Raw genomic sequence first — 144,179 nt, 5'->3', positions numbered from 1 at the left:
AAGACAAAGGGAGAAAGTGCCGTGTTCAAGATGAAATCAAATGGCAGTTATTTAGCATACAGAGCAAGGTACTTTGTACAGTTCTCAGCATAGCATATCATTATTGTTTGTTTTGATTGTGTTATTTATTATTTTTTAGCTTTGTTTTTTGGTTCTTCATCATTTTCTAGTTTTAATTCATTTAGAAAGTTTACCGTTGCATATCCTATTGATTTTGAGTGCACATGAAATATAAACTTCCATAGATCTTTAGCCTCCATGTGTGCTCGGTGTTGAAAAAGGTTTTTAAAATATTTAACTCTTAAGCAATCCAACTTTGTACACTCAGTGAGCAAGTGTTCTAGTGATTCCTATGTTGCTTATTACAGAAGCAACATAGACTACATTCTACAGCATCAGGAAACCATCTAGATGTAATTTCCCTAGTTTTCCATTGGTTTAACCTCAAGCGCAGAAGTCCTGCTCGATGCGAGACATTTGGTGATTTTAAGAGATACTCTTCAGGGGAGCCAAGGGATTTTAAGGCAAAAGGATTCCGTCTAAAGCATTTGTAGACTTGACATTGTTCTCTAGTGCTTATCCAATCCATTTCCCAGATCTTTTGCTTAGCTTTGTCAGGATTTAACAACAAAAGCTCATTCCCTACGTCTGCTTCTTGCAAAAATCTCTGCGCTTGGGCTTTCCAATGCTTAGCAAAACTGTCATTCGATGTTTTTACATAAGTTGCTAAGTGTTTTACCACCCTATTCCTATGATCTTCCAGGACGCATTTCCTGTATAGCATGCATACTCTCCATTTATAGGTGGCTTGCATCGATATAAGCCCTAATTCATGCATTATGAGGGCTATGGGTGTAGATTTCGAGAGTTTCAAAAGATTTTTCCAGTATTCTCCTTCTTTCTTATCCCAATAGTTGTGTGTTTTGTATAATCTTGTCTCTGACCCATATAATTGTATTGGCAGAGCCTTTTGCTTATAGTATGTCATTAGGGGAGCGATGGTGAATTTACAATATTTGCCATTGATAATTTTTGCTTGGGAGATTAAATTATTCCATTTTATTATTGCAGTGATTTCATGTGGAGTGTCCTGTGGGCTATTGTTAATGTTCACTCCCAGGTAAATATATTCACCCACTGATTCGAGCTGCTGATTATCTAAAACCCACCTATGATCTTTATTTCTTTGCTGTGAATTTCCAAATTGGATCACTTTTGTTTTTTTAATATTATTGATCATACCATTGAATTTGGCATAGTTCTCCAGTACATTGAGCATATTGCATAACCCCATTGGTGTCTTTGATAGGAGGAGGAGATCATCGGCATACAAGAGCCATTTGATTTTGTGTTTGCCTAGTTTTTGGGAATCAGTTATGATGTTAAGAAACTCTTTACCCATGTCAGAAATGAAAAAATTAAAAATTGCCGAAGCAAGTATACACCCTTGCTTAAGTCCTCTCGACGTGTCAATGGGGTCAGTCAGCAGACCATCGCTGTTTAATCTTATTTGAAGTGAGGTACCCTGATGAAGCTCAATGATCCACTTCAAGATGTTCCATGGGCAATTGTTTCTCATTAGCTTCGCCACTAGCAGCTCCCTCAATATAGAATCAAACGCAGTTTTGAAATCGATGAATGCAATATACAATGGTAGATTATTACTCGCTTGCTTTGCAATGATGGCATTTATAGTGAATAGGTTAATACCTGTTCCTAGACCTTTAATGAAACCTGTCTGCCAAGGGTCCCTCAGGTTCTCTCTGTCTAGCCAGTTGTTAAATTCATGCAAGACAAGACGAGCAAATATTTTCCCTGGACAGTCTAGGAGGGCTATCGGTCTATAGGATCCCGGATCAGGTCTGTCTTCCTTCTTAAACAACGGGATTAAAATAGATTTTTTCCATGATGTTGGAATCAACCCGGTGCGCATCACTTCCGCGAATATTTTCGTCAGTATTAGTGACCACACTTCTATCTCTTCTTTGATGGTTTTATTATCAAGCCCATCCGGGCCAGGGGCCCTTGAGGAGCTTAGTTTTGAGATATAGAATAAAATGTCATTTTGATCGAATTGTATTGTGTGATCCCAATTCGTACCTTTAAGAGGTATTTGCTGGATCATCATTGGTGTCTGGTATATTTTCAGGAAGTAATCGCGCCAGGTTTTAGCCGATATGGAGTTAATTTGAACAGAAGACTGCTGTTTATAGGTGACATTATTCAGGACTTTCCAGATTTCCGCTGAAGATTTGGTGGCTATTTTTTTAAGCATGTCCTCACTGTCTCTCTGGTAACATTGGGCCTTTCTACTTCTTAACCAGTTTTTATATACTGTCCGTATGTGCCTTATCTGTGGAAGTTTCTCTTCTAATGTTAGGTCTTTTAGTAGTCGTATTTGTTTTCTCATGTTAGCTTTTTTGGTTTTGACATCAATGTCAAAAACATGAGCATGTTTGTACCCTTGTCCTTGTGAGGTGTTTTTCACATATGCATATTTCTGCATTATTGTTACATAATCCAAGCCTGGACGAGTGGACAAATGTTTGTCGAAATCCCGCAGGGAAGCATTAGACCACTTGATTTTATTCCTCCTGTTGTTAGTAGTTATATTTCCATTATATGTCTCACAAGTGCTTTTATTGGGGGGTTTTTCTGTTTCCCACACCAAGCAAAGTTGGCTGTGATCACTTTCCCTTTTTGACTTTACAGTCATGGACTGTATTAGATTCAACAGTGCACTGTTCACGAATATGTAATCTAATATGGCTTCAGATGGACCATTATGCCATGTGTTAGCAGCCTGCGTATCCCCCTCCACAGTCCCATTTAGCATAAATAACTGCATGTCTTCCATTATTGCTAGCCATCTTCTTTCTTCTACCGTTGTTTTTCTTTTCCTCTTATTCAGCAGATGCATGTTAAAATCGCCCATGATCATTACATGATCAACATTTCTTTCTTTAGCAATTTTGGCAAATACTTCTTGACAAAGTTCAAAAAAACAATCCGCAGTTAGATGAGACCTTCCCCAATAGATGTTTATGAGTATAAGTAGGTGTGAATCACTCTTCAATTTGACAGTTTGGATAAAAGGGGTGGTGGAATCAGACATAGCTATTGTAAAGCCTTTTGATTTCTTTACTGCAACTAAAAGCCCTGCCATTGGTCTACCGCGCGGTAGGCATATTGCTGGTTCTAAATATATTTCATAACCATCCCAAATTGGGGCTTCGGCCAACCATGTCTCCTGCAAGACCACTATGTCAAACTTGTCAAGTTCAGTATTCGCCGTATTCGTAAAGTGCTTGAACCCCCGAGTGTTCCAACATATCAGTTGGAGTTTCTCTTTTGCTATGGGTTGTTATGAACGATCTAAGTGATGACCTCTTCCCTCATCTGATGCAGCAAAGTTGGCCCCATAAATGCGGGGAATCCACTTTGTGGAGCCTCCGACTTCTTCATTCGATTGACAGTCTTCTTGATACAAGTTAAAGCCCATTTGAAAGAAAGCATCTCTAGCCTGCCATAATATATCTGCAAGAATGGTTGAGTGTATAGATATTCTGGATCGTGACAGATCCTGATCATCCATGAACTCAACTCTGTCGATGTCCGACATTGAAATGTTCCTTAATTGAGAAATCTCCCTGCAGATGTTTATGACTCTTGATCGATTCAGGTCAAATTGCTGGAATGGATGGTCCCTGCATTCCAGTATGAAGCAGTGACTGTTCTTCTGAGCCACTGCCCTCGATTTAAATGAGACTTCTTTGCTCATGTTCTTGTTCTTTTGCCATTGTGCTGTTTTCCTCATACTAGCATTCTCCATTGTCTCATTATTTGAAGACATTGTGTTGTTTATGGGACCTCTCACTAGGCGACCTCCTGACATGGATTTTGTCTCCATCTTGCTAGATCCAGTTTCCGTAGTTTCCTTTAACTTGCTGGCCATATTTCTACAGTTTTATTTATTTCTTCTCTCATTTGCACCTCATTTAACCCCCCCCCCACCTTGAATCTATCTTTTCACTGTTGGGGAGTGCCTGAGGTTGGGCACTTTCGCTTCCTCTCATTGCTGTTTCTACTGCAACTAAGTCATTTAATGGTTTGTAAAATAGGCTTGGTGTAATTTTATTTATACTGCTTAAGGGCATAGTTCTCATGTGCTCACTGCTTTCATCAGTGATTTGTGACTTTTCTCTGGTTTCTTTTATAGCACTTATCTTCAAAATTCGTCTATTCTTTACTTTCCCTTTAACACCTTTTGCTACAGACATGGTGCTTTTCATTTTATTTGTTAGGGATTGATTCTCTTTGTTTTGCTTGTTCTGTTTTGCAACTGTTTTCTGTTGTTCTTTTTCACTACTACTGGGCTCACTAGTTGCTTCCACGATTAACTTAGTCGTGGACGGCTCACCATCGCTACCTTTTGCAACGTTCTGTAACAGATGCTTTGAGGGTTCTTCAAGATTAATAGTGTTTGACGCCCCACTAAAATTGAATTGTTTTGGGTGCAACGGAGTCTTAAACCTGTCGTTCATATTAGTTGGGGGGATTGTGGTCTGAGTTCCCGTCTCTTTTGATTCACAATTTCTAAATATTTCGTATTGTTGAATACACTCTCTTTGTTCTCCCATTTCCTGGCAGCTGTTACTTTGATCTGTCAGCTTATTCAATAATATAGTTTGGTAGTTCAATTTTTGGTCCATTGCTTCATATAGTTTGGCCAACGATAGCAAAGCGGTGTGCATTGCTAACAGGACCGAATTTTTCTCAATCAAGGCCTCAGCCTCTTCTACAGGACTTTCAAGAGGGATCACCGGCCGTGCTTTCCCAACAGTAAGGTTTTTATTTCCCCTCATAGCTTGCCTGGGGGTTGGAGGGGCAAAAGAGAGTGATTTCACAAACGCTTCTTCCTCGGAGCATTCTAGCATTTCTAAAGATGTCATTGCTTTGTAATTTTGTGATACATTCATTATGTCATCCTCTTCAATTCTATGCCTACTTGTGTTATGTTGATGTTGTATTGGAATGGGCGACAGACTGTCTACTTGCCTTAAGTCTCCTGTGTTGGAGTGTACAAACACAACTTCCTCTGTACTCATCGAGGCAGAGCTACAATCCATAAACTGTATAGCTTCCTCATCTGCTTGACCTGTGATTTGCAAGTTATGATAAGCCTCTCTTAGTTTCTGCTGGGCTTCGATCGTACAGGGCTTGGGCGGACTTTCAACAATTTTTTTAAGTGTTTGAGGTGCAAACACTTTATCATTTTCACACCGTTTACTCTCATGTTCCATGGTAGTGTCTGAGATTGCATTTCCCACTCCAACATTTAATATTACAGGTGCGCTTACTTTAATGACAGCTACTTCCATGTCAAGGCGCTTATTCAGCTCAGTGAGCTTTTCTTGATTCAGATGACAATTTTTGGTTTGTTGTTGTTGTTCTTGGGGAGTTTCGGTCCCTGTGCTTGTATTCAAATTGTAATATAAGCGAATATCAGGTACCCTTGACATTAAGCGGTTCCTGTTTTTGTTTCCCACTTTTATTTCCCCTGCACAGGTAGCTCCTTTTTTCTTTAAGATTGGGACTGTTGGAGTGTACGGCATACCCACCATATTTTTTATCTTTGGATTAATTCCTTCTTTGAATAATGCACTATTCATGGGCGGCATACCAGATTTCAGTGTGTAAGGACCCTTCTCCATGCTACCACAAATAAAACACAATTAAACTCACACTCGTGCACGGTGCGTAGCCTAGAGATTACACTATGGGTGGGAATAATAGTACAGGCAATAGCCTCTTACCCTTTCACGTAGAGCACAGTTTTCCCCCTTTTTTTTGTTTTTTTTTTATATATGATTTTTTAAGCACCTTTCTTTCTCCTCCTCGTTTGCAGTATGGCTAAATCAAGAGCTGCCAGCCCAATCCGCACCCCAGTCACAACGAACAGCAAACAGCAAACAGTACTTATCCGTACTTAGTGCGCGGCGCGAGTGCGCCAGGGAGAGAGTATTTGTAGAGGAGGAGGGGAGGAGTAACTTGCACGTCACATGCTTAACAAGGGCGGAGTCTCCCTCCAGGAAGTGCCCTAAACAAAAGAATAAGGATACATTCTTAGTAAGGCTTGGTGTATGTGAGGACAATAACAGGCTTATCCAAACATGAGTCCAAATAAAGTCCAAATATGCTCATAAGACACGAGTCCAATTAAATACACACACACGGGGGACTGGGTACTCAATCACCTTGTGGACCAGGAAGTCAGGCAAGCCAGGCGCTGCATGCAAAGACATCCTCCTGGACGATTTACTTTGCGTTTTCACGGCACAGCAGCGGGCTCAATGAGAGTCTCGTGGTGATTTTCTTCAGCGTGTCCCGCAGATCCAGCAAACCAGCAAACAGTACTTATCCGTACTTAGTGCGCGGCGCGAGTGCGCCAGGGAGAGAGTATTTGTAGAGGAGGAGGGGAGGAGTAACTTGCATGTCATGTGCTTAACAAGGGCGGAGTCTCCCTCCAGGAAGTGCCCTAAACAAAAGAATAAGGATACAATCTTAGTAAGGCTTTGTGTATGTGAGGACAATAACAGGCTTATCCAAACACGAGTCCAAATAAAGTCCAAATATGCTCATAAGACACGAGTCCAATTAAATACACACACACGGGGGACTGGGTACTCAATCACCTTGTGGATCAGGAAGTCAGGCAAGCCAGGCGCCGCATGCAAAGACGTCCTCCTGGACGATTTACTTTGCGTTTTCACGGCACAGCAGCGGGCTCAATGAGAGTCTTGTGGTGATTTTCTTCAGCGTGTCCCGCAGATCCAGCAAACCAGCAAACAGTACTTATCCGTACTTAGTGCGCGGCGCGAGTGCGCCAGGGAGAGAGTATTTGTAGAGGAGGAGGGGAGGAGTAACTTGCACGTCACATGCTTAACAAGGGCGGAGTCTCCCTCCAGGCAGTGCCCTAAACAAAAGAATAAGGATACACTCTTAGTAAGGCTTGGTGTATGTGAGGACAATAACAGGCTTATCCAAACATGAGTCCAAATAAAGTCCAAATATGCTCATAAGACACGGGTCCAATTAAATACACACACACGGGGAACTGGGTACTCATACACCTTGTGGATCAGGAAGTCAGGCAAGCCAGGCGCCGCATGCAAAGACGTCCTCCTGGACGATTTACTTTGCGTTTTCACGGCACAGCAGCGGGCTCAATGAGAGTCTTGTGGTGATTTTCTTCAGCGTGTCCCGCAGATCCAGCAAACCAGCAAACAGAACTTATCCGTGGCTTTCTGCAGGGTGTCCATTGTGAGGGCAGTGTGGGAGGGGAGTGTACAGCCAGGGGGCTGCCTGGACGAGTGTCAGAGGTTAGGGTAGCTGGTGGTTGGTGTCTGGACTTGAGAGGGCTACATGGGGGGTATCAGAGGTGTGGGGACTGTGGGAAGGGAGGTGTACTGTCAGGGGGATTCCTTGGGTAGTGTTGGAGTTGAGGGGGGCTGGTGGGTGGTGTCTGGACTTGAGGGGGATGCCTGGGGGGTGTCAGAGGTGGGAGGAGAGTGTACTGGCAGAGGTCTGCCTAGGGTAGTGTCAGAGGTAAGGGCAGTGTGGGGAGGGGAGTGTACTGTCAGGGGGCTGCCTGGGGTAGTGTCTCAGGTTAGGGAAGATTGGGGAGGGCAAAGTACTGTCAGGGGGATGCCTGGGGGGAGTATCGGAGGTGAGGGGGGCTGGTGACTGGTGTCTGGATTTGAGGGGGCCGAGTGTGGTAGTGTCAGAGGTTAGGGGAGCTAGTAGGTGGTGTTTGGACTTCAGGGGGCTGGCTTGGGTAGTTTTGGAGGTTGTGGGGGGTTCATAGTTGGTGTCTGTACTTGAAAGGGTTGGTGTGCAGTAGGGGTACATTCCGGCAGATTTGGTGCCTGTGGTATAGGGGGATGGACTTGCAGTTTAGCAGGGGTGCCGCCTTGATTTATGGGGGAGCCTGCGCTTTTTTGTAGGGGGTGCATCCTAGACTTACAAGGAAGCTCTCAAATTTTCGCTGGGGGTGCTGCCTCGAATTACTTGGAAGGACAGGCTTTTTTTCGCAAGGGTACAGCCTCTATTTACGAGGGAGCTCTCGCATTTTCACAGGGGTGCAGACTCTATTTAGGAGGGAGCGCTCACGTTTTAGCACGGGGTTCCGCATTGACTTACATCTAAGGCGGTGCATTTCGCAGTGGTCCTCCCTCGACTTTCGAGGAAGGCCATGAGTTTTTGCAGGGGTGCAGCCTCGAATTACGAGGGAGCTCTTTTTATTTTTTGCAGGGGTTCCACATTAACTTCAGAGGACAGCTATGTGCTTTCGCAGGGGTGCAGCCTCGATTTACGAGGGGGCTCTCACATTTTCGCATTGGTGCAGGATGGTGGATGGGGGCTGGACGCGGAGGTTTGCGCTTAGGTTGGAATATGGCTTGGTTTTTTATTTGCTTGGGGGCGTGTTGTTGGTGTTCCTCACACAGCTCAATTCCCTTTGCGTGTCTGCTAGAAATGCGCACTTGGATCCATGAATAAGCAGAGCACGCATTTTTTATTCTGCCCTTCTCGGCGTGTGGACCCTGCGGGATTTCTGGCACATTTCCATGAATCGCTCCCTATGTCTTTTGTTTTAGGACTATGGCATCAAGTTGCGATTAACAATTAATTTAATTTTCAATCAGGGATGTAGTGCAAAATCATTGTCCCGAGGTGTTGCCACTGGTTAAACAACAATAAACATTATACCAGTACACATATTTTAGCACTGGCGCATGTGCACAATTGTTCAAAAATCGCACTGCATTGGTTCTATGACCCTGTAATAGAGGCCCAGGTGGATGGGGGTTTCAGAAACATTCCTGTTCATTTCACGGAGAGAAATGCTCAACAAAAACACATCTGTTTTAGCGAACCTCTCCTTGGTAAAGGTGAATTTCCATAATAAACTGACATATGGCACCACAAAGAACCTTTGCGATTTCAATTTACAATCAGTGATGCATGGGTTACAATGAAGGACGAGACCGTTGTGCATAAACCACACGCACGTTTGTGATATGTGACATATTCATTTGTTTGGTCCAGCCAGGCATGGATTAGCTTGATATGACTGCATGCTGTCGGCCTTCCTCTTGTTCTATCAGGCTGTGCTTTTTTGCCCAGGCGTGCAGAACTGCCAGTGCGTTGTTTGTTCATTAGTTCAGGATGGAAAGTATTGTGCAGTTCCAAGGAAAGGCACTTTATCACAGAGGTGTTTATCTACAGTGTGGCTTCACTGCAGCACCATGTAATGGACGACCTTTCATTCGGTGCGGTAGCTAAGAAGCTGTAGCACAGTAGGACATCAGTTAGGAAAGTTCCAAACATGGGCCATCCTTTATTTCAGCTTTGAGAAGCTTCAGGAAACACCATAGCTGCTGCTGGTGGCACAGCTCAGTTAATGGACATTTCACTTTTCAGCTCCAAATAATAATTATCGCATGTCTTGCTAGAGACATGGGTGGCTGAATACAATTAAGCAGCAAATGGATTTTGCAGGCATGGCATCTCCCCTCCCGATTGGGTGAACATATTGCATAGTCCATCACATACACTTTGAATCCTAAAATTAAAATCAGGTACTGCTGACATGAGGAAAGCATAATAATACAAAATCATAAATAATGTTTATGAATACGTCGTGACTTCTCTGACTCGTCACAGTCATACTCTATGAATGCATTATCCCTGTTCAGACAAATGAGTCATGACATTTTGTTCACTTTTACACAATCACTAAGAAGGACATACGCTTCACCCTGCCCGGCCATCATCCTGTGTTTTTCTCATTAATTCCCAATTCTCACAAATGTGGACTCCGGTCCCTGCGAGGGCGTTCAACCAACAACGTGTTGGGACCGTAATTAAGGTGAAAAGTGCTATACAAATGACAAAATGAATGAATAAGGATGAGAAATGATGCAGACAGGGAGAGGTGGGTGGGGCATAAGATCTGTCACTGGTACTGACGCTATTGAATATTACCCATACCTAATCTTCCATTACCTTTAACGTCACAATCCTTGCTCGGTGACGATCTCAAGTGTATTTTACCAACACATGTACCAGAATTGTAATAAATCACATAAACCATACAATTACTAAGAATGCTTACAACCCATGACATGCAAAATTCATGTGAAACTAACCTGAGCCTTCTCAGTTCTCACACTACTACAAAACTGGAAGTGATTCCAATCATAAAGCTGGAACAGACACAGTCCAGTGATACCTCCTTAGCCTTTTGCGATAATGTGGGGTGAGGTCATTATGTACTCTTAAGAGGGGCATGGATTTGATAACAGTAGCCACCCAAACATCAATAGTACAATGGCTCAAAAATAAAAGAATGTTCAAAACCACTACCAAATAAACACCTGTGGAGAGAACACAGAAAATGCAGAACGTAGATGTGAAATCACTCTCTGTAGTGAAGCAGGGTTTAAGAGACAAGAAAATGCAAAAATGAGAATTTTTTAAAAGGATATATTTTCTTTCAAAAAGGTGCAAAAGGGTGACTTATCAGTCACTATGGTACCAAAAGAGGACTATGGGGTCTGGGCCTCTCAAAAGTACTGTATGCTGTTCCTGGTGGTTTGACAGCATCAAACTGGGCTTCTCAGTGCTGTACTTGTGGTTTGAATCAGGTTTGAGTATGGTGAGCTGTGCTGATGGATGCATACGTTTTGGCCGTGCCACAATTGTGTGGTCAATTTAGCTGCAAAACCAATTTTGCTGTGGCCAAAACCACCCTAATAAAAAAACACTGACCCCCACACACCCGAACATCCACCCCCTACTTTTCTTCTCGTCATCCGTGCATGTTGTGACCCTGCGATGTCGGATCGATCCCACCTACTTGGGTCGCATCCGATGATGCAGGATCTTTTTTGTTCTTTTTTTTTTTTTGCTCCCCGCCTCCAGACCTCCAGAAGCGGGGGATACCCCCTCTATCCCCAAAGGCAATCACTACCATTCACTACCAAACATGGGGAGTGGGCCACACCCCTGCAACCCCTGCTCCCCATGTTTGGTAATAATTACCCATGTTGTTTTTTTCCAAACAACCAAATGGTACTGGCCAAATTTGGCCAGTTGTACCATACGGTCAATTAGAAAAGACCAATTTGGGTAATACTGTGCTGATCGTAGTGGCCAGTTGGTGTCTTGTTGGGTTTGAAGTGAAGCTATGTGTGGTTTGATGTGGTGTCAAAATGATGTACATCGATCAGTCCACCAGGTTTGATTCGATGGTCGAGATGGTTCAAGGTGATGGATACATCTGGGTCGAGTTGGAGAGTGACATGGTGATATATACATCTGGGTTGAGTCGGAGAGTGACATGATGATTCAAGCAGTTTGAGTCTAGGTCTGGGTCTGTTCGATGCAAAGATCCTGGTGGTTTGATGCATTGTTCGAATCACAGAAGTTCAAAGACTTCCACAGCTGTGACCTGTGGATTCAAGAAGCAGTTTGAAGTTTGATGAGACTGTTAAAGGCAGCACCATGGCCCCTGCGTGGTTTGAGTGAGGCTGCAAACCCAGTTGAATCTGGTTGAAGGATGGTTCAAATCATAGAAAACAGGTGTGCAGCTGCTTTGGGATTTCAAGGTTACTGTGAGTCCCAATCCAGGCGTTCTGGGACAAGGTAAGTCAATTATCGCTTTACATCCAGTCCAGGGAGCTAGGAAGCAACTGCAGGAGTCCTTCAACTCCAGTGAGGATCCTGGTTCTAGTGCAGCTGGCAGTGCGCAGGCCTTAATCCCACAGCAAGTCACTCCCAATGTTCCCTGGAGACAATTGGAAGACAGAACACACCCCTGATTTGGAACCCTCTATCTTCTCCTCACAACTGGGGGACTTTGGAATGGACAGCACTTCAAATAAAGGGCCAAAGAATTCTTCTGTTCTTCCAAAAAGTCCAAGATGAATCAAGGAAGGAGTGGCAGACCCATTCCTTATAAAGGCAAAAAGGCATAGGGAATTAAACGAACGGAAGCCTGCTGGGAGGGGTCCAATCCCTGTTGCTGTGACAAGTGACCAGGGACTTCTTGTTTCATACCCAGAGTAACCTGTGCTGATGCAAGTGGAAGTGAAAGAAAGGAGAAAGGGTCACAAAGAAAAGGAAGACGGTGAACCCCCTCTATGTCTTCTCTGGCTATTCTAATCTCACTCGCTTCCCTCGGCTGCAGCTGCAAAGGAACTTTGGTTTGCAATACCCTGGTGGGAGGGTGACCTTCATTGTGGCCGTGTCCCTTTGAAGTATGGTTCCTTGGAGCTCTCCTGGTAAGAGCTCCTATGCTTGAGGTGAGGTTTTACCCATCCTCCAAGAGAACTGAAAGAGACAGCATTCCTGATTTTGTCTCACTTGCTGAAGCAGAGACAGGCAGGATAGCCATGAATCCACATAGTCATTCCATAGCTGACACAAGCTCACTGGATTGATATTTGAATGAAACCAATTTGAGGTGGCTTTAATAATTGCGTGCACTATCAGGCACCATACCAAAACCAGGTATGGCTTATTTGTAGAGATTACCCTGCCACTAGATGGATTTGGTCACAATTTAATGTTTTGGGGCAGCAGTGCAGAAGTAAAAATCAACATCTTTCTGCAAGAACAAGGTGTCCCAGCAGCTGTCAAGAAGAAACATGTGACCTTTGAACCTGCTCTGTGCCACTGAAGAGCAGGTGCTGCAGACAAGGAGACTGATGGAGCAGGGTGCGTGTGTACTTTGATTTTGTTATGGCACTTTAGTAAAAGGGTATCTGGTTAGCAGGCCACCCTTTTTTTAGATGGATTACCCAACACATTTTACTTTTTTTAAATCTAAAAAACTATGGCGTTTGCACCCTCACCAGATGGCAATAGTGCACAAGCAGTTTGCAAGGATAAAGCTTTCATGTTAAGAGATAAAAAGGGAGATTGGCGTGATACACTTAAAACACAGTAGAAGGAAGGAACAGACAGTGGATATATATGAAATTAGATACTTTCAATTACATGATTAGAGCATTGTATTGCAATGTATACTATTGTTTAACAAACCTGTGCTGCGTGTAACACAGTTGGGGTATGTATCATATTGTTGAAAACGGTAGTGAACATTACAAGACAGGAGGTGAGACATACATGAAATTCACAGTCAATGGGCCTCATTACGACCTTCGCGGAACGGGTTAACGGGCTCTGCTAATGGAGGCGGACCCGTTTAACCCGTGACCCGGTAAGGATGCCTGGTAAAACCAGGCGTTGTTACCGGGTCCCACGAGGGAAAGAGGGAGCTAACAACGGGCCGGTCGTAATGGGCCCGTTGTTAGCTCCTGCTCCCATTCCCATTGAGCCCTGTGGGGGCTCAGATGGGAAAGGGGAAGGTCCGGGCCCGTGTTCCCAGAGGGAGGATTTACCGGGCCCTCCCAACTCGGAATGGCCCGGTAATTCCCCATTCTGGGAACCCGGTGAAGGAGCCCGGTTTGGCGGCAGCCATGGAGCTAATAGCTCCATGGCTACCGCCAAACTCGTAATGAGGCCCAATGCCTGTTGCTCTTAGGCAGGAAAGAATAACAAATTAGTGCACAACGTTTCAGGCTATCCTGTCTTCTGAAAATTGCTTAAGATGTTTTAGGGGGCAATTGTTAGTAAACTGAGTGCATTTATCGCATTCATTAATCATCCATAGTAACAAGCGGAGATGTTCAAGGAAACCATTAATTGATGGTTTTGTAACAAGTTAAGACGTCTTACGAATGCAGTGGCCAGTTATATTATTAAATACATCTGTGTGTGTGAAATTCATTGATCATTTACAGTATAAGGTGCAGTACAGCATCAGTGAAGTTATAGATACAATTCTCTTGCTTGACATGAACAAGCAGTAGGTAAAACATGTATCTTGTTTATCTGTTGGAGCATGCTATGCAAGGCATTTCCTACATAGCATTTATAAGTGCATGAATGATTTGGATAAGTTAATGAGTACACAAGAAGTACATGCATTGGGTAGTCCTCAAAGAATGAACATGCTGCAGAGTGGCTATGGTCATGTTTAAGCAGCATTGAGTCACTACTAGGGAGTTCAGTGGTAGAATATTACATGGAATATAGCAGGCAGAATTTCAAAGGGGAGGGGGAAGTAGCAGTGTTTTAGTAGATGTGCTGGGGTAAGCTGTTATATGTTACATGTGGGAACGTGTGGCTTGAATGTCATGGTGATCATTTAATAAACATAGAAAGATGATGACAATGGTACCTGCTGCTTCTTAAGTAATGATGGAGCAGGGCAGGTATTGCTGTTTGTTTATCATTCTGAATGGAGGTTAAGCTGCTTGAGGAGAAGGGCTTATTTTCCTGGTACAAATATGTTTCCTTTCATTCTCTGCAAGTTTTTTTGAAGTTGTCTTTGCTCTGGGTTAATGAACCCTGAGAAAATAAAAGTTCCCCTTAAAAGGGTCCACATGCGAGCTGACGTGGGGCAAAGAACAAGGCAGTGGGCCAGTTATGTAAGTTACACATGCAGCGACCATTTTAGAATGTAAAAAGCACAGTATAATGCAAACAAATAAATGGGACATTTTTAAGGACAGAATTAGGAATTCGAAAACCTAGGGCAATTAACCAGAAGGGAAAAGGGAAATGAAGCCCCTTTGAATTGGACAGTAGAGCTGTACAGTATACCAGTTTGTGTGACAAGGGGGTGGGTAAGGATAAGATTAGTATTATTTTTTTAGTGGTCATGCAGTGGTAAGCTTAGCAGGGGCCGTTGCGCCCGGCAGGGTCAGATCTTCCGGGCGCAACGACTTCTGCAGAGAGACTTTTCACGGAAGCACCAGCATCATTAGCAATGGTGCCGTCGCTTCCGTCTCTCCACTCCCAGGGAGTCCTACGGGACTCCACTGGAATCGGGAGTTACCGCATCTGCCACCTGACTTCCCGCACCACTGGGACTTGTAATGTCCCGGTTGCACCAAAAAGTGAGGTAGCGCATTTGGTGTTTCTGGATCAGCCACAACCCGCTGTTGGCACTGGCGGGTTACCGCCGACCTCGAAATGAGGCCCATTGTTATCCAGTTTATCCTGAGCCATGCTGGTAAATTGGACATGCTCCTATGGAAAGTGCCTGAATGAGCCAATCACCTAGATATGGAAAAATGTATATTTTCACTGCATGTAGATGAGCCATAATTGTAGCCAGCACTTTGTTAAACACTCTGGGAGCTTACTGAGTGCTCACAATTGGACTGCCTATCTGCCATTCAAAAACAAATTAATTTCTGGTGTGCTGTATGGGCAGGAATATAAAGACAGCCATCCTCCATTTTTTATCCAATTATATAACCATCAACTGGTTCCCCACGTGCATTTCTGAAAATAACTGCTTGGGAATGCCATGATCAATAAGCAATGAACCTTTGCAGCTGGGTTAGGTTGGGATGGGACTGAAATCCCTGGATGTCTTCCTGACCAGGAATAGAATTGAGAAAAAACCCTTGATCTATTTGAAATTGGGACCCTGCAGAATCACCTTCTTTTGCAGAAGCTGTTGATTTGAGACAGCAAGTCCTTCCTGTTGATGATCACCTTCACTACCTGTTTTGAGGGTTTCTTGAATGTGGTGGGATCACATGGAAATCTATTGATTAATTAACTATTTACTTATGGACCCAAAAAATGTGTCATGTGTCCTGTCTCACTCTGCTTCTCAGGTGGAACCTCTGGTGAAGGAGAAGGTGTTGCTAATGAAGACTGTTGAATGCCAGGCTTCGACATGCATGGTATTCCTCTCCCTCTGTGACAGAGCATGAGTCCTCCTATTAAACATCTTTTCCAAAAATTAATTAAATATGGTCCAAACATAGTTGAACCCATAAACAGAACAGAAACCCTATTGGGGCTACTTTGGGAGAAGCAGCCTCAGGCTTTTAGTTCGCCAGCAATGGTTTAAAAGAGCTGCCTCTACTGAACTTTCCCTAGAAGCTGCCTTACTCATGTTGTTGTAATTCACCATGAGATAAAAGATGTGCTAGCAAGAATGCATGTTTGAAGAGGATATCATTATCTGTTATTAGACCCAATAGAGAAGACAAGGATGGAATGACGCCTGCAGTCTGCCTACCCCTGGCAGGTAACTATAGTTGTCTTTATCAAGGTAGCATGACTTCTCTGTAAGGCTTGGACACTTTCAAAGGGACAGTGACAGCACTTCGTAAAATGGCTGCTGTATTTTAATTAAAACTGTGTGAGCTTATCGGCATGGCTGCATAATTTCAATGTCGAAAGTGACAGCGTAACAGTAGGGGTGTAATAAGACGTCCCTGCTTTACTACTCTGAAGGGTGGGCTCAGCTAGGAAAATTGAATTTGAAAAATATATACTTTAGGATAATATCAGAATAATCATACTAACCAATCCTAAAAACAATAAGAAAGATTACATATTTAGCGCACATGAATATTTCTAAGCTAATCAATTTTAAAATCTATAGGCACTATAAAGATTTTGAAATGCCATATAAAAAGTTAAGAGGAATTCGTACGGTCAAGGGTAATTGCAACAAGGGAATCATTTTAAGGTAATCGCCACTAAGGCAAGCAAATTCAAGCAGGGATTCGTCGATCTTCCTGTTGATTACATTTTATCTACCTGCACCTCTTATACATCCAATGGGCTGCTGATTCAGTCTTAAACTTACCAATAAATATCTAATAATTTACCTTTGTTGATTGACTTTATTATGTCATGTATGTAGACTGGATGTAAAACAAAGGTTTATTCCAAAGGCCTGTCATTATCTAGAGCAATACCATCTATCGCTCAATGGTCTAATACATCCACTAGAGGAATCTGAATTTGCTCTCATAGTCACTGGTTTGAATACTGGCATTTCATCGCAGCCTTTCATCCTTCCTAAATTGTCAAGTCGGGTACCATTCTGGGACGTCATTTTACCAAAATGCCGGGGTCGCTAAAGTGACATCACATTACCCTTGATCTCTGATAACACCACAGAAAGTGATGTAATTTGACCCCGCCACCATGTGATATCACAGGAAGGGATAGCAAACAACCTTTCACCGCTTAAAAAAATAGGAAGTGGCATCATATAGCATTGTTCCTCAGTACACTAAGAAAAATATGGTTACAATATCACTGTAATATATACATTTCATACAAGAATCAATCACCATATGTAGTGGTAATATCAGTGTGGATAGGCCCATAGGATTACCAAATTACTATGAATGTAATCATCTCGAGGTTCCAGACAAGGCAATACAAGCTGCTCCTGTTTGGAGCTGGCGTGCTGCTCCCAGTCCTGTGCCACAGGATGAAGAAACTTTGCATAGAAGAAAATGGCAATGCATGGTCAGGATCGACAATTACATTTAAACTAAGGCAACGTGCACCTAACGAAAAAAAAGAGCCAAAGCAGCAAATAGCACAGAAAATCTTGACTATCTGTAATTCTCTTGGATTTGGTAGGGAATTTTGAAAAAACAATGCCGTCAAGAAAATATTAAGATCAAGTTTGTAGAGGCAATATAATCAATCCAAAGTTAAATCAAAAGTTCATACACAAACTGAAATGGAAGAATACATGGTTAATCATCAGGCCCACCAAGAGGCTGACACCACAACATTGTACTCATATATTCCACTGACCTTATATGTCATCAACTATACATGCCTGAGCTATATGCTCAGTGGCATATACAGTTGGGTAGATTTTGCTAGGAAACCTATTATGGGAAGAACAAACATAGACCTCAGCAGTGAGCACTTAACCCACTGAGCTATCTAACCAACTATTTATCCTTAAATGTGCACACCACAGCATTTGGTAATGTTTTGGCTAGGGGGGCTACATTTTGTAAAGACTTAAGGCAGGTATCTGTACTTATGCCCGTATATGGTAGGCTAAAGGCACAGAACAGCCAAGCAAGGCTCTTAATTTGGCAAATCGTGGTGTGCAGCCAGGCCTAAGCTTTCAGGAGGTGATGCAGGCTGGTTCCTAAGTACAATGTTCCCCAAAGCACCCACAAAGGAATGTCCACACACTATGTTAGGTGATAACACACCTTCTTTATATAAAATAAGGTTGCTACCTCTACCAGATGTATACATATGAATAACAACACTTTGTGCTTGGACTACTTATTCAAAGAATGGCAAATATATACATTCTATGTGGAACCACACAATACTTAAATTCAGTAAGACATGCACTAACTACAGACAGTTTTAAATAGGCGTGCAAATTATTAAGTGAGGTGTATCAGCATAGAATAGGTGAGAAATGCAGGTTAGTTCAGAACAGTGGCTGAATGTTTTGTTTAGACTAGATACACAATCCTGTGTGAGGATCCTCCCCCCACCTGGGTAACCTGTAAGGAAAAAGCACAGTCCACTAATGTTCAATAACCTTGAGCTTTCTTTTAAAAGGTTCTACCACCCCAAAATACCTGGGAGGCCACAGGAGAACAGGATCCAGGATGAATCTGGGACCCCTGGACGACTCCTGAGGCTATAAGATGCTCTTCCTCATCACTGTACCTTTGGTGCCTTGGCAGGTGAAATGGCAGAGTTTCTCATTTTCACTCAATGATTCCCTCTGAGGATGGTGAGTCCATGAGAAAAATTGAACCAAAGTCTTTCTGAAGTGCAGCAGTTTTACTCTTCGCAGTGCTCTCCATTGGTCAATGATTTCTCAGACTGTAGAAGTCCTGTAAAGATTAAACTTGCTGTGGTATCCTTAAAGGCTTGGCATATGAGAGTAAGACCCCTGGTACCCTTGAATATCTTCTGGTGGCAACGGGTGCATAGGTCACTTTTGGTGTCAGGTTATGGATTACTTCGGTTTTCCGACTTTTGGTTCTTCAGTGTTGCAGCCGCAACAGACCTCTGGATGCCTTCTAGTGACATGGACTCGACCACTCAAGTGGTCCTTGGACCTTCACCAAGTCTGGACCGTTGGAACATCTTCGTTAGCTTTCGGTGGTGGGAAACCCAACAGCGGACCTTCCTCAGCACTCAGTGACTCTGGGCTCTCTCCAAGGGGAAAAAGAGGTCAGTGATGATGGCAAGGATGTCACTTGAAATGTTCCTGGGCAGTTTGGAACTTTTGCAGCTCCGGGTGTCCAGCAGCACTATGCCATGGTACCCCCTCTTCTTTATGGTAGGCAGCAACGGCTTCCAGCAGTCATGAAATGCACCTGCAGACTCAGGGTGACCCAATGGACTTCTTCGACTCCAGATATCCGGGCACTCCTCTTCAGGACTCACAAAGACCCTGTAAGATCTATCACACATCAAGTTTAACAATTTACTCAGGGTTCAGCATGCAAGACAAACACCAATCTCCACGCTTCAGTCTGTCACATGGAGGCTTGATCAGTGTTATGAGGAAAATAAGGTTTCACCTAGTGACCCCTCAACGATCCCGCTTGAAAATCCGGGAGCGGAGTGGAGCCTCCAGGGAAAACCCCTGAAGGGGAAAAAACCCTGTGATGTGCTGCTCAAGTGCAAAGACTCCGGAGGGCAACTGGGCAGCTGAGATGCTGTTGTCTTGTAGGTTGTGCCTTGGCACAGGTGATTACCAGGATGAAGTCTGGGATAGTATGAGCAGAGAGTATATATGTTTACTTATTAGTGTAAAAGGAGTAATTGAAACTGAAATAAAATGTAGTTCACAGAGTCGAAGGCTTACCCTAGTCTGCAAGAAAGAAATCCCTGGGAGTTGGTGGTATGTTAGAGGAGGAGCGAGAACCACCTGATCAGAAGCGGCGGCTCTGGGTTTAGACAAGATACACTCAGATTTCAGCAGAAATTGAAAGAATGATCTCATATCAAATAGAGATGACAGGGTGAGCGAAAACAGGTTTCAATAGTTATCTTACCGGCTGGGATGCCAGACCGTAGGTCTTTGAATAACTGATCCCTTGTTAACTCCGGAGATGTACGATGCCTAATGCACGACTTCCTAAAAGGGAGTGAACAGCTGATTACTGTATGATAGGCCAGAAAAGGAGAAAGCTACAAATGGGGGCAACCGCGCCATATACCTAAAGATTCTCGAACCAGAGTAGAGGCAAAGGGTTCTGAGGATGTCAATAAGCAAAAGGCTGGCGACCATGGGAATGGTGGTTTGCGGAGCGTAACCAAACTCTTAGGGAGAGTAGCAACGCAAAGTGTCTGGAGCGATGATACCGGATATGCAGCTGGAGGAAGTGGGGGCATGGCTAGCAACCCATTCCACGTAGCCCAGAATGCTAGACCGCTGCAGCCTGTTCCGCGTTCTGACATAATGGAAGAAATCCGGGCAACATGAGAAGAAGGGAGCGCCGAGAGAGGTGAAACAGAAGGAGGTGTAACAGTATGCCCCCTCTTCAGCCTAACACCTCCTGGCTTCCCAGGATGTTCTCGATGAAAAAGTTTAACTAATCGGTGTGCATGAATTGCAGTTTCTGATTCCCATGTTCGATCTGCTGGAGTGTACCCTTTCCAATCTACTAGGTACTGTAGTTTGCCACGAGGTATGCAAGATATGCATATGCCGGAGACTTCGTATTCAGGATCTGTGGGCAACGTGATGGGTGCAGGACGTGAGGAGATATGAGGGTTGAAGACACTTCTTCTGTCTGGCTTTAACTGGGAGACATGAAACACTGGATGTATTCTGGCCCATGTCTTAGGAAGTCTAAGTTTGAATGCAGCTGCTCCTATAGCAGCTATCACCCGGAAAGGGCTCATGTATTTAGGTGACAGCTTGGAAGGTTTGAGATATCTAGGGAGAAATCGGGATGATAACCAAACCCACTCTCCTGGTTTAATGTCCAGAGCGGGAGTTTGGTGACGATCGGCCGATCGTTTTACTCGATCTTGTGTTTCCTTCAAGGCTTCTTTGGCAGAGTGTTGACCATGATGTATCTGCTTAGGTAAGGAGCCTACTTCTGGGATCTTGTTATCTGTGAGTCTTTTCTCTGGAAATGATGCTGGATAAACCCATAGGTGCAAAAGAAAGGAGAGGTCTTAAAAGCAGAATGGTATGAGTTATTGTAAGCAAATTCAGTGATTGGTAACAAGTCTTTCCAGTTGTCTTGTGCGGCAGATATGTAATTTCTTAAATACCCCTCCAGTGTCTGTTTCAGCCTCTCGGTTTGACCATTTGTTTGTGGATGGTAACCTGAACTCAAGGCCCGGGTAATCCCCAAAATCTGACAGATATCTTTCCAGTACCTGGATGTGTTTTGGGATCCCCGATCGGAAATTATGGTTTCGGGTAAACCATGTAGGGTGAAGACCTGGGCTATGAAGGTTCGAGCCATTTGCGCCGCAGAGGGCAAGCCTGTGGGAGGTATGAAATGTGCCATCTTGGTAAATGAATCGATGACTACCATGATATTGGAATATCCTCCCGAAGGTGGTAAGTCGACTATACAGTCAGTGGAAATAATTTGCCAAGGACGAGAAGGTAAAGGCATTTTGACCAATGATCCATATGGAGAATGTCTCAGACTTTTGGACTGAAGGCAGACAGGACAGGATTCCACGTAACGTTGAATGTCATTCTTTAACGATGGCCACCAGAAATGACGAGAGCTTAATTCATGGGTGTTAGCATAGCCACAATATCCTGCAGATATTGAGTCATGACACATGCTAAGAACCTCCCTTTATAAGGATTTGGTCGGTATATATGCTTGATTACCGTGGAAATAACACTCCTCCTTCCTGCACAGGTTGTTTTGTTCTGTCTTGGATAGGTGTTTAAGTACAAGGATCCTGAACATTGTTCAAGATGTTTTAAAAAGCATGGGATCTTTGAAATCCCCAGGGCCATACATGGGAAAATAGGCTCAGATTTGACTGTTGTGATGGGGGAAGTCTCTTAACGAGACAGGGCATCCACCTGTAGATTGCTCTTCCCCGGAATGAAGGTGAATATGATCCTAAAGGGCGAGAAGAAGTGTGCCCATCTGGCCTGTCTGCTGTTGCATGTCTGGGCATATTGAGGAATCCGTAGATTCTGATGGTCCGTTCTGACTTCTACTGGATGTTGTGCCCCCAGCAATGAGTGCCTCCATTCCTCGAATGACCTCTTAATAGCCAACAGTTTCTTCTCCAGAATGATGTAGTTCAATTCAGCAGGAGAGAGAGTTTTAGACAAATATGCGATGGGGCGTTCTAAACCCTGTTCATCTTCCTGCAAGAGGACTGCCCCCAAGGCATATTGGGAAACATCTGTCTCGATGATACATTTCTGTAACTGGTCAGGGGTCTTCAATATTGGAGATGTAGTGAACCTCTTTTTGAGGGTATCGAAGGCCTTTTTTGTCAAGTCAGTCCAAACGTAAGGAACTCCTTTCTTTAGTAGATTGGTTAGGGGTTGATTTAGGGTTGAAAAGTTGGGAATAAAGCGACGATAGAAATTCGAGAACCCTACGAATCGTTGAATATCTTTGCAGGATCTTGGAGTGGGCTAGTCCTGAACTGCTGCAACTTTATCTGGATCCATGGCAATGCCCTTGGCGGATAAGATATACCCCAAATATGTCACCTTGGGTTGGTGAAACGAACACTTCTCGAGATTACAATACAAATGGTTTGCCTGTAACCTGTTTAGCACCTCACTGACATGGGACCTGTGTTCAGGAATGGATTTGGAGAACACAAATATATCATCCAGGTAGATGATAACATAATGAAGCAGTAAATTGGGAGCAGGTGGTCCATAAATCTCTGAAATACCGCAGGGGCATTAGATAACCCAAATGGCATCACTTGGTACTGAAAATGTCGGAGTCCTGAAAGCGGTTTTCCATTCGTCTCCTTTCTTTATCCTAATCAGATGATATGCGCCCTTAAGGTCCAGTTTTGTGTAAATGATAGCTCCTTTAACTGCTTCAAGGATGTCCGGAATCAAGGGCCTAGGGTAGCTATCCGGGATAGTAATCTTGTTCAATCCCCGATAGTCAATGCAGGGTCAAAGTTCGGTGGAATTATTCTTAGGTACAAAGAAAAGAGATGCTGCAGCGGGCGATGTTGATTCCATTATCAGTCCGTTCTTGAGATTACTATCTAGATAATTTCGAATAACCTTTTTCTTTGAAGTAGAGAGGATATACATTCTGCCAAAAGGTAATGGCTGTTCTGGGATGAGATCTATAGAACAGTCATCCCTTCGATGGGGCAGTAAAGGAGTGTATTCGACTGAGGAGAAAACCTCTGCTAATTTCTGGTAATCTGCTGGGAGACTGGCCACCAAGTTAAGCGTTGTGATCTGTCTAGGTTCTTCTAATTCGCAATGGATCATCAGGGGCTCCTTCTCGGGATGACCAATACAATGGGAAAGGCAGAATTCAGAGCCCAAAAAGAAAGACCCTGCTGTCCAGTTAAAGAAGGGATTATGCCTTTGCAGCCAAGTTAAACCCAGTATGACGAGGTAATGAGCGGCTCGAATAATGTCCATAGTAAGAACCTCTTGATGGGTAGCAATCAACATGGATAATGGACATGTGTGATTGACTATTGGGCCTGAGATTAATGAACTGCCATTAACACTCTCTACTGGTACAGCCTCTGCCTTGAGAGTTTGAGGTATATGATTTTGCATGGCCCGACAATCGTCAATGAAGTTTCCTGCAGCGCCACTATCCACTAAGGGCGATGCCTCAGGAAGGATCTTGTTCCCGAACTTTAGGGTGACATGCAGCACCAGCATATTTGTGAGAGGTGGATTGTTGCTATGGAAAGTCTGCAAAAGGGTGGAGGAACCTGATTTCGACACAGGACCCTGGACCGCGGTTCCTCCTACGGCCGGGTGTTGGCATTTCCCGATCGTCTGGGAGGCGCAATGGGACACTCCTGCACTGTATGGGTATTGGCATCGCAGTACATACATAGACCTTGTGTCCTCCTACAAGCTCTCTCCTCTGGAGATAATGGCCCTCTGGTTGCTGCGCCTAGCTGCATTGGTTCTTCAGTGGTACTTCCTCTATGGGTAGTTGGGGATGTGGCGTAGGTCCGAGCAGCCCCCTTTCCCTTGCGCCTCTCACTAATTTGTTCTTTCATACTATAGTCGATTTGCATGACAAGGGCAATGAATTCAGCCAAAGAAGTGGGACGGGGTACCCTGAAAACCTCATCCTTCAATTCTTCGGATAGTCCCCTCCAGAAGAATGTTACCTGCGCGTCATCAGACCATGTAGATTCACTCGCAATCTGCTTGAATCTAGTGATGTACGTTAATATATCCTGATTCCCCTGTCTCAGGTCTAACAAATCTTCCTGTGCGGCTATTTGAATTTCCTGTCTCCCGAACATAGATCTCACACTGTTACAGAAGGCTGTGTGGGAATCAAGAATGGGATTGTTAGTTGTAACTAAAGGAGTAGCCCAGGCAAGTGCTGGACCCACCATTTGTGATATCATGTATCCTACTCGATCTCAGTCGGTATGGAAGAACGCATTCTTAAATGAGAACTGAACCGAACAAGCATCAAGAAATTCCTTAATCTTATGAGGATTGCCGTTGAACTGACCCCCGGGAAGTGGACCCGGAGGTACCTCGGAACAATGAGGGACTCGACTAGCTGCTGCCTGCTGTGCGGAGAGCTGCACTGCCTGCTGTTGGCTTTGTTGGGTCTGTCTTAAAATGGCATTTTCCTGTTTAAGTGTCTGGACCTCTGAGGACAATATCTGGAGTACCGCTATCAGCTGTTGTATTTGTTGGTCCATTACCGGCATATATCTTGCCTGCTGAGCCCTAGCTTCCCAGGCCAAATAGTCGTTGCTAACTGTAAGATCTATCATACATCAAGTTTAACAATTTACTCAGGGTTCAGCATGCAAGTTAAACACCCACCTCCACGCTTCGGTCTGTCACATGGAGGCTTGATCAGTGTTATGAGGAAAATTAGGTTTCACCTAGTGACCATGGGTGTAATTTTAGGGTGGGGGTGGGGGTGTTTGTCCCCCCCAACTTTCATGGCACGCTATTTTGTCCCCATTCATTTGAATGGGGCACCTTTTCTTCAGAGGTCATGTCCCCCCCCCAACATTTTCATCAAAGTTTCTCCACTGCTAGTGACCCCTCAATGATCCTCCTTGAAGAGGTGAGAGCGGAGTGGAGCCTCCAGGGAAAACCCCCGAAGGGGAAAAAACCCTGTGATGTGCTACTCGAGTGCGAAGACTCCGGAGGACAGCTGGGCAGCTGAGATGCTGTTGTCTTGTAGGTTGTGCCTAGGCGCAAGTGATTACCAGGATGAAGTCTGGGATAGCATGAGCAGATAGTCTATATGGTTACTTATTAGTGGAAAAGGAGTAATTGAAACGGAAATGAAATGTAGTTCACAGAGTAGAAGGCTTACCCTAGTCTGCAAGAACGAAATCCCTGGGAGTTGGTGGTATGTTAGAGGAGGAGCGAGAACCACTTGATCAGAAGCGGCAGCTGTGGGTTTAGACAAGATACACTCAGATTTCTGCAGAAATGGAAAGAATGATCTGATATCAAATAGGGATGACGGGGCGAGCAAAAACAAATTTCAATAGTTATCTTACCAGCTGGGATGCCAGACAGTAGGTCTTTGAATGACTGATCCCTTGTTAACTCGGGAGATGTCCGATGCCTGATGCACGACTTCCAAAAAGGGATTGACCAGCTGATTACTGTATGACAGGCGAGAAAAGGAGAAAGCTACAAATGAGGGCAACCGCACCAAGTACCTAAAGATTCTATCTCAAACCCGAGTAGAGGCGAAGGATTCCGAGGACATCAATAAACAAAAGGCTGGTGACCATGGGAATGGCGGTTTGCAAAGCGCAACCAAACTCTTAGGAAGAGCAGCAACACGAAGTGTCTGGAGCGAGGATACTGGATATGCAGCTGGAGGAAGTGGGGGCGTGGCTAGAAACCCATTCCACGTAGCCCAGAATGCTAGACCGCTGCAGGTCCTCTCTGGATCAGTCCTTGCGAGACATGCCAACCTTCGGATTACATTGAAGAAATGCAGCAGCAGGATTCTACTCCAGCTGGGCTTCAAGAAATAGCTTCTTCTTGCGTCAGCTTGGACTTCAGCTTTTGAACACTTCAGTTTCAAGATCAGCTTCTGAACATATTGGTAAGTTAGAGGTCCCAAGATATACAAACCGTTTCCCCATTCACTCTGACTGAGCCAGGCTCAGTCAGCCAATTAAGCAGAAGGGCATTCATGCAGGCAGGCAGCCAATCAGGCTCACAGGAATTCATGCCATTCACTCCACCCAGACACCTGTAACAAAGAATGTGGATTGGGGTAAGTACCCAGCCTTTCAATACACTACACTGAATTCATGTCAGCTTCATTCATGTCTCATTCATTGTGTCACACACACAGAAACCAGAAACCCACAACAGAGAATGTGAGTTGACTCCCAACCTGATTCACACAGGTCACACCCCTAGGGTGTACCCACAACACACAGCCCACGGGAAGGCTCCAGCCAGTCTGACAGGAGGCAGCCCCACAGCCGTATATGATACTTCCACCCAACAGTCAATCAGGAGGAAAGGGAACAGAGACATATATGGCGTTTCCACCCAACAGCCACTCAGGAGGAAGGGACAGAGTCAGGGCTTCCCAGGACTTTGGGAAACAAGGTAAAAAGGCAATAGAAGCCAAGAGGCCACAGGGGTCATCTTGCCTTGTGTCAGGAATCCATTGTTTCCTATGGCAGGGCCTGGCTGTCCCAAAATGGAGGACACTCAGAGGCCACTGCCAAGTCAGAATGTAGGTGCCACCATCCCATACCCTGATCTCTGGGCAACACACAGGTGCCCAGAACACACATAAGGGGTACAAGGGTGTACCCCAACCATGGGTGCCATAAGGGTATCCAATGGGAGTTGTTCACCAAAAGATAAAATGAAAAGCTGCACTGCCAGAGGTCCAGGATGGGCCTCAGTGGCAGAAAACCTAAGGAAAACACACACAGATAAGTGGTAGGACAAGGACTAGGAGGCACGTTCCCTCCATAAGACATTTCCAGCACCACACAATTCTTATTAGCATAACACTTAGTATTACAGTGCTTAGAAGCAGCAGGGATATGTCATGGTGCACTAGTAAACCTGATAATTGTGTTGCTATCATTTTTTGAAAGAACCTATGAGGTTGGTGGGAAGATATCTACATAAATGTTTCTATTTAACTGCACAACTGATTCTACACCATGTTGTGTCACAATTGGATATGTCAGATCGGGGTAACAGGCAATTTTGCCACTCAGAGATTATACCGCTTGAGGGGGACAAACTGTTTTTGTAGCTCAGGCTACTTTACTCAATGTTAAAACATATGTTATGTGCTCATGTTTTCTGTAGTGCTTGTTTTTTCTATGCAGTAAAGGCTTACTTTTTTGCTTTATTAGTCACTGGTACGAAGCTATGTTTCCAGGTATTGTCATCTTGTGTAATGCAAGCATACCATGCAAAGCCATTCTATGCTAGGTTTGCTTTCATATGCTATGGTATGCTACGTTTTGTTGTCCACTGTTTTGTTTTTCTATTTCAGGCCCTGCCATCTCATGCTATCTTTTGGTGTACTGTGCTATAATGTTGTAGCATTATATGATGTTTGCTAGGTTGACAATTGTATGCTTGTATAGATAGATGTATGCAAAGTGTGCATGCACTTTCATGTGCTATGCAATGTCGAACCAGGGCCCACATGGAACCCAGAACTGTGCCACACTGTATACTCAGACAGTCCACAGTCATACAGCGTCAAAGCAATGGCATTATGGGATGAGTGAGGCAGTCCTTGAGGGGGTAGTTTGGGTGGTGGCGAGAGGGAGTCCCACAAAACCAACCTAGTTCAGTGTGTCAGCTGTGATGGGGCAAAAACAACCCCTTTAAGTACATGCCATGGGATCTCAAGCATTGGCATTGTACTTGGCAACAAGTCCTATATTGTGGGATGGCACAATAGCAAAGGCATGAAACGAGAACTCTGAGGGACGAACATGGCTGCATGTTGAAAACAACTAACTATTTAAAAAAAAAGCACAAGCAGCAGGGGTCGCAAAGCCCATGCCAGGGGTCGCAAGTGAAACTCATGGGGTCGCAACTGCAACCTCTAGTGACCTCCAAATGACGTCCCTGGTAACATTTATGCATTTATTGGTGACAATAAACTTCTGTTATCTGTTTGCAGAGCCAAGAGGCCCCACAGATGATGAATATGCACCTTTCAAGTAAACCTGTTCAATAAATAAAATGCTGTTCAGCAGGATGGCCACATTGTGCGTTTAGGGTGATATCTATCATGTGCTTGATGATGGGGGTATATAGTTGCTGGAGTTACTGTATCTATCAGTGGTCTTTGACACAATGGAGCATAGGATGCCTCTTAAAGATGTTTCATAAGTGGACCAGAGTTGAGGAATTGTTCTGCTCCTTCATAGCTAGTTGTTTTCAGCTGTTGAGTGTGGGGTTGGCCCAGCTAGGTCCTCTGATGGTTTCCTGTGGGGTGCCCTAGGGGTTCATTCTGTCACCCACAGACAGCAACTGGGACTTCCCCATGCACAAGTGCACTGATGGCAATCTGTTGCACCTGCCGGTAACATTGATTAGTGAGGTTCATCATCTGTCAGAGCCCCTTCAGGAACTGAAAAAGCCATGCCTTCACACTTTTTAAAATTAAAGACCACTAAAACCGAGTTTCTTTTTTCGCCCCATACTAATGCTCGGTATTGTATTTGTTCATAATTATCCTACATGTCGATTCCTAGTGCCTAATCTTCTTTTTCTTGTTCAACTTAATCCTTGTGTTTTACAGTGTTCATTCCTTTCTTTTGTACCTCTCATTAATAAACAAGAGAAGGCTGTTAATTGTCATCTATGTTCTTGCAAAACAATGAACCGTTTTTCACCTCTTCACATTTTCATATTTTAGTTCATGCTAAAGTTGTCTCACATATTGGCATAGGACATTCAGTTCGTGTTTGTTTTTTAAGTGTTCTCTTACTCCCACAGTGCAGCCCTCCATGCTGTGGTTGGGTTGGTTTCTGGGGCCAGGCAGGTTTACCATCTTACCCCTATTTTAAAGCAACTTCTCTTTCTCCCGTCAAAATACAGGATTGCATTTGAGGTTGCACGTTTGTCCTATTAAGCAGTCATGCTCAGAGCTATGTCTAATTCGCATATAAAATGGTAATTTTAAGGGGAAAATGGGTCTGATAACATGTGAAGTCCTCCAGTTGGTTGTGACAAGGATTCATTGTTCTTAGACACTAAAGAGGTATTTCTCAGTTGCTCCTGTCTTGTGTTGCAATGTTTACTCAACCTCTATTCAGAAAGAAGATGATTTTCTTGTATTTGGCAAACTGTTGAGGTTCTTACTTTGGTTGCAAATCTTTTAAATATTTAATGTGATTTTGATTTTTATTCACACAAAATGATGCAGCTAATTCTGGTGTTGAAAAGGTGGTCTGTTAATCAGACATCCTTTTATAAATGCTCCTTGGCAAAATTATACTGTGCACATGTGTCTTGCTGTGACCTGTCTCCTGACATTAACCGTGTCTGCTGTGCATTGGCATAGAGCAGGTTCAGAGGTCACCTGTGAGGAATTTCTCTTTTGAATACACGCCTTCCCGGTGCTTATGCTTCTTTCCCACTTCCCTGGTTCACCCTCTGTGGGTTGTTCACTTATTGTTCAGTTTCTAGTAGCCCCCCTTGGAATATTGGTTTCTCTTTCCCCTTCTTTGGATATCTCGGTTAGTCTCTGTTTCTCTATAGGCCCACTGGGCCCCTGTACTACGTGATCCACTTTCTTAGCATTCCTCCTCTCTGTCAGAGCACCACAGAGCGTAATCGCCCTCCTCCCGCTCCTTGCCAAGGAACACGTACCTATTTTCCTGTGATGGCCTTCGTTGAGGGAGTGGGTCACACCTTCCACGATAGAACCAGGCTTCACAGAATATCGGTTCACTTCTCCTTCCTCTGGCTGCTGTGGTTCAGGTATGCCGGTCTTGCTCTTTTCGGTCAGTGCCCGGTCTCCCTCCTGCAGAGAGCTGTGAGCTTGGGGAGCATTCCGTTGGCTCTCCGCCCACCACGTATTTGTCATGGTCCTTCCTCCAGGTAGCATCATCTCTGTGCTGCAGTGGCGGTTTCTGCTCTGCGTGGCCTCACTATGGCTGACCCGTTATTAGCTGTCGACTTGTTCCTCATTGGCTCCTCGTCACTAGGTAAGGGCCCTGCTCTTTATATGTTTCTCCCTGCAATGAGATATACCATTCCATTGGTCCTGAGATTCCAGTTTCAAGGAGGGGTCCGCAGCCAAGCATATTTAAAGGTGTCTTTTCAGTAACAACGTTATCAGTTCCCTTGCATGCAACAACCATTTGGGACAATATTCTTAAGGGATATGTTAGAAATGTGCAGCTTCCGGAGTTATTGTCTCTTAAGAGATGGGTGGAGGTCACCACCAGTGATATCCCACTTACCCAATCCACTAGTGAGTATTTTACATAGGAAGCTCATCTCCATAGTTTCAAAGAGGGGGGGGGGGCTCCCCCTGGGGAGAATGGACGATTGAGTTGAGTCATTATGAAGAGAAGAATGTGTGTACAATGCTGTTGTATGTTCATTTGAAATATTTAGAGCATGCATGGTGACAACAGGAAAGTACTGTGTACATTTTCCTTCTGTATGTTTTCCGATTGCTTTTTGTTTATTAGTTTTTGGTGTGAGATGGTCCAATAAGTGTTCCAATTGTGTTTTGCTTTGATCTATTGTTGCATTGGCAACGTCACCTCAGCGTCTTTAGCAGGCCCACTTAATAAATGATAACAAGTGAGATCAACGTTTGGCATGTTGATGTTTTTTTTAAGGTAAGTGTAAGATGAATTAAGTCACACTCCCTTACCGCCTCTCTTGTTTTTCTGAGAGAACTCCTAACTTTACTGCGTACACAGATTCACAACATCCTAATATGATAGTTACAATGTGTTCTTCGTTTCTAGTAGATTTAAATATATACCCCCAAATGGGTGCACATTTTACAGTCAAACTGTGAAGAAAAGCATTATTTTATTGTTGCAAGAAAGTCATGCTCTTAGCTGCAAGACAGTGTTAAACCCTGATTATATCCAATGCTTAAGGGGACACATATTTGAGAATACATTGTCTGTGCATAACAAAAGATGGGAATGGAGAACATTTTTTTCTGGTGCCCTCGAATGGGCAATTACCGGATCATTACGGCCTTGCCGGACCCGGTAATTGCCCATTCGCGGGCGCCGTAAAAAAATGCTCTCCATTCCCTTTTGAGCCCCATAGGGCCATTGAGAATGGTGCTGGTGCATCCGACATGCTCCAGTGCCAGTACGCTCGCCTGGTCAGACCTTGAAGAGGGAAAATCGAGACCATACCCATGCCCCCTCACCCCAAGCGCATATATAGAAGAACAGCAGGAAGAACAAGGAGCACACTTATCATTTGAACCAGGCCCCAGCGCACCCATGGGTGACAAATATGCTGAAACACACCCACTTCACCAACAGTGCAACTTCCATGCTACATTAGAATCAATGCTGCAATATCAGAATCTACAAACATAAAAATCCCTGTTTAAAGGCTTGCAAATGCCTATATGAATTAACATGGTCTAATTGCACAGTGTAAAGCCATGTTTAAGGAAAATTACAGCCAAGTTCATTTCCCTCACTGAACACTGGCTGCGGGAGCCTTCAGCAATGTTCCTCGCAAAACATCCGACCTGCCAAGGCCGCACATTCAAGATAAAATTGCTTTCTGCAGACAAACATTCCTCGCAAAACCCCGAACTGCCAAGGCCACACATTCAAGATAAGACTGCCACAAATGCGAATAAATCACGGCAACCCATTGTGCTTTTTTTTTTCTTTCCGGGAAAGAAAGACATTTTCTCAAGGACTCGCACAACATTTGAAACATAAATTGTAACAAGAATGGCGCAGCCCAGCCAATCTGCGCCCAGAGCCCAGGTGCGAACTGCTTGTTCAGCTAAAAAGTTATGGGAACAAAGTCATAATGTAACAGGTTGGAATTAGATAATGGGGGCTGGCACAGCTAAATCAACCCACTGACGCAAAAGGTTAATATCCAATTGTCAGTCTCACTATAAGGGCTACATAGGTAACCTACCACTTAGCAGCCAATAGCAGGAGGAGATAGGTTTCTGGGAGCTGATCCAATTCTGTGAGGTCAGCCTGCAGTGTGATTACAAAGCTGGCTTGCAAGCCAGCCCCGGGGGAGACAGCGCCTGAACTCGCGATGTGCACGATGCTCTGTGTTTTTTTTTCTTTTTTGCTGCCCAGAAATAAACGCAGTTTGGAACATGCTGCTGCCTGCTTGGGACTCTGTTGCATTTCTGGGGGCCATATGGGAGGTGTTGGGGTCTCCCATAGATGGTGAGGGTATGGCTGCTGGCCCGCACTGCCCTGGTGGGGGTCCAGCTTCTCCCCAACAAGTTGGTGCCCTCTGTGAGGCTCATTGCTCATTGTAACATGGGTGAATGAGCACTGCCTGCGCAAGCCCTGCGTTGAACTGAACTCCCTGCCACCGACTCAAGGAAGCTGTGGGACCCTCGCCTGCACCTGAAGACCACCGGAAAACACGTAACCGGCTAAAGGCTTTGGGGGCCACTTGGAAATACCCCGCTTGAGGGCAGGTGAGAGCCCTGCAGGAGAAGGGGTCCGGTGAAGCGCCTTGAGGGGGTGTCCAGCAGCGGAGCAAGTGCCAGTGCAGCATAGGAAAATGTAAGTCAACCAGCAACATGGGCTTTGAGGGGGGGAAATGTTTAAAGTATTATGATGCATTGTTGATCAGTATGTTGCAGAAATGTTAAGTTCTTTTGTTTAGGTAGAAAATGGGGGAGGCATTGTAAATTGGGTGGTGGGTGATTGTACATTGTCGCAAAATTCAGCGCATTGGTGGTGATCGGCACGTGAATTGTAGTTGGGACTGGGGCGGTGGCAGTGGTCCCTTCTTGTGTTTTTGAGCCTATTGGGAGGATAATGACTCCCTACATATAGAACAGGAGTGCCGCGCTGATTGGTCTGGATGGTGATTTCATGTAGGGGTCTGGATTTCCTATGAATTGACGTTATAGATCAATGAGTAGATGAGGTTCTCTGCTAATTGAGCGTCTTAGTTCAGTGAGTGGTGATAGTTGGCTGGTTAAGGTCCCCTGGTGAGGAGCGTATCACACGTTAGGCGACGCAGCGTGTGCAGTCCAATTATAAGAGTTTTATTGTGGTTTACCTTGTTCCAGTTGAGACAGGAAGACAGCTGTGGGGATTGTGGGGTTTTATTTTGGGATTTTTGTGGGGTTGGGAGAAATGGGTTATTGTTCTGTGTATGCACATTTGTCTTTTCATTTGCACTGTGTTTTTAGTTTGGTGACGTCACCTTCAGATTGATGCATAGGACACAGAGTTTTGATGGTGAGGATATAGTGGTGTGGTTTTGGATTTGGAGAATAGGTGACCCAGAGGCGGTGTGTGGAAGACACATGCGCAAGATTGTGGGGGTGTGCCGGAGAAGGCAATGGTTTGGTGAAGATGGGCTGCACGTGGAGTGCACTGGCTAAGGTGCCGAGCCAAGAAGGCTCACAGAAGTTGAAAAATGTTCAATTATCTTCTAACTTTTGCTCCCTGAACAGCGGACTATCGAAATTTTCGAATTGAATAGAGGTAAAATGTATCACACAATACAGAAATGACTCCCCTTCACATGTTGTGTAGCACACAGCTTCCATGCCGAAATAAGTCAGTAAAACATAGTGTGCAAAGATTCAAAAGTACTGAAGGTAAATTAAAAAAGACCATGGCTGCTCATAGGCGGCTTCTCCAGAAGCGTGCAGCAATCGCTAAGGACACACATACACAGCACTTACATGGGAATAGCTTTAAAAGCACATGGCTACAGTTGAACTGTGTGCACGAAGGAAAGGGAAGATGCGAGGGGTCAGCTGATGCTGAACCAGAACGAGCAGAGGGAAGAGGGGACTCACCCTTCTGAACCTCCGGGAGTGTAATATTTGATGACACAGGGGCAGAGAAAGGCAGATGAGGACAAGTAGGCACAAAATAAATTATTAAAGTATGCAATGGGAGGGGCAGTTAAAAACAGCCTCAACACACACACACAAGAATCACAATAGCAGTGTCAACAATCACCACAATATGCACCGCCCATGTGGGGAGGATACATGGGGCAGGATGGGATCATTTCAGCAGACAACACAAGCACCAACGCAGGTACTGTCACCACTACATGTACAGACACAACAAATGACAGCACCACTACCCCAGGACTGACTAGAATGAGAACACAGGGGCATTGCACAGCAGCCAGCACCCATACAGAACACTGACACAATAGCAATGGTACCGGTTACATGACTGGGAGGGGTCTTCCTGATGGGGAACAAACTTTTCAAAGGACATAGATTGACATTATACCGCTAATAGGACAGCCCAAGACAAACTTGATTTGACTCACTCTGCCACACACACTCATGCTCCACCTCCCCGACAGAGCGGGCGAGACGCGCGCCGACACACACACTCACGCACACTCAATAATGCAGAGGACAATTGCATAGGGATGGTGATAGGTATCAAAACATTTTCTTTTCTGGGTGACAGTGGGGCGACTAGGCCATGCATTAGGGAAGAGACATTTGTGACATCATGAGCGATGTGGATCAGACCACCTTATTAACAGAGAAATCCATAACTTGTTAAACACCAGACATACACATGTTGAAAGTAAGGAAGATTGTTTAAGCATAATGGGGGTGCACGGTACAGAGGGGGGTGCATAATGATAGCGCATCACAAGAGAGTACATTTAGCTACATTTTGAGCACACATCTTTCAGTGTGGAGACTGGGCTCATGAATACACGATTAACACAGAACAATTAAATGAGACACACAAGGTGGAAGAAGGTGCACTTGAGGGGGGAGGCCTACATTTCATTGACATTTCACCACAGGAGGAGAGAAATAGGGGTAAGGGGTGGATGATCCATGTTCCCAACAGAATTTATTTGGCGACAAAATGACAGTGCAAGTGGTAATGCCACTAGCGCTTTTGAAAATAGCACTGGCACAAATGCATTAGCCAACACACATAGGGAAAGAGGTCATTGCTGCACGAACTGGAGAACGATGGTTGTATTAAAATTTAAGAGCAGATAATGGGGGGAGAAATATATTGTTTAAATGTAACAGCAATTACAGTAGTGGAGTAATAAAATACTAGACTAAATGAGTAATTAATAGAGTAGGTAGGGTTTAAAAAGTGGACATGGGGTGGGATAGAGAGAGTGGGAGTAAATTGTGAGGGTTGGGTTTGAAAGAAAGGAGGAAATAAATAAGTAAATAAATAAATAAATAAATACAAAAGAGGGGGAGAGACAGGTAGCGAATAATTGGTAGCGGATTTCATTAGTACCAGCTTAAAGTGCCTGCAGTTCACTGCGAGGCACGCCCTGAGAAGTGAGAGAGGAGCCATAGAAAAAAAAAGATTTAAAAACCCTGCGATTATCTTAACTAAGTAACATGGTGCACTTAATTTAGAAACACAGCCACCCTATATGACAAATTTACCACCCTGATGTTTCCCTATTTAGCTTGTCAGTGCCTGATGCCCCACGGGACAAAGGCACGCACTATAAATAGTTTACAACAAAAGCACAGTAAATATAAAGATCCAAAGGCCCATTTGTACACTAGCACCCAAATTGCATATATATGATTCAAGTGTGCAATGAGTATCTTCACATAAATTAAGTGCCTACCCATTTTCTGGGTACATTCCGAATTATGTAATAATTTACAGTCAGACCGCCATTGAACGCCACCAGGTGGTGACAGGATGGTGCATAGGTGTATCACTGGCTCCTCCCACTAGGACACTGAATAGTGTGAGAGTAGTGCAGAGAGGTTATGTCAAGAAATTGAAGAATATGTAAATTCTCAGGTCTCAAGCGCTTCCATTTCATTTCTCGCCAGATATAAAGGACCCAGGGCAGGCCTGAAGACAACGGACAACCAACACCCAATGGCTATGGACTACAGTGGGACATTTTCCCCTCCTGACAGACTTTGTTAGAAGTGTAAGGCGTCAAGCCCTACAAAGCGGTGGCCACCCTGGCAACGAGGGAGCAACGATCAACAGGGCCAACGCAAGAGATTTTCATAAACTGCAAAATAGCACGAACACTCCCAAGTTAGGGAAACATGGCCATCCTATGGTCCAACGCACACTAGCAACTAGAATAGGGACTGACACACGCATTTCCAAAGTTTAATTGCAGTTCATATTACATTTTGTGCACCTACAGCTGTAACACTGTTTTGTTTCTTCTCTTTTCCCCGCACATGCAGGTTGTTGCGTATGTATGCTGTTAGAAATGTGTAGGAAATTTCCTTAATGTTATCTTCCATTAGAAATTGTGAGGCCTACTGATTAAAACATTGTGTAGCATTCCCCACTCAATTGCCCACCCTATCAAGAACCTCAGACCCCTTAGAGCATGTTTCCCTGAAGTATATTTCCTTGCTTCCATTGAATAAACAGCCCGAGATTTTCCCTACCCATATTGAGAAATTTTGAAAAAACGAAATGTCCATGGGGAGGTTTGATTTTTGCCCTTAGTGATTGTTTAGTTCGCGGAGCTTGAGGTTACTAACAAGTACTAACGTATTAACGCCTTTCTTGCGATTTTCAGGCGGGCAACTTTATCATCTCATCAGCTGCAAGGACCCAGCAGCGTAAGTGGTTATGGGCAAGCAAATAAGGACTTTTACCTTCACGATGGGACTATTAATGATGAACGAAATAATGGGGGTGGTAATTTGAAAATTATTTGTAATAGTGAGCATTACCGCTGTATCCCCTGCTAACATTCCCTAACCTAAGCAGGAAGAGTTACGGCGTCAGTGGGTGAGGAAAAGCTGCTGCTAAAGTAAGGAGAGTTAAGGGCAGACACAAAGGGAGTAAAACATACACATAACACACATAGCAGAAGTGACCAACAACATGCACACATGTACAAAATTGGTAGGGACACCACTGGAGAGAGCTGTCCTGACTGTTCTTTAACATATGCCAGAAGAGAATTGATTACAACAGAAATTACTATAGCAGAGCACGACGCCCATGTATCCCAAGGTGCGAAGAAGATTGCACGGGAAGACAGCAACATTGAGATTGAAAAAAAAAAATAAAGAAAAAAATAAATAAATAAATAATAAAAGAAGAAAGAAAAACAAAAAGAGAGAAGAAAAAATAAAATAAAAGAGACAAAAAATATGATAAGTGCCTAACGGAGTGAGACAAAAGAGCAAAGATGGTCACTTGGGTGGAGAATGAAGAAGGACGCATACTGTTAAGGTACCAACGTTATGTTACCAGCACAACAGTGACAAGAAGTGGACAATCATTCTGGATGCAAGAAGGTTGAGAGAAGTTGCGAGATGAGAGCAGGAACATCACTTCTTATGGACTACTATTGAGCACATGCATCTAAAGATCAAGAGAAACTACCACTGAATTGGGGAGGAGAGTGTTCATTGGTGCGCATCAGCATGCCCTTGTTGGTGATGACCAAGGAAGATGTGAAGAGTGACACATTCACCAAGATGGAAAACAACGGAAGAAGAGAAAAAGACAGAGGAGTAAAAAGAGGGGGGAATTACCTCTCGAGCGAGACAGAAGAATGATTGGGTGAAGTACCAGCATACTAAAGAATGATCAGCAAAACTGCATCTGAAAAGAGAAAGCAAAGAACTAGCTAGTGCTTGCATGGTAATGGAGGACATCATGACTGCCTGGTTGATTGAAGGTGATAACGGAAGGACTAGTACCGAGCACAGCATCATTGTGCAAGATAGAGATACATTGCAGGATGTAAGAGAACAACAGAAGAAGACATCGGAATGCAAAAAAGAGACATGGTGAAAGGAAGAGCCGGACTAAGATAGCGGTGTGAAACATGTTTCCAGCAGTAATAAAGGTGGCCACTCCCTGTGATCAGAGGAAGTACGAAGGGAAGTGAGTGTGGTGGAACACAGAAGGAGAACACTCCTATATGTACTGTTCATCAACAACAATGCAGAAAATTATGGACACTTCAAGGAATTGACAAAGATATGCAGACCGGAAGGAGGTGAATGTTGCTTGGTGGTGTGGTCGACAAAGTCGACCAGAGGGGGGACTGAAGAGGGAAAATCGAGACCAAACCCATGTCCCCTCACCCCAAGCGCATATATAGAAGAACAGCAGGAAGAACAAGGAGCGCACTTATCATTTGAACCAGGCCCCAGCACACCCATGGGTGACAAATATGCTGAAACACACCCACTTCACCAACAGTGCAACTTCCATGCTACATTAGAATCAATGCTGCAATATCAGAATCTACAAACATAAAAATCCCTGTTTAAAGGCTTGCAAGTGCCTATATGAATTAACATGGTCTAATTGCACAGTGTAAATGGGAACAAAGTCATAATGTAACAGGTTAGAATTAGAATTAGATAATGGGGGCTGGCACAGCTAAATCAACCCACTGACGAAAAAGGTTAATATCCAATTGTCAGTCTCACTATAAGGGCTACATAGGTAACCTACCACTTAGCAGCCAATAGCAGGAGGAGATAGGTTTCTGGGAGCTGATCCAATTCTGTGAGGTCAGTATGCAGTGTGATTACAAAGCTGGCTTGCAAGCCAGCCCCGGGGGAGACGGCGCCTGAACTCGCGATGTGCACGATGCTCTGTGTTTTTTTTTTCTTTTTTGCTGCCCAGAAATAAACGCAGTTTGGAACATGCTGCTGCCTGCTTGGGACTCTGTTGCATTTCTGGGGGCCATATGGGAGGTGTTGGGGTCTCCCATAGATGGTGAGGGTATGGCTGCTGGCCCCCACTGCCCTGGTGGGGGTCCAGCTTCTCCCCAACAACCTGGCGGGCGGGAAGGCACCGGCGAGCAGAACTCGTAGTTTGCTGGTCCGGTAACAATGGTACTGGTAGCTTACTGGTACCGTTGTTACCAGACGAGCAAACTTATAATGAGGCCCACTGTTATTGCAGAAAATGCGTACATGTAGTGTTGTGCTAAAAATAAGTGCAACATTCAACATGCTCAACGTGTTTTACATGCACAATTAATTGGTGGCTAGGTCCGTCTCTTTTCATGATTTCAGTTTGACACTTAAAACCTGCTTTGCTATTTATGAATTAGGAGCAGACAGGCTGGAGAATTGGTAGAGTATGTGGGCCTGATGATCCCTGTTTGACCCAGGACATTTTAGCAACATAGTTGTATATGTAAAGTAATCCAATTTCAAAAAGTGTCTGAAGCTAACACAGGGGCAAGTGGGCAGTAAGTGTGAGTCTCGCGTGTATCTTCTCTGTCATTTGTATCTTTACAATATAATGGCATGTTTGAAATTGTTGGAGCGCAGAGAGAGCTAAAAACTCAGAGCCTAATTTTGATAGATGTGGTATTTATCAGACATTGCAAATAGTGTGGAAATAGTGTGGAAGTAGTGTAGAAATACCACAGACTTCTTTCAATCTCCTCATACGATTACCAAAATTGTGTTGAATGGATTCTTACTATTTCTTCCTTCGAGATTCCGTTCACCATGCTTAGTTACTGACTTCAGGCATGGCTGCTGTCCAATCGGAAATATTTGGAGCCTAGGGAGACAATCTGCACAGCCACACACCCGTTAATCAGGCTGACAGCAGTGTTTCACTTGTGTGCTTCTGGGACGTTTGCACTGGCATCGGGCAAGTTACACTAAGCTTTTTGTACTGCCCTGCCCTGCAACAGGTTTTAGCAGAAATGTTGAGGTGGATCTAAATGTTAATTGCCTTTCCAACATCTGCAGAAGAGTACATTATGGAGAAAAGCACCTTGCATGCTACTGTTTCCTTCCCTAATGTAGTCTGAGACATATGATGCATTCATAATGCACAGTAATAGGCTTACTGATGTTCGAGTAACTTGCTGCTCATTGTTTGGGTAAGTGATTGAGGGCCTGATTCATGGAATTAATTGCAGGCAAACCCCCTTCCTCGATTCTTGGACTTTGCAGGGACTTTGTGCAGGCCCGGCATGTCTCTGCGGGCGGTCGAGCCCCTTGTGTGAGATTCTTTGCAGAGTATGGACCGGGCCTACTCAGAGACCCAAATAGGGGGCAGAACATACAGAAAGAGGAAGAACAAGGGAAAATGCACCCGTGTTGAGGGACGGTCCACACCGCAAACCCAACTGAATTCAAGTATTTCAAGCTCAGCTTTGTGTCAGGAAAAGTCACACGCAAACTCTGTGGTCCATCCGCCACATGATAGCAGGCGTAAAGATGAGCGCACAATTGATCCAATGCTTATAAAACATGAAATGCACACCAAAATAACGTCGGACAGCTATGATGAATCCTGCAATAGCAGGGGTTATCATACATGGACACAGAAGGAAGATGTTGATGCCCAGGGCCCAGATTTTCACACAATGCACCACCCTGTACGGGATGCCTGATAACCAGGTTTATGCTAGGTACCAGTACACCCCCCATGTTATCCTCGACCTTGTCAGGGAGTGGGAGCAAGGCCAAGCATCACCCACTGTCTACTCCCAGGCCCTTATCCCCCCCTTGAAAAAGTGCTGACTGCACTACTTTTCTTGGCCTCTGGCTCCTTCCACCGTATCACGATTATAGTTGGTGGGATATCGTGGGCCACACAATCCCGCTGTCTGAACCAGGTATTGACCTGCATAATAGCATTTGCCTGTGCACAGTCACATATATATGCGCAGAACACTGGAGGAAAGGCATAAAGTGTGGCAGGAATTCTACGCAATAGCACACTTTACACGTGTACTAGGTGCAATTGACTGTAAACATGTTGCGCTACGCCCCCCCAGAATGACGGAGCGCATATATCACAATTGCAAGCACTGGCATTCCATTAACACGCAAGTCTGTGATGCTAATGGGCTGATCATGGAAGTGTATGCCAATTTTCCTGGCAGCATGTATGATAGCTACATCTGCCGCCAGCCACCACTCCACCGGGCCAAGGCATCTGGAAAATATGGCAACACCTTTCTCATCGGTGAGTATGAACTGTCACGCACATGCGGGCATGTGACACATTGAACAACAGACCATGATAATAAATGCCAATAACAACCGTGTACACATTTTCAGGACACATTGGCTAACCACTATTACTGTTCATAATGACGCCATACCGGAATCCTGCTACTCCAGCTGAGGTAAGATACAAGAGTAATTCATAAGCAAGTAAAATTATGTTTGAACTGAAAATCTGCATTTCATTTGGTAATATTTATTTCTTTGTACCTAGTCATATATGCTCATCAAAAGATATATGTTTACATCGTCCAATCAGGCAGTTAAAATAGTATTGTCTACCTATGGTACTACATGCACTACTGGGCCAAACATATCCATGTTGCTGTGTGGGTCAAAGCAGTGACACAAGATTCCACACATCTGTTTCAGATTTTTTGTTGGGAGAATTTTTACTCCCTATTTTCAGTGAGTATATGCCAATTTTTAGGGAGTAAAAGTTGCCAATACACACCTTATCTACAGGGCTGTGCACAAATCACCAACACAGTCATAGAAATTGGAACCAAAATTGTCCATGTAGTACACCCAAAAGAACACAACACAAGCAACAAAGTCCCCGGCCACCATCACATGAACACCAACCACTTTTCTGCACATAGCCTCCAAACTACACACACGAGAACACAAGTAAGAAGGCACGGTACAACATGAAATGAGAAACTAACACATGTGAGGACTGCCTTGGACCCCCTATGTGTGCTCCACAACAACATACAGGTTGCATGCCCAACCCATTCCATCACAACCAGTATGCTCACAATACACATCCACATCAGTCATGCAGACTTTGAGAAATGCAAGTGCACTGCAATAAACATGCACATCTCACCTCACATGTTTTCCCTTATGAGCCAGCACCAGCTGTGACCTCTGGAATGCATAGATGTCCCCCTCTGTAGCCCTGCAAAGCTACCAACTCTGATGATGTGTCATGTGCACTCATGCACCAGCAACGTCCCCTTCAATTGCAGCAAAAATCTCCCCCTGCAGAATGCCTCTGTCGAGAAAAACAACACATTTTCAGGGCAGGCAACACATCCATGCACCCAATTGTACTGCAATATGTGCCCCCTTGATTGCTATGCAACAAAATACAAACAAGAACACATCAGCCACCCTCGCCATGTGTTGCTGCACCCATGCTGCCAGATCCAACCACCTCACGTCAAGGCAATGAAAACAACCCACACTGTGACACCTTACCCACCCACAACACCTACACTGCCTGTCCCACAGAGTGCCATAACATGAAGGACCAGGTACCACTTACCCCTTGCCATGGTGATGGGACATTGTGAACACTCGTAAACACTGGCAGGGGAGCCAATGATGTGAAGCCCAAGACGATGGGATGCAAACATCTCAACAATTACATTGAAGACAGGATCCGGCAGGGCACAGAGGTAACTGGCATGAAAGAGACAAGCAGACATGAAAAGGAATTAGAAACAGAGTCCAAGGACTCTGCCTCACAAAAGGGAGCAGGCAACAGGCACGAGGAAGGGAAGGCAGGCTTCACAGGCACTGGATTGAACGGGACCAATGTGCTTGTATGTCAACAGAATGCAAAATATCTGCTGGTGTACTGTCCATGGTACATATTCACCATGGCTAACAACAGCAGCTGGCCAATGGTTTGTTTGTTTGTTTTATTCACTTATTCACTTTTATTCACTTATAATGCATACCAAACCCAAAGGTAACCGGGCGAAACAGTACAGAATATGCAAGGCTTTAAGTTATAAGGTTACAGATTGCAAAACGGAATGTAGACATATATACAGGGCAATAATAGGTCACATTGCTACAGACAAATGGGAAATGGGAAATGACAAATGGGAAAATATACATAAAGGGCAACTAGCTGAGGAGTATGTACAAACAAGATGGGATCCAGAATCTTGTATCAGCTAATATGACACTAGTTGTGGCAAAGAATTCCATAATTGTGCCGCTCGGACAGGGAAGCTGCTGCCCCCAGCCTTAGCCATCCTAAATCTCAGTATGATAAGTCTGTAGGCATTGGTCGTTCTAGACGGTCGGGTGGAACTTCTCTTTAAGAATTTATCACTAATATAACTGGGTGCTACATTGTTCAAAGCTTTGTGAGTAAGGGATGCAACTTTTAAGTGGATTTAATTTTGGGTGGAAAGCCAATTATTTTGGCGCCTTATCTTGGATATGCAAGATCTTTCAGGCACACCTAGAGCCGCTCTCAAGGCACTGTTTTGTAAGATTTTAATTCTATGGGTGATGGATTTATTAGCACCGATATATAAGGCATTACAGTAATCGAGCCTGGATAAAATAAGGGCTCTGGCTAAAATAATCAAGTTGTCATCTGAGAGAAAGTGTTTACCTGATCTAATGAACGTGCATGTGTAAGCTGTAGTTGATGCCAGGGATTTCACCTGTTTGGAGAAAGAGAGGGTAGAGTCGAGGTAAAAGCCAAGTGTCTTCACGTCCTTGGCCACCTTGATGCTATTGCCATCAATCTCAAAGGAGGTGTAGTCTTGGCCTAGTTTTTTAAGATTAGAGTGAGTACCCAGGATGATTAGCTCTGTTTTATCATCATTCATGCATAAACCGTGGTATTTACCAAGGCCAAATCCTTTGTTGTAATCCCCGGAAAGTGGGAGGAGAATCTGACATCATCTGCATAGTTAGCGTAGGTGATACCAAGAAGGTCCAGAGCATCAAAAAGGGGCTTAGTAAATATGTTGTATAGGCTAGGGGAGACACAAGGGGTACACCGCACATAATGGGGATGGGGGCTGCCGCTGCAGAGGGGGAGAACACCCTCATGGTCCTATCGCTAAAGAAAGACTCAAACCAGGTTATGGCCTCTTTGGAAAAGTGTGCAGCTGAATCTAGGTGGCTGCAGAGGACCTTGTGGTCAACAAGGTCGAATGCAGCCGAGAGGTCAAGCAGTAGAAGAAGGGCTGTTTTAACCTTGTCTTGTAGCTCATCTATTTGTACCTTCAAATCAATGAGGGCGGTCTCAGTACCATGTTGGGTTCAGAATCCTGATTGACGTACGCCAAGGTGCTTGTGTTGTTCTGTTGGAATAAAAAGTATATCGTGCCTCCTATTGTAATAAATATATTAATATTGGCCTACGCCAAGCTGCTCGAAAGTCATTTGTGAGATTTGTGTTACAAGGTCCTGACCTTTAATCTATGTAGGCCGTCATTTTAGGTCAAACCGCCATTTCAGGATTTATGTGGAAAAGTCTCCCTGTGAGCTAAAATGGTGGACGATGTCATTGCAAAATACAACATGGACGTCTTGACCTCTGTACATCGCTAATGTGTAAACTGCCTGCAGGCTACTTCTTGAGGTCATGAACCAAGACCTCATCCTATGTTGACCTATGTGTAAAAGGATTACTCTCGCAATGAAACCAATCCACGAGTATATATTATGATAATGTATTTACACATTGGACAAAGAACATCTGTTTTACTATATCCTATTAACGCTTAAGAAGACCTGCAATACGAAACTTAGAATACTCAGTTAATGCATGCGCTTATTGTTACATGTAATAAACAACAAACCAGTTAGATGCAGTTATTTGAGACTCGGCAGCGAACCCTAGAATTGGTGATGTATAAAGTAGAATATTAACCCGAAGAAGGGTTGGCCATAGCGCTCACAAAATGTATAAAAAGCAAATGCATTTTAATGTACACTCTCTCACTGAACACACTGAACCACGCTGGAGTTTGTTGTGTTGTACTGAGGGCCGATAGCTATCTGACTTTGCACTGTTTTGTAATTTTATTCGATAGAGAATAAAGTAATTTGTATGTTCCTTTGAAACCTGTGTTTGGTGTATTTCCTTTTGGGGTACTCAGCCTCGATATTTTGTTTCTCTTTTCACAGTTCAAGGAATTTTTTAATTTGGTTGCAGGCAATCTTGTCCAAGATTTTTAGCAAGACCGGGACTGTTGTGATAGGACGGTGGTTTGTAGGAATGAGTGGGTCTAGGGGTTGCTTTCTTAGCAGAGGCAACACCCATGATTGTTTCAAGTTGATGGGCACAGTGCCCGATGAGAATGAAGCATTGATAAATTTGAATACAAACGGGGAAAGATCTCTGGCCGCATCTTTTATAATTTGGGCTGGGCAAAGGTCGCCCTGGCATTGGATGGCTTGAGTGAGAGGATGACTTTCTCTACCTCAAGGATGGAGGTTTTGGTGAACATGAATCGAGAAATTGAGTCATGTGCCTTTGAGGAAGGGTCTGTATTAGAATTGTTAGACTGGGGTGGGTGAATGAGTGTGGCTTTTCTCTATTTTATTTTGAAGTGTAGTTACTTTATTTGATAGAGCTAGTTGCATGTCTGACCACCATGTTTTATCTTTGGAGCATGTGTTCCGGAATAGGGGTAGGGGACTCTCATTCCTTGAGGATGGTAAACAATTCCCTCATACTTGAGTTAGCGTTAGATGTGCGCTTATTGTATGAGTTACGTTTGGTCAGGTGGATTTCCTTTTTGCAATGAGAAGAGATTTCCATTAGTTTATTTTTATGATCTTCTGAAGGGAATAGCCTCCAGGACGTTTCACAGCTCCTCTTGAGATTTCGTAAATCCTTTAATTCGGCAGTGAACTATTTATTTAGATGGGATTTTGGTTTGCTTGGTCTGAGTTTCAGAGGGGCAATGTTATCAAGTGTGGTTAACATAATGTTATTGTACTCCTCGAAGAGCGTTTCTGGGTCTAGGTGATCAGCTAACTGGTTGACAGTAGGTAGTATAGCGGGAATCACTTTGTCCATTGTGATACTCTTTTCGTTCCTAGTTAGACATGGTGGGGCCATGGTAGGAGCTAGAGGGAGTGGTCTAGAGGTGGAGAGTTCAAAGGACAAGAGGAAATGGTCCGTCCAAAGTTGTGGGGAAATGGTAGTGATATTGGTGGTGCAGTTGTAATCTGCCACCCAATCAAGAATTCTAACTTTTATATGGGTAGGTTCAATGATTTTTTGAGTTATGCCAAGTTCAGTGAGGGTATTGGCAATGAAGGTGGCATGTTTGTCTAGAGGGTCATTGTATCCCAGATTAAAGTCACCTAGGACAAGTAATTGGGTAGAGATTTTGAGATTATTGTAGAGTAAGCTGCTAATATCCTCCTCAAATGTTCCAATGGGGTCAGGTGGTCTATAGATCAGGTGGATTGTCAGTGTCTGGGAATTAAGTAATGTTAGTTTAATTGTGAGCACTTCACATGAATCAGTAACTGGGGTAGGTATGGTTCTCATACCTAGGCTGGATTTAGCAATGATGGCCATGCCACCGCCTCGCATCTTATTTCTATCCTGTCTCAGTATGGTATAACCATCCACGATTGCTAATGAGAGTAGGGGACCTGCTGCTTCGTGCAGCCAAGACTCTGTGATAGCAAGAAAGTCCAAATTATCAGCCAATATCAGGTTGCAGATATCCGTGGCATGCACAGTAAGGGATCTGGCATTTATTAATGCTCCTTTAAGAGGGAGGCGACTGCAGTGGTTTGAGTGGATTTTACTTTAATGGTAGTAGTTTGAGGCCTCAGGATATTGAGGTTGGTGATATTTACCTTCTGGCTATTGGATCTTTTGTTGACTGTGGGTAAGGATCTTGTAAGAGGCTCGTATAGTCTTGTAAGTTTGTTTGTTTGTTTGTTTGTTTGTTTGTTTGTTTGTTTATTTGATATAGCACAAAACCAAACCCGCAGGTAGCCGGGCGCAAGCATTACAAGGATACTTGAGAACTTAGTTACAGTGAACACACAAAAGTAGGAAATAGGAACAGTTCTACAACATTATAGTCTGCAAGTGCTTATACAATTAATTCAGTTGTAGGAAGCAAGGAGATAGGTCGTAGGATAGTTCAATAACGCTTCAGTCTGAATATAGTTGTGCAGTTGATTTCCAGGTGTCGGGAAGCATGAGAGAGCTAAGTAGTAGGAGTAATGGTCAACCAGAGTTAGTGGTCCTAGTGAGGTCAGTGAGGTGGCTAGGTACTAGCAGTGGAGGTTGGGGTCCCTAGGGTCCCTAGGGGATAGGTTGTCACGGTTAGCATAAGGGCATGGTCAGGAGGGTGTCGCTTAGGACGAGAGGTTCTGTTAGGGAGGGAGAACTCATTAGATGTCATTGGAGCGTATCCATGAGAGCACCTTGCGCCTGAAACTTGGGTAGGGTTGGTCCTTTCTGAGTTCTATGGGGAGATTGTTCCAGGTTTGCGCAGCTGTGACTGGGAAGCTGGCACTGCCAGCTGTGCTCTTTTTGTATCTAGGCACCAGCAAGGTGAAGGCGTTAGTTTTTCTTGTGGGGCGGAATGAGATTCTCTTGTTAATTCTATTCACTAGGTAGGGAGGAGCTATATTGTTGAGGCACTTGGATGTGAGCAAAAGAGTTTTGAGAGTGATCCTGTCTTTGATTTTTAGCCAGTGGATGTTCCTTCTGGCGGTGGAGACATGGTCTCTGTTAGGTATATTTAGGGCTACTCTGGGCGCATTATTTTGGAGAGTTTGGAGTTTGTTAAGGATATACTTGTTCGATCCCACATATAGGGCATTACAGTAGTCCAGTCTGGATATGATAAGTGCATTGGCTAGGGTAATACAGCTGGCCTCCGTTAGGAATGGCCTGCATGCTCAGATCAGTTTACAAGTATAGGTTGTGGAGGAGGCTAGGGAGTTCATTTGTTTTTTGAAAGTGAGTGCTGAGTCCAAGTAGACCCCAATATCACTTTGATGATATTGTTGTCTTTGTTAAATGGGGCATAGTTAGGGTCGAGTTTTTTAATCGCTGTCTCTGTGCTGAGGATCAGAATCTCTGTTTTGTCGTCATTCAGACAGAGGCCGTGGGATGCCATCCATGCCTGAATGAGGAGGTATATCCTATTTACCAAAGCTGAGTCTTCCAAGTAGTTTACTGAAAGGGGGATGAGGATCTGAGCGGCATCTGCATAGTTCGTGTAGATGACACCCAGTTTATCCAACTTGTCAAACAAGGGTTTGGTAAAGATGTTATACATAGTAGGAGATACACATGATCCCTGGGGGACACTGCAGGAGACTTGTATGGGATCAGCAGCTGCAAGGGGGGAGAAGACTCTCATAGTCCGGGTGGCAAGGAAGGATTGAACCCAAGTTATGGCATTGCTTGAAAAATGGGCAGCGGAGCTGATGTGATTGCATAAAACTGCGTGATCTACCAGGTCGAAGGCTGCCGATAAATCAAGGAGGAGTAGCATAGCTGATTTTCCACTATCCTTCAACTCGTCAATTTGAGTCTTAAGATCAATCAGGGCTGTTTCAGTGCCGTGAAGGGGGCGGAAGCCAGATTGTCGTGAGCCTAGAAGGTTATTGGTTTCAAGGTAATCCTCAATTTGCAGGTAGGCTACCCTGTCGATAATTTTAAGTAGGAATGGGACGATGGTGATGGGTCTGTAGTTTGTCGGGATGGCGGGGTAGAGAGTTTGTTTTTTTTAGCAGGGGTAAGACCCAAGACATTTTAAGATTATTGGGCACTAGGTTGGTCTTAAAGGAGGCGTTGATCAGTTTTGAGATGAAGGGAGCTGGGTCTCTCGCTGCATCTTTTATAATTTGAGGAGGGCAGTTATCTCCTTTGCAATTAGATGGCTTTAGAGTATGATTTTTTCTTTCTCAAGTATAGTTATTTGTTTGAAGCTAAATGGGTGCGGGGTGTAAATGGCCTGGTTTAGGGAGGGCTGTGCCGAGGGGATGGGCTCAGGTGGCAATAGCAAGGCAGCTTTTTTATTTGCAATTTTATTTTGAAGAGAGATAATTTTTCCTGCAAGGGCATTTTGTATGTTGGTTCACCAGAGTTGATTTTTGGGGGTGTTATCCGTTTGCGGTATGGGCGATTCCACTTCACGCAGGATGGAGAATAATTCCTTGGTGTCAGATTTGGCTTTGGTTATTTTTTCGTTGTAGGTGTTCTTTTTAGTGCTGATAATTTCCTTTTTGATTTGTTTGGCATGGGTGGCTAACTTGACTTTGTTCTCCTCAGTAGGCGAGTGTCACAATATAGATTGAATTTTTCTTTTTTGAGTCCTAAGGTCTTTTAGTTGAGGGGTGAACCCGTTGTTTAGGTGGGAGAGTTGTTTGTCTTTCCTGATTTTAGTGGGGGCGATCAAATCTAATGTGAGGGTCATGGTGTTATTGTAGGTTTCTACAAGTAGGGATGTGTCTGTAAAGGTGGGGAGGAGGTGTGGAAGGAGTTGTTCTGCTGTGATGTTTTTTTTGCTTCTGCTGGTGTGTGGTGGGGTCATTATTATCTGTTTAGGATGGGTGAGGTCAAGTGAGGCGGAGAATGAAATAAGATGGTGGTCTGTCCAAATTTGAGGGGTTATACCAGTGATGCTGATGTTGCAGTTTAGGTCAGCAACCAAGTCAAGGGTCCGACCTTTGGAATGGGTGGATGTAGTGACTTTTTGCGTTAATCCAAAGTCATGCAGTAATGCTGCAACAGATGTGGCATGTTTGTCGTTGCAGTCATTGAAACCAAGGTTGAGGTATCCTAATAGTAGGATTTGCGCGTGGTCTTTTGTATTGTTATTCAGGATACTAGCTAGGTCGTCCTCGAACGTGCCTAGTGGTCCAGGTGGTCTGTAGATCACATAGATGATGAGAGTGCGGTTGCAGGAGAGACAAAGTTTGGCAGTGAGGAGTTCACAGGACTGGAGTGGCGTGGTAGTAGCTAGTCTGATAGGCAGGTTGGCTTTGTGGATAATAGCTAAGCCACCTCCTTTGGTATTGGGTCTATCGGCTCTTAGCAGTTGGTAGCCATCTGGTATTGCTACCATAATGGCAGGGCCAGCAGCTTCATGGAGCCAGGTTTCAGTTATGCATAGCAGGTCTAGGTTCTCATTAGGGTGTCAGAGATCTCAGTAGCGTGTGCAACCATGGATCTAGCATTAATGAGGGAGCAAGTAAGCGGGAGGGTTCGCATTGGTAAGGTAGTGGAGGGTTGCCTCTTTTTAGTTGAGGTCGCAGCTTGAGATGGTAGCTGCTTGGTGGGAGGGGGCCTGGGGGATGAGGAGCGGGTTTGGGATGTTGAGATCGTTTGTTTGTTGGGTTAGTTAGGCTGGTATAGCCCCTGAATGTATTGTAGGATGATGGTTCATGTAGTTGGGACAGTCTGGCCATTAGTCGCATGTTCCTGTCTTTAGATGGGCAAGAGGCTGCGGGTGCAAGTGCCATGATGGTAAGGAGGCTCAGTACAGAGTAAGCTGTAAGCTTAAGCTTTAGGGACGTTTTCATTCTGTTTGTGGGCAGTGAGAGGTGTTGTAGGTTAATAGTGATGTGTTACACAGTATGCAGTTCCTGATAGGCAAGAAGGGCTAGCGCACGTCTAGATCAAAGGCTAGAGTTTCTGTGGGGTGGGCTACATGGATTGCTTTGAGGCAAGCTTGGGCAGCTTGAATCAGGGTGATCTATAGTGGTCGGGGTAATTAGAGGTATATTGGCTAGATTGGATAGAGCTCGCTTATTGGTTGTTGGGTGGCTAGTGCCAAGTGTCTGATGGGTGATTAGCAGTAGACATATAGGGGTCAAGAGGCTAAGGGCTATAATGCTCATAGTGTAATAAGGCTTAGGATGTGACTTGTTCTAAATTCCGGTACACCTTATAAGTAGGAGTGGGTGGTGGTTAAACTAGGCCAGACTAATAGGCTAGCGTAGTGGGGCGCACTGTGGTCACTGGAGGAAAGGCTAATTCCACTTAATGTGGATGGGACCACACTGGTCACTAATATGGAAATGCGAGTGGGAGGTGGGATAGTTCCACTTAGTCTAGATGGGGCATCCTAAACGTAGCTACAGTGAGGTGAAGAAGAGTGCACAAAATAGGCTATTTCACTTTCTATCGATGGGCACACTGGTTACAGGTGCAATGAGGCAAATTCGCAGAATAGGCTTGTTCTACTTTGTTTAGACAGGCTCATAATGCTTATTGCTGTAGTTAGTACACATAGCAAAATAGGCTATTTCCAATTTTATATGGATGAGGTAAATATAACTGCAATGTTAGATACAATATCAGAGTGTGTACTATGGCCAACTAGAAAGCTGGGCTGGTGAGTTATGTATGAACATCTGGGGACAAAATACACAACTTGTGGCCACGTGCTATGATGCTATGGCGGGGGGAGAATACTCAATGTTATTGAGTGAAAGTTATTGCCATGTACTTAGAAGAGCATGGTAGGCATACAATGAGCAACAATTAGTTAGTTAGGGGAATGTTATTATTAGGCACGATAGTATTAATGAAGTACGGTAGGTTAGCAAAGTGTCATATAGGCTAGTGTCAGATAATGTTCATAATAAACACATAGGGCCTCATCACGATCCAGGCGGTAGGGGGTTAATTGTGCCGATAGAGCGGCCGGTGCCATTAACCCCCTATCACCTCATCACGAGGTCTGCTTGCGGGACCCGCTAAGGACACCTGGTAAAGTTATTGCCATGTACTTAGAAGAGCATGGTAGGCATACAATGAGCAACAATTAGTTAGTTAGGGGAATGTTATTATTAGGCACGATAGTATTAATGAAGTACGGTAGGTTAGCAAAGTGTCATATAGGCTAGTGTCAGATAATGTTCATAATAAACACATAGGGCCTCATCACGATCCAGGCGGTAGGGGGTTAATTGTGCCGATAGAGCGGCCGGTGCCATTAACCCCCTATCACCTCATCACGAGGTCTGCTTGCGGGTCCCGCGAGCATACCAGGATGCTAACAACAGGCCCGTCATTAATGCTCCGGTTGTTAGCATCCTCCCCATTCCCATTGAGCCCTATGGGGGCTCAAATGGGAATGGTGATGTACCGGGTCCAGATTCCTTGAATGGGGAAATACCGGGCCCTCCAAGGTCGGGATGGCCTGCTATTTCCCCATTCAAGAAACCCGGACCCGCTAAAAGTGGCATGGCTACCTCCATACTCACAATCAGGCACATAGAATGTTCAGAGGGCTTCAGATAACAGTAACGATAATGCGAGGTGCAGGTAGTACTGGTACTCACATCTGATAGCGGCCCATTGTCCAAGAGTCTGCACGGATCATTGCAGGCTAACAGAGTGTCAGTGGGTTGAAGACTGGCCTGATAAGGGTGCTCACGGTGCGAACAGGGGCAAACAGGGCCTTCGGTGGGCCGGCTCTTCCGCCTGCCGGCGGATGTGTAGGGAATTTCAAATGAAGGGTTGCTTAGCAACCAATAGGAAGCCAGCAACGTTTTCGCGCCAGATCGCGCCCGACATTTTGTTTCTTAGATGAATGTCGGGGCTGATACAGGCACAGGGCTCGGGCTGCCAGAAGGTGAAATTTGGCAAATATAGGGCAACACTCATACAGTGAGTGCAACAGGGGTCTCAGGATCAAATGGAGAGGGGAATCTGGGACAAGGGAGGCATTTGGCATTCAAGTGCTGCTCCTCTGGTGCTGCTGTGGTTAGACATGCCCTGGTACTCCAGTGCTGCTGTGAGCGGGGGCTCCTACCCTCACCACATGGGGAACGGTTCAGTACATGTTGTCTGTGCTGAACATGGCATATCCCAAATGACCATCAGTGCTGTGCAGTGTGTGGATTTGTCTCGGGATAGCACCCCCAGAATGGGCGGAACGACCAAGAGTGGACTGCAGGTATGGGTGAACATGACTAGAAAATCTCAGTGAACGGGATGTAAAGCGACAGGCAAGACACATGCAAAAACTGCAAGGAAACACTTGCCATCACTCCCATCACCACTTGTCCCAGCACACATACAGCTGGGCCTGCCACCCTCATGACAACCCTCAATAAACGCACTACAAGCAAACAGATTACAAACACAGCACAACATGCACCCTGGAAACAGGTATCACTCAGCCCTGGGATGCGGGCCCAAGTGAGTACATTGATTGCAGGAATAAAAGTCCTGCACACCCACTGTCAGGTCTCATGTGTGCCTTTGGGTCAAACATGGATGCAGGGTAGGAAAAGGACAACAAGTGAGGAGGATGATGTCCAGGGAGTGGAAGTACAGTGTGGCATCTGATGAGAAGGATGACAGAGGGCAAGAGAGAGACAGGACACAGAGTGATGAATACATAGCAGTGGAGTAGAGAAAGGGAGAGAGAGAAAGAAAGAGAGAGAGAGAGGGGGGATAGAGGAAATGTGGTGCAAGGGGGCGACTGGCTGGTGTGGAGATGAGGATGGATATGTCTGATATCACAGTGGGGGCAGAGAGAAGGTGGCCAAGATAGGAAGACAGAGACATGAAAACCTGTAAAAGAAGCAGCCTGGTAAGAAAGGCTAACTGTGAAACAACATGCACAACCCACCATAGCATGCAAAGCAGAAAGAGACCTCAACATATCTGCAAAGAAGTGCCTACACCCACCAGTGTTATGCGTTAGGGATAATTCTCCAGAATGGCTAATTTCCCTTACCTACTGAGTCCCTCAGCAGCTTTGCTGGATTTCTAGGATTAATTTTTTTTCACCTGGTAAAAGTGTGAGCCTTTTTTCCCACTCTTACATGTGTTTTGCTGTGTGCATTTAACATTTTTTTGTGTTCATGGACTGTGGAGCCTCACCAACTCCATAGACATCATCTTTTTACTGTGTGTTACACAGCACCTTCAGTGCAGTGACACAGGGTTGTCTTTTGGGCTTCCCAACTCTGACTCCATTTTCTGGGGCTGACTACTGTCTCCCAGAACATTTCTAAGTTGCCATTGACTTTATTAGTCTTTTTAAAACTCACACACCCAGTACAAATTATCTTAAATAGAGTTCTGGAAAGGGTTAATACTTATCCCTTTTTGTCTGTTTCTCTTGGAGCATTGTTTCACTCCCTTTTCATTAAGACTTGGCTGGTGGCAATGGTAACTACCCTATTTTTCCTACCACGGTTATCTTAAATAACCCTGGTATTGTTTTAGGCTATCTTGGTAGCCACAAACTTAAACCCGCTAGACAATATATGTTTTTATACGGTTCCGGCTGGGTTTATTTGGCTTTTCTTTTTGTAAAAGTCTTTCTTGTGTTTTACTCTGCACGAAAAACCAGGTTTGGTTCCTTTGTTCACCGTCCTTTCGCGGGCTTCTCCACAGAAGCCCTTCTTAGGTGCTAGTATGTCTGGGGGGGACAGGATGTGAGGGAGGGGTTTAGAATCTCTTCACAGGGTCTCCTTGGAGACCCATGTCGCACTCTTATCTGATTGGCTGTGGTGACTGTCACGGCAGGAAAGCCACCCTGCTTTGTGATTGACAGCCAGGCTGTGTGAATGGGTGAAAACTGCATAAAAAGCAGGTCTCTGGGTCTGGGAAGGCAGAGTCACCACTGGAATGAAAGAACCAAAGGGGAGCTGACAGAAAGGACCCCTACAACGACTGAACTGCCCGATGAAGCCCTGCTGCAGGTTCAAATCTTTATACTTCAACGACAGGAAGATGGTGGGAGCAACCAGTTTGCCAAACTGCTCGTCAAGTCACCCTTCTCTGGTCAGATTTGCTGTACAGAGCTACTGTGAACTGGATAGCCAGGAGGAACAGACCCTACTTGCATTTAAAGGAGCGCACCTTTTATTCGATCCTTTGCTCTGCTGATGGTTTCATCCCTGGGCAGTGCAGGACCCTCCAGTCTTCGTACTTCGTGTCAGTCCGACAGTCGTTTCAGGAACCGTGAGTCTGCAGGACCTGCCAAGAACGTCCACCTCAGCTACTGCCTTCTTCTCCATTTAAGGTACTGTTCAAATCTGGTTGTCCCTTTCATTCAGCCGCGGTGAAAGAGTGTGAAACATTTTCCCAATACAAGGGCTTGTCCTTCTCCATTCTTTAAACTAACTTTTCTGCAGACCAACTTCGTCTCGAACTCTTAGCAAAGACTTAACCGCATACTACCCTGAACTGAGTTATCTTGAGCAAAATACTCTGACCCATCGGGCCTCATTAGGACCCTGCCGGTATGGGTTTAACGGCACTGCTAAAGGTGCTGGCTCCGTTAAACCCATACCGCCCTATTACGAGGTTCCCTCGCTGGACCCGCTCAGCGGGTTAAACCAGACATCCTTTGCGGGTCCCGCGAGGGGACCAGGGAGCTAACAACAGGCCTGTTATTAACGGGCCAATTGTTAGCTCCCTCCCATTCCCATTGAGCCCTGTGGGGGCTCGAATGGGAATGGGGGTGGTCCGGGTCCGGGTTCCCTGAATGGGAAAATACTGGGCCCTCCAAGGTCAGAATGGCCTGGTATTTCCCCATTCAGGGAAGCCAGACCCGAGTTTGGAGGCAGCCATGCCCTTATTATGAGGCCCATTGACTTTGAGCCACGCCCTTTTTGAATCTGATTTCCTCACTGTAGTTCCTTTTTCTAGATTGCCTTGCTTACTTACTTGTTGGTGTTGTTCAATTCTTGCCTAACTTTGTCCTTCCCGCCCTTTTAATTGCGGGAGTGCCTTTTTACTCACACTTCATTTTGAGTCTAACTTGTCCAAAATCTATTGCGTGTATATATAGTGTATTAAGAGTGTGATTTCTCAACTCCTTTACTTTAGTGAAATGTTTTACAACTGATAAATGTAAATAAATGTATATACTTCTACTCAGAAACCTTGAATCAGTGTTTGTTTGAATCATAGTAATTGCCGTCCTTTGTGTAACTATTGATGCTGCTCCCTTACTCTTGAGATAAGTCTGGATGCTCAGCCATCGCTACCACTTTACTGTATAGTACAGGCTTGTACCAAAGGTGAATTTTTACTGTCACTTGTAGTCTTAATTGTGTGTGGTATTCCCAAAGGGTACTGCATATAATTCTGCCTAACACTATGCACCAACCATCAAAACCCCTGTTGGATACCATTGTAAAAGGACCCAAAGACAATATGCAGCAGTTTAGTCACACTTCAACAGCCACTGCCATCTTATACAATGTAAACTGTTACAGCACATCGTGGGTGCATATTGGGCACCATATTTGTCCTTGCCATGAGTAGCCGACAACTTGGTATCCCTTTGCACCAGCATTGCACCAATAGTGTCTTAAAGAGTAAAGTGAGAACGTTGACATTTGCATCTACCACAAGTATACCATACTGTACACACTATCTATTGCATTCATCAATCACGGATTTCTCCTCATATACAATAGTCCACTGTAAACCATAAACTTGCTACACCACCACTACATGGAATTCACTGGCTGCAGGCCAGAACTGAGTACAGATGCATTTGCCAGCACTCTCAGTAGAAGCATGGCCCTGCCCTTTTGCTCATGCTCCACCCATGATGCTGAGGAGGCTGTCTCTGTGCAAATGTGGAGCCCATACGACATATCCTGAGCCATCTTTGTCAGACAAACTTATGAAGGTCATACATGGTCCAGGAGTAGCATGTCAGTCCAACAATCATTCCCTACAGTAATGCCTCTGGAAATAGTGTCAATGTTTTTGAATATGTCCCTATCTATGAACATCATCCCACAATGATGGGTCATTGTTCAGGACTGTGCATGCTTGGACTGAGAACCTACACCTCCTGAACCACATCTCACATGACACAAGGAGCAACAGAGCCATAATGGAACATCTGAGTGGGTGATGTAGCTGACATATCTTTCCTCATCAAACAGATGACACAAGTGTGGACATGTTTGCATGTCTCAAGTACACAGACAGGCCAACGTCCATACAAGTGTACAGCACAATGGTGCGAATGACAAGGCATGTGTCTGTTATGTATCAACTGATGGACAAATGCAGGCCTTTTGTTAGGGAGAATTCTCAGAAATGTGCTAATTCCTCTCTGCCTCAGAGACCCCCAGCTCTTTTTCTGGAATTTAGGACTTTTAATTTCTAACCTGGAAAGAGTGACACCTTTTTCCCACTCTCTCATGTATTTTTTTCTGTGATTTATACTCTGTGTTTCTTTTGACTTTGGAGTCAGACAAACTTCATAGGCATCATCTTTACATTGTGACACACAGCGATTTCAGTACAGTGGCACAGGGAAGTCTCTTAGATTTCCAAGAGGTGTAAATACCTTCTCTTGGTGAAACTACTGTTTCCAAGAGCAGTGAAGTGAAATTGACTTTATTTACATTTTGTGACTTTCTAGACCCAGCACACACTATCTTACCATAGGGTGCTGGAGCAGTTACTTAGTATCCCCTTTGTCTAGTTTCTCATGTAACATTATTATGTTACCCTTTCTACAGTTAATGGCTGTTGGCAGTGGTTTACTTTTTACTACCATTGTGTGTTTTTACCACTGGCTCCGTTCGCAGCTACAGTAAGGCACCCATCAGTGCCCATTTTTTCAAAATGGCCCTGGTCTTCTTTTTTCACCATTTCTTGTTGGAAAGGTCCTTCTTGAGATTTACTCTGCGCACCAAACCAGGTTTGGTCCTTTTGTTCATTTTGCCTTTGGCGGTATTCATGAGTGAAGCCCATCTCTTGCTCCAGTATGTCTGGCAGGGGCAGGAAGTGAGGGAGGTGCACAAAACTCCCTGTGCTTAATCCTCTTGGTTACAGGAATGCACCCAAAGGTGATTGGCTGGCTGGCTGACCTCGCAGGACAGCCACTCTGCTGTGTGATTGACAGCTAGGCTGGAATGAATGGGAGAAACATGCATAAAAGGCAAGGCTTTTCGGCTTGGAAGGCAGAGTCGACCACTGGATGAAGGAATCCGAAGAAGAGACACCTGCTGCAACTCCTGGACCGTTGGTTTGCCCGGTGAAGCCCTGCTTCTGTGCTAAATTCATTTCGACTAGAGAAGCCCTGCAAGGATGACTTCTTCCCTTGGGTTGGTGGGACCAATCAACCCCAAAGTGAACTTGTTTGGACATTCTCTCGGAGCTGGCTGTACATCCGCTGCTGCTGCTGCTGTAACCGAAGTGCCAGGGAGAGGAACACCAAACCAAGTGGATTGCTTTTAAGTTGGACCCAAGCGCCTGGAAGATCCTACGGACTTCCCTGAAGCAGGACTGACCAAGCCTGAGCCACCTCAACAGTGGTATCTGAGAACCGCTGTGTTGCTATTTGCTGTCAGACGCGAGGAGCTGAAACCGCAAAGTACCACTGAATTGCGGTTTGCCCATTGCTGCCACTGACTTTCCCATTGCAGTGCAGGCCCATGACTGAGGCCCAGGAACACCAGGATCTGCAGAGCTGTATAGGAACAGAAGCCAGCTGGAACAATTTCTTCTAACCAAAGGTACTGTAAAATTAAGAGGACTTACCTCTTGTTGTGTAACCTTAATTGCTCTCAGTTGAGACTTGTCTTGGTTGCCCTGGGAGAGTTGCTTACAGCTTTGTTCCTCACAAGCCTCCCAGCTTGTGGCCCTTCAAGTGAATCTTATTTCTACAACCTTTCTGAAAACATTGTGTAAGACTTTTACTTACCTGCAAAGAAGATCTTCAGCTCACGTAGACTTTGTTCAACTAACATTGGCTGTCCTGAGAGACTCTTATTACATCTGACTCTGTGCCTTTCCCTTTCCCCTCAGGAAAGGGTTACATTTACTTGACATTGGAAGGTTTAAAAAGTACTTACCTGTTTATGAATTATTTGTTAACCTTTGTTTTATTCCCCAATCTAATCTTTACACCAAACTCAGTATTGCTCTAAATGTACCAGTGATAAATCAATGTCTGAAGTGTCCTAGCTATTTAAGTCACCTGAGGGTGTAGGAAGTGTCTGTGTGCCATCCCCAATAGGTATCATCTTATTTAGAGAAACAGAGTGTGTTTCGAAGTGTATTATAATTGTTACATGTGTTGCTCCCTTCTGAAGAAGGTTTATATAACTGACTGTTAAATAAATTAATAATTGTTTAATCGAGAAACCTTGAGTGTACGTGTTTATTTGACTAACTGTCACTATGAAACTCTATGTTACAACCCTACTGCTCACATTGACCCCTCTTGAGATAGGCCTGGCTGCTCAGCCACACTACCAACTTTATAGTACAGACTTATACCAAAGGTTGGGTTCCTATAGCCAGGAGGTCAAGGTTGCTGTAGTCTTCCAAAGGATACTGCACACACTCTTGCCTAACACCTTTCATGTCAGACAGGTGATTCTAATTTGAAGTGCATATATGAGTTTGAAAAACTACCATGCACATACATGCAATGGAATGCAGACAGGCACACTCATTTGCATTAACAATGCCTGTTATTGTTCACATGGGCTGGCTACGGACATACAATTTTCAGTTTGCCAGAATGTCAACCTCTGCATGATGAGTCATCATAAGCTATTGCTCACCATGTAGAGTATAGTGTAACCCCTTACACCATACAAGTATAATTGCATCAACATCATGCCTGCTACTCGGGGCAGTGGTCTGTGGGCACTGATGCACCATCATTCTGGTCACACCACATGGTGTCACGACAGTCAGCTCTGACATGCATCATGACAAGAAATCCCACAGGAGCAGGTGCAACTCAGCATCAAATGATGTGATTGGTCAACACCTATCGCATATACTTGTTGAGCAATGCAAAGTGACAGGCTGCAAGAATGAAGCAAACAGCAGTTCATGCAGGTGTGTGTTAGGACTGATTATCTATACTCTGGCCTGGTGGACAGATGCATAGAAGGCCAATCTATATTTTGTCAGGGACAACTCTGGGAAGCTGTAGCCAAACCAGTTTCTTAGTTCTTCAAAGGTGGTGAGCTTGTAAGGGGTCCACAACGAGGTCACGCAATGGGAATCACATAGTACACTTAGAAAGGATGTATACAAATACAGTTATTATTTATTGGCCAAAACACACTGTAGAAAAATGACTACTAACAAGTAGAGTTATCACACAATATTATAAAAAGACATATACGTATATACAATCTCTTATTATAGGGCGTAATACATATCAGAAACCTCTGCAAGGGAATGGTTAGATTAGTATTATGCACTCAAGGTCCACAGAGATGATCCCTAACTAAAATTGTCCAGCCCTAAGTTGTCTGGGGCCTTTTGCCCATTTGGTCAGGTTAAAGTTCCACAGAAGCTTTGATGCAGGAAAAAATGCAGGTAGGGTCTCTGGGGTCCAGTGAAGGTTTCTTGGGGTTAGGGTACAAGTAAAACTAACTACCAAAAGTAGCCCCAACTTTCAGAGGTCTTGCGCAAGCAAGTTATGGCGAAGCCAAACTTGTTAGAACATAGGTTTATTATAAGCCCAGTGACTTATAATGGGTGTATATGGGTAGTTTAGAAGCTCTGTAACTAACCTCTTTTACTCCAATTCTTCCCCAAACTTAGCAGGACAAAAGAAGATGATCTGACTTTGCTTTTCCCACCGCAAGTCGCAGTCCTCGATTCACAGGGGTTGCAGTTTTGAGCTGATCTACGGTTGGTGTCTTTCTCTGTTGCAAGGACTCTCGATGGAAGATTGCAGAAACACATGATGCAGTACCACTCTACGGACTGGACGTGGGTCAGGCAAGTGATTTCAGATGGTGGTCACCGCAGCACGGTGATGCAAAGGGACTCAGCAGTCACGGTTGGACCTTCCCTCCTATCTCGGGTCCCCTCAATGCTAGGATGCCAACATTTCGTAGAGGTCAGTCTTGTAGTTCCAGCTGAGTATCTCCTAAGTTCCAGGTCAAAACTCGGCACGGTGATGCCAGCAGCATGGTAGCCCAAAATCGAAGCTGCTCAGCCACAGAATGGTTCCATGGCACTTCCGAAGGCTTCCTCTGGCAGGGCATCAAGCAGACGTCAGGAATGGATGGCGCCGAGTCGCAGCTCCTTCGCAGGACTGCTGAAGATCACGAGCAAGACAGGGCTCCTCCAGGACAGGAGCAGAAGTTGGTTGCCAGTCCTCCTTCAGTGAGGTCTCAAGTTATGTCGCTGGTCTCGCAGCTGGCTAGGATACTTGGCTCCTTCAGGTTTCTCCACGATATCTGAAGAATGGGTGCAGGGGTCCTCTTCTTATCTTAAAAGAAAGGAAGGGGCTGAAGCTCCCACTAGCGAATAGCAGGACTAGCCCACACACACACCACAGCAGTGGTCCAATCAGGACCACTGGTGGGAATATTCATGGATACCACTCACACACAATGAAACCAGTTTGAGGGTTGGGACCAGACAGTCCCAGCCCACATCCTGCCAGCAAACACACACAGCCCTCCAGTACCCGCCAAAAGCTTCTGCTTTCCTAGGCACTGAATGTCCTTATAAGTATTTTGCTGGCCTCACAGGCCAGGAAGAAGGCTAAAGAACTGGTTGATAAAAGGACAAGCTAAAACTCTTGTGGCCATGTTTGACTTCTAGCCACAGTTAGTAGCTAAACGCTGTAAAAGCGGTAAAGCTAAAACAAGAAATCCCCAAAAGTTGGAAAAAGTACTGCTGCCACCAGTTTATCCTTTTAGCACACCTAAAGGAACCAAAAATCCTCTGTGTGTTTGTGTAGGGCAAAACAAAAATGTACCCCATTGTACTGCAGTATGAAATGTATTGTACAATGACAAAAAGTTACCACAAGTGATACAAAAGTAACGAAAGGTAGTAAAACAGTAACATGACAAAGAGAAACAATGTTTCCCAGTACAGACAGCCTGAAGGACATGTCAGTTTCCACATGACATATGAGCAAAAGCCAGTATGGTGAAGCTTAAGGCTTCACGGAAATGCAAAAAGTACAAATTAGATTAAAAAAATAAAGCAGCACGTTTGGGGGTTCCATAAAGATGGAAGGAAAGGTGCAGTAAAGAGAAATCTTTCCTAACAGTGTGTCATTATTTGGCCATGGGACAGAGGTGTACCCTGTGGGTGACGTGTGCCTGCCAGGTGGGCACTTCATGGGGTCTGGCAGTTTACACATGTTCTTGACATTGATACCCTGCATGCAAGTATGGTCACTGCTGTGTAGACCAGCATACAGTGATGTGTACTGTCACACAAACATGTTCCACACATGTTCACCACACAGGATACTCCCAGAACAAAGGCCATGTGACATGAGTCTAAACGTTAGCAAACATGCATTCTCCAAGGCTGTTATACAGCTGCAGCCAGATGTACCACTTCACATATATGGTGGGTCATGCATGATTGGCGAAACATACAATGCACAGGAATTGCCACTCACCAGATGTGTACTCATAGTTCCCCAGGCCTCCCACACCTTGCACCTGCTCAAGGGTGATGAATTCACTTGTGGCCTCTTCATGCAGTGTCATCTGCTTCTCCAGTGATGGCCCCCCTCCAGTCACCAGTGCATAGGACAGGTTGACACTGAGCTTGTGCGTGGTCCTAAGTGTGAGATCCCTCCACCACTTCTGAACCTGTTCAGCAGTGCGCTTCGCCACACCTATGGCTTTGATCAGTTCTGTGACCAGCTGCCAATGCACCATCAGTTGTGCGGCTGTGTTGGTGCTTACTGTACACTGGTACATCTCACGATAGTGATCGGTTAGAAACTCAATGAGTATCTGGAGCTCCTCATCAGTGAAGTGCCTCTTCCTCTGTGAACCCGTCTCCTGTGCTGTGTCTTGGGATGAAGACTCTTCCTGCTCTGCAGGGTGTCCCTTCTTGGCCTGAGGGGACCTAGGTGGTGGTGCTTCATCTGTATTTCTGTGACCACATTGGCATCCAGGTGCTGGGTCACCTGTGGCCTGATGCCCGCCATGTCCTCCTGGGGCTGGGGCAGATGTGTCCTCACCATGTCCCCAACCCGGTCTGCTCCCTTTCCCTCTTGGGGCCTTTCCACTCATGTTATAGGTGTATTGGATAAATGAAGGCACAGCAAGATATTGTTATTTATTTTTATTTATTTATAAAGTGTCACACACCCGTGGGCCTCAAAGCAAGTATTCCAAGATCCTGGAAAAGGTGGTGTCTTGTCAATTTCAAGGATATGTGGACAGAGAAGGACTGCTGGATGAATTCCAGTCTGGGTTCCGACCCGGTTACGGGACGGAGACCGCGTAATTAACGGTACATGACGATTTGTTGGAGGCTGCGGATAGCGGGAGGTCCACAGTACTTTTGATGTTGGACCTGTTTGCTGCCTTCGACACAGTGGACCATCAAATCATGTTACAATTCATTGTAAATGTAGGGAAGGCATCAGAGCAAGTGGCTATATGGTTTGGATCCTTCCTGAAAGACAGAACCCAGTGGGCAGTGATGGGGGACTTCACCTCAGAACTGATATGTTTAGAGTGTGGGGTGCCACAGGGTTCATCCTTATCCCCGTTGATTTTCAACCTGTATGTCTGTTCAGCGCTCAACATTGTGAGGAGGCTTGGGTTAAAATTTCACTCTTATGACGACGATACACAAATCTATATTGAGATACAAAACATTGAAGACACCTTTGAAAAAATCAATTGCTGTATGACAGAGATCAATAGGTAGATGGCATGCAACCAGCTTCAGCTGAATGCAGCAAAGACTGAAGTGGTACTGTTTGGTCCAAAATGGCAAATGACAGCTGAGAGACAGGTCCTTGTTCCTTTGATTTTGGGTGAGGAACTTCAGTTTGCCAGGAAAATAAAAAAAACATTGGCTGCATTTGGCAAGAGAACCTGGGTATTGAAACACAGGTAGGGGCCAAAGTCAAGGCTGTATATCATTCATTGCGGCTTTTGAGGAATACTCTTCCCTTCATCCCTGTGGAAGATCATGCAGTGGTGGTGGAGGCAATGATCAATACCCAATTGTATTATTGTAATAGTTTGATGGCAGGGATTTCATCAAAGCAAGTGTGTAGACTAAAAAAGGCCCAGAATGCAGCAATCAGATTGATTGGACATCTGAGGAAGAGAGACCATGTATCTGCTTTGCGTAGATCCCTTCACTAGTTAAAGGTGGAGGCCCGAGTTAAATTAAAAGTGGCCTGTCTGATGTTTGTTTGTTTGTTTCTTTATTTATTTATGTAGCGCACCGAGCCCGGAGTTATCTGGGTGCATTACAATGTTTCATACAAAAAAACAGCAATTAAATTGGAACAAATACATGAGAATAATTGCATTACAATTGGAGCGAATACATGACAATATTTACATTACAGATTTTTGCAAGGATTACATACAGACATATACAGAGATGCAAGGCTAGTATGTTACTATACATCATGAGAGAAGAGCCATGTTTTTGCGTTTTTTTTAAATCTGTACTAGGACGGTTCTGATCTTAGGTCGACAAGCAGTGCGCTGCAGAGTTTGGATGCCAGCACCTGAAAGCTACTTCCACCTGCTTTCTGAAGTTTATATGTAGGGACCTTAAGGCAATGTGAATGTAAGGTTCTGGCCGCAATCTTTTTTTGAAGAATTTGTCCACTAAATATTTAGGGTCAGAGTTGGAGAGGCATTTGTGCGTAAGGGTTCGTGTTTTGAAATTAATTCTATCCTTAGCTGAAAGCCAATTTGGGCTGCCTCTGACAGCTGAGATGTGCTGCGTTCTGGGGATGTTAAGCACAGTTCTTAGTGCGTTATTTTGCAGTATTTGTAATTTGTTCACATTGTATTTGCTCGAACCTAAGTATAATGCATTACAATAGTCTGATTTAGATAGGATTAGAGCCCTAGCGAAAGTAGTACAACTAGCTATCGAGAGGAATGGTTTACAAGCATTAATTAATTTAGAAGTGTATGCCGTGGCCAAGGCTGTAGCATTGACTTGTCTGTTCAGATTTAAGGCTGAGTCAAGGTAAAAACCTAAGGTTTTTACCTCTTTGGATACTTTAATATTAACGCCATCTATATTAAATGATTTAAACTGATTACTCAAGTTGTTAAATCTTACTGTCTAGCCAATGAGAAAAAGCTCTGTCTTTTCATCATTAAGACAGAGACCATGAGTGGCCATCCATGCTTGGATAATGAGGTATATTTTGTTTAGCAAGGTTGAGTCTGTTTCATGATCGCCAATGATGGGAATGAGAATCTGAGTATCATCAGCATAGTTAGTGTAGGTGACACCCAGATTGTCAAGGTCATCGAAAAGAGGCTTGGTGAAAATATTGTACATCGTGGGAGAGACACACAACCCTTGTGGTACTCCACAGGTAATTGGTGCAGGTTCAGCTGAAGCATTTGGTCAAAAAACCCTCATGCTTTGATTATCCAAGAATGATTGTACACAGGCACTAGCTTCGGCGGAGAAGTGTGCCGCTGTCGTCAAGTGATTGCATAAAACCTTGTGATTAACTACATCAAATGCAGCCGAGAGATCCAGGAGGAGGAGGGTAAGCTTCCCTTTATCCTTTAACTCACCCATTTGATTTTTCAGATATATTAAGGCAGATTCTGTGCTGTGTTTAGGTCTAAAACCAGATTGTCACAGACCAAGGAGATTGTTGTTTTCAAGGTAAGTCTGCATCTGAAGGTAGTCTGTCCTGTCCAAAATGTTCAAAAGGAATGGGACAGTAGTTTTCGGTCTGTAATTAGTTGAGATGTTAGGGTCAAGGTTCGTTTTTTTTAAGAGAGGGAGGTCCCATGCATCTTTTACATTAGAGGGGACAGTGCATGTATCAAAGGAAGAGTTTATTAGAGTAGTGGTGAATGGTGCTAGTTCCCTGTCTGTGTTTTTGATTATTGGTGCCGGGCAGGTGTCCCCCGGGCATTTGATGGTTATATATGCTATCATGCCCATTACTTCCTGGATGGAGACCAGAGAGAATTTGAAACGGTTACATGGTTTAGTAGGAATTGTCTGGAACTTTGCTGAGAGCAAGTCCACAGAGAGATTTATTTTTTTTATTTTCGATTTTCTCTTGTAAGAGAAAAATATTTTTAGCGAGCGAAGTTTGAATATTTGTACACCAGGTCTTGTCCTTTATGCAAGTTTCTGAGGGACGTGTAGGGGACTCTATTTCTCTTAAGATGATGAATAGTTCTGTAGTGCTTAGGTTAGCTTTATTAATTCTGTCGTTATATATTTGTTTGAAGGATCTAATTTTTGTATTTATTGGAGATATTAGAAAGTTTTTCCTTTTTGCATCTGTAGGGTTATTCTTCCATAAGGTTTCCACACTTCTTTTCTCGTTGCATAATGCTTTGACATTATGGGTAAACCAGGAATTTAGGTGAGCTCGAGGCTTACCTTTGCACATTTTTAGAGGTGCTATTTTGCCAATGGCTTTTCTGAACGTGTAATTGTATAATTCTAGTAGTGCTGAGGGGTCTAGAATAGTAGAAGTGGGATAGGTAACAGGTTGGAGTAATGGTAATAAGTTATCCAGAGTACAATTGCGCTTGTTTCTAGTAAGTGCCGTGGGAGCCGGAGGATTCGTCAGATTAGGTTGTAGGCTGTCTTGTAAGGCGAAGGAGATAAAGTGATGGTCAGTCCAGTCACACTGTTCATTGGAGATGATTTTGGTATCACAATTGAGGTCAGCTAGCCAGTCTAAGGTTCTTCCCTTGGTATGTGTTGGCGTGTTGACACACTGGGTGAAGCCTAATTACGTAAAAGTATGAGCGAGGGCTGAGGCATTGTTGTTTTTTATGTCATTAAGACCTGGGTTGAAGTCTCCTAGTAGTCTAATTTGTGAGCTAGGTTTCGTGTTTGTAGTGAGCACTGAAGTGATATCATCTTCAAAATATGAGATAGGGTCAAGTGGTCGATATATGATGTGCAAGGTTATGGTGCATGATGCTGTAAGTGGCAATTTGACTGTTAGGAGTTCTACTGAGGGCAAAGGGAGGTGTGGGAGGGCCCATAGTCCCAATTTAGTCTTGGAAATGCTGCCTTCTCTGGAATGTTCTCTGTCTAGAGTTAATATGGTGTAATTGTCTGGTATTGCTAGTAACAGGGTTGGTCCTGCTGCTGAATGAAGCCAGGTTTCGGTTATGGCTAGGAAATCTAGTTGGTTAGAGAAAATAAGGTCTGTAATGTCTAATGCAGTCTAATGCATGAGCTACCATGGATCTGGCATTTACCAATGCACCTTTGATATGTCGTGTGTCGTTGTCAAGGGAGTTTAGAGGATGGGGTATAGTATTCTGGCAGGTGTGGTTATTAGACAAAGTGTTGTTGGATTTTTGTTCAGTTTTAATTTTTAGTGAGGATAGGATATTGAATTTGTCAGTGTTATTACTTAGTAGTTGATAGGCATTGTTATGTCTAGATCCAAGCCTATAGTTTATGAGGTTAGTGGAGCAAGGTTAGTTAGGTTTAGGCCAAGTGGTGCATAATTGGATCCTTTGAGCAGAGTGGATGGGTGTGGCTAGTACCTATTTTGGACTTCTGAGTAGGATTATGATGTCCAGAAGACATGGTGGTAGGCATTTGGTTGGTGTAATGAGATCCGACTGAGGTAGTGAGGTGGTCATGGTGAGAGAGAGTCAGTGTCTGTGAGGCAGGGCCATCGTGGTGCTTGCTGTCGCCGAGGTGATGTGTGACTGGAGGTTGGCTGTGATGGCAATGGTAAGTGTGAGTAGTGCTGGTGCGAGTAGGGAGCTAAACATTAGCAATATGCGTAGGATGTAGGAGTACATGATTTGAGAAGCAGGACTTGTGCATAAGCATTGAGGGACTTATCTTTGTAGGTAGGGCTGGGCAGATCGATAGTTCACAAGGGAGGCTGGTTAATTCAGTTTGTAATGTTAGGGACAGGGTGATAGGCAAGCTATAAGTTAGTACATAACATGAGGTTCAGCGGTAGAAAGATATCTATTACAGTATGTTGACAGTACATTTGGACAGTCTGACATATGAGGCCTTCAAAACAATAGTGCCGTCCTAACTACAGGTATTAAAGTGGAGCCAATATTTGGAGGTTAACACTCAAAATATTACATGATCAAATCCATGCAAAGGCATCAAATAGTGCAATCTGGTACTATGAGATCTCCAGACAATGTTACCACAAAGGTAAGGTGTGGGCAGCAGCAACGTGGGCTTCAAACTAGGGGAGTATATAATTGATATAGTACATTTACAGCAAGCTGAGTCTAATGTACAGAATAGGTTGGCACAAGGCTAATGAGGCATAATAGTAGCTAGTGAATGGTATTAGCAGGTCAAATTCTAGCAAGGTACATTGGAGAAGTTATAACATCGATCACATAATTGGCAATGTCAGCTGTTTGTAGGCTTACCACATGAGTCGGCAGATATATGTAGCACTCTGATTAGAGTTTGCCAGCATTAGTTGTGAAGTAGATCGTACAGGAGTAACCTGAGTGTTTGAACATGTCCTTTTAAATCAAGAGCGAAGTTTGGTGAATTTGGACGCCAAATGCGCTGTGCATATCAGATAAAGTAATCAAGGCGAAGAGGCAGCGTTACATGCCCTACGGCCGCAGAAGCCCGGACAGGCACAGAGAAGAAGGGCCTTGCACTAGAGGGCCTTAGGCATGGGGGCCAGCTTCCGCTTTCTGGCTGCCCTCATAGCCTATAGACATGACGAGAGGAATGGTTCCTGGACAACCTAGTGTAATCAAATTAGGAACGACGGAGCAGTAGCCATTTTAGGGGGCAATTTGCATCAGGCAGGGGTGCACGGAGCAGCAGCTCCACATGGGATGCTGCAATCAGTCAGTGCGAGACCTCAATCTCAGGGCAAATGGGCCTTTCCAAGTAATGGAGTAAATGTGGTAATCAGCTGATTTCTAGATACAACACTTGTGGAATGAGTCGGGCGAAGTCTAGCTGCTCCTGCAGCAGTCGGTGTCAAAGAGGGAGAGCTGCTCCTGCAGCTTCAGAAGTGCCTTAATGGAGTAGCCACACATTATCTCACTGTTACGATCTGCCTGTATCGTCCAAGTAAATATCTACGCTCCAGAGACAAATCAATGGTGAATGTACCACGCTCTAAATTAGTTTGCAGGGGAGACAGGATATTTGGAGTTTTTGACCCCAAATTGTGGAACCAGCTTCCTATAGAAATCAGAGCATGCCAATCACTGGAGCAGTTCGGAAAGATGTTAAAAATTCATATATTTAGATAAGTGGCCTTCATTTTATTTAATTTTTTTATTTGTATATGGTTTATTCAAACCTTTACAAAAACATCAAAAAACAATTCAGACAATCATTTAAAAAGAAGAGCACAGCAAAAAGAGAATGTTTTCAGATTATACATAAGTAAATCTACCGACTAAAGAAGACAAGATATAAAATGTAATATTCGTTGTGCTCAGACATTGCATAGACAATTTCATAATCCTGCTCAGCTGCCATGTCAGATTCCCACCTCTCCATTCCACCACCACTGCTCCACAGCCCTTGTGGGATGTACTCACCCACTAAGCTCTGCCCTGTGACATCACTGTGTGCTTGGGGCACCAGAACCAGCAAAATAGCCACAAAAAGCCCGATGCACACTAAACCTAGGAAAATTGTGCTGTGAAACAGGAAAGGATGGCTGCCAATCTACTTTGCCTGTGTCAGTGGAGGAACAGAAGACCACACTGCTGAAACCTGTCATTGGGCTGCCCACAGAGTGCAAATGGAAACTTCATGAAAGGCAGTGCTTTATTGCAAGGAAACCCACAGGTGCTCTGAAATCCTTTTTCCTTGGCTGCTGAAATTGCAAAATAATGGTTCAAAAACATCAGAAAATGACCAACATCCTTGCTGGGTGTTACCCATCACCTTATTTAAGGAATCCACATAAGCACACAATGTCAGGAGAAGCAGAATCCATCATAAGAATATCCACATTAAAAAGTGTGCTTGTCTGTGAAAATCTGTAAAATATGGGCGCAGTACCGTCGGCCGCCTGTGTGACAGCTGTCATTTAATCACATTGGAAGCTTAAACTTGTGCAGTTGAAATCAAAAGGTTGGAATTAAGTGACTTGCCATCAAAAGCAATATAGGTTGCAACTATTGAATCTCTATGTTTTAAAAGACTGGAATTAGAGATTTGTTTGCCTGTTGTGAAATTGTAAGGTTTTTTTTTCAACTAAGAAAAATGTAACAATTGACTTTAAAGTAAATCTGATGCAAGCCAAAGAACTTCAAAGCAAATTCCACAGTGGCCTCAACAAAAGGCATCTCTCCTGCTTCTCATCAAAGCCAAGGAACTCCCAGTCAGGTGTTAATGAAGAGGGGAGGGGATTTTGCTCTGGTGCTCCTGGGAGAGACAAAGGACTCCCTTGGATGAAAAGAATATGCAGATGAAAGTGTCAACAGAAACTCCTGCCAGAGGAAAGAGGCGGGGATTGCTCTTGACCCACCAAAACTTTCGGGGCAGGACAGACAGTGATGTATATTCTGAAAACACAGAAAAGCATATTTTGAAAAGGACTGATACAGAACTGTGAGAAATTGTAAAAATTGTAAAAAGACAATATTGTTAATATGAAAATTCTGGTTACGTTTTAAAAGTACTCAGAACTCTGTGCTATGTTCAGGGACATGACTATATAATTTGTGGTTTTGTAGCAATTGTGGTGATGCCAGAAACATGAAACTTCACCTGATTATGCCCAGATATCATGCGCACATATGTGTAAAATTGAGGATAAATCCGACATTGGGTACCAGACCAAAAGTGCAAAAAATTGCCAAATCTAGACCCAAGATCTCACCGCAATGGGGCTCGGATGAATACTTGCTCCACCAAATATGGGATATCAATATGTCCTTGCTATCCAGTTTGCAAAATTGTAAATATGTCTTGTATGAAAAATAGATTTCATGTGCAGAAACAGAGGGGAGGTTCTCCCTGGATCATAAAACACACTGGCCCTCATTACGACCCTGGCGGAGGACCATGGTGCAATTTGCACCATGGTCCATGGCGCAAAGCTGCCAACTCCGCCATGGGGGTTGGCGGACTTACCGCCCCATTCCGACCTTGGCGGGGCGGTAAGTCCCCAATCCCCATTTACCCTTCCCCATTCCCATTTTTGCCCCATAGGGTATAATGGGAGTGGGGAAGGTGTTAATTACGCCACCGTAAATTACGGTGGCGTAATTAACAACAAGTCCCGTAGCGCCATGGATTTTTCCGCCTGCAAAAAGCAGGCGTAAAAATCACCATGGCGCTACGGGAACTCGTAGTCTGGCGGAAAGGTACGCCATGCTTTACGCCGGCGTAAACCCCTTTCCGCCAGGGTCGTAATGAGGCCCACTGTCATGATGAACCCTGTTTTCTTCTCAAATCAGGGGAGAGGAAAGACCCTAACCAATAGAATACCTAGGGGTGTGGCTAGCATAATTCAGAATACCCACTCCTTTATAAAATACATAAATAGAGATAGTTCAGGACCTAGAGACACAGACACATTCACCCACCAACCGATTGCTGGCGGAGCACTTTGCAAGAGAAATCCATACTCCAGACTCCAGACTCCAGAACTTTGAAAGCAGAAAGGCCCACTTCCAAAGCTGAACCCTTCCCAGCTTGGCCTTTAAAAATCCTGAAACCAGATTTTAACCCAGATCTCTAAGGGGAAAAAAAAGGAACAGCTTGGCTGTGATGTGCTGCTTTCTAGCAAAGAATTCTTGCCACAATCCAAAGATCCAACCCAGTAGGGCCGAGCTGTGATCAGATAGCTCCGAACCAGAACAGAAGCCCGTCAGATCCAGTCCAGTCCCACCATGCGGTGTCCAGAGTGCCTTGCTGATTGCAGAACCAGAGCGCCTTGAGTCCAGTCCGGTGTACTAGCAGAATTCCAGTTCAGAAAATCTTTGACCAGGTCACTGACGGGTCCACTCCAAACATTGGTAGTGAGTATCCATAGCATAGGATTGTCAAGAGCATATGTATTATCCATAAGTCATCCCTATCCAAACCCATTCTCTTGTTTCCAGAACTGCAATGTAGAATCTTTTGTCTTGACTGAACACTTTAGCTTACCCTATAGTCCCTTTGTAATAGTAGTGTTAAATATCATCTTTGCGCTAATATATTTTCTGAAGAAAGGCGAGCGTCTAGGCAGGCCAAATCAACCAGTGATATCCCGAGCTGGTGGCTGCGCTGGCGTGTAGTTTGCAGCTTCGTAGTCTACCCCTACTGTAAAGAAATCGTGTTTGTCATTTTAAAAAGTGCTTCTTTCTTTTGCAAATTTTGACCCTTTATGAAAAAACGACCTCCACAAAAACCTTCATAACTTCGTCACTGTGTATGCTAGAAATACAATTTAAGTGTCTACTTGAAGCCAAGAACCTCAGCTTTCCTGTGCACCCTCACAACTTCTTATAGTTATTCTGCAATCATGCTTACCGTTTGCTGCAAATTTTTCGTTCGGCTCAAATCTATCAATCTATTTGGAGTTGGCCTAACAAGTAAGTTCTGGTACCAGATAAGTTCAATATCCCAGTTAATGTGCTGCTTTCTAGCTAAGAATTCTTGCCAGAATCCAAAGATCCAACCCAGTAGAGCAGAGTGTGAAATAGCTGTTCATTGTTCAGAATTAAGATTTCAACCAGCTAGTTACTCAATAATCATGCCTAGTGTTTATCTGAAACCATACAAAGCGGCTCCCACTAGTATTGCAACCATTTTAGTGAATTAACTCAATTTTCAGTGTTTTTACTATTCATGCAAAGCCAACTTTAAAACCATTTTTGACAAGTTTGCAATCATCCCTGTTTTTCTCTGTGTTTGCTGGGGTGAAATTGGGATTGATACTCCTTTGTTGAATTCTGTATTCCTGAAACCTGTTTTCTCTACTTCCATCTCTTTGTATTGCATATTGGGGGGATTGAGTAGTGTGCAGGGGGAAAGAGAAATCACATTGCATTTTGATTGAACCCACACAAAGTATTATTCTATGCCGCATTATTTTTCCCATCATTACTCTGTGTGATTAAAAAGATTTATTGCAACATCACCCCATTGGTGATCATTGTATAACCATTTAAATAGTGTGATATATATATATTGTGCAAATCCACAAAATAAATATTTTTAATTTTACCAAACAGCCTGCTTCCTGGTTCAGTGTGACCGGGGGGGGTTCAAGAGAGGGGCGTGATATAAGGGTACCTCATTCAGAAATAAAAGAATTTATAGACATAAATAAATAATTAAGGGTTTCAATTGTGCTTCCCACGCTAGGCATTGACTTAGGTGATGTGCCGAGTTGAAATCACTTAGAATCTCCAGGACCACTTTGCCCACCCACTCCTGCCTCTGGGGTTTGCTATGTCTGCACCATCATCTTCTGAACAGAGCAGCAACCCCATGGCAGTGAAGCAGATTGCTGCCAACTTCACCCCGAGGGAAGTTAGCATCTTGGTGGATCAGGTCCTGGAGAACTATGATGCTCTCTTTGACCCAGCAAAGCAACGAGGAAAAGCAGGATGCAAGCAGATCTGGGAGGACATAACAGCTGCCATCAATGCAGAGGTGGTGGCAGTCGGCTGCCACAAGAGCGTCCATAAGCGATGGGAGGACCTCAAATCCAGGACCCACACAAAGGCCTTGTGCACCCTCCAGGCCGGTGCAACTGTGGTGGTGCACCGTACGGGCCGGTACTGGTTTTCCACCATAAACATACAGGTCCTGGTCAGGTTCTACCCAGAGCTGTATACCCAGTTGGGTAATTGGATACAACATCTGGATGATGCTAGTAAGTAGTCAGGGGTGCACCACTGTACAGTGCATTTGTGTTGTGGATGGGCCTGCAAGTTTGTAGTTACACACTTACGTATGCAGCATGTGTGTTGCTGCGATAAACAGCGGCACACAGTCACCAGACAATGCTCCCCATGTGTGAAGTGTGACATCTGTTCATTGGACATGTGCTGGTATTGCAGTGTGTGTAGTTGTAGAGTTGCGCAAACCATGCCCATGCAATGTCACTTGATGGTTAGATGTGCTTGGATGGCTAGGGCACCAGTTGAGGATGTGGTTCCCATGTGAGGTGCATACATGATGGACATGATGTTGTGCGGACCATTGCAATGTGTGGTTATCCACCCTCAACATTTGGAGGAGACACATGTGCATGGTTGTGGCATTGTCATTTCGGGGACATTGATGTGATATCTCATAGCGCTGCATGTGTACTCTGAATTGATGTGTGTGCATGCCATGTGTATATGCTTGGGGCTATGGCATTCTAACATGTGCTTCAGCAATTGATGCATGTATGTGTTGCAGGCTCACAGGTCAGGCTATGAGGGAGGCATGTTGTTTGATGTGATTGTGTGGACAGATGCCCAATCAGGTGTTGGCATGGCCATGCTGTGAGTGGTGCAATCATGATCGTCTACTGAGGGCCAACATGCCACTGTGGGTCTTGCCACCAATGTGTGCACAGTGGTACCCCAGCCCATCAGGGATCAAGTGCTGCCCCTGCTGATCGGCCTCACAAGGCGGACCGCAGTCATTTGTGATGATGGACAGGCTACTCATGGTATGCTTATCCATCATCACAATGAGCTGTGTCACCTCATGGCCTTGCTGGCAACAGGCCTGTTCTCTGGTAGGCTCCATGGGCTGTTCACTGTCACAACCCCCTCATCGGCTTCCTCCCCTGTGCACCAGTCATCCTCCAAGGTGCCTTCCGGGCCATATACCACCACAGCCCCCTGTGCACCATTCCAAACACCAATGCCCCGTTTAGTGGAGCTAATGTCCCTGCCCAAGGTGGGAGTGCCATCTACGTCAGCTGAGGTGGACACCTTACCGACACAGACACAGGCATTGGAGGGTCAGCAAGCACCTCGGAGCAGTGCAGGTGCCGTACATCCCCAATAAATGTCATCACATCGGAGGCCGTACCGACAGACCATGCACTGGGAATGGCATCAGCAGTGGCGATTATTAGGAGGTAAACTGCCACTGGGCAAATCGCCCCAATGAGGCAGGTGGCAACAATGAGGCAGGGGGACCATAGGTGAGCCTTAACAGATATTTCTTCCATGTACTAGCAATATGAGAGGCAGTTTCTTGCAGAGAGGCACCAGGCATGGGAGGTGCAGGTGATGGTGGCCATGGCTGTGGTGGTGCTGCATCGGTCACAGAGGTGGGCTGCCACCCTGAAGGCAACTCGCAGGTCGACACAGGCTGCAGAACATCAATTGCTGCCCACCCTGCAAGTCCTCCAGGCAACAATGGAGGGTCACCTGAGGGAGGAGGTCGTGGCATGTGAATCAGCCCTGGTCGACAGGTTGTCTGAGACTGGTGAGGAGGACTACCCCACTGCCTTTGTATATGGTTCTTTAGGTATGGATTTCAGTTCTGTTTTTTTTTCTTTTCCCCTGGGCTTCAGTGACATTCCTCCCCAATTTTACATGTACAGATTTGTTTAGGAATAGGGGTCATTTCTGTATTCTTCTTTTATCCCAGACTTCTAGAACATTCCTTCCCTGTTTTATGTGTTTATAATTGTATTGAATACAGGTTTTATATGAGTACATTCCTGTCATGGTTACGGGCCAGGGGCATACCTGCAGGCCCTCTTTCTGTGTGGTTCCTAGGAATAGATGGGGAAAGCAGTCAGGAGCGGGATGGGTTTAGGCCTTGAAAACCTGGAACGTGTCATCAGGGAAACCTCATCATCCAATCACATCCAAGAAAACTTCCTGCTTCCTCCAACATGGACATTGGTTTCCAAGTCAAAGTAAGCAGTGCGGTCTAGTCTCTGGGTCTGGCTGCCTATATAAACCACGCCCAGAGACCAACATGTGCTTCGTGTGAATTCTTTATCACATGCTTACCCGGACTTCTCCGCTTCCCTGTTATCTCCGTGTGGATTTCGCGACCATCGGCTTCGAGGCAGAAAGAAGAGCTTGATAGCGGTCCTTCTCTGGAGTCGCTCGCCTGCGTCCCACAGCTCCCACAGCATTCCAGCACCTGATAAGAAAGGCAAGAAAAGGTGATTAACAACAGGCTTACATGGGGACATTTTTCGCTCTCTGCCGCACGCTAAGGTACCACTCTGAGACCACCTACAGCTACTCACCTCCGGTGCACGGTCTTCTTCTGGAACTGCTTCTGGTCCTGCCTCTTACTCCTTCTGCTGTCCAGCACCTTACTGCCTCCCGGAGCTGTCCTGTATAAGAGAAAGAGAAAGACAAGGTTAGAATCAGAAACGTTCACTCTGCACGCTCTCCGCATTCAGACTGTAAATCACGCAACGCAAGCAACCCAGTGAGGCAACTGGGATATTGAACTTATCTGGTACCAGAACTTACTTGTTAGGCCAACTCTGAATCCAGTGAGTGAACTGGTTTCCTGAACTTACACATGGCATAAGAAAACTGTGCAGTGAGGCAACTGGTCCCAGACTTTATCTGAACTAAAAGACATACCTGAACATTAGCTGTTACTAGCGGCCATCTCCAACGACGCCCACCGGGCCCCAGACACAGCGCCCCTGCAAGAGCAGGATGGAGAGCTCACCAAGTAAAATTGAAACGTGAGTCATACCCTAGTTAGGGGGGATCTAAACTTCTAGATTTAGAAGGGACAGGGAAGAGGGGTGGGGTTTGGGCTATTCACCTCTCCTCTAAAACTTTTTGGCATATATTCCTTCCAGCAGTATTGGGTAAGTAGGAAGTGAGAGAAGAGCCAGAGGATTCCATCACTCCCGCGGAGGCTCAGATAAGTGTGACAATTCCAAGCTTCATGCAGCTCATTTGTCTGTCTGTGTATTTGATCGTTTACATTTTGCCCAGTGCATCTCTTCATTGCAGGTCATGTGTATTGTGGTGTGCCTGTGTATGTCATGTTGATGCTGTGATGTTTGCGGGTAGAGGGTTGCACATGTGCCTGACAAGTTGGGGTGGGGGCATCAGACGACTCGTGGCTACACTGGATGATTTTCATTTTCCATTTTGTGTGCAGCATCACTATGCATTTGGCGTCAGTGTGGTTGGCGTGGAGGCTTCTGTTGTGTGTGCGATGATGTACATACTGGTATGGTTGAAGTGATGTGTGGAGGTGTTATGTATTTTTTGTTGACTCTTATTGTGGATGGATTGCTTCGCACATAAAGGCATAGAATGGATTGAATCTTTCCTCTCTAACCGCACAGTGAGAGTCTTCTCCACCTCATCAGCAGCAGACCCAGCCCCGGGCTGCTGCAGAGTGCCTCAAGGCTCATGTGCATCACTAACACTATACAACGTGTTTATTAAGCCTCTTTTTGACAGTCTAGACAAAAAGTGTCACGTATACAAATTATGCAGACAACACCCAAATACTCCTACCTATCATGGGATCCTACAATACGGACTCCATCAGACAAAAAAAAAAAAGAAAGCACCATCCAAGCATGGATGGCACAAAACCAGTTATGTCTCAATGATGAGAAAATTGAATTACTCATCATTGGCAGCCGGCTCAAACTAAACAAACTACCTCAAATCTATAAATCTTTCAACGTTGACGGCAACATCATTAATGTAGCCAAAGAGATAAAAATGCTAGGCGTTTATATTGACTCCGCACTCACCCTAACCAGCCAAATCAATGCTATTGTCTCCTCAGCATCATACACTTCCAAACTAATCAGAGCTAGCAGACCATTCATATCTCCGGACAACTGCATCACGTTGGCAAGAGCACTCATCCTTTCCAGGATCGACTACTCCCTGTTTGCAGGCTCTAGGGCCAAGAAATCAATAAATTACAAGTTGTGCAAAACAATGCAATCAGAACTGCAGTGAACATACCCAAACATGAACATATCTTGTCAACAAGATGTCACATCCACTGGCTCCAGGTTTGAGATCGAATTAAGTTCAAAATCCTCTTTCTGACACACAGACGTCTCTCCAACAGCGCGCAAGCATACCTTGTCAACCAAATATAAACTACCCAGTCCAATAGACCCACCAGATCCACCTATGCCAGTCTAGTCACTATTCCCAGATTCAGGCGACAGAAAGCAGGCGGCGTCAGCTTCCCAATGCTTGCCACTAAATTATGGAACGCACTGCCACTAGCATTAAGGGCTGACCCCTCACTCTGGTCCTTCCGGAAAGGCCTTAACACTTGGCTTTTCACCCAAAGCCATTACTAACCAAAGCTTTTGCTTCTCACTGGATAACAACTATGCAAGCACTCAGTGATACAACACATGTAACTTGTGCAATGAACTATGCTGCCAGATTGTTTGGCAATAATGGACGATAATGATGTGACCTGTAGTTGGCTACCACTGCGCTGTAATGCCTATGACTATGTATTTCTGTAACACAATATAACTGCTTTTACTGTGATGCAAGAAGCACGTAATGTAACCAATCTCTTAAGCTAAAAGTGCCTAGATGACTCTGGGTTTTGTGCGTGATGCAAATGAATAAATAAATAAATACATTGCTACCTGTTCATGTGTATTTGCAAGCTTTCGAATTGTTTTCATTTCAGGTCCACTGTTGTTCATGTGTCCCCTTTCTACATGCTTGGATTGTGTATGTGCCAACACTCTATTCACTGTAGTGTGTATTTAGCATTGTGGATGCTGCAGTGGGAGGTGGGATCACTGTGGATCGGTGGCCTGGACACATCACTTGCTCATTTGTGGTATTTTATTGCTGTGTCACTCCCATGCCATGCACACATGCGCACCAGCATGTGCAGTCACACAACGCCTGCTCTCATGTCTTGCTCCACCTCTGCCACTGCAATGCAGTTGTGTCCCATGTTTGCTGTTTCTGTGTGGCAGCACACATTTCCTGTCTCACTGAGTCATGCACTCTCTGACAGACTTCCCATCACCCATGCACAGGCCATGTCGTCATCCCTGACAGGGACTTTGCTACCCCTATAACCGGGCTACTTATGCTCATACTTTAATGCGATTTGTAATTATTCGTGGATCTGGCCAATGTTTGATTCTTTGTGCTTATGTCCTCAACACAAATTCAGTTGCTGTGCTTTGATGCCTTTGCAATGACCCATGGCCAATATGCATATGCCACTTTGAATTGCATTCACATGTCACATGTGTATGGGGTTGCCACAGTGTTGTTGGTGCAGTAGTGTGCAGTCCAGTTGAGGTGCTGCAGATTCAGGTCTGCCAGGGAGTGAAAGGAGATGCTCCAGTCCTAGATTGATTTTCAGTGCATCCAGTTGATCGTGTTGGTGGTGGACATATTGGAGGTCTGCTTCATGGTGGAGGCAGACCAGAGAGGTTCTGGTGAGTTGCAGCTATACATTGAACTGGTAGGGTGGCACACTGCAGGGTGCTGCCTGGGGGTAGTAGCAGAGGAGCTGGGGCTGTTGGGTGATGTCAGGACTTGAGGGAGCTGCCTGGGGTATTGGCCGAGGTGAGGGGGGCTGGTGGGTGGTGTCAGGACTTTAGGGGGCTTCCTGGGAGTAGTGCCAGAGGTGAGGGGGGCTGGTGGGTGGTGTCAGGAATTGAGGGGGCTGACTGTGATAGTGGCAGCAGTGAGGGGGGCTGGTGGGTGGTGTCAGGACTTGAGGGGCTGCCTGGGAGTAGCTGTGGAGGTCAGGTGTGTGGGGAGGGGGTGTTCTGTTAGGGTGCTGCCTGGGGGTAGTGGTGTAAGTGAGGGGGGCTGGTGGGTGGTGTCAGGACTTGAGGGGGCTGACTGGGGTAGTGGAGGAGGTGAGGGGGCTGGTGAGTGGTGTCAGGAGTTGAGGGGACTACCTGAGGGAGTGGTAGTGCTAAGGGGGGCTGGTGGATGGTGTCAAGACTTGAGGGGGATGACTTGCAGTGCAGGGCTTAGGGGGGCTGGTGGGTCCTTTCAGAACTTGAGGGGGCTGCCTGGGGGTATTGGCAGAGGTCATGTGTGTATGGGAGGGAGGGGTTCTGTCGGGGTGCTGCCTCGGGATAGTGGCAGAGGTGAGGGAGGCTGGTGGGTGGTGGCAGGACTTGAGGCGGCTGACTGGATTAGTGGCAGAGGTTAGTAGGACTGGTGGGTGGTGTCAGGATGGGAGGGGGCTTCCTGGGGGTAGTGGGAGAGGGCAGGGGTGTGTGGGGAGGGGGTTGTTCTGTCAGGGTGCTGCCTGGGGGTTGTGGCAGAGGTGAGGGGGTCTGGAGTGTGGTGTCAGGACTTGAAGGGACTGACTGAGGTAGTGGCAGAGGTGATGGGGGCTGGTGGGTGGTGTCAGGACTTGAGCAGACTGCTTGGCGGTAGTGGCAGAGATCAGGGATGTGTGGGGAAGGGGCTGTTCGGTCAGGTTGCTGCCTTGGGTAGTAGCCGAGGTGAGGGTGGCTGGTGGGTGGTGTCAGGACTTGAGGGGGCTCTCTGGGGTAGTGGCAGAGGTGAGGAGGACTGGTGGGTGGTGTCAGGACTTGAGGGGGTTACCTTGGGGTAGTGGCAGAGGTCAGGGGAGTGTGGGGAGGGGGGTGAACTGTCAGGGTGCTGCCTGGGGTAGTGGCACATGTGAGGGGGACTGGTGGGTGGTGTTGGGACTTGAGGGGGCTCACTGGGGTAGTGGCAGGGGTGTGGGGGGATGGTGGGTGGTGCCAGAACTTGAGGGGGCTGCCTACTGGTAGTGGCAGAGGTGAGTGGAGCTGGTGTGTGGTGTCAGGACTTGAGGGGGTTTCCTGGGGTAGTGTCAGAGGTGAGGGGGGTTGGTGGGTGGTGCCTGGGCTTGAGGGGGCTGATGTATAGTAGGGGTATATGCTGGCAGTTTGGGTGCCTTGTGAGTTGGGGGAGGGTTTGCAGTTTTGCAGGGGTGCAGCCATGATTTACGAAGGAGTTTGTGCATTTTTGAATGGGTGCAGACTTGACTGTCGAGGGAGCTTGCATGTTTTTGCAGAGGTGCAGTCTTGACTTATGAGGAAGCTCACATGGTTTCGCAGGGGTGCTGAATGGTGTGTCAGGGTAGATGCAAAAGTTTGTACAAAGGTTGGTCTATAGGTATGTTTTTGGTTTGTTTGGGGGCGTGTTGTGGGTGTTCCTCGTGCAGCTCAGTTTTCTTTGCAGGTCGACTTGCTTTGCAATTTGGATTACATGACTACGCAGACCACACATTGGAAACTTTGCATGACAGGTGTGCAGAGTCGTTTTTCAGAGCGGGCACTTTGCAGGATCAATGCAGACTTTTCAGTGAATTGGTCCTAAGTGTATGTTGATGTAAACCAATGCAGCGCACTGAAATGCTTGTGTTGGTGCAGGTGCCTTTCTCATTGTAGTCCCTCATCATGAAACTTCATGACGAAGGACCGGACACATTTCCATTGGTCCAGGAATCTGTGCATAACTTCAACACTGCATAGGAATTGGAAGCATACATGTTTTTGTTAAAACAAACTTTATTCATAATTCTGCTTCATACAAAGAAAACTGTACCGCTATCAAGTCATAATGGTTTGGTTAAAGTAACAAGAGAGAGGGGCGAGAGTGCACAGCTTCTTTTCTTAATAGTATATTTCGTTTCCAATAGATTATTATTTTGTGAATAAATATGTTAATGGGGTGCAGCCCACTATCATGTGCCACCGTGTTGGGCACAGAAAATGAACATGGAGAAAAAGAGACCAAGGCAATTATGCCTTCGGTGTGGGCCGCACACCCTTAATTCCCACTAAGGGTTAATCAATTTCTTTTGTGCTCGTTATTCAGTTAATAAAGTCCAACTTCAATCGTAATTCAAAAATATGTAGATTTTTTAATTTTTCAATTATTGTGTTTATATAGTTCATAAAAAATTGTGCTTAATTGGTTAAACTTCACCAAAAAAGCTAATTATCTCAGTTGAGGCAAAACAGAAAACCCATCCGGCTAATGCATTTCGGATTGTAAACAACTTAAACATTGTAAACCTTCTAAACCCATCTATAATGCATTATAACGTGTGTAGCACTAACCTGGCTCTGATGAAGGATACAATCCGAAATGCATTAGCCGGATGGGTTTTCTGTTTTGCCTCAACTGAGATAATTAGCTTTTTTGGTGAAGTTTAACCAATTAAGCACAATTTTTTATGAATTTTATAAACACAATAATTGAAAAATTAAAAAATCTACATATTTTTGAATTACGATTGAAGTTGGACTTTATTAACTGAATAACGAGCACAAAAGAAATTGATTAACCCTTAGTAGGAATTAAGGGTGTGCGGCCCACACCGAAGGCATAATTGCCTCGGTCTCTTTTTCTCCTTGGTTAAAGTAACACCCACCATTTTTATACAGATGTCACAAATACAAACATAGAATATTATGGGCTGTGAGCATATGACCGTCGGAACGTGCATATGATAAAGGATGGGATTACACCAGAATAACTGGACAAACTCAAGAAGATAGCAAGTCACTGAGCCTCATTACGGGTACTTTAGTAAGAAATCCTAATTACTGTCATGTAGGTACTACGGTGTCTATTTAGTACAGCTGCCGGAAACAACGGCTGATTCCCTGAAAATGCCAACACCACCACCCTTGGTGCCAGTGACTCCGAATCCAGCATCACGCTCCCGGGTCCACAGGCACCGGTAACAACAATGCCGCTATTACGTGACCGGAAATACAGTGTTAGCTGGAACTCGGAAATCAACCAGTGCCCATTAATATAAGACAATCCATTGCAATCCTCAGAGCACAGGACTCATTTATCCTGAGCACTGATATTGCTAAATCAAGATTTCATCAAGAGTAACGGCAACCAGGAGGCGCAAGCCACACTTTAGCGAGGCAGAACTGAACATGTTGGCAGATACCATTGTGGAGCATGCAGACCAACTGTTCTCCACCGACCTACGCAGGCAGGCACAGCTCAGCAAAAAGTCCATCTTGGAGGAGGTGGCACAGAACGTTACTGCAGTTGGCACAACCATCCGCACTGTGCGTGACTGCCACAAAAGGTGGGATGACCTGTGCTTGAGGGTGTGCAACCTCCTGTTGGCCCAGTGCACCTAGGGTATGGCCACAGGTGGTTCCAGCACACCCCCTATCCACCTGCAGCCCTGTGAGGAGACTTGCAGCTGTGTGCTGCACCTTGAAACCATAGAGGCAGTTGGTGCTTTTTAGGTCGGAGGCATAACATCCGACGAGTCTGGGGAGTACACGTAACCCCATTTTAACATCAACCTCCTTGTCCACCCTGCACACACTAGAGTTGCTAAGGACGTCAAGTGTGTTGTGCACAACACCAATACAGCCCTGCCACCCCTCCCCCCGCAACCTGGTTGCACACAACGACATACACCTTCTCCCCAAACCTCACTCATACCACATTCACACATACAACATAGCAGAGGCACCCTGTATCGCCAACATAACATGCTCCTGCTGGCACTCAAACACACATCCTCCTGCCACAGCATGACTTGTGGTGTTTCTGCCGTGCTAGCACAGGCACAAAGTCATGTCAGTGCCAAGCACCTACACCACTCACAAATGACCAACGTCACAAACCAAGGAAACATGTGACACCCTCATCCCATCCAGCCCGATCCATCACCACAAATTTCAACTGACGCACTAAGTGCCACAGGCAGTAGGCATGTGGGGACCCCATCCATGGCACAACCCTCCACACCACAACATCATTCAGCTTGTGTCCCACACCCCTAACACCCTACCAAGAAATCACAAGTACACAACGACAGTATCTTCGGCACTGCACACACCCTGTAGGCACATCACACATCCACCCGCAGAGTATCCATGACACAAGTATGTGTGCACCATGCCATGTACCCCATCATGTCCCTGACACAGCACTGTCATCAAAAAGCCAAAGGATTCATGTCTGTCTCATCAATCCACACTCCTCACTGACGCCCTGCCTTTCTGACTCGCTCAGCAACATCATCTGGCAATGAGGGTGGCCAGCCCAGTACATCAAGGGGCACCAGGCGTCAACCCCGAAGGACCACCACCACCTCAACCCAGGACTCCACAGCCTCAACAGGCAGATGTGGAACTGTCAACTCAGCGGACGAGGGTGGTCTTGAAACTGACGACACAGACCAGAGCATTGATGAGGCCCTGCCCTTCAAACCCATGGGCCCAATGAGCCCCCAACCTCCACCCTTCCACAGTGTGAGGGATATAGAAGGCTGCCTCACCACGATGGAGCAACGGCAGGATGCACTCACATTCCTGGTGCGGCAACACCTTCAAGCGGCACAGCTAATGAGTGAGAGCGTGCAGGCCAGTTCCAGACAAAATGCACGGGCACGTGGTCACTGCACACATGCCATTGTCCAGATTTCACAAAAGGTAAGGAAGGGCAACAACGTGATGTCTTCCATTGCTGAAACTATGGCCATGTTGCTCCAGGCTTTCCTGGCCTGACGGCCCCTGGCACTGCCTCCCACTCAATCAACTAACACAACACCAGGGACTTCTGTTCAAGCAGCCCAAGACGACGCTCCATGCGGCTGTCCCATCCGGCACACAGCCACACACCGGAGCCCAAAAGGAGACCCAAATAAGCCATGGACCCATACGTGCCCTGTCTGTGACTTGTGCCAATGTAAATATGAAAACAGGACAGGAGTTGGCTATAGGCATTTGGGAGGGGGAGTGGGGAAGGATAGTTGGGGAGGGGGAGTGAGCAGGGATAGTTGGGGAGGGGCAGTGGGGAGGGATAATGGGGGAGAGGGAGTGGTGAGGGATAGTTGGGAGCAAGTGGCATGGGATAGTTGGGGAGGGGTAGTGGGGTGGGATAGTAAGGGGCAAGTGGCGAGGGATAGTTGAGGAGGGGCAATGGGGAGGGAGGTCGGGAGGGATAGTTGGGGTGTATAGTATTAGGCATGTAGTCATTTCACATTTTTATATATTTTAATTTCACAAAATCTAGTTTGTGTTGCAAAAGGAAATAATGACTGGACATTGATTATTCAGTGTGAGTGTTTTTATTTATGTGCAGTGCTCAGTGCGCTAGCTGGCCTGTGCCATGTGTGTGACATGTGAATAGAAGTAGTGCTGTATAAATTTATCTCATGTGACACATCCATGCATGCCATCACAGCGCTGTGCCTGATCATCATCACTGTTGTCCTCAGCCTCTGGTGGGTGCATGTCCATGTCGGGGGCAGGGGGACGTTGTGTCTGATCCACATGTTGTGCAACATGGCACAGGCAAGCGCCATCCTTCACACCTTTTCCGGGCTGTACAATAATGCTCCCCCAGATTTGCTCCGGCAACGGAAACTTGCCTTTAACAGGCCAAATGTCTGTTCAATGGTGCACTGAGTATGTATATGGGCACGATTGTATGCCTGCTTGTGGATGTTGTGTAGTTGCCTCACTGGGATCATCATCCATGGCACCAGGGGGTAACCAGCATCACCTGCACAGGAGCAACAGAAAGTTTACAATGTCATTCTTTTGGCCATGTCATGTTGGCACGGGATTTAAAGTGTTCATTTGAGTAGACAAACATGCGCATGAATAATGTCGTTTAGCTAGCATATCTAATTTTTCGGGTACCTGAAATGCACTTTGTCCAAATGCGTGTTGGGTGTGCAGTCTGCAGTGGCATTCACATTGCCCATTCACAGACAACATGAACTCTGACACTTTTAGTGCAACTGACACAAATGGAACCGCTGGGTATGTCATTATTGTGTTACAAAGAAATAATAACTAGATGTCCATGTATTAAGGTACTTTTAGATTTATAATGAGATACGTGTGTGATTGTGAGGTTCTAACAGGCAGGGGACCTGGACAATTGGTATGCTGACAAACGCTGTTATTTGGGTGGCAGCATAAGTATTCTATGATGTGTATCGGGCCTTGTGGGGTTGCTTGACTGTGGTTGTGCTTCTTGTTCTCACTTTGGTGTGGTGCATTCTGGTACATGTAGTTCTGTTTGCTTATAGCTGTACAGAATTGATGTTCTCATGCATGCACTGGATCTTTTTCTTAAATTGGGACATGCCTGTCAAGGCCTTGCACTCAGGCATGCTATTACTGTGTTGCACCTTGAGTGACACCTGAACACTTTCACTTTTAATGCACGCAATACACAAAGTAGGTACTTATCAGCTTTAATTTAGTAACTGTAAGTGTTGTACTATTGAAACAATTAATGATCATTGCTCTTATTCATGGTCATCCTTCCCCTTTAACCTCCCCATCCGGCCTCTGTTTACTTTCATGGTGTTTTTATAATTGTATGATTGCAGAGAATTAGGAGGAATGATGGATTGAAGCATAATGTGCATAGCCACTGGTGATGGGTGTTATACATGGCCATGATTCAACAGTGCACATGGCCATTGGCCATGTAGTTAGACTCACCCAGCAGCCAGGTAAGCTATGCTGTTTTCTGCCCCCCCAACCCTCATAATTCAAAAGTGCACATGGCCTTGTACTTAGACTCACCCAGCAGCAAGGTAAGCTATGCTGTTTTCTGCCCTCCCCACAATTCAACAGTGCACATGGCCATTGGCCTTGTAGTTAGACTCACCCAGCTGCCAGTTACGCTGTCCACCATGACATGCCATGTACCGAGGCAGTGTGGAGTTGCACAGCACCATGGAGTCGTGGGTGGACCAGCAAAGTGGACACAACAATGGGTGAATGATAACATGTTCTGTTCCGTTAAACAGGCCTCCACAGCATGCCTGGCCACCAGCTCCGCATGTGCGCAGTCCAAAGCACCGATGATGATAGGATAGCTGTGCGGATATTTATGCGGATATTTATGAGGCTGTCCAGGTAGTCATGGATCAGGTCCACTATAGAAGTGATGGTGTCCCTGTCTAGCCGGTACAGGGTGTGGAACTGGCTTTGACTCAGGTTGAAAGGTGTATCCCTTAACCATGGGATTGGTGGCTGTCTGCATGTTGCAACTGGCTGAACATTGGGGTTTTGCTGGGCCATGATAGCCCTACTTCCCAAGCGCCTCCGCTGCATCCTCTGTCTCCTATGCCTCCCAGCCTCTTCAAGTAATAGTCCTGCAGGTGTCACGCTTACTTGGGTCTCTGCAGGAGCAATGGAGTCTCCCGGTCCTTCTCCTCTTCTATACCTCCCTTCTGATAGTGGAAGTCTGGCCTGCCAAAAGAGTGAATAGTTAGGGGTGAACTCAAAGGGATTACTACTCTCCTTCTCCTCCCCAACCCACATAGGATGTCTTAGTGCCCTTTTGCATGCCTCACCTGTGTGTTTAATGTGGTGCACCCTCCAACCTGCTCTTGCAGGGGTGCTATTTCCTGGAAGCTGCTGCTCAATGCACTGCCTTTGCTCCAAGAGTTTGTGTTACACAGTTTCTGTCTGCACTGGGCCTCCAGTTCAGGCAAGTTTGCAGGTCAGTTTAGGGAAGTAAAAGTCTCAATGTTCGTAACTGCCCAGTTACTTCACTGAGCAATTCTGGTGTTTCCGTTCTGCCGCAGTGCTAAGTGTCAGTTCACAGCACTGGCTTGTAGCTACTGTGGTAAATGTAGATGGCGGAAGAAACTAATGTATTTTCTCTTTCTTTGCAGGTTTCCCATGGGGGGTGGTAGCTGCAAGTAATGAAGATCAGAGGTTTCTGCTGCAGCGACTAATGTCTTTTCTCTTTCCTTGCAGGATACCCGAGGCGGACCGTAGGTGCATAGGCTGAAGAACAGCGGCTCCTGATGCCAGCGATGTTCGAGGTGAGTATGAAATGTTCTGCTTCCGAGTGCGTGGCACAGCAATTTGCAGGCGCGCTTAACTCACTGTGAGCTGATGGTTTTCTTTCTCTCCTTCTTCTCGTTGCAGTGCTGACTCCGGTCGTCAGGTGGAACAAATCGGGAAGGCTGAAGACTGAGATCCAGGGGGCGGTGGTAAGCATGCACTCTCAAGCTTACAGGAAGCACAAGCTGCTCTTTGGGTGTGGCTTTTATGCCAGTAGCCACGTCCAAACATTAGAATGCCTTGTAACTTCCTGGATGCCAGGATGTTCTTCAGTGTCGATATTGGAGTGGCAGGAATTGAGGCAACATCCAGGAAACTAGTATGCGGTTGCTCTGAGAGATAGGGGTGTCTATTTAGAGTGATTGCTGTGAGTGTCTTGAATGGCAGGCTCTTACCCACTTGACCCCTACCTGAACTCCCCATCTACCTCCACTTGTCCCTAAAGGGGGTAAGGGTTTGAAGGAAACCCGCTGGCCAGTAATTATGACAGCAGGCATGGCCACCAGCTCCAGTACTGCTACTGCTACTGCTACAGCTAGCATTGTGGTTTTGTAAGGGGTGTGGGAGTGGTCCTTTTGTGCTGTAGGACTGCTCATTTGTACCACCTTATCTGATTTTGTGCAACTGTGGAATGTTTCTACACACATGAATCTATGCCTGGTCCACAATGCCAGTGTTTCTGGCTTCGTTTTCATGTTACTACCAGCATTTCCATGCCGGTATTTGCGTGTCCATGCTGCTCTGAATGGGCACTTACTAACGCCATGCCGGTATGTCAGGCATGGCAGCTGCGTATCACTGCAGATACCGGCAACAGCGTTGCTGGATGCGGTGGATCACTTACAGTGCTGGTGTTACCGGCATCGCAACTCAGACTAAGCCGGTCCGGAAAAAGGTGCCAGTATGGAACTACCGGCAATGCTATTTACAGACTGGCATACTTGTAATGATGCCCACTGTTTTATTAACAATTATCTAAAACAGGGAGGTTACAACGAACATCAATGGACGTACGCTCAGTCTCTCAATGATTTTTACAAAAAATACACTTCATCTACTTCAATATGCATTAGAGTGATGTCATACTATGTGGCAATATTGAAAAAACCTACCAAGGGTTGGTATTGGTTAAGGGAAACATCTAGATATACAATCATATGGGAGCTAGGATTGTTATTGACTGTCCTTTATCAGGTGGAGAACTTATGCCTACCTCTTTAAACATGTAATTTCAGAAAAACTAATTATATTGTGTTTTATGGATCTCCTAAGCTATACGGTCCTTCGTTATATGGACTAATACAATTGGTTGGCACGCTTGTGCTATGTCTCGAATATTCGGTTCATTCGGTTTATGTCATCAATGACATTTGTGATGTCATCTTTGATGTCGTGGGTGTTAGTCTTAGCAGTGCACGGTGGTGGCGCGAGTTATGGTTGGTAAGCTTACCATAACTGACAGATTTCAGGGGTTTTTCGGTTTTACTTGGAACCATAACGTCCCTTTAACAAAGTTTTTTCACTGAATTTCATAGGTTTTTTAGTAACGCAACTTAACCATAACGTCCCTTTAACAAAGTTTTTTCACTGAATTTCATAGGTTTTTAGTAGCGCAACTTACAATAATAACTCTGACTTTATGTACATGTAATATGGAACATACTGAACCCCTTCTACTGCATTTGATGCCTGCAAACTCTTTTGATGTCCGCGGACATGTTGGGACAACAGTACCACTACCTAAAAACTCTGGGGGGGTATGTTTAATTGTTATATCATAACATATGAACATTTTACAAATTCACAAGCCAGCACACATACACATTATATGTAGTAATACATAAGAAGTGTAACCCATATATGTAACACACTAACCGTTCATTTAAATACAATATGTTCTAAAATGGAATATACCAAAAGAAGATAAATAGGCTTCCAACATAATTACCTCACAGACACTCCACAACTAAGAGCAAGACGAGACCTACAGAGTACTCAGAACATACCTTACCTGAAATAGTAAGTGTACTTCATTTTACTCATATATTTATAAACTTTCTGTATTAGATTAAAAAAAATTATATTACCTTTTTTTTCTCACAGATATGTCTAGTACTCTGGAATGGCTAGAGGAGCATTTCCCACATGAGGAAATGTCAGAAGATAGTGAAACTAATGGTAGACACTTTACAATATAAACCATTTAATTATTATTACTTTATATACATTTAACATATATATTTTCTTTTGTACAGAGCATACCAAAATAGAAAATACCTACGAAGAAACTGTTATGGATAACACTCTGAAAACATAAAAGAAAAAATTGATTTATTGTTGACCAATTTTAATAATTTGAAAACTTTTGTTGAAGATCATTTTAAAACAAAAACCTCATACCATTGTCCCACATTTACTTGTCCCCCTCACCATATCCCAGTCAATTATCCCCAAACCCTCTCCATAACCCAAAACTTTTTGATGAGACTTCCATCCCTTCTTCACCTGATACCAATCCTGTTGAAACCCCGAATTCTCCTGTTTTTGTTTCCATTTCTGCCTCACCTTCTCTGTCATAAATTGTTAACATATGTTAAATAAAGGGACATTTTTATATTGTGTTGTAATTAATTTCAATTTAGGTGTCTGCGGACAGCGTGGGTGTTCTGAAATGTCCGTAAATAAACGAAAATGGAGGTGTCCTGAAGAACACTATGCCTGTCCGTACTGTTCGCTAGGAAGTTGAAACTGTTCTAGAACACAGGCGGTGTCCTGAAATGTTCGTAAAGAAACGAAAATGCAGGTGTCCTGAACAACACTATACCTGTCTGTACTGTTCGCTAGCAAGTTGAAACTGTTCTAAGAACACACGCGGTGTCCTGAAATGTTCGTAAAGAAATGAAATTGGAAGTGTCCTGAAGAACACTATACCTGTCCGTAATGTTGGCTAGCAAGTTGAAACTGTTCTAAGAACACAAGTGTTGTCCTGAAATGTTCGTAAATAAACGAAAATGGAGGTGTCCTGAAGAACACTATACCTGTCCGTACTGTTCGCTAGCAAGTTGAAACTGTTCTAAGAACACACGCGGTGTCCTGAAATGTTCATAAATAAACGAAAATGGAGGTGTCCTGAGGATGCTATATCTGTCCGTATTGTTGGCAAGCAAGTTGAAGCCGTTCTAAGAACAAACGGCTGTCCATAACAGTTAGTTTGATGTGTGACACATTTTTAATTACTTCAGGACCCGAACAGTGTCTGTAGAACATCAACGCGCATGCGCAAACCAATGTCCGTGCATTTGGTGTGCTGCGGACCGCCGCTCCCTTCGCGGACATGTTCGCGAAGCGATCATGTGACCCACCCACACTGATCGCGTGTTCTAAAATGCGGACACTGTTCATGTCCCCGAACAATATAAAAGTACATTTTCAAGTAATCCACAATATTTCTCAATAAAAACTCACCATAGCACAAGCCCCACATAATAATTATGAGTTTCTACATACTTTTTGAAACTTTTTGAACCTTTTTTTGTGTTCGATCTGTCCGCGGATAGCATGCATGTCCGATGACCACGTACACGCACCCCTATAAAAGACCATGCCCTAGAGCTTATTCTCATTGTGTTTCTGGCTATTCTTCAGAGCACAGCGATTTTTCCTGCCACTTGCAGATTATACCTTCATTAAGATGGCATCCATGGCTGCACTACTGCCACCTGGTGCTGCACCTGCTTCAGCACCACCCCCACCCCCTCCACCACCATCACCTCCCCAAGGGCCTGAAGAGGGGAACAGGAGTGAGGATGCAGAGGAGGAAGAAGAGGATGCCGAGAATGAGGTAGTGGAAATCCCTACTACCCGCACTCGGCGTGAGTCTTGGGTGTGGCGGTTATTTACCATTCATGGGAATGGTCCTAAGGCTCGTGCGAACCGAGTCACCTGTAATGAGTGCAAAATGGTACTCAGTCATGGGAGGCATGGTTCGTATAGCTTTGGGACCACTACCATGAAGGGACACCTCAAGTCATTCCACACTGGGGCCATTCGCAAAGGTTGTACCTTGCGAGGAGCATAGTAGGTTGATTTCCTCTACTTCATCCTCCGTTTCTGATCCTGTCACCACAAGGAACACTCCTGTGGGACAGCGTCTTCCTCAAGCTGCCTCACAGGCCATACACAATGCTGATGACCCTTACCTTTCGAGGGTCACAGTTGTGTGTATGTACTGCGACGCAGTACTCTGCAGGGGGAGCGACTTTGCAGTGCTTTTAAGACTATAATCTCAGAGCACGAGAAGATCTGCTCACTACCCAAATAAAACCCACTCTACATCTTCCTCTCTCAGCTCGCCCTTTCTTATCCCTGTGGTTGATGGCCCCCCTTTACCGTCCTTTCCCCCCCACCTCCTAGTGTGTCGTGTATAAAAAACCCAAAGAAATATAAAACAACAAAAATAAAAAATAAATAAGGCTCTTTTCAGAGCCGCCTTTCATAGTTAAAAAATAGAAGTGAAAATAAATGAAGCAAGACCCTTTGTATTTTTTAGAAGTCCGCGGACAGTCCGCGGACATCTAAAATTTTGGGGTGCTACCCTATCATAACCATTGTACTTTTCTCTGGGAGGAAGTGGTGGCTCTGAAAAGAGCCTTTGGGTGGTGTTTGTGTTTGAAAAATTATAAATACTACTTCAAAATGGATGCTGTAATTCTAAAAAAGGTTGCAATGCATTTTGTATGTTTCTTAGAAAAATCTGATTGCCAGCATAAGGTAGATGTACTCCATCTCTGCGTAAAATGTATGTACTACCAAACATAATATGTTCATTGTGAAAAGAGGACATGCCAAAATCTCTTAGAAAGGCACAAACAGCCTTATTGACATAGCGCCTTGCTTTCTCCATTTGTGGATCAAATGAAGAAGAACGAAGGCACATTTGTCTCTGCGCAATCCGTGAAAAAATTACTTGAGAATTTGGAAACATATTCATGACCTTCCCAAGTCCTTCTTTCATTGCAAATTGCAAAGAAATTCCAGACACATGTCCTAAACTGTTCCCTCCATAATGAATTATAATTATATCTGGATGTTGCTCTGTCTCCAAAGTAGCACAGAGAGGTAGCAAGTCCAACCACTTCATTCCACGTACTCCATGCCAGTGTACTTCCACATATGGGAATCCAAAATGTACAGCTACTCCACAGCTTTCTGCATGCACCTTCAAATCTCAAATAATAATACTTGTACAATGACATATTTTTTTTTTCTTTTTTTCTTTCTTTATTACTTACATTTATATAGGACAAGAAGCCCATAACATTGAGGCACTATTACTTGCAAAAGCTTAGTTACAGGAATAGTGGTATTCAGTGGTACATTATGAACTTCACAAGGCATACTAAAGATATTTTGTTTGCTACAGTTAGTCATTGCAATACAGTTTATTCATTAACAACATATGATTTGTATTCAACTGGTGCGATGTATCTTATGTGAATAAGATAGTTTTAATGGTTGTGAGGAAGGCGCTGAGGATGTCAATTAAAAAAAATCAATGTCTAAATTAAAAACAGTGCTATATACAAACAAAATTACTAATTTGTTTCTTTTACGATTGCAGTGAAGACCATTCTCCTGAAAAGAAGCAGCCGATTTTGAAGTACAAAGAACAACTAAGAAGTAACCTGCTCATTTTAGAAAAAAAGTAAGTTGAAAACCACCTTAATATTTCTATTATTACTCAAACAAACTGTAAGATTAATGCATGCTATTTATGTGCCTAAAAATAGAGATTCTGCACCATTCTGTCCAAAAATCCCAATTTCTTAAACAGCGATTTACAGCCAGAAGGGCCCACTAATTTCTATTTTTCGACACACAAATTACCCAACTCAGCCAGTAGAATTTTGATGTTATAGAACAAACAACTGTTTTAATTGTATAGCTTTAGATTTACTATTGTACTTCTCCACACCACTAGCTTACTTTTTTCTATGGTCTGAACCGAAGTTTAGTAACACATTAATTCAAGAATGCCCATACCTACTAGTTGTAGTTGCCCAATGCACAATCACACACCATTACATACATCTTTATCATCTGACTCAAACACTCATGCACACAGCACACATACATTGCAGAACACCCCAACCCATACCTTCTTTATTTTTTTCAACAGACCCTAAAGAATGCCTACCAAAAATCAAGTCTGTAGAAAGCAACGCAGAAGTAGAGCAAATGAAAATAAAAGTGTCCAACATTAGCATCCATTTCTAGCAGAATTTTTAAAACAAAGTTGAAACAAAACAGCTAATACAGTCATTTAGTGAAACAAAAGAACTTTCAAGTACAAAAACATTGCCTCCTCGATCAAAATGTAAAACGATCAAGAAAACAATTAACAGAAAATCAGCTATCACTACAGATAAAACTGCTTCTTTAAATCTTGATATAGTGCAAAGTAAGCATACTAAGAAAAGTATTTTAGCCAACATTTTCCATCACAAAGTCCTTCAAAATCTTATAAAAACAGGAGAGAAACCAGGTTCAACGCTTAAAACCTATTGTAGGAAATTAATCTTAGAAGCGTTGATAGACAGTGCAATTCTTCTCAAAAGAAAGTTATTTATTTTAGTGTTAAACAAAATGAAACCACTAACAATACTAATAATTCAATTAGAAAAAAGACTTCTCAATAAACGAAATGTGAACAGAAAGAACTTCTTAAGTATCTGCGGAGGTGAATGGAGTCACACCATGAGCACAGAACCATACTTTAATGAAGAAGCATACAAACAAAAGCAAACAAATACAATTGCCATACATAGCAGTGGTCAAGGTTATGAAAAAGTTAATAATAACATAATGGAACAAGAAGTACTCCTTACAAAAATATGCCCTGAAAGCTTAGAATTACCCCTCCATTCAACTGAATCAGAACGTCTAGTGTACAAATGGCCATGCACATCAATGTGTAACATTCCTAAAAAAAATGTCAAGTCTTTATGGCAATTCCTCAATCAATATGTGAAAAGCAAAGACAAAATCAAAATTAAACTACTGCAAAATATGGATACCTGTCCAGTACGCAAGTACACAGGACTACAGGGACATTCATTTGCCTGCATTACAGGACCTACTTGCAAAACCACCTTCCATGATATCAAAAGGATATCAACACATCATTCAACTATAAGAAATCTAGTTTATAAACTGTACTATGCTAAAAGTCCTGCTTTAGCACTAGCCAATTTAAATAACATTCTTCTACATGGTACAGCAAAAGACCTACTAGAAGAAATCGACTATATCCAGAGAAAATATTTTGGAAGTGAAAGCCACTTACAGAATAAAATAGCTGTAAACCAAATTAGTAACAATTCTACACATGGCAACCTTTTACTACACACATACAAAAAAGAAATACTAAAATTTAAGTACAAAAACATGTGTGTGTATGTTGCCTCAGAACTTTTTATAAAAGTAACACAAAAACTGTAGACCTATCATACAAAATAGAAGACAATGAAGATTCTAAATGGTTTGAATTATCTCTCTACCTTATAGCAGAAAACAAATACAAAATGACTGACCACTTAATTCTTTGCAGTTACTGCACTACGAAACTTGACAACAACCAAACTCCTTCACGTGCTATCACAAATAATTTGGAATTATATCCACTACCAAAACCCCTTCAACAACTTCATTTATATGAGAGTATCATAATTCAAACAGTTCACCCATTTCAAGCAACTAATATGCCTTCAACCAAAAACTGCAAAATTACCTCCCTCTGAATTAGTGAAAGGTATTTGTGGAAAAGTAGTGTATTTACCATGCAGCAATATTTAATTATCTTAGTAAATGGAGCACCTACAAAAGACAAAATAATTTGGCAACAGCTGGTAGATTTACATAAAGTTAGAGAATCCTTGCAATATCTTAAAGAGAATAATGAATATTACAACAAAATTAATATTGAAGAAAACTTGTAGGATACAACTGAAATAATTCAAGAGACACAAGAAGCTGGTCAATTTGAGCTCCTAGATCCTGCTACAATACCAAATACTTTAGACCATTATACAATTCATCAATTGCACTCTAATGACACCATAGAAGATGCACTGGAAACGTACCAAATGCGTCAAACAAAAGGATCACCAATCAGAATATGGGAAAAAAGCATAGTAGCACATGCTTTTCCTCTACTCTTTCCTACTGGCAAAGGAGGAAGGTACGATGATAGACCTATTCAAATATCAGCATCAGAATACCGCTCATTACGGATGTATTCTGCAGATCCCACATTTAGACAAAATGTGGAATACATATTCCACCTACTCTTTGAAAGTGAACTAGCAACTTTATGTTACGGAGTTGCACACATATTAAAATCAGGATCACACTTTCAAAATATGTCAGCTACACATTTATTACAAAAAGTGCAACAAAAAAATGAGGTTTTACAATCAAGTATTACAAATCTATTAGCAAAGATGCATGGTACTAAAGAGTACTGGTTTCGACGTCATGGAGATGTACGTTGTATGATAAGAAACCTTGGCCCACCCACTTGGTTTGTTACATTAAGTTGTGCAGAATATGCATGGGAAGATTTACATGATTTCCTACGCATATCAAACAAAACAAACATAGATATACTAACACCTGGAGAACTTTGTTCTCTGGATCCTGTTAATGTTTCAAGATATTTTCACCATCGCTTCATTGCTATGCTACATTTTATTTGTAAAAAAAACTGTTCCTCCCCTTGGAGAAGTGCAACACTTCTTTTGGAGAAAAGAATACCAAGCCAGAGGAGCACCACATATCCACATGCTTTTATGGATTAAAGATGCTCCTAAATTTGCTCAAGACAGTGATGCCACTGTTTTACAGTTTATTGAAAAATATGTCACTTGTGAAATTCCATCAGAATCCACAAATAGTGATCTTCATGCACAAATTTTACAATTTCAAAGACACAAATGTGGCAAATATTGTTGTCGCAAATACAAAAACAAAGGGAAATACTACACCAAATGCCGATTTGGTTTCCCTAGACCAGTTACAAATACAGGTCAAGTGAACAACCTCATGTCTTCAGTTAGACATCGTGTTAAAGGTAAGTCCCTTAAAAATACATATTACATAAAAAGAAAAGAAGAAGAAAAATATATCAATGATTACAATGCCATCATTTCCCACTTATGGAATGCAAACTAAGATGTGCAGTACATTTCAGACAATTCTACTGCAGTTGCATGATATGTCACAGCATACTTAACCAAAGCAGAAAAGACAGAGCTGCAAGACCACTGGAATGACCTGTCATCAGATAAAACAGTGTCTCAGAAATGATACAGCTTGGGCATAAAAATGCTCTCCCATAGAGAATGTGGATCCTATGAAGCAGCTGATCGTTTAACTGGCACTGCATTGTATGGTAAATCTGAAAATATAGAATGGCTAAGTCTTAGTTCAGCTAAATCTAGAAAGAGTTCTAAAATCATACAAAGATATAGAAACAATATCCAAATATGATCCCAACAGCCAAGACATTTTAAAAAACAATTTATTGGACACATGCTACCCAAACAGGAGCACCACTTTGGAAACCATGTGTCTATATCACATGGCCCAAAACTACACATACAAAAATAATATAAAACCTGATGAAAAAAACAGTAAATACAGAGTGACAAACTGAAGGCAGCTTAGTAAAACTCACCAAACCAAATTTAATTATTCATATCTAATTGTCAATAAAGACTCCTCAACATAAAGAAGTATATTACATGTCCCTGCTACAACTCTTTAAACCATGGAGAAAAGAAGAAGAAATACTAGATAACTATGACTCCTATGAAGACGCTTTCAAAGCAAATGAAAGCACTATAACTGATGTAAACTTTACACAGTACAAAACAATGTTGCACAATGAACAGCAACACAAAGAAGAACTCTAGGCCCAACTAGATAAGGACACTCCTGACAGTAGTCAACCTTCTATAACAGGAAGCCAAGAACCACTGGGAGAACCAATAATAACAAATGAGGCAGAATTAGCTATGATAGAAGTAGAAAACACCATGTGTCAGTATGAAGATAAAGAAGACTTAACTATACTACAATCAAAACTAAACAATGAGCAACATAGCATTTTTCAAGAAGTAACAAAAGAAATTGCACATGGTGTACAACATGAAAACAAAGAATGCACCTGCCAAAATTACACACCTATACTACTGTACGTCAGTGGTGAAGCTGGTTCTGGCAAAACATTCCTAATCAAAATCATCAGTAAGTTCCTTAAACAATTGACAAACAACAAACTGTCAGCTGTTGTCACTGCCCCACAGGTTTAGCTGCCTACAACATAGGTGGTGTCACTTTACACCGATTACTACTCCTGTCAGTAGAACACCAAAACAAATTAGACTATTACAAACTTTCTACAGAAGCTACATGTCATGATCTCTGCTTCCAAAAGGTCAGGGTTTTCCCAACTCCCTTGGAAGCAGATCCATAACCCAGGTTCCGAGGGCCAACCAGTCCCAATTGGGACCTTTTGGACCCAGTCCTGGCGCCAGTGGCACCAGGCTCATAAATATGCCCAGTCCCAGCGCTGGAAGCGCCGGGCTCATAATGCTTGGGTGGACTTACCTGCAGCAGACCATGCTGCTTACTTGCCTGCCAGTTGAGTCTCTGATCCTCTTCTGTTTGGAACTACTTTTCCTGTTGGGTGGGGCAGGAGACACTCCCTAGATTCAGAACACTGGAACTCTTCTGGAAAGCAGGAACTCTTTTCTTACCTAGGCGTGGCTGTGGAAGGAGACACCTAAGCACTACAGGAGGCTATTTAAACCACAGCCGATGGATGAATCTTGCTTTGCGTTATTCTGCATCCTCAGCAGCAGAACGCTCATCGTGTCTTCTGCATCTGATCCTGGGCCTAAGGAAAAAGGCTTACCATTCTGAATGCAGTCTTCAGCAACACCTATAAAGACAAGAAAGAACAGGTTAGCATTACGGTCTTCAGTGACAGCTCTTCACTTACCTGGTCCATCGGCTGTCACCAACGCCTCGCGCTGCATTCCGGCATCTGAAAGACAAAGGCTTACCTACTCTTCGTGCGCTCCGGAGGTCTTCACACTGCATTCCGGCATCTGAAAGACAAAAGCTTACCAACTCTTCGCACGCTCCGGAGGCCTTCGGCGCTGCATCCCGCATCTGAAAGACAAAACAAGGTGCGTTTAAAGACATTGGGGAACTTTAATACTCACGTGCCATTACTCCTTTCCACATCTAACCCAGTGGGTATTCCGGCACCCTGTAGCCGCCCCGAACTTGTACCTGCAAAATAAAAAGACAGTTAGAGCGCATCGTGAAGCAGGCAACAAGCGCTTACTTACGTGCTTCCAGGCACTTCTATTCATCACACGGGCTCCATCTTCAACTCACTTCAGCCCGCCATCCGCCATCGCCGGAACCCTGCAAAACAAAAGACATCATTACTAAAGACTTTAAAGACATTAGAATTACTCGAAACTTACCGTTCGTGCAGTAAACGACGGACAGCAGTCCTCTGAAGTCAAGAGGCCTGCTCCCCTTATCCAGTGAAGAAACTGGTTACAGCACCCTGCCTCGAGGCAGATGGAGAGCATGGCGTTCACTTACCTAAGGTGAGAGTGTTAACCTTTGGGGTTCTACAGGAGAAGAGAAAGGGAAGAAGAGAGAGACATTCAATAACCCAGTTCATTAATCCCACATTTTCTATCTGCAGACATCTTACCCTTCGAGCCAGACATACAGTGCACAGAGGTCCAGCCCAAAGAGCCAGCCGTGTGTTACACATCACCTTTGAAGATACGGTATACGCCCAGTCAAGACCGGCGCCTCTACGGGAATCAGGTGAGCGTTACAGAACGCAAAGCCTACCACAAAACTCCCGTCCAGGCGCTATGGAAACCTCGGATACCTACCAGCTAGCCCAGTTACTTGGGGAACTAAGGGCAGAAGTGCATGCAGCCTGTCAGGAAACGAACACTCTAAGAAGGGAACTGATTATTTCCAAGGAGCGAACAGATGATCTCGCTAGACAATTGCTACAGTCACAAGCCGGACAGACCCCGTTACCCGCATCTGGGGGAAATCTTCCTTCTACATCCTCTATGAATCCAGTGCAGATCAACCTACCTGGGAATGTACCTCTGGCTCCGCCCAAACGATTTTTTGGTGACCCAAAGAGGTTTGCAGTATTTATCAATCAGTGCCGGTTGCATTTCTTATGCCGGCCAGCAGCCTTTCCAACTGATCAAGCTAAAGTAGCTTTCGTGCTTTCGTACCTTAGTGGCAATGCGGCAGACTGGTCGATCACTCTAGTAAATCAAGATGATCCGGTCCTCCATGATTTTCAAGCTTTTCAGCTCAGTATGGAAAAACTGTTCGCAAGACATTCACAGGGGCAGGCCTTGGACAATGAGCTTCTTTCGTTGCGACAAGGTAATCAAGACCTTTTGGCTTATATTGCATCTTTCAACAGACTGATAGTGGAAACTCACTGGCCAGAGGACAAAAGGATTACGCTGTTTTATAGAGGTCTACGCGGAGAGCTCAAAGATGTGTTAGCCCAAGTAGTGAATCCCCCACAAGATTGTTCGGACTATATAGACTTAGTCGTTCAAATAGTTCACAGACTGCAGAACAGGAAGGCCGATCGTTCCAAGTTTGATGCTCGAGTATTTTCCAAACCGCCAACTCTTTCCAAAGGAGTAGACTCCGGGGAACCCATGCAAATAGGGGGTCTGAAAGGTCCTCTAACACAAAAGGAGCGGGAAAGGAGAAAACAGTTGCAATTATGCCTCTATTGCGGAAACTCAGGGCACTTTCTTCGAGACTGTCCGGTGAAACCTGCCAAGAAGGCAGTAGGAGCTGCAGTTACCAAAGTTACAAACTCTGAGCAGGGAAACGACCTCGCCCGACAAGAATAGAGGTCCTCTTGCCGAGCGTGAAAACCAGTTCCGTGACCTCGCATTTCGTGATACCTATGGTCCTCATTAGCCCTGATAATCCGGATCGATTACATGCAATTGAAGCTTACGTCGACAGCGGTGCCATCGGCAATTATGTGGATCATGAAATGGTTTTGAGGATGAATCTAGCTCTTTGTCCCAAGGCTGTAAAGGACGTCATTACTACGGTGGATGGTACGGAGATAGCCTCCGGGCCAGTAACGCATACCACTCAAGAAGTGACGCTAGTAAGTCAAGATGGACACCATGAGAAGATCGTGTTCCATGTGATCAAGGCCCCTCAGTTTCAGATTATTCTAGGAATACCTTGGTTAGAGAAACACAATCCTCTGATCGATTGGCGAGCAAGAACGGTCCAGTTTCCAGAATGTGTCTCTACTTGTCACCCTCCACCTGGTGTTGCACTGGCAGCAATTTCTTCAGAGACTCCCAAGTTACCTCCCGAATACCTAGAATACCAAGATGTTTTCCGGAAGGATCAGGCTAACTCTCTACCTCCTCATAGGTCTTATGACTGCCAGATCGACCTGATACCTGGATCTACTCCTCCTTGTAGTAGAATTTATGCCCTCACCGAGCCTGAGAACCTTCACCTTCGACAATACCTGGATCAATACCTGGCAAATGGGTTTATTCGTCCTTCCAAGTCCCCTGCTTCTTCAGCTTTGTTCTTCGTTCCAAAAAAGGAAGGAGACCTTAGAACTTGTATAGATTATCGCTCCCTGAACCAGATCACCGTTAAGAATAGATATCCGTTACCTTTGATCCCTGAACTCCTGGACCAAGTCAGAAAAGCATGCATATATACAAAGCTGGATCTTAGAGGAGCTTACCACTTGGTACGAGTAAAAGAGGGCGATGAATGGAAGACGGCCTTCCGCACCAAGTATGGGCTATTTGAATATCAGGTCATGCCCTTCGGACTTTGTAATGCCCCGGCCGCCTTTCAATATTTTATGAACGATGTCCTCAGAGAGCTCATAGATGTGTGTGTTGTTATTTACATTGACGACATCCTTGTTTATTCTTCATTGGAATCTGAACATCGGAAACACGTGAAAATGGTCCTCGAAAGATTGCGTCAACACAAACTTTTCGCTAAGTTAGAAAAATGTGTTTTCAACGTGACTGAAGTTGAATTCTTGGGATTCATATTATCACCTGGCGGAGTGCGTATGGATTCAAAGAAGGTCGATGCAGTTCTCAAATGGCCATCACCATCCTCCGTAAAAGGTGTGCAAAGCATGTTAGGCTTCGCTAACTTTTACCGCAGGTTTATCCCCGAATTCTCTCGAATAGTCTAGCCCATCACTGCCTTGTTAAAGAAAAACAAACGTTTTGAATGGTCTACCGAGGCGGAACAAGCTTTCCAGGATTTGAAGACTAAATTTATCTCTGCACCAATCTTAAAACACCCTCTCCCCGAACTCCCCTACATCGTGGAAACTGATGCTTCAAGCCTTGCCATGGGGGCAGTTCTATCACAAAAGGACCCGGTAACCAATCAGTTGCATCCCGTGGCATTTTGGTCCCGCAAATTCTCGCCTCCTGAAATCAATTACACGATTACTGACAAGGAACTTCTGGCTATCAAGTCTGCCTTTAAGGCTTGGCGGCATTATCTGCTGGGGGCCCGACACACCGTTACTGTGATTACGGATCACCGAAACCTGCAATATTTGAAAACCGCAAAAGCCCAATCCTCTAGACAACTCCGTTGGGCATTATTCTTTGCCGAGTTTGACTTCATAATTACCTATCGACCTGGTACAAAAAACGGTAAAGCTGATGCCCTTTCTCGGATGGGAGTGGAAGAACACTTGATCAACCCTAAACCTGTACCAATCATTCCCAAACAAAGAATTCTGGGTGTAATCGCCACAGAATCCATAGAGGAAGTTAAGGATAAAGCCAGGCAACTTGTAACTCCAGCAGACATACAGAATTGGCATCTGCAGGGAAAGGACTTTGCAGTAAAGGACAACTTATTGTATTTCCAAGACTGATTATACTTACCCAGCACAGATTTACAGAAAAAAGTAATCTTTTGTTATCACGATTCTTTAATGGAAGGACATCCCGGTATGGCCAAGACCTCAGAAAAGATCAAGCGCTACTTCTGGTGGCCGTCTTGGAAAAAAGATATCAGAGACTTTATAATGTCCTGTGGAGTATGCGCCCAAAACAAGAGTCAAAAGGAAAGACCAGCAGGCCTCTTACGCCCTATTGACATCCCACCTCGCCCTTGGCATACGCTTTCTATGGACTTCATCAACGATCTACCTCCATGCTCCGGATACAATACGATTCTAGTAATCGTGGACTTATTCTCCAAGATGGCGCATTTCATTCCGCTCAAAGGCTTGCCAACAGCAGCAACTCTGGCCCGAGAATTTCTCGAAAACATCGTCCGACTGCACGGTTTTCCTTCGGTTCTAATTTCGGATCGAGGTAGTCAATTTATTTCTCATTTTTGGCGAAGTTGCTGTCGGTCGGCTCAAATTGATGTGAGACTATCGACCAGTCACCACCCCCAGACCGACGGACAAACCGAGAGGACCAATCAAACTCTGGAACAGTATTTACGCTGCATGCTGCAACAAACTGAAAAAACTTGGAAAGACATCCTTTGGATAGCCGAATATGCCTACAATAACTCTGTCCATTCGGGAACTGGGAAAACCCCGTTTTTTCTTTTGTACGGCAGTCACCCTCGAACCTCGGAGTTGGATCTCCTCCAAGATCTTGAAACACCAGCAGTAGACTACCTGCATTCTACAATCACCCAAGCCTTTAAGGAAGCTGTTTCTCACCTTCAAAGGGCTAAAGAACAATACAAGAAAGGAGCAGATCAACATCGGAAGGAAGCCCCTCAATATCAAGTAGGGGATCAAGTCTGGTTATCCACCAAATATCTACCTCTAAAAGGGCCACGCACATTCAACCCAAGATACCTTGGTCCCTATTCCATCACTACCATAGTAAACCCAGTAGCGGTCAAGTTGGACTTACCCCCGCACATGAAGATACATCCGGTCTTCCATGTCTCTCTATTAAAACCTGTGCAACCTCAAACCCGACTAACCAAATCTCCAAAACCTATCCTAGTTGATGGAGAACTCGAGTTTGAAGTCAAAAGCATTCTGGACTCCAAGATCTCCAAATCTAAACTATTCTACCTAATTGACTGGAAAGGCTACGGCCCCCAAGAGAGATCCTGGGAACCTGCTGAATATGTCCACGCTCCTCGCCTAATCAAAAGATTTCACCGAACATTTCCTGACAAGCCAAAACCCCCGGAGAAGCCCGGTTTGGGAGGGGCCTTGAGGGGGGGTACTGTCATGATCTCTGCTTCCAAAAGGACAGAGTTTTCCCAACTCCCTTGGAAGCAGATCCATAACCCAGGTTCCGAGTGCCAACCAGTACCAATTGGGACCTTTTGGACCCAGTCCTGGCGCCAGTGGCACCAGGCTCATAAATATGCCCAGTCCCAGCGCTGGAAGCGCCGGGCTCATAATGCTTGGGTGGACTTACCTGCAGCAGACCATGCTGCTTACTTGCCTGCCAGTTGAGTCTCTGATCCTCTTCTGTTTGGAACTATTTTTCCTGTTGGGTGGGGCAGGAGCCACTCCCTAGATTCAGAACACTGGAACTCTTCTGGAAAGCAGTAACTCTTTTCTTACCTAGGCGTGGCTGTGGAAGGAGACACCTAAGCACTACAGGAGGCTATTTAAACCACACCCGATGGATGAATCTTGCTTTGCGTTATTCTGCATCCTCAGCAGCAGAACGCTCATCGTGTCTTCTGCATCTGATCCTGGGCCTAAGGAAAAAGGCTTACCATTCTGAATCCAGTCTTCAGCAACACCTATAAAGACAAGAAAGAACAGGTTAGCATTACGGTCTTCAGTGACAGCTCTTCACTTACCTGGTCCATCGGCTGTCACCAACGCCTCGCGCTGCATTCCGGCATCTGAAAGACAAAGGCTTACCTACTCTTCGTGCGCTCCGGAGGTCTTCACACTGCATTCCGGCATCTGTAAGACAAAAGCTTACCAACTCTTCGCACGCTCCGGAGGCCTTCGGCGCTGCATCCCGCATCTGAAAGACAAAACAAGGTGTGTTTAAAGACATTGGGGAACTTTACTACTCACGTGCCATTACTCCTTTCCACATCTAACCCAGTGGGTATTCCGGCACCCTGCAGCCGCCCCGAACTTGTACCTGCAAAATAAAAAGACAGTTAGAGCGCATCGTGAAGCAGGCAACAAGCGCTTACTTACGTGCTTCCAGGCGCTTCTATTCATCACACGGGCTCCATCTTCAACTCACTTCAGCCCGCCATCCGCCATCGCCGGAACCCTGCAAAACAAGAGACATCATTACTAAAGACTTTAAAGACATTAGAATTACTCGAAACTTACCGTTCGTGCAGTAAACGACGGACAGCAGTCCTCTAAAGTCAAGAGGCCTGCTCCCCTTATCCAGTGAAGAAACTGGTTACAGCACCCTGCCTCGAGGCAGATGGAGAGCACGGCGTTCACTTACCTAAGATGAGAGCGTTAACCTTTGGGGTTCTACAGGAGAAGAGAAAGGGAAGAAGAGAGAGACATTCAATAACCCAGTTCATTAATCCCACATTTTCTATCTGCAGACATCTTACCCTTCGAGCCAGACATACAGTGCACAGAGGTCCAGCCCAAAGAGCCAGCCGTGTGTTACACATCACCTTTGAAGATACGGTATACGCCCAGTCAAGACCGGCGCCTCTACGGGAATCAGGTGAGCGTTACACTACAATGGAACTACGCAGAGTATTGAAACAAATGAAAATGCTACTAATAGATGAAGTGAGCGTGGTGTCCAACCTAATGTTGGCTTTGATTCACCTCAGATTACAAGAAGTACTCAAAACAAACTATGAAGAGCTCTTTGCAGGAAAACACATTATTGTTTTCAGAGATCTTCTTCAATTAACACCAGTAAGAGGTGAGCCTATTTTTAAAACATTAGGACACAAACTCTGCCGTAAAACTGTTGGCAGCATTGGAAATGTCAACCTTTGGCAACATTTCCAATACAGAGAATTAACAGAAAACATGTGGCCATCTGCATATCCCACTTATGCCAACATCTTAAAAAGTATCAGAGTTGGTATACTTTCTAAAGAAGCAGAAGCAATATTGAAAACCCGGCACATTCATGCACTTTGTGGTGATAATGCACATGCTACAGATGTTATGGAACAATTAGCCCACAAAAATGTCAATTGTATGGCCTTAATGCCAACTCTTGCAAGCTGTTTCAAATTCAATGAAATAATGTTAAGTAAAGAAATGCAACCAATAATGCAAATTAGCGCCACAGACAAACTAGATGTACATGGTATGACACTACCCATGTGTGACCAAGCCACAACAAGACTAAATAGTTTAGAAAAATCAATCTCAAACACAGCAGGCTTGGAAAAGGTATTAATAATATCCTTAAATTGCAGAGTAATGCTTAAACGTAACCTTGACGTGGACCAAGGACTAGTTAATGGAGCACTGGGTACAGTTGTTGGCTTTCAAAAATACCCACGTGACAACAGAATTCAGTTTGTCAATATTCTCTTTGACAAACTTTCAGAAGTAAAAAGGATAGGACGCTCAACAGCTCGATTCCTTCTCTTCAAAGACATGTATGTACACAGAGAACAATTTTCTCTAACTCTTGCATACGCAGTCACCATTCATAAATCACAAGGTCTTACCCTAGACAAAGCAATGATAGACATCATTTAAAGAAGGCATGACCTACGTAGCACTATCACGCTTACGTACACTTGAAGGTCTATTTCTAATCAACTTTGATGCAAGTAAAGTAAACGCTGATATTCCGTGCATTTTAGAATACAATAGACTTCTCTCACTATACACCCCCCATCTAAACACATATTCTGTACCACAAAAAGTAAAATGTTGTAAAAGAAAATTAAATCAAACAGAAATGCAGCAGGATGTCACTGCAAATCCTTCAAAGAGAGTAAAAGAAACTAAAACTTCATCAAGTACCACAAACATAAAAGAACCCATTAGGGAAAGTAAACCGGGTACTTCGTCAAAGAAGGAAGACAAACAAAAAAAAAAATCAATCAGATACAGAACTACCTGGTCCATTTAAACTCTCAAATATAGTTGGAGTAAGTTGCTACGCAAATGTAGCAAGGACTATTCTATTTCAATTGCCACCAATAATTGACAACATTTACTTACACAGTACAGACCAATTGTGTTTGCAAATGTTAGTACTTCACATAAATGCAACAAACAATCCTGATAACATGTATAGTGTTTATGGAATAAGACAACAATTGGACTACTGTGATGGAATGGTTAAATTCACTATAAACTCACAGGAAGATCCACAAGAATTTCTAATGTACTTACTGCAAGTACTGGAAAATAAAAACATTCCTATAAATGAAATCTTTTAGATTTCATACATGTGGAAACATACATGCCCTCTCTGCAACAATGTGACACAAGAACAAATCCCCAATGAGTGCTTAGTGTATGTATCAATACCTAATTGTGAATCCGTTCCATTTCAGCATCTTGTACAAAATGCAAACCATGGTAGATTATGTACTACCCGCAATTCAGATAATCGCTTCACGTTACTAATACAAACACATAGTAAATACGTCATACTAATGCTTATACGTTACAATGCAGATGGTACCAAAAACAACTGCAAGCTGACGGGATCAAGTATCACTGGGCAAGAAAACCTTCACAACAATAGGTATAATCTACCACGCAGGAGCCACAACCCATTCAGGGCACTACACTGCATATATAAAAAAGAAATGTGGATGGTTTGAATGTAATGATAGTACCATTACTCTAAAGCAGAGATTACCAGCAAATCTTACAAATGCTTGGTTTGTAATCTACTAAATATGAGGGTAAAAAAAAAATGTGATTATACAATGTAATAAGTCATTACAAAATACCAATACTAACATGCTCTTTTCTTTTATCACAGAAATGAACAAGAAATACATGTACTTCAGTTACTAAACCAAACAGTAAGTATATTATAATAAGTACAACCATCGCAGCATATCACACCCATAATGGCTTATAACTTTGTTCCTTATACATTTGTTTGTGACCCAAAGTTATAAGCCACTATGATTGACATTAAAAGTTCCCATAGGCCATAGTTGAAATGTTTGACTCTATGGGTGTGATATGCTGCGGTGGTTGTGGCCAGGGCATAGAGTCTTGGGTGCATGGCCAGGCACCCAAACACTATGCCCTGGCCACAACCACCGCAGCATATCACACCCATAGATTCAAACATTTCAACTATGTCCTATGGGAACTTTTAATGTCTGCGGACATAATGAGTGTTCTTAGAACACTTTCAACTTGACAACGAACAATACGGACAGCGTCCTCAGAAAACCCCCATTGTGTTAATTTACGAACATATCAGGACACCGCGAGTGTTCTTAGAACACATTCAGCTTGCCAGAGAACAATACGGACAGCATCCGCAGAACACCCCCATTTTGTTTATTTACGAACATTTCAGGACACCGCAAGTGTTCTTAGAACACATTCAACTTGCCAGCGAACAATACGGACAGTGTCCTCAGAACACCCCCATTTTGTTTATTTACGAACATTTCAGGACACCGCAAGTGTTCTTAGAACACATTCAACTTGCTAGAGAACAATACTGACAGCGTCATCAGGACACCCCCATTTTGTTTATTCACGAACATTTCAGGCCACCGCAAGTGTTCTAAGAACACATTCAATTTGCCAGCGAACAATATGGACAGCGTCCTCAGAACACCCCCATTTTCTTAATTTACAAACATTTCAGGACACTGCGAGTGTTCTTAGAACACATTCAACTAGCCAGCGAACAATACGGACAGCGTTCTCAGAACACCCCCATTTTGTTTATTTACGAACATTTCAGGACACTGCGAGTGTTCTAAGAACACATTCAATTTGCCAGCGAACAATACGGACAGCGTCCTCAGAACACCCCCATTTTCTTTATTTACGAACATTTCAGGACACCGCGAGTGTTCTTAGAACACATTCAACTTGCCAGAGAACAATACGGACAGCGTCCTCAGAACACGCCCATTTTCTTAATTTACGAACATTTCAGGACACCGCGAGTGTTCTTAGAACACATTCAACTAGCCAGAGAACAATATGGACAGCGTCTTCAGAACACCCCCATTTTCTTAATTTACGAACATTTCAGGACACCGCGAGTGTTCTTAGAACACATTCAACTAGCCAGAGAACAATACGGGCAGCGTCCTCGGAACACCCCCATTTTCTTTATTTACGAACATTTCAGGACCGCGCGAGTGTTCTTAGAACACATTCAACTTGCCAGAGAACAATACGGACAGCGTCCTCAAGACACCCCCATTTTGTTTATTTATGAACATTTCAGGACACCACGAGTGTTCTTAGAACACATTCAACTAGCCAGAGAACAATACGGACAGCGTCCTCAGAACACCCCCATTTTGTTTATTTACGAACATTTCAGGACAACGCGAGTGTTCTAAGAACACATTCAATTTGCCAGCGAACAATATGGACAGCGTCCTCAGAACACCCCCATTTTCTTAATTTACGAACATCTCAGGACACTGCGAGTGTTCTTAGAACACATTCAACTAGCCAGCGAACAATACGGACAGCGTCCTCAGAACACCCCCATTTTGTTTATTTACGAACATTTCAGGACAACGCGAGTGTTCTAAGAACACATTCAATTTGCCAGCGAACAATACGGACAGCGTCCACAGAACACCCCCATTTTCTTTATTTACGAACATTTCAGGACACCGCGAGTGTTCTTAGAACACATTCAACTTGCCAGAGAACAATACGGACAGCGTCCTCAGAACACCCCCATTTTCTTAATTTACGAACATTTCAGGACACCGCGAGTGTTCTTAGAACACATTCAACTAGCCAGAGAACAATACGGACAGCGTTCTCAGAACACCCCCATTTTCTTTATTTACGAACATTTCAGGACAGCGCGAGTGTTCTTAGAACACATTCAACTTGCCAGAGAAAAATACGGACAGCGTCCTCAAGACACCCCCATTTTGTTTATTTACGAACATTTCAGGACACCACGAGTGTTCTTAGAACACATTCAACTTACCAACGAAAAATACAGACTGCGTCCTCAGAACATCCCCATTTTCCTAATTTACGAACATTTCATAAATGTGGAAACATACATGCACTCTCTGCAAAAATGTGACACAAGAACAAATCCCCAATGAGCGCTTTGTGTATGTATCAATACCTAATTGTGAATCCGTCCATTTCAGCATCTTGTACAAAATGCAAACCATGGTAGATTATGTACTACCTGCAATTCGGATAATCGTTCCACGTTACTAATACAAACACATAATAAATATGTAATACTAATGCTTCTATGTTACAATGCAGATGGTACCAAAAACAACTGCAAGCTGACTGGATTCACACATGGTCAAGTATCACTTGGTAAGAAAACCTTCACAACAATAGGTATAATCTACCATGCAGGAGCCACAACCAATTCAGGGCACTACACTGCATATATAAAAAAGAAATGTGGATGGTTTGAATGTAATGATAGTACCATTACTCTAAAGCAGAGATTACCAGCAAATCTTACAAAAGCTTATTTAATGTTCTTAAAACCAAAATTTGATAACTAAACTGTACTTAAACCTTAAGTAAACTTGTAGTAAAAAAATATAAATTGTTAGAATATTCCAAAAGCTATCTAACTGCCCAAAGATATGACAACAACTAATCAGATAAATGAATACCACTAAATTAGAGCAAAAAATAGACAGAATACGCCAATTGGTATCTAACTGTCCCAAAATTTTACAATATCAAAACAGATAAATCAATAAAACTAAAATATATAAAAAAATAGACACTTAGAATACGCCTACTGGTATCTAACTGCTCCAAAATTTTACAATATCCAAACAAATAAATAATATGTTACTGCTACAAAAAACTGCAACAAGCCAATGTATACAGCATTAGCCAGGAACAACAAGTGAACACTGAAAACAAACAAACAAATAAACTGAAGCATAACAGAAAAAGGTTTTTTTTTAATCCAACATGGATTTTTTTTTCCCACAGACCCAATGATTTTAGCAACAAACACAGAAACTGAGCAAATGTGTTTATTTACGAACATTTCAGGTCACCGCGAGTGTTCTTAGAACACATTCAACTTGCCAGAGAACAATACGGACAGCGTCCTCAGGACATCCCCATTTTGTTTATTTACGAACATTTCAAGACACCGTGAGTGTTCTAAGAACACATTCAACTTGCCAGTGAACAATACGGACAGCGTCCTCAGAACACCCCCATTTTCTTAATTTACGAACATTTCAGGACACCGCGAGTGTTCTTAGAACACATTCAACTTGCCAGCGAACAATACAGACAGCGTCCTCAGAACACCCCAATTTTCTTTATTGACGAACATTTCAGGACACCGATAGTGTTCTTAGAACACATTCAACTTGCCAGAGAACAATACGGACAGCGTCCTCAGAACACCCCCAGTTTCTTAATTTACGAACATTTCAGGACACCGCGAGTGTTCTTAGAACACATTCAACTTGCCAGCGAACAATACGGACAGCGTCCTCAGAACACCCCCATTTTCTTTATTTACGAACATTTCAGGACACTGCGAGTGTTCTTAGAACACATTCAACTTGCCAGAGAACAATATGGACAGCGTCCTCAGAACACCCCCATTTTGTTTATTTACGAACATTTCAGGACACCGCAAGTCTTCTTAGAACACATTCAATTTACCAGTGAACAATACGGACAGCGTCCTCAGAACACCCCCATTTTTTTTATTTACGTACATTTCAGGACACCGCGAGTATTCTTAGAACAGTTTCAGCTTGCTTGCGAACAAAACTGACACATATTGCGTCCTCAGAACACCCCCCCATTTAGTTTATTTAGGACATTTCAGAACAGCTGTGTTGTCCGCAGACAAATTGAACACAACAAGAGGGTCTACCAAATTAAAAAAAATACAACATTTGACCCATCTCATACTCTCCCACCCTCCCCAAACACTCTTACACACCAGCAAACTCCACTAAATACAAATTTCAAAACAAGTTTCACTGCGTTGTCCGCAGACGTCCGTGAATCCAAGATGGCGGGCGCGACTGAAAATCTGAGACGCTTCGTGCTCTACGCCGTCCAAATCAGCAAACACGTTGCATGTCTGCGGACATGACGCAAGCAGATTGGCCAATCAGGACACTGTCCGCGGAGCGTACAGGGAAGTGTGTCCGTGAACCGAACACAGATATCACTAATTTTTTATGACCTACTTTTTGGTCATTTTAAACAAAAAATACTGGACGGATTTTCACCAAATTTGCAAAAGCACGCTTTCGGTACAAAGCCGCTGCTCCTGGTCGTAATTGATCCCTGTTCTCGTGAAAGGGTTCCCTCCTACCACAGTGACACCCCCTATGCTACGTGTTATATGTGCCCTGTGTTCGCATTCTGTTGTGTTTGCATAGGTGCTTGTTGCGATTGCCCTTGCGGTGGGTGCATTTGCAGCAACCCCTGTTGTTGTGCCTGCTGTGCTTGCGGCCCTTGCCTCTGATAGGATGTGTGATCCAGGGAAAAGTCTGCTCGAGTATGTGTACTTTATGGGGGTGGAAATGCTGATTCCTTCTCTTAAAGTTTTTCCATTTTGTTGCGCATTTCCTTGGCTTCTACATACACGTGCAATATACACTGTCATCCCACAATTATAACATACTGGGGGCGACCCTCTGATCTACCCTCCATTATATCCTCCTTCAGTATTCTGACCTCCCCCATGGGCATTTTGAAATCCACCTTGGGCTTTCTGCAATCCACCTTGGGCGTTCTGAAATCCACCTCTTCCTCTAAGTCCTCTGGAACACCCTTCCTCGCGGCCAAAACCCATACCCACTCGGACCATGATTCACTTGTGACATACTCATTATTTCTTGCATTCCCATTGCTTCTCCACTTATCAACACTGCCCCTTCTATAACAAACTTTGATAATTTCTTCTGAACTAACTTAGCTTCCTCAATCTTCCTATTCTCATCTTTCTTTTTGTTTTTCTCTTGTAATAACTGGCAATGATGCACAATAGTAAACCTGGAGCTCCACCCACAGCTTTGCTTCCATTCCTACATGTTTTTTCATTTGTCTCTTTACCTGTTCTGGCAATCCCTGGCACAAAATATGATTGAAAAGTGCCATTGTTTTTTTCCCCATGGTTCACGCGTTTGAAGGTGCCATTTCTCTTGAATATCCTGAATATAAGCATTAGGGTCTTTATCTTCCTTCATTTTACGTGTCATAAATGCGTCCATATCTGATGAATTGGGATACTGTACCCTGCGAGCCCTCCAAACATCTTCCCTGCAATTATTAAATGGCGCTCCATCATGTGCTGTGTTTTGTGCTGTCACACCTGCACATCTCACGCTCCTCCAAATGTTGTCAGCTCTCTCTCCAAGAATAGCTTCCAATAGAGCTTTTATGTCCCCTACGGCTAGCATGTTTCCCTGTCATTTTCTCTAATTCGTATTTCCATTTCCCAGCCCCCGAAGTTAAACAATGGAGCTTGCATTTTAAGTTGTTGTTATCCATCTGAAGCCATGGCATATATTGAGGTCTTGCACCCCCTTCTCTAGCAAAGGGAACTCTGAGTACTGCATCCCATATTCGGATCCCCTTATCCGCTTGCCTAATGTAGGGTTAATCATCACTATTCGTCTTTGTGCAGGTAACAACCTTTATCTACTCACATAAGGTGGAGATTCTCTTTTCTCACTACACGATCATCTTCGGAGAAGTTCAGGATATGGTACAGGATCTGGTGTTCTTTTTTTAGGGTGTTCCAGATCTGATCATCTTATCTCTCTATACATCTGCTGATTTTCCAGGGGGACGAATGTACCTTCTCCTTCTACCTTGCAGCCTGACTCTCTTTCCTCGTCTGACATTGCTAGACCCCAACTAGTGTGATTATCATCCTCTTCTTCTCTATCTAAATTGAATCTACTCAAAGACAAGGCTCGACTTTCATCATCAAACATGTTCTCCTCCTCATCCCATGATTTAGGTATCAGGTATCGGTTTCCCCTCCCTCAAGTCCAATACTTGGTGTTGTGCCTTATTTGCTGATATATCTTATCAATCCCCTTGCCAATACTTTCTGCATCATATCTTTACTCTTCTTGTACCACTTTAGGTATTTCTTGACTTTCTTATCTCAGTGGGAAAACTTCACTTATTGTGTCCCATTGCCCCTGTTTTTCATCACTTGGCCTCACTCGTTCTTTAAGAATGAGACTAGAATCAAGACCTTGCTTCCTTCTATTCTGTTTTGTTTCTTCCCTTAGCCTTCTCGCATCTCTTCTCGCCCTCTCTTATTCTTGCCTGTGTTCTTCCCTTCTTGCTTCCTGTCTTCATAATTCTTCTTCTCTCCTTCTTTGTAATCGTTTCCCTTCACTTTCTGTGCCTCTTCTTCCTCTCTGTTTCTTTCACTCCTTTCCCTTTCTTCTATTTCTTTCTTTCTAATGGCATTCTTCCTTTCTTCCTCTGTCCATTTTTCATCTTTTTCTTGTTCTTCCCTATATATCTGTTCCTGTCCGTCCCTGCTTTTTCTTCCTTGCTCATCCTCCCTTTACCTCTTTTCTCGTTCCCTATCCTTCTTTTCTTGCTCATCCTTGTCATCCTTTTGCCTAACCTTCTCGATGCTTTTTCCATCTGACTTGAGTATTTTTTGTTGTATTTAATTGCTATTTGAAACAATGTTTACAAAAAAGGCGGATGCAACCAAGTTCCGATCGTTTTTCCATTTTCGACTCTGTTACAATCCTCCTTGAGTAATATCTGTTTTCTCATCCATTCATTCTGTACGAGAGTTACCTCATCAGCCCTATCCTTTTCTCCCTTCCATCTCTTAATTTCTCTGTCTATTTCTGTCAATAAATTCAACCTCTCGCCTCTTTCTTCTTTATCTCGTACAAACTTACAGGCATCTTCTTTCCTTTTGCTCTCCTCTGCAATGTAATCACTACTATAAGCGGGGATTCATACATTGGGTTACTATAACCTGTCACTGCTTTTCATTCCTTTAAAAGATAAACTCCTATCTCCTCTATATCTATGCTTCTACTCTCGGGTGAAGTAAGCGGCTCCCATTTATGCAGATTAAGTATCCACTTCTCCTTTACAGGATCATCTTTCTTTTCTTGGTACATTTTCCAGAGTTATAAAACTGCCAGTCTTTTCTCTGATGTCTTTCCCGTCCACGCAGCATGTACATATGTGGTCATGTGTTGTAATACCGTCTTTGACAATGATCCCCCTTGTAGCCATGGCATGAACATTTTATCAGCTGTGCCCTTTACCCATTCTGCACTGTACTGTTTGAGCTTGGGCAAATGTTTTGGTAATGTTTTACACAGATGCATGAGAGCAGTGTCCTCCATAATAACAAGTCACAATTGACTGTCGATAGTTACCAGATTGTTAATAAACTCTGCCTATTTCAAAGCTTATCACTTCAACACTTTTTATCTTAAAGCAATAAATATGAGCAAGCACCATCAATCACTGCTCAATCCTCTTTTGCTCCAACAGCCTATCTGCCTTTTGATTGGTGGCAATCGTTTACTATACTTTAACTTAAAATGTCACTTCCAACCGTCACAGCTTATTATCTCTGAATACTTTATACATCAAATAATACTTAAAAACGACAACACAATACACATTAATAACTTTTGTGATCACCTTCCCTTTTCCCTATAATTATTTATAATAAGAGGTATTCTCTCCCCGCCTCCAATTATATTACCCTGTGCAGGGTTAAAACGTCAACTTGTACAGTCCTGACTGTGCGTATTCTCTCTCTTAAAGGAATGATTTGGTCAAAATGTTTTATTGCCCCTACGGGTCGGCCATGTGTTTTTAAGTCTAAGTCGCTCGATTTTAGAAAAATTCCTATGGACCTTACTCGAGTTTTCGTCCATTAAACGCACGTGAAAAGAGGCATCAGGGAGCTGCCATTTTGTGATAATCCTATCATTTCCCCCATCGCCCTGGCTGACCTGCTTTTGCGGCACTAAATCATATCCCCCGGCCCTTAGCCTGACATTATCAAAACATTCATATTACCCGCCTCTCTCTGTGACGTTTCTGTGCTGCGTAGGCAAACGCGCCCAGTCGTCTTCTACGCGACTTCACACAGAACCCGGAAACCAACACAGATCAACTCACAACACAGCGCGCCACAATTCGGAATATGAAACTGTACATTAAAATCAAACAGCAACACGGTACATTTGGGAAAGTACATTTATTTGACATTAAATGTTTATAGAATATTCAGCAATTGCCATATGAACTCCGAATGCCATTTATTTTCTTTTATCTCTTTCCGCAAATCCGTAAAAGTTTATCGTGAATCACGCGCTGTTCCTTTATGGTACACAGGGTGTTGGTTTTCGTTAAAAGAAGCACTTTGGTCGCACGTTGAACTGTAAGGCTGTTCCATCAAGTAGGCACTAGGCCAGCGTAAAGGTTGATATGTTGCTTCTAGACGCTAGTACCACGTAAGGGCATATGGGCCCTTGGCGATCGTCCCATAAAATCATCAAAATGGTGCAGTTGTTTACATTAAGCTGCAGCTGGCAGTTGAAAAAAACATCTGCCGGTGTCTGAAACTGGTGGCAGTAGCAATAGAGAAGGATATACTTGTTTTGAAAACATAAAATTTATAATTAGTCTCGCCAGCCGATCTTTATTAATATTATTCATTTTATTTATTATGGCCGAGCTGAAACTATTTGCTTTCAAGGATAGTGCAATGGAGTATGTTCGGCTCTAAAATCAATGTGAAAAGTAACGAAATAAATTGAGGTTATTACACAATGAGAAACTACTTTTTGTCTACATGCGTGTGGAATGTGGACCTGTATGCCCATGTGCCTGCTACAAGGACAATCCCACAAACGTTTTCCAAGCTCTTCATTCATTCATTTATTCATGCGTCCATTCATTAATTCTTCATTCCGGTATAAAAGCGTCTAAAGAGTTACTTACATTATATTTACAATTTCCATTGTGTCTCTGCGTAATGCAGTCTGTAAATCCCACTGTGCTCTTGACAATCATTTTTCGTATACTGAACTAACATGAAAGTCGGTCTAGTTTCAGAATTTTCTGCCTTATCGTCTCTTACGTTATTGCACCCCCCCCCTTCAAATGAAGTTCTTTCGGCATGGTCCCTGTCTCTCAAGGTCAAAAAACAATAGAACCTTATACTGCCAGTGCGAGTTGTGGGCCTCTTCAGGGCGCGAGCTGAAAATCAAAGCTGCTGACCTTCACTAGAAATGAGCATACATTCTTTCTTTGCAACATCCCGTAGTAAAGCCATCTGTGAGAACTTGAAGTTTTGAATCCATCTATGTACTGCGTCTCAATGTGCAAATGCAAACTGGCTTCTCTCCCATCTGCAACGGCTCGCTTGGCGCGTTCTAAGGCCCCCAATTTTGTCCTCGTTGTCTGCGAGCTTTGAAGTCCCAAATAACCATAACTATTGAGACTTTTAATTTATTGGAGAAGGTCAGGGAAAGTATAAAGTACCCGAGGAGTTGACTTGAAAGTGAGATTTATTGTTTGTTTGTTTTATTATTTGCAATACGGAAGCCTCCCCTCGGTTAACAGTGCGCAGCATTTACATGAGATTGCAAAAATGTGTTACATCAACAAAAATATATACATAGACATATAGACAAGGTCAGCAATATGAGGTGAATAGAGAGAGAATTCAAAGATGACACACAGGTTGTTCGCCACCCAGGATGGTGAAGGTAGGGGTTAGGGTTAGTGTACTTTGTATGCACACTGTAAAATAACATTTATTTACAAAAAGACAATCGTATTACAATTATTTAAACCGGGATTTGTACTTCACAACCAGCTCTCCTTTGGGTGGACATGGCACAGTGGCAATGTTGGGTAGCAATGGATCAGTGCTCTGCACAGAAACGTTCAAAATTCCATATCTGTGCTTCTCTAATACAGCAACAATAAGGCTTTTGACAAAATTGAACTCCATTTCCTCATAGACTGGTTTGATCACCCATTGCTTTCTTCTTTTTGAAAAGGCCTTAGTGTAGCGAGGCATCCTTACATTACCCGTAGTCCTAGATTGTTCACGGCCGAGATTCTCGTTATGGGCCAAGACGGCAAGTAGAGTCCTATGTCTCATGCCCTGTATGCTGATATGCAAGTGCTTTGGCCTGTACTTTAGGCACATACTGTGGAACACCTCCAAACCTCCTGTGTGACAGAATTCTGTCAGTCCCCTCAAATCTCTTGATAGAGTTTTATCGAAAACAATCATCACAGTGGCTTTGTGTGTCGGTGAAGATGGATTCAACTACTTCTTCTTCCGTGCCTCCACTGGGGACAAAGGGCCATGTTCACATTGGTGGAAATGTAGGTTTTCTGACCAGCGGTGCACGTTGGTTCAGTGGTGCATCAGGGACCGCCATTTTTCAAGTAGTATTTCCACTGACCCTTCACAAGTTTTGGAGCTCCACCAAAGATGGTTGCTGATAGACTGGGACCACTCTGAAATACTTTCCAAACCTTTTTTTTCCTGCAGCCGAGATTTTCTTATTGATTGATTTAGCAAGATGCCATACGTCAAATTGATGTTTAATATGTGGGAACTGCTCTCTCATTGTCTTGGCAATTGAAACGTGCCTGTCCGTGGCTATGAGGTCGATGTGCATTCCCCTCGATTGTAGATATTCCACTGATTTTATAAATCCTAGTTTCTCCATGGCCACTGAGGATGTACATTGTGTTACCTGCACAACCACCGAACTCACAATTTTCTTACTATCCATGTCCTGAAAGTGGTAGGTGCAGTACTTGGCAGAGAATCCAGGGCTGTTGCACTGTCCATCACCGGCTAGCCTGAATCGTTTGCCTTCGAATGTACTTGCTAGAGACAATTGTTCAATTTTCCAAGCATCACTAATGGCCGGAAACAGATAACCATGTTGGTATTTGTAGTACTGTGTTTTTTAAATGAAATGGAGTCCCACAAACTGAAAGAAAGACTCTAACTTTCTAAAACTGGAGCCACTAAAAAGTGATGCAGCTGCACACAGTAGATTGCCTGCTGGCAGTTTCCCCAGCATCGTTTGTGCAGACCATGAAAACGTATAATGTAATCTACAGGCGGCATGTATTGTGACGTTACTGCCTTGTTTTTGACGAGTCACATGAATCAATGGCTTCCCATATACTTTACCTCTGACGGAATGCCCACATTTCAGCATACTTATAATATCCATCAAACTACTGTCGAATACTATGTATTTGCCCTCTTTCATTAGACAGTCATCCTGCGTCAAAGTTGTATCGGCCTGTGACGTTGAGGACATATCACCACATTTTAAAGAAATATTGCTGCTATCAAGTTCTGATGCATCAGTGAATGCTGCTGCTGGTTCATTCTCTGTCATTTCAACATCTGCTACCTCAACATTGATGGGAGAACACAACTATGTCGACAGCTTTTTTGGTGGAAATGCTTTGGCGGGTGTAGATTGTGTGAATTGATCTGCGACTACTTCAGAGCTATCTTCAATACATCCAGTATCATGTTGTTGTGGTGGTGCGGTAGTACTGTAGCAATTGTCCAATACAACTTTGCTGGATTCTCCGGACACATTAATTTCATGTTCTGGCCATTGGACATGAGCATCCCGAGTCTCAACACGCCGCATCTGAATTAATAGTTCCTCCATAGTGTAAATGGTCTGGCAAGCAACATCTCTCATTCGCTTCACTGTCTGTGTATGCATAGTTGGTAGACCCACGGGTAACTAGAGGACAGATTGGAAAAGGGATGTTCAGTTTAAACACAAGATAAAGTATAGTACAATTGACTGGAAAAAAACATAAAATAGTCCCCAGCACAAAACAATTTCTAAAGTTATGAACTGTTTGTAACTAACCTTATTTTTGTTTCTTTTCTTTGCAACTTTTTTGACTCGACCTTCAACATCTGCACGCTGTTGCTCCAATTCGTATCCGAATGTCTCCCCTTCCTCTTGCGCTGCAATGACAATATTTTCTGTATCCGCATAGACAGCACGGAATGTGGCTCCATCGACTCCCTGAAACATAGTGTTTTCATTACTATGTATCAAAATATTGTTTGCATAAAACACACGTGAGGACGAACACACAGGTACATCTCAATAGCCAAACACGATTTAAACATTGTGTGGAACAATCAAACGACAAGTATTCGAGCTCTGATGACCTAATTCGATGGAGCTGTCAGTATCCATACCTCTGGCTCTGCAAGGACTGCCACGAATGATTGTATTGAAGAGGAGGCATCAGCAACTCCCTGAAACACAGTACTTGCGTTAGTATGGTTTTCAATATTGTAAACATAACACACACTTGGGGTCGACGGCACAGGTACATATAAAGAGATAACCACAAATGTTGAATTGTCTAAAAGAATCAAGGAATATTTAAATATGATCAGTTTTAATCGACTTATTTCTCTGATTTCTTTACATCTGCATCATCTAAATGGGATCTTGTGATTGTAGTGGAAGCTCCATCGTCTCCCTGAAACACAGTACTTGCGTTAATAGGGAAGAAAGTATAGCAAATGGAATCACATTATATGATCACGCTCGATGGAGCTGTCAGTAACCATACCTCGTGCTGCTGAAGAATATCTAGGGCTGTTGTCAATGTGGTGCGCACTTCCGAAAGCTGTTGCGCCGATTCGTATCTGCATGGTCCCGCTTCCTCTGGAATTACTTGAATGTCAGGCTCTGCATCAAGTGCGTGGGTTGACGCTTCAACAACTGCCTGAAACATAGTATTTGCATTAGTAAGGATTACAATATTGAAAACACAACACACACTTGGGGTCGACCGCACAGGTACATATCAATGGCTAACCACAAATGAAACATGGTGTAGAACAATCAAACGACAAGTGTTCCAGTCCTGATGATCACGGTCGATGGAGCTGTGAGTATCCATATCTCGTGCTACTGAAGAACATCTAGGGCTGTTGTCAATGTGGTGGACGCTCCAGCATCTCCCTGAAAGACAGTACTTGCATTAGTATGGATAACACTAATTACAACTGAAAACAAACACCAGGGGACGACAACTAAGGTGTATATCAATTGGAAAGCACTAACCAAACAATTGGTAAAATAATCACACGATACATAAAAACTATTACCTGACATGCATAAAACAAGTCTGTAGCGGAATAGCCAAGTATGATTACCTGATACGCGCTAGAAGTGGTTGATAACTGCGAGCACGTCACAGAAAAAGAATGTTCTTGCTTTAGATTCAAGGGATAGTCAAGAAGTTGTAAAGGTAAATTATTGTTTGATAATGAAATGCCAATATTTAAAATTGCCATGTAAGGAGACAGAATACTTGAGGGTAATGCTATTGAAAATGCACAATATAGCACAGTTACCTGTGACCATATATAGATTTCCTTTGGGGTTATAAAATCGAAAAATAATGCATTGATAAATGTCATTATTCAAAAAGCTATACACTCATATCAATATCGAAAGTATTACAAGGGAGTATTACAAGGGACACAACACCTAAAATATCAATTAATCCATTCGGCTACCTACACACTACCGCAAGGCCTAAAGCTAAATCCGGACACTTGACTCACCAGTGGCGGAATGTGGACGAATAGAGTTGGAATAGCATTTGCGAGCAAATTTCGTGTCGTTTGCCGTTTATTCTTCTTTGTTACCCAAGATGTGGCGTACATGTTCATGGAAAAGTGCCGGCTGCAGATGCAGTATCGATCACCCCTCTTGTCCTCTAAGACTTGTTGGACTTTACTTTCCAGCTCATCCAGTGGAGATCTGCTCATTCTCTTACTCGATCAACAGTTTTCGGGAATACATGCATTGCAGTGCCTTCAGATTTAGCATGGGTCTTCGAAGGGCAACCGCTAACCGAACAGGCAGGCATTGTTGAAAATTCTGAAAAGTAAAGATCAAGATTATTATAAAACCTTGATGAATAAAAATGTCATAAAAAAGTAAATGAACCATACCATGCTCAATGCAAGCTTTGTTTTAGTCGCCGGAACTATACCAGTTCATCATGTGCGGCTTAGTATTTGCATAAAAATGAAGAAGGTAGTTGCACTTATTCCTACATGCGCCAGTTTTAGTTAAATGAAAAAAAGAAGAGACTCCACTCAATTGGAATGTAGTAATTGTGAATTTGTATTATTTAGAACGAGTGCCCTTTGTGATAACACGTGTTTCAACGGTCTGCGCCATCTTTCTCAAATCAGGGCTAATTTTTAATACAAGAATGCAAACAAAAATCAATGTTTAAATTCAACAGAAAAATAGTGACCAATTGTAGCACGGACAATTATGTCAAATGTAACACCGACAGAAAAAATGGGGGGGTGTGTTAAGGAGGATCATTCAGGGAAAACAGTGAGTCATTAAGTATCAAAATAAATTGAAAAACATCTGTTATTGCATCAAATGTCCACATGAAAACATTTTGAAAATAAACAGAATGTGGTGGATGACAGGGAGGGGAAAATAGAGACAAGAGAAAAAAGGAAAAGAGAAAAAAAAAAAAAACATCATGAGTTCAATTATCTCTTAGCATTCAGTTGACAAAGTTTTTAATATAAAAAAGGAGCTAATTATTTCTTACCCAATGGTATTGGTTGTAAATATTGAACGTGGCTTGTCAGCATAGCAAAAAAAATGTAAATTCATGGGTTAAATCCCAGCCTGTTAAATAAAATGATATGTATAATATTCTGAAAGTACATTTATTTTTAAGTTTATAGTGGAGCGGCATTTGTAAATGAATTGATACTACACGTTTGTGAGATGACAGGAGCACTTAGGGCATGACACCCTCTAGTTATAATACATGTGCCGTGAAAAGAGGCTGCGCGATGAGTCCTGATCCCTATATTCTTGTCTCATAATGTATTGTAGTCAAATTTGAGTGGGTTCACTCACACGCGCTACAGATAAAAGCTTGCTTAAGTCCGTGTCTCACCTCTGCAGTCAAAAATACGAGCTCTGTACAATTCCGTCCGCGTTCACAAAAAAAGCCAAAATGGTGGCTTTAAGTAGTTGTTACTGAGGTTGTGTAGGCAACCAAAGAGGTCCTTTTTCTATTTCTAATATGAGCGCCATCTTTTGGGCTCCGAAAGAAAACAGTGTTACTCATGGTTGAGTGAGCCCATACATAAGTAAATGTAGGAATAAGTGCAACTACCTTCTTCATTTTTAGCTTTTAAAACGGAGTAGAGGAACCATATTTTTCTCTGTTGTTGCACAATCCATGCGACAATCACTATCTATGCCAAGGGCGCTGAGGTCCTCTGTTAAGAGTGTCCATTAAAAAGGTTCCCCACAGCTTTTTGCCTAGTATTTGCATAAGTTACAGACATTTTTTAAATTATGTGACTAAACTCTGAACATGTGGCTCGTCCCTTGGATGTTCTGTCTGGCTTACATTATAGACTGGACCCCCGAAGGATGCAATTCGATGACAATTGACACAGATGAAAATAAATAGATCTATTGATAGCATAACAATTGAAACTCGAGTCAATAGCAATGAGACCAATGACCATAGCTCTATTGGGTACTGTAATCGCAAATAGATAGAAATGTAAAAATGACCGAAATATGACTAGGATACATGGCCTTACCTTGACCAACAAACAGTTGGATTCAGCAGGCCGAGCAGTATGTTGCAGGAGAACAGGTAGATGGCCACAGGTAGCACACAGACGAGTTTGCTCGAGGCGGTCACAGATAGCACGACGACGAGCAGATCAGGTAGAAGGTTCAGGAGTTGACTTGCAAAGCACAAAGATGTTCTCATGAGACATATCAAGTGGTTTATAAAGTATTAGAAACAGGGGTGTGTTTGTGAATGAATGACGTGTGTATGTCGTGGTATTATGTGGTTTGCAGGGGGCGGACTGCCTCAGCGGAGGCCTGCCTGGAGACACAGGGTCTGAGCAGGCCATGTGAGAGATGGCCCCTGGGCGTGGGATACCTTTTGAAGTGTACATGCTGTTTGGCACCTTGGCCGTTTGCGGCCCTTTTACAGCCTCCCATGCCAGCGCTTATCCCCGGGTGCGAACCGCCTTTGATAGAGGGGGTGGGATGGATGGGCCTGGGGCGTGCAGATAAGGCACAGGAAGACTGCTTAATGGAGACACACTTATGTGGATTGCAGGGGGGGCGGCCTGCCTCAGGGGAGGCCTGCCTGGAGACACGGGGTCTGAGGAGGCCATATGAGCGATGGCACCTGGGCGTGGGATATCTTTTCAAGTGTACATGCTGTTTGGCACCTTGGCCGTTTACGCCCGTGACAGCCCCCCATGCCAGCGCTCATCCCCGGGTGTGAACCGCCTTTGATAGAGGGGGGTGGGATGGATGGGCCTGGGGCATGCAGGCAAGTGTGTGGGAGCGAGGGACCATCAAGCCCCTGTCATCCTTTACTTCTCAGTAGAAACTCAGACCAAGTGTCTCCAGTAGTGGGTTCGCACCTTGCCCTTACGTGATGTTAACTTTGGTTGACATTCGCGTAGATGGGACCACTCAGCAGGACACGGGGCATCTATTTTTGTACCCCCTTTCCACTCCATCTTGGTGACCAGACCTCACTGCGCAGAGCACATGGCCCCCACCCTCGTTCCCACTCTGACTGGAAAACTACAGAGGTATTTGCAACAGCTAATAAATGTAACACATCACTCTTCCTCTGAGATCACTGTCCTGCACGTGAACCAGCCTGAACTAAGCACATAGCTCGTTCATCTCCACAAACGTGTCCTTGCCCAGGCACCCTCGCCAGTGGAAACTTACTGCCATTCTGACCCTGTGTCCCTGCAAGGTATTCTCTTCATGTGCCAGACCATTGACCACTCCATGATGCCCACCTAGCAGATCCCCAACTAACATTAGACCCCTACTGCAGTATATCGTTGCCTATCAATAACAAATGCCACTTACCGGAGATTCTTGTGAGCAACGACCCACACTTCAAACAGTGTATTATAGTGGTCAAGTCCCTTAACCTAAGGCCTGTATAATTCAATGTTAATTGATAGTATAGATATATGTGTGACATTTATAGAGACATAACCGACTGAAAGACTTTGAACAAGTGTTATTTAGTGCATGCATTATTGAGAATATATTATGTTAGCTTAGATAGTGACCACCCTGCTTCACGGCGACCTGACCTTCACCCATTCGGAGCACAGATGTCTGACGTCCATCCTTCAATGGAGATACACTTGATTCATTTAAAAAAATCAAAACAACCGTTGTTAAAATATATGTGGTGTTTTATTTTGTATCTTATTTTGATGACACAAAAATACAAGACTTTAAACATTGTACAGGTCAGGTTGCAGCACAGCGAGAGAAATTCCCCTGTACTGACCGCTGTCACTCGGGAACGTTTCTCTAATGGCACAAATGGCACAGGCGGGTATCACTCTTGGAACGCGGTGTCCAAGTCTCCTGTGAAGCTACCATGTAAAGGAACGATAGGCCACCAGCCTGTACCACCTGTGAAAAGGAATGAAACAAACTGTTTTTAAATGACCAAGATAAGTTTAATAAATGTTTGTTGTCAATGACAAATCTTGTAACTAATGGCATTCTGCTCGGACAAATGCTATCTAGACACGGTACACTATTGAACGACTTTCATGCGTTACCATGATATGTATATGTAATTTTGGATATAGTAGAAGACCAGGAAATAGGAGTGGCATGACAAGCAGTGTATACTTACTCGTTACTCGGATTACGAGAACGACCAGTTGCGCGAAGTTTGTGCATAAGCACCATCATTATCCTCAACACGGACCGTGTGAGGCAGGCTGCCCTGAAGTCTGGCAGCTCGGTGATGCATTGCAGTAGTGGCTCGCCTACCGAAATGTAGGCCACGCATCCCGAGTTTTCACAGCAGCAGCAGTTCTCATCCTCGGTTGGCATTAGCTCGCACTGATTTCATGTGCACCAGGTGGAAACACCGTCCATGCGACTAGGTCCAGGCTCTTCAGCTGTTGAATCGTCCTTCCAAGACCCATCGTTTTTGAGTGTTTCCCTTTCCAGTAGTTCCTCCTCGGTATACTCGGGCTCGTACATGTAGCGCATTATTGTAGCCATTGTGTGTTAAACAAACTAAAATAATTTATAGCGGTGGTACTGGTATCAGTTCACACGGGCTACAAGCAACGAAGGTAGCTGACCAGAGCACAGAAACGAGTCATAGAATACTCAAAGTAACACAGAGAGAGGAATGGAATCGAAAATCTGCTGCTGTGTGTTGTGAAACGGTCTGTCTATACTTATTGAGGAAAGAAGCGTCACGTCATTTGCTGAAGCGCAGCAAATGATGACACGAGACATGCTTTGGTGTTGTGAAATGGGCTGTACGCATCTGCTGATGACAGGCTCAGGGGCGGGGGATATGATTTAGTGCCGCAAAAGCAGGTCAGCCAGGGCGATGGGGGAAATGATAGGATTATCACAAAATGGCAGCTGCCTGATGCCTGTTTTCGCGTGCATTTAATGGATGAAAACTCGGGTAAGGTCCATAGGAAATTTTTCTAAAATCGAGCAATTTAGGCTTAAAAACACATGGCCGACCCGTAGGGGCTATAAAAATTGTTGACCAAACCATTCCTTTAATATTCTGATTGGAATTTGAAACATCTTCTTCTATCTCCCTTGAAATAAGATTAGTTAGGCATTCCTTTATCTACATAAACCACCCCATTAACCCAAAAATACCACAACCGCACCCCTTCATATTACCATTTCCCTTAGTCTGCTTACATCCGTTAATCAACTCGAGGCCTTTGGTATCGACTCCTCCTTCAATATGACCAGTTCGCCTTCCGTCCGCACAGCGCCCATGGAAACCGAGCTGGGATTTCTTCAAAGGGGGACCTGCCCACCATCTTGATGTTTCTTGTAAGTTTATTTTTATTGCCCGCTCTCCACAGGAAACTCCATGATCTTCCAGCTAATGGTGGAGGATGCCCAATCATCTGAAACTCTGAAGTCAAGCTAGTTTAGATCTGAAACCATCCTCTGCTACCACATGAGCGCATGACCCCTGCAACGTGCATATGATTAAAGGATGGGATTATAGTGAAGAGGAAAGTTGGGCACCACTAAGTCAGTAGATTCAATTTAGTCTCTATAAAGATGTTCATGTTGTTTGTATGAAAAGGGTAGATACAATGTTGAGGAGCGCTCTGATAACAGAGATCCAGTGGCACTAGGATCAAAGTACACAGTCACAAGAAAAAACTGGGTGAGACCCACAGTTAATCAGACACTCACACACGGCTCTCCAAGAGGAGCTGCTTCGTAGGATCAATGAATGTCGAAGCCAAATAATCACTCTTTGAATACATCAGTAGGTGAATTGTTCTGTAAGAATATAATTCACTGAAATTCCAAAGCCTTTAACATCATACATTCGTTTTAATGACAGAGGGCCTCATTATGAGTCACCCGGTATGGAAATAACGGTGGCGTTAAACCCGGCGCCACCGTTGTTTCCAAACCGGGTGATCTCGAGTCCTGCAGGCGGAGGTGTCATTCCCGCCAGGTCTGACCTGGCGGGTTTAACACCGCCCGCCTGCAGGCAGATGTGGAAACACCAGCACCATCACGAGATGGTGCCGGTGTTTCCATGGTCCCCATTCCCATTGAGTCCTATAGGACTCAATGGGAATGGGGATTTACCGATTTCCGCCTCCGGAATTCCCGGGTCACCGGGGTTGTAATGCCCCGGTAATTCCGGGAATCACAGAGGCGGAATGGTAATATGAGTCTGGCGGTAACCGAGCCGGAAAAACCGGCAGATTACCCCAGACTTTTAATGAGGCCCTGAATCATTAGAGGCCAACATTATCATCATCTATTTTGAACTCATATGTCAATGCAGTTCGGAGCAAACTCCTTTGTCAGGGCTGAGTACTGATTGTTCAAGCATGGATGCGAAAAAAAGATAACATTTTCAAATAATGAATGATGGAGTCCATACATACCCAATCACATGAGGGTGTTTGTACAAGTAGGGGGGGGGGACACATAGTGTAGAAAGTTCCAGACAAGTGCCAGACAATGTTATTGGGATCGTGAGCACAAAAACTAATCAATGTGCATTAGAAGATAATTTCGGTGAATGGTACCTTATTGTGTTGACCTCAAAATCTGCAAATAGATGTGTCAAAATAAACAATGAATGGGAGATATTTACAAGCACATGACCGCGCTGCGCGATCAGAAAAAATGAAAAGTTACCTCAATGCTTTGTAGAACGCCCCAAAAAAGGTGGAAAATACAGTATCTGTGAAGAAATCCAAATAGCAGATTAGGAATCCAACTCAAGATTAAACAGGTTCTAAAGAGCAGGAACTGCTGCTTACCTGCTGCAAGGCGGAATGGAAGTATAGCAGAGATGACGCGCGCAAGTGCGCGACATCATTTATGTGTATACACGTAGTCAAGTAGTCAAGGTGACCAAGGTGTGGCCATATCAAAGGTGCCTCCCGTCCCAGCCCTTCTGTGAGGATGGAAGGACTGGGATTTGCGTGCACACAAGAAAGTAAAAATAAAAGTACAAATAAAAGTAAAAAATGGCATCGCTATGGATGGGATTACACCAGAATAATTCTGAGTCCAAATAACCGGACAAACTCAAGAAGATAGCAAGTCAGTGTTTTATTAACAATTATCTAAAACAGGGAGGTTACAAAGAACATCAACGGACATCAACGGACACACGCTCAGTCTCTCAATGGTTTTCACAAAAAATACACTTCTATACTGAAAAACAAAATACCAAGGGTTAGGATTGGTTAAGGGAAAGATCTAGAAATACAATCATATAGGAGTAGGATTGTTATTGGCTGTCAGGTGGACAACCTATGCCTACCTCTTCAAACAATTAATTTCAGAAACACTAGTTATATTGTGTTTCATTGGTCTCCTAAACTATAAGGTCCTTCACTATACAGACTAATACAATTGGTTGGCATGATTGTGGCATGTAGTTCGACAATAAATAAATATACAGAATACATTATTTTAATTGTACAAAACAATTGTGCACTCAACCATCAAAAACAATATAAAACGAACCCTGTAGAGAAAAGACAGCGACATGCAGTATACAATGGTGTAGCACTCTTGTTATTCAGAAGAGAGGAAATGGAGGTAAGAAATGCAGCAAATAATTCAAAAAGGCTATACTTTTAGTCGATAATGGTGCAAAATTGACTTTTCCAGTCTCTGGTTCCCCAAAAGGTTGTCCATGGAGAAAGGGTCAGTTCCAAGTACCTTATTACACTATTCTGCGGTTTGACAGCATCGGACTAGGTTTTTAGCTATATTGTTGTGCCGGTCAAACCAGGTTTCTGGTGTCCAGTTGGTTAGAAGCTGGAGCTCAGTGCTGTTGAGTGTGGCATTCGGGTCGTGCAGTTTGGATGACAGTGACCATGGTGCCTCGATGCAGGGTTTGAAGAGACAGCAGTTTCAGTTTGTCTCCATGGCAAGCTGGTTGTTTGTGCAGAACAGTGTATCTGTGCTGCTTGGCAGAGACTGTAACACAATGGGTGTTTTCTCTTTTTTTGACCTCTAGAAGGTCAAGCTTACATTCCTACCGTGTATTCAAAATACATGTTAGCACTCAATCACGGTCTATGGAGAAGTAATTCTATTGTACGTATTACATATGTATACTCAGTACACCATATACTTTTAACAACACTTACTAGGGGGCCGTCACTCAAAGGAGGGATATGGGACCCCTAGTGTAGAGGAAAGAATAACGGTGACTAATTCCGATTCTTACAAAAACAAAACACAATTGTTAAAAATCAGGCTTAGTGTTTTAATAACAACAATTAATGAGAGCAATTTAGAAAAAATGGGGCATTTTACATTAGATAATGCCCGGTTCTAGATTTTTTTAGGGCTTTCTATGCATAACGTGGTGTATTGTTTTATTTAATTAGACAGCGTGATGCTAGCGCCTATAAAAATCTCACACCTATTACTGATATAACACACTTAAGGATCCTTAACAATAAGGTCCTTACGTACATATAAACACGATTAAACAGACCTACACCTCAGGTCACTTTAAATTCTTATTGACTATGTCAAATTTCTTTATAACATAGATCATAAAAAAGCATGAGACCAGCTCATACTATGATAAGGTCGACCGGTTTCATAACCACACTTGTTTAGGTCATCTTCTTCAGGACGTATGTTTCAAAAGGGGGTGACTCCCTGATGGAAAAACTTTTTCCAGGTATGTGTGTTCTTACTCCTACAGGGAAGTGAGAAAAAAAGCGGATATATCACTCCTATAGTCCCTTAATTGCATTTATGTGCTAATTTCCTCTCAATATAGTGCTTGAAAAAAGTATTTCTCAAAATATTAGCTAAAAGATCAATTTATATAGTAAAGCTGCTGTTTAGAATTCAAAACGGCACCTTAAAAGGCACTTGACAAGGGAAGAGGTAGGGGAGGGGCGTGCCCAGGGGTGCTCCTTGTGGTCCGATTCATACATGCATAATGGGCTCTTGTTGGTACACCTTATAGCCCTATTGTGCAGCCGGTGTATGGAAAAGTAATTAAAGATATTTTTGTCTTACCGCCACGTTCAAGCTTATGGCGCTGACTTATATCGCCTGTCCTAATGCGCGTTGCGCAATTTGTCTTGATCCCTGCAGCCAACAAGAAGAAACAATGGAAGGATCAACTTCCATACAGCACTTTAACTGTCTCATAAATCGTGTACTTGTCATTAGCACAGATAAATTTAAAGGATATGTTAAGGGTGCTTACCAGTTCTTTTTTTGTGCTTCTAATACTCGTTTCTCATCATGTGAAAAATAGAAGGGCTGAAGGCGCCGTGGGATCGACTAGGGTAGCGGCTGTATTGCTGCTTTCCTAAAAGGAAGAAAGCCGCGAGTACGCCAGCGTTATATGTAGCTCTCTGTTACAGGAAAGTAGTTCTGTATTCATGCCGATGTGCTGTCTCAATAGGGCAGCAACAAAAGAAAATGTGCAAAGGCTGCTAATTCATACCTTAGATCCTAATGTGTGTGAACACTGTCGGGTCCGCTGCTCTGGTCGCTCTGCAGCTGTTGTTTGTAACGGGCTGCCTAGGAGCGATCTCCTATTTTAATTACTCGCGTCCATAGCCTCTCTATGGTTACGCCGCCATGTTGGACAAGGTGGACTCAGTCGCCATCTTTAGTCAGGCAGCTCAAATGTAACCGGTATGATTGCAAAACTAATTGAAACCTTGTACGCTTATTTTACACAGTGGAATGCAAATACATCTTTATGAGGACTTCCTGTCTTTTCTACTCTATTTTCTTGTTTCCAAGCAAATGGTACATGCACGCAAATGGCTTGTGGGTGTATACTGGCGACCCTGTCCGGCCCATATCCCAGTGTTAAAAATTATCTGTACAACAAGAGATGAAGTAATGGCTAGTTCTGTTTGGATAGACAGTCCCTCGTCATTGGACATTTTTGACAACATCTTTAAAGGCAATTATTATACATTACGTATTCAATAGTGTTAAATTAACAAAGATTGTAAGTAATACATAACAGACAAACACACCCTGGTTCCACAAAAAAAGTTAAACATGTTTGGAAGGGAAAAGGGGAAGGGAGGTGGGGGGTTATTGTTTAGGTCCACCAGTCCTATTTGGTAGGACATTCACTCATCACATGGTACCATCTCAGTGGCCAAAAATGGATACATTGACACATAAATCCGTATTGCAGCTATTTTAACAAACAGTATGTTATGTACATCACAACGGCACAATGGCAACTCAGGGGATCAATTGCTATCATTAGGGGTACCTATCTTCTAGGAAATGTGGCAACTACTATACCGGGGGGTCAAAGACATAAGTGTGTCCACAGGAAATTGTAGTGACATTACCAATGAATCAGCGTGGGAGAACTGCCAACTCATTCTATTGGATTTGTTCATTCAGACCGCTCTTATGCGTATTAAGTCTAAAAATCCAATCTTGTTCCCTCCTCAAGAGAATGTTATGGTAATTCCCACCTCGTTTAAGAAATTGTATTTTTTCAATGACTGTCCATTTAAAGTCTTCAGGACCATGTTCTTTTGTTATGAAATGGTTGACCATTGGAGCTGTGAGTTTTTTAGTTCTAAGGCACGACCGATGTTCTATCATCCGTTTTTTAATCGGACTCACTGTCTTGCCCACATACTTCAAATTACATGGACAAACTATCAAATAAATCACTCCTGATGTATTACAATTGGTAAGATGTCGTAGGGAGTACGTAATCCCAGGTCTATTTCTTTTGTGCGTGCCGTTTGTGGGCACATGGAACATGACCCACAGGGGGAGTGTCCTGTTGGATAGCTACTATGCCAAATAGTTGCAGTCTGTTTTTCTTTATCTTCACATAGTGTGGTTACTAGTTTGTCTCTAATATTAGTTCTTCTTTTTAAGGCAAATGTTGGTTCTTCCAAGTTGTGCTGTCCAGTATTCAGAATTGGCCACAGATTCTTAATTTCCTTTTCAAGTTTATTCACCATAGGTGAATAACTCAGAACAGCCATTATATTATCCTGTTGTGGTGGTTTAGGATGTTGCTGAAGAGTAGTGCTCCTAGGGATGTTACGGGCTCTCCTGTAGGTAGAGTCAATAATCCTCCTTGGGTAACCGCTTTTAGCAAGTTGTTTTTTAAGGTTTTTGCCTTGTTCTTCAAAATCAGTTACTTGAGTGCATGTTCTTCTGTAACGAAGGAATTGGCCAAAAGGCAAATTGTCTTTGAGTGCCTGAGGATGGTAGCTTGAGTATGTCAAAAGTGAATTTCTGTCTGTTGATTTTTTATAGACTTTGGAACATAACTTGTCTTCTATTACCATAATGTCAAGATCTAAAAAATGTATTGTTTTTTTGTTAAATTCCAACGTGAATTTTAAGTATGGATTCTGTACATTAAGCCAGGTATGGAACTCTTGGAGGTCTGTCTCTGAGCCTGTGAATATCATGAAAATGTCATCTATATATCTTTTCCAGAGTTTGATCTTTTCTAGAAAAGGATTGGAGACTGGATAGATGGCATCACATTCAAATGAGTTAACGTATAGGTTTGCTAGGCTGGGCGCAAAAGTCACTCCCATTGCGGTACCAGATATCTGTTGGTAAAAGATATTGTCACATATGAAGAAGTTCCTAGTCAGGGCTATTTCTGTAATAGTTACAATATAATTACTGCTCCATAGACCGTGATTGACTGCTTGGCAGAGAGACAGTTCAATGGATGCAAAAGAGAGGTAGTTTATGGCAAAAGCAGCACTTTTGATGTGGTGGAACTGGGATTGTGGTGTTTCTGGCTCTCCAGATGCTGTGAGACCCACTACAGGGGCTCTAGGAGAGGCTGAGTCCAATAAGGTCCTGCTCTCCCAACCTATGAGGGTAAGGTTTGGTGCAGAGTGGCAAGTTCTGGACTTCAGCAAGAGTCACCAAAAATGTGCTATAGGAGTGTGTATGGAGCAGAACTTGCCTCTGACTTGGAACACTACTTCTTCATTTCATTGGCTGCAGACTTTGAAAAGATGAAACTCTCCCAAAAGAGGTTCAAACTAATTCTTCCTTATGTCCTGGATGCCTTGTGTCCTGGATGGTCCATAGGTGAATCCAATTGGGAGTGGCAGACCCCATCTTCAATAGTCAAACATCCACAGGGGATTAGAGAAAAGCAAGCCTTCTTTAAGGGGTTCAATCTGTGTCCATTTGACAAATGGTCCTTGTCTACTTGCCTCATTCACAAAGTGCTTTCTGCTAAATGAAATGAAGGATCCAGGAAGGAAAGAAAGATACAAAGAGAAATAAAATGGTGAAATCCTTCCCAAACTGTGCTGAGCTCTCTCTCTGTCTACATTAACTATGCCGCTTTCCTAGACCCATCACATCAATTGTCATTTGTTATGCAACATTCTGATGTGAGGCTAGGACGTTTGTGTAGGGTGCATCCTGGGAATCCTGTTTCCCTGGCCAGCTCCTGATGAGGGGCTGTCATGCTGGAGACACATGTAACCTAATCTCACAAAGGCAATAGCCCTCATGGGTGCAGCAAAGACAGCCAGTATAGAGAGAATACACAGGGCCTGTTCATGGCAGTACTGACTCAGTGTTTACACATCTATGATGTGATGCAGATCAGGATACTGGTGCAGCAGGGAAAAGCTGCCTACTACTCCACCATTGCAGCACCATCTAACAGGAGCAAAGCCCTCTGTGAAGTAGTAAAGCATTGTGCCAAACCCTCACCCGACCCCAAGGTACCAGCAACTCTGGAAAAATGCACAGAATGAACCTTTTTTTAATTGAAAAAATAGACAAAATGCGAGAGACCGTCAAATCAAGCTCTCACAGCATTAGCATCCCCTGCATCCCGGCACGCACATTGCCCCTCTGGAACGAATGTTCTCCTCTCTTTCCCGTGGACCTCATTAAAATGATTGCCTCCCTCTAACCTACTTCTTACTCTGACGATAAAATGTGAGCCTCCATCATTAAACAATTGAAGGGCCTGGCACTTAATGTGCTCTTCAGCATCATCAATATCTTCCTCGCAGGAGGTTCATTCCCGTACATCCTCACGACTGGTTTCATACAACCTCTTTTGAAAAAAAACAACCCTAGATCCAGACAACCTGGCCAACTTCAGGCCTATTACGAACCTCCCGTTTATTGGCAAAATCTTGGAAAAAGTAGCTGCTACACAACTACTCTCCAGAATCGAGCAACCCCACCTCCTAAATTCCTACCAGGCAGGGTCCACCCAAAGTGTAGCATCGAGACAGCCACCATCTAGGTGGTGGATGATGCTCTCCAAATCAGGATAAGGGGGACTTATGCCTTATCGTCCTCATTGACCTCTCGGCTACATTCGACACCATCGACCACCACATCCTTGCCTCCCTCCTTGCTGACAGGCAGTGTCCTGAATTAGTGAACCTCCTATCTCTCAGGCAGACACCAGGTTGTCCAGATGAACGTGGTGTGTTCTAGCTGACTGGGAATGACCTGGCTGACCAGCTGGCTAAAACCGGAGGTCTGCGGAGCTATTTACCTACTTATTCCTACTTGGTGAATTCCAAGTTGCTGCTGTCAACAGGTCACAAACTTGTGGGAATAGTGAACACTCAACTGTCCAGTTGAGTAATGATACCCCAGATGCAGATTTGATCACTGCACAGATAGAGGACCCCATCATTGGAAAATGTTATCGGCACATTTGAAGACCCCCGGAGTTTTCCTCTAACAGAGTCTGATTATAATGGTAAAGAGGATCTGTGGGTGTTGATGAAGTTTTCGAAGATGTTCTGATCCAAAACAGTTTGTAGGTAATCAGAACCCTATCTGACTGTGACCAGTGGGTGATACCTACCTCATTCCGAATCCTGATGTTAAACCACACCCATGACTGTCATGACCTTGTCCCCACCGAGTGTCCACGGGGCCCTAAAGACTCTGTTCGGCCCCCCTTGAATCCCTTGGAGCCAGTCCTGGTGCTGTTGGCATTGGAGACACATGCTAGGATGGGGTTTCAATGGGCAATGGACAAGCATGGCCGCCCCAAAGCGGAACACTGGGGAACTGCATTCGGCGGTCTAGCATCTAGGGGGGGCTTGTCCTGAAGGCACCTGGGATACCTGCTGGCTACTTAAACCACGCGCGATTGAAGGCACACGCTTTGTGTCATTCTGCTTTAGCAGCGTGACGTTCACCGTGTCCTGCTCAGCATCCTGGCCTGCAAGGGCGAGAAAAAGACAAGAAGCATTTCCAACTTACCTGTTCCACGGCATCCTCCGGCTGCTGAGACCATCCAACCCACACCATCTTCCTCCGGCTCTATCCCTGTCATTGTGCGAGCAGCTTACCAGTCCGCCAGGAGGGCCATCTTCTCCGAGACATTTTCCGCTCCCGTGGTTTCTGGAGTACCACTCTTCTCGACCTGCAAGACAACAATAGCACAGGTTAGCCATTTGCAAGGACGCTCTCTGCGCCGCTTGGCAATTCATTTTACCGTTTCACTCCTAGCTGTGGCCTCGGCCTCCAACACCTGCAAGAAAAGGGCAGAAGGTTAATTGTGCTTACATCACCAAAGACATTATCTCAACTTCATCTACAAAGACTTACCTGAAAGTGCAGAGTCGCAGCCGGTCTGGGCTCCGGCCCTCACCAGTGAAGAAACTCGGCGGTACGGTGCCATTGATGACGCACCCCTGCCCAGCGCGGCATGATGGAGAGCGCACCTTTATAGAAATCAAAGTGAGAGACGTCCCAGGGGAACCACAAGGGAATCGGGAGCCTAGGAGGTGGGTCGCCAGGGAAAGAACAACAGTTAAGCTTCATCTCCTGTCTCCTAGAGCCAACCCTCGAATCACGAACTCCAGGGAAGGGGAAGGGACCGAAGAGTATCCCGGCCAGTCGAGAAGGCGTCCCCATGGATACACGGTGAGCGTTACAGAATGCGAAGCCCAAACTTAATTATTCACCTGGGCGCCTAGTATGGAAACCTCTGAAACAGACCAGTTAGCCCAGTTTTTGGGGCAGTTGCGTGCGGAGGTCAGGAAACCAATGCCTTGCGAAGGGAGCTACTTGTGGCCAAGGAAAGGACAGATGACCTCGGGAGGCAACTCCTCCAGTCACAAGCAGGCCAAGCCCCATTGCCCGGAATGACTCAGTCCTCATCAGCCTCAGCGAGCAACCCGGTCCAGATCAACCTCCCTGGGGCAGTACCTCTAGCTCCTCCAGAACCTTTTTCAGGGGACCCCCGACGATATACTACCTTCATGAACCAGTGCCGTCTCCATTTTCTGTGCAGGCCTGGGGCGTTCCCCACAGACAAAGCTCGTGTGGCCTTCGTTGTATCGTATCTTAGTGGAAGTGCGGCAGATTGATCGGTACCATTCATTACTCAGAACGACCCTTTGTTACAGGATTTCGATGGGTTTCAATAGGAACTGGAAAAGCTTTTTGCCCGACGCCACCATGGACAGGCTCTCGATAATGAACTCTTGTCTCTTCGTCAAGGGAGCCAGGATCTATTGACTTACATCGCAACTTTCAATAGACTGGTGGTCGAGGCAGAATGACCAGAGGACAAACGGACCACACTATTCCACCGGGGTCTTCGCAAGGAGCTAAAAGACGTTTTGGCCCAAGTAGTGGACCCACCCCGGGATTGTGCTGAGTTCATTAGTCTGGTGGTACAATTGGACCGTCGACTGCAAGACAGAAAGAACGACCATGGGAAGCTGGATTCGCACCCTTTAGTCCTGCGACCCAAGGATCAAACCCCACGAGGACCCACCAGGACCAGAGAACCTATGCAGATAGGGGGTCAGGCCTCCCCTAACCAAAGCAGAGCGAGAAAAAAGGAGGGACTAGTAATTGTGCCTGTATTGTGGAAAAGCAGGTCACTTCTTAAAGGAATGCCCGGTCAAGCTGCCCGAAGGGTTATGGGAGCCACGGATAAAGAAACCCCTGATGAGGAATCGGGAAACGAGCAAGCCCGGCAATTGTAGGGGTCCAATTGTTGAGCGAAGAAGTCCAGCTACAGACCTCCCATTTTGCGCTACCTGTGATCTTAATTCCCCATCAGCTGCCGTCCAATATGCACTCGTTGGAGGCCTACATCGACAGCGGTGCGGTGGGAAACTGCATAGATCAAGACCTTGCAGCAAAGATGGGGCTAGTCCTTTGCCCTAAACCAACCGTGGAAACTGTAACCACCATTCATGGTACTGAGATTGCCTCGGGCCCTGTGTCAGAATGCACCACCAAGCTCACCCTCCTGTGCGAAAATGGGCATCGCGAAATCATCACCTTTGATCTGATTAAAGCCCCCCAATTCCGGCTGATCCTGGGAATGCCATGGCTGGTTGCTCATAATCTATGTATCAACTGGCGAACTTGCAAACTGGTTTTTGCCCATAGCTGCACGTACACCTGTTACCCGAAGGGTCGGAAGGCTAAACACGCTAGTTCTCCAGTTCGGGAGGGAACGGCCCATGCCCTCTGAGGGATCGCTACCCTACAGATTCATTACCAAGACTTCCAGGATGTGTTTCAAAAGGAGCAGGCTAATACGCTGCCCTCCCCCCCCCACAGACCCTATGACTGCCAAATTGATCTGCTACCTTGGGGGTCAAATTCCTTGTGGACGCATTTATGTGCTCACTGAGCCCAAGAACCAACACCTGAAAACGTACCTGAAGCAGTACCTGGCCAATGGTTTCATCCACCCGCCCAAGTCATCGGCCGCAGCGCCGTTATTCTTCATGCCAAAAAAAGAAGGCGATTGGATAACGTGTATTGACTACCGTGCACTGAACCAAGTAACTATCAAAAATCGCTACCCTCTGCCTTTGATCCCGGAGTTACTGGACCAGGTTAAGGAAGCCCAGATCTATACTAAGTTGGACCCGAGAGGGGCCTATCATCTGGTACGCATAAAAGAAGGGGACGAGTGGAAAATAGCATTTCGTACCAAGTACGGCCTGTTCGAATACCAAGTAATGCTGTTCGGCCTATGCAACGCTCCCGCGGCGTTCCAGTATTTCATGAACAATGTCCTTCGAGAACTCATCGACGTCTGCACCCTGGTATACATAGATGACATCCTGGTATATTCAACATCTGAGCAAGAACACATTGAGCATGTGCGGGCAGTCCTTGCCAAACTCTGAGAGCACCATCTTTATGCCAAGCTGGAAAAGTGCTTGTTTCATGTTACGGAGGTGTAATTCCTGAGCTTTATCCTCTCTCCCAAGGGGATACGGATGGACGGTCACAAGGTTGATGCTGTCCTCAATTGGCCAGCGCCCAATTCAATCAAAGGCGTCCAGAGCATGTTGGGGTTTGCGAATTTCTACCGTCGATTTATCCCCGGATTCTCCCAAATCGTACACCCGATTACGTCCTTGTTAAGGAAATGCAACAAGACATTTAACTGGACTGTGGCAGCTGAGAAGGCTTTCCAGGAACTCAAAATGAGGTTGACCACCGCTCCCATTTTGCGACACCCATGTCCAGACCTTCCTTATATTGTGGAAACTGATGTGTCCAGTCTGGCAATGGGGGCGGTTCTGTCTCAAAGAGATCCGGTAACTGGCCAGCTACATCCGGTGGCCTTTTGGTCACGAAAATTCATGCCAGCAGAACTCAATTATGCCATTACAGATAAGGAACTATTGGCCATTAAAGCTGCCTTCAAAGCCTGGCGACACTATCTGCTAGGGGCCAGGCACACTGTTACCGTGATTACAGACCACCGAAACCTCCAATATCTGAAGGGGGCTAAGGCTCAATCATCACGACAACTGCGCTGGGTCGTCTTCTTTGCAGAATATGACTTTGTGATTACGTACAGACCGGGGGTCAATAACGGCAAAGCTGATGCGCTGTCCCGCATGGGCACTGACGAAATGGCACATATGCCTCCGGATCCGGTGGCCATCATTCCTGAGAATAGAATCCTAGGCATCACAATCACCATGACCCAGGACGAGCTCCTATATGAAATTCGGCAGGTCTTAACCCAGGAGCAACTGCAGGAGTGGAGTTTCAGGGGGGAGCATTACTGTATTAAGAATCAATTGCCGTATTACCAAAACCGGCTATTCGTACCTGTGAAGGAATTGCAAGAACAGGTAATCTCCGAATACCATGACTCCCTCATTGAAGGTCATCTGGGAATCAAGAAAACCTTGGCCAAGGTCAAAAGGAATTACTGGTGGCCCATTTGGAGCAACGATGTAATCGAGTTTGTGTCATCTTGCGGTATCTGTGCCCAAAATAAGTCCGTCAAACAAAGACCCGCCGGCCTCCTACAGCTGTTAGACGTACCGCTAGCTCCCTGGCATACTTTATCATTAGATTTCATCACTGATCTCCTTCCGTGTCAAGGATACAATACCATTCTGGTAATCGTGGACCTATTTTCCAAAATGGCTAATTTCTTCCCATTCAAGGGTCTTCCGACTGCGTCCGGCCTCGCCAAAGTCTTCTTTGAACACGTGCGCCTGCATGGATTCCCTTCAGTCCTAATATCGGACCGTGGAACCCAATTTGTATCCAGCTTTTGGACAAAATGCTGCTCATTGGCCCAGATAGACATCCGTCTGTCCACTAGTCACCACCCCCAAACCGACGGCCAAACGGAGAGAACGAACCAGACTCCCGAACAGTACTTATGCTGCATGCTTCACCAGGGAGAAGGGAATTGGAAAGATCTTCTATGGGTCGCCGATTACGCCTATAATAATTCTCTACATAGTAGTACAGGATGAACACCATTCTTTACGGTGTATGGGAGAAACCCACGCACTTCTGAATTAGACGCCCCAGCAACCCTGGAAATGCCGGCTGTCGAGACCCTGCACTCAACCATCACTCAGGCCTTCACTAAAGCACAAGAACATCTACCACAAGCTAAGACGCGGCAGAAAAGGTTTGCGGATCAGCTTCGCTCCGAGGCTCCTGTCTTCCAGGTTGGAGATTGTGGCTAGCCTCCAAGCACATACCAATAAAAGGAAAGCAAACGTTTTGCCCGCGGTTTTTGGGACCATACCCTGTGGAGACCATAATTAACCCCACCGCAGTGAAGTTGACCTTACCAGCCCACATGCGAATACACCCAGTATTCCATGTATCTATCCTGAAACCAGTCTAGCCGGGTACTCGAATAACTACCCCACCTGAGCCTGTCATCGTTCAAAGGGAACCTGAATATGAGGTGAAGGACATTCTGGACTCTAAGTATGTAAGGACTAAACTCTACGACCTTGTGGATTAGAAGGGGTATGGACCACAGGACAGGACATGGGAACCCAGTGAATACATCCATGCTCCACACTTACTTCAGCGTTTCCATCAAACATTTCCTTCCAAACCAGGACCAGGTTGGAGGACCATTTTGAGAGGGGCCGTAGGGGGGAGTGCTGTCACGACGTTGTCCCCACCGAGTGTCCACGGGGCCCTAAAGACTGTGTTCGGCCCCCCTCGAATCCCTTTGAGCCAGTCCTGGCGCTGTTGGAATCGGAGACACATGCTAGGACAGGGTTTCAATGGGCAATGGACAAGCATGGCTGTCCCCATGCGGAACACTGGGGAACTTTATTCGGCGGTCTAGCATCTAGGGCGGGGCTCACCCTGAAGGCACCTGGGATACCTGCTGGCTATTTAAACCACGCCCGATTGAAGGCACACGCTTCGCGTTATTCTGCTTTAGCAGCATGACGTTCACTGGGTCCTGCTCAGCATCCTGGCCTGCAAGGGCGAGAAAAAGACAAGAAGCATTTCCAACTTACCTGTTCCACGGCATCCTCCGGCTGCTGAAAACATCCAATCCTCACCATCTTCCTCCAGCTCCATCCTGTTATCGTGCGAGCAGTTTACCAGTCCATCAGGAGGGCCATCTTCTCCGAGACATTTTCCGCTCCCGTGGTTTCTAGAGTACCACTCCTCGTTTATTCTTCTCAACCTGCAAGACAACAATGGCACAGGTTAGCCATTTGCAAGGACGCTCTCTTACCTTTTCACTCCCAGCTGTGGCCTCTGCCTCGGCCTCCAACGCCTGCAAGAAAAGGGGAGAAGGTTATTTGTGCTTACATCACCAAAGACATTATCTCACTTCATCTACAAAGACTTACCTGAAATTGCGGAGTCGCAGCCGGTCTCGACTCTGGCCCTCGCCAGTGAAGAAACTCGGCGGTACGGTGCCATTGACGACGCGCCCCTGCCCAGCGCGGCAGGATGGAGAGCGCACCTTTATAGAAATCAAGGTGAGAGATGTCCCAGGGGAATCGCGAGCCTGGGAGGCGGGTCCCCAGGGAAAGAACAACAGTTAAGCTTCATCTCCTGTCTCCTAGAGCCAACCCTCAACATCACGAACTCCAGGGAAGGGGAAGGGACGAAGAGTATCCGAGCCAGTTGAGTAGGCATCCCCGTGGATATAAGGTGAGCGTTACAATGACGCGACCACTGCCATTCATAGGGGGTTTGACACAATCGTAGAAATCTTGCACGAGGTTGCCTACTGGCCAGACATGGGCCAGGACCTCGACACTTACCTAAAGGTGTGTCTTATGTGTGCTCAGTTTCAACCCAGTTCACTAACACACAGAGCTCTCCTACAAAAATGGACAATGACACTGCCATGGTCAGATTTGCAAGTCAGTTTCATTGGTCCAGTGGTTCGCTACTCTAAAGAAAACAAGTACATATTGATTGTGACATGCTTGTTCACAAAGTGGGTAGAGTGTCTTCCAGCCCCGTATTGTAAGGTGGGGACAGCTGATGCACTAATGATCAATCACATCTTCTTTCGTTTCATCCTATGGTTGCTTAGCTTACCATAACTGGCGAATTTCAGAGGGTTTTCGGTTTTACTTGTAACCATAACGTTCCTTTAACTGAGGTTTTTCATTGCATTTCATAGGTTTTTATTAGTGCAACGTAACCATAATGTCCCTTTAACAAAGTTTTTTGATTGAAATGCATAGGTTTTTATTAGTCCAACTTAACCATAACATCCCTTTAACAAAGTGTTTTCAGTGAATTTCCTGGGTTTTTACTAGTGTGTGCTATTTTCCTACAACTAACTAATATCATACTTATCCAATATAGCAATATTTGTGTCCAATTTACAAAGTGTCTCCTTAAAACTCTGCCATTTTTAACACTTCTTCTCCAACACCTATTCCTACTCATTATCCATTAACAATCTAGTACAATCTTTTAGCAAAAATCTTAAAATGGCATCAGCTAATGCCATCCCTCCTCCCCAAGAGCCACCACCACTGCTGTAATCAAAGAGCATGAGAAACACTGCCCCTACCTTAGAAATAACACACGCACAACTGTTTCCCCTGTCAACCTACCCCTCCATATTAGTGTCTGGTGCCTCTGCCCTCATTTCCTCCCCAACTTTCATTCTTGGCACTCCTACCAAAAGAAAAATCCAAAAACAACAAAATAAATGTTTCTTTAGGAACCACCTTTCACAGTTAAAAAATAGAACTAAAAACAATCGTATTGACTCCATCTACTTTATATATTTCAGTAAAGTACATAGACTCAAAAAGATTTTCCAACATTTCCGTTTGCATTTTGTGTTATGCTAATGGGAATATTGTGCCGTTCTCTTCCGTTCCATGGACTGGAACAGTGGATACCGACCCGGCAGTCTAAGTTATCAGCCCAAGCAAAGCGAGGGTGGATAACTAGGTCTCTAGACCATTATCTCCCCATTCCAGCCCCTGTAATGGTGGATGAAGACCATTAGCACGCTCGGTTCCGAAAGTGGGAACCCGTGGTTCTAAAAAAAGGATTTTTCTTTGCGTCCCGGTGTAGGAAGGAAAATCCTTTTCCAAGATGGCTACCATGGAAAGGGAAGGTAGGGTTCCATACAGGGCCCCTCTTTGCTTTTCATGGAAGCCTGTAGAAGGCGAAAAGAGAACCCTATGACCTTATTACCACAAGCACATTTTTCTTCCCTTTCAAATCTATCCCAAATTCGAATAACTTTACCACAAAGCCAGTCCCAGGTGGACATGGCCACTATAACCCCATGTGTTGTTCCTCGTGGTCATGGCCTGGCCAGTAGCCAGATTGTCCGGATCATTACCTTATTCCATGACCAGGACAATCTGGCCACTGCCCATGGCTGCAGACTACACCTCAGTCACCAAAGATATATCACTATTTCTTGTACCTACATTATGACACTTGTCAAAAAATAAAACACGGGCACATTTGTAAAACCATGCTTTCAGGTCCTTGCCAATGCTCCTTACCCAAGTTTGCTGGAAATCCATCCATGTTTTATTTTTTCAAAAGTGTCAAATGTATGCACATACAATCGTCATATAACCTAGCCCCCACTTGACAAAATCCATTCAGACTTTATGAAAACATTTATATTTAGATCTATGATCTTTTTGCAAACCTTTGTGTATATTTGAGAAATGGCACCACATTTATAAGCCTTTACAATATTTTGGGACCCCCTCCTCTAATTTTGCCCCCTCTTGACAGAATCCAATCAAACTTCGCAAAAACATGTATATCTAGATCTATTATAACTTTGCCAAATTAAGTGTAGATTTGTCAAATGGCACATCATTTATAAGCCTTTACA

Source organism: Ambystoma mexicanum, chromosome 8 (assembly GCF_040938575.1).
Source record: "Ambystoma mexicanum isolate Mex_15411 chromosome 8, UKY_AmexF1_1, whole genome shotgun sequence".
NCBI classification, from domain to species: domain Eukaryota; kingdom Metazoa; phylum Chordata; class Amphibia; order Caudata; family Ambystomatidae; genus Ambystoma; species Ambystoma mexicanum.
This window is presented reverse-complemented; position numbering follows the sequence as displayed.